The sequence below is a fragment of the Lagopus leucura genome, unplaced genomic scaffold (assembly GCF_019238085.1).
Source record: "Lagopus leucura isolate 7727_CA_CO unplaced genomic scaffold, USGS_WTPT01 Super-Scaffold_100157, whole genome shotgun sequence".
In the NCBI taxonomy this organism is placed as follows: Eukaryota; Metazoa; Chordata; class Aves; order Galliformes; family Phasianidae; genus Lagopus; species Lagopus leucura.
Genome location: NW_024962334.1, coordinates 19338071 through 19482249, shown reverse-complemented (window position 1 = coordinate 19482249; position 144179 = coordinate 19338071). Strand labels below are relative to the sequence as shown.

Genomic DNA, 144179 nt, shown 5'->3' with positions numbered 1-144179 from the left:
TGTCTCTGAAGTTTTCTACCAAGTTTTATGGCAGCACATTAACAGAGACAGCACTGTTATGTGCATCATCACTATGTTAACTGTGCTCTTTTATAATAGAAGACCAAATAAATATGAGTGGAGAAAGACATCAAAACAGACTTTGAAGATATTGAAGTTCTCCAGATAGATGGCAGAGAAAACAGATAGCGGGGAAAAAAAAAGAAAAAGAAAAAGATCATATATTGCTCACATCAGGAGTCAGAAACTGAGATTCTGTTTGCCACTGTGGCACTACCTCCCAGTAGCCATATTGTCATCCGCATCATCATTATTTATTTGTCTGCATCGTAACTGGGATGAATGACAGCAGCATCAGAGCAAAGGCTCCACTTAGGTCAGTAGGCTTGTTGTAGTTATTGTACACAAAAGATAAGACAGTCCCTACTCAAAAAGCTGAGTTTGTCCTTTGCAGATGCTAAGAAAATAATTGCAAATTCACAAAAGCAGTGGTTTTCTCCAAACTTCATGCCAGATCCCTTAAGACCAGCACAGTGCAATGAATAAACGTGCTCCATGGCTGAGACCATGCTCATCATGCTTGAAAATATCTACTTGCAGGGCTGACACATCCCCAGTGCAGCTGCTGTTGTGCTTTCAACCACAATTACTTTCCTGAATGAGATGAGGGGTGTGAAGAAAACACAGCAAAACTGAAGCCATAAAATTAGCTTTATATAACGTCCCTGAGACCTCTCCCTGAGCAGAGAACCTTGTCATCAGCTTAGAACATGGAAGGCAAAATGGGAGTGAGGTGACAGCGCTGTTTTGGGACGTTCTTGTAAAAGTGCTTTGCCAGGTGATTATGCTTAGTTAATGTATCTTATACTTTGTTGTTGGTAAAGACTCGCTCCTTTTTTTTCCCCTTAAAAATATCATCTGCTTTATCATAATGTAGAATATGAAAGTCAGATGCCTTGATATTCTTTTGACTGTTATGAGTTTCCACCCACGTAAACATTATCATTTTTCCTTAATCAATGCAAGAACGTTTCCTAATCTTTCTTTTGGCCTCCAAACAAAGACTAAGTTTGGATCAAACAATGGTGGATTTATCGATTGTTAGAGCCACATAGTCAATAATTTTCAGAGGGAAGTTGTGATAGCTGGAGACTTACCAAGCACCACTCCCTGGGCAGGAGGAAGTTTATAGACAATCTTTGAGGGGTGGAGTGCACATCTGTCTTTGCACAAAGGACAACTGGTGGATAGAGATTCAATTCAGTACTTTCATTTTGTAATCAGTATAAAATAGTCTGCTAGGGGTGACATTGTGACTCTTCCCATATCAAATGTAGAACTCCTATTAGCTTTATTCGTATCAGGGCTTCATCTGTGATATATCACATGAATCACCTCTTAGTCTGTTGTTTCTGGCAAGCTGCTTAGACAAAAGGACTATTCATTTAATGTGCATTCCTAACATAGGCTTATCAACAGTGGGAGAATGAAAGCAGAAGATAAACTTTCCTTCCAGGTAGACATAAGAAGAGTTAGGGTTCTGTGGCAAAGAAATAACCTTACTGACTGGAGATACTGCTGATGCCTATGAGACTGTTTCAGAGGGTAAGGAGCAGAAAAAAAAAAAGAAGAAGAAAAAAAGCATCTTTGATATGTCCCCCAAATATGTTCTGCTTCAAGTTTAGCCATGGTTCATGGTACTCTGATCTCCATGAGCTTTAGTACTCAGAAGCAAAATGTTTTCAGTAGAGTTTGATGCAAGTTTTGCTTCCATTAAGTTACGCCAGAAGTCTAATGCATGCAAAAATGTGGTCAAGAGAGGAACTGAAGCTGCAAAAACGTATCTGGGTCGCAGTTCTTCGCTACCTGTGCAGAGTAATCTGATCACTGGAAGATGGAGATGTTCATATGATGTGGTATCAGAAGAGAAAGATATGATTTACACTGCAGAATAGGGACATTCTCTGATACTAAATAGCAACCTCCACTTTTGTCCTATGTACCACCCAGGGAAAGACCCTACTACCTATAAAGGAGGCTAAAAGCAGAGATTGGCTCGGCTTAACTTCAGTTCCCAGAAAAATCTCGGAACTATTTGCAATCAGCTAGAGTAAAAGTGTGAGATAAATAGCTGCCACTGATTTGCTAAGGACAAATTGCACCTGACTAGTTTAATTTCTTGTTAAGTAACAGGCCTTGTGAATAAGGAGGAAGAATCACTGTCGTATGTCATGACTTGAGTATAATTTTTGTCACTGTCTAGATAGGTGGGCAAAGAAAATAGAATGAAATAAACTTGTCAAAGTATGGAGACAAAACTGCCCAGAAGGCTAGTTTGGAAATACAGATGGGCAAATGATCTGTGTTGAAGCACTTTTCAGCATTTTTCTTTGTAAGACAGAAAAACGTGCATGTGCTAGTATTAGAGATTGGGGTTGGATGGAAGGCAAGGAATTCAAAACAATCTTGACAAAGTGAAAAGAAATTACCTAGAAATAAGATGCAGTTCAATAAGAAGAAGAATTTTCAGTTAGGTGAGAGTGATTAACAGCACAAAAAACTGGGTAGGCAAGAGTTTTGCAAAAAAGGATGTGGGGCTTGTTGCAGATCACAAGTTGAATAGGAGTCAGCAAGATCACACTGTTATGAAAAAGGCAAATATCACAGTGGGATGGATGATGAGAATTACTGTCTGTAGGACATTTGAAGTAATCTTCCACTCTACTCAGCATTAATAAAACCTCAGCTGGATGCCTGTGCCCAGTTTTTAGGAAATGAGTTTCAAGAAAGACGTGGACTAATTGGAAAGAGTTTTGTATAGAGGTTTTGAAATTGGGGATGTTTAATCTAGAGAAAAGAAAACTGAGGAATGAGAGAACGGTCTTGAAGTGTTTTATGGAAGACTACAAAAAGGAATTGGACAGTCAGTTTCCCATGACTGTGGAGGACAGAACAAGGAACAATGGGCTTAAAATGAAGAGAGAATAAAGAGCATTAGAAAAAGCCTTTTCTTGTTCTAACAGTAGATTAGTACTGAACTCTATCTGGAAGTCTGTAAGACTCAGTTATACAAACCAACCAAGTGTGGGTACAGAAGATGTTGCCTATGGGCAGGGAGAAGAACTAAGGATCTTCGTAGATCCCTACAAGCTGTACTTGTGTTGATGCTGTGCTTATTTAGACAGGCCTGCCTTATTGATGCCATATATATTATCAGTGCATTCAAACAAGATTCAAATATTTTACACCCATATTAAAACCGTGTGCTCCAACATCTGGTAATGGCTGCCATAATAAATTTTACCTTGTAGTTAAGTGATCACATACACTTCCCCTTCCCATACAAAATAGCTTTTTTGTGTGTGTGTTCCATTTAGGTCTCTATCTTCTGAAACAAGGTCACTTCCTAACACCTGCAGATGCTTTCATTTTCCTGACAATTTGGAAGAAACACCACTGAAACCCATTTAGATTTGGTATAACAACAGAAAAAAAGTTAGAGAGCTTTTCCTGCTACTTTGAGAAGGCAGCAGCTCATTTTCAGAGGATAAATATACCAGTAATACCTTGGCAGGCAGCAGAGAGAAGATCCCTTATGTCTTCTAAGGCAAGGTAAGGCTGTTCTTTATAGAGCACTTTATAGCAGTTTTAATGATTGTTACATATAATGGTTGCATATGGCCAGAGGGTAACATTAACTTGACACGCGGGATGATACGAGCAGCCCTTTTATGTTTTATGGGTTGCCTGTCATGCTGTTGCTCTTATATAGTTCTTTGAACACAGTATATGAAGTACAGTTGCCAAAAGAAGCTATGTAGTCATTCCAAGAGAGCAAGGGGAAGGGCAGGAAGGAAATACCTGCCTGTTAGATGCATTAGATAAAAATCACTTCATTAATAGTGTGTTCAAAGGCTAAAGGGGAAGCATGCTTGCAGCCAGCTATCTCTGAACTCTGAAAAAGCAGCTCACACAAATGCATAAGCAGAATTAGAAATAAGGATCCTCTACCAGCTCTACCAGCTCTCCAGACTGTGGGTTTGTTTCACTTCCAACTGCAGTTTCACACAGAGGTAAGTCAGTGTCCAGAGCTGATCCTGATGTGCATCCCTCTGCAGGAAGAACTGAGGCCATCCTTCTCTTTAAGTCTTGCAGACCTGTCAGTGCCAAAGAACTGCTCAGAAATGTGAGAGCATGGGGTCCCACCAGCTGTTGGATGTTTAAAGTTTCACAATTTGCAGTGGAAGGAAGGGAGTACTAAGGAATTTTTCTCTATTTTGTTGGCATACAGAGATATTGGGCCATCGTCAGGCTGTTGTGGCTGTCACACAGAGCCACCAGGACTGCTATAGGAGCTGAGTCCCAGGTTGCTGATCACCAGCCTGCACCTCTACCATCAGCTCCTCCTTGTCTCTCCATGCCACGGCCTCCAGCCACCCCCCTCCTTGGCATCACAGCCTCTCGTGAAGCTGAGGTTAAAAAAAACCTTTTCTTTTGCTGAGTTATTTTTGACCTGGATCTGTTCCTCAATCCGGGTCGAAATGTAGTTTCACAAATAGTTGTGCTGGGATAAGCCAGCGCGTTCATGGGGTGGAAACAAATGGCTAAAAGAAGGAGATGTTTTTGTGCCATGTCACGTAGATACAGCATGCAAGGGGCTGTGTTCTGTCTTGCTGGTTTGCAGTTTTGGGAAACTGAATGGCAGAACCTCCAGAGCTGGCTGGGAGCAGACAAAGTGCCTTGTCACCAACTCCATCAGCTGCTTGGCTGCATGGGCTGCACAGCAAGTTGGTACTGTGCCAGCTTACAGTAGGGTTTCATGAACTTTAGAGAGTGTGTGCATAACTGATGCCCTCTGAATATCAGCTGTTAGAAGCTGCAATGATGCTTATTTAGTTTAAGAAAACGCTCACTTGACCCACCGATGAAGTACAGTCTGAGCACAGCAGCACTTGCTCATCCAGATTTTTGGACTGCAGCACAGGTATTCACCTGAGTGTTATGTTGGGTATTTGCTCAGGTACTCCTAAGAACAGCTTCTAAACCAGCCCAAGTGGGAAGCAGGAGATTTTGAGATGGCTTTTATGGTAAATAAGGCTCGGAATGCATGGTGTAAAGTAACTGAGGGACAGGTAAAAAACAGCTGTTCTGAGTGAGGCAATGCATATAGGTAGTCTGTCTGTGCCCTCAGCATGATAGGAATGCCCAAGCCAAGACCTGTGGCACTATGGAAATGCCAGAGTCACCAAAAGTGGGGTAGCAGTGTCCTGAGGGGACAGCATCCCAAGATATGCACAAGGCCAGGCACTGCTACGAGCAACATGCATCATTCTGGAAAGAAGTTTCAGCTGCCAAGTACGCTCTATACCCCATCCCATTTCATTCCTCCTCAGAGAAATGAAAAACCATCCGTAACTGCAGGCAAATCACCAAACTTCCATGAAAAAAAAAAACAATGAAAAATAGGATTTAAACAGAAGCCAAGACTTAGAATTGTATTTTGGATGAAGCCTCATGGAAAATTGTCTTCATGGAAATGGCAGCACTGAAAATAGACCTTGCAAATTCCTCACCTTTCTGACTGCATGGCAGCTACTGAGGAAGCAGTAAATGTATATAATTGTCATTGATTACATATTTTGAAGTAAAATTTTAAGAGGTAAAATTGTCCTTGCAAATTGTATTGCCAGGTGCTTGTAAGGAAGCCCCATCTGAACCCTTAAATAGGATTTAGATGCCAAGGAAATATCGCTCAGGCAGGTCTCAGAAGCCCACAAAACACATCTCCCCAGATCCCAGTGTCTGGGTGTGCCAGCAAGGAGCTCTCAGCACACTCAGTCTTGTTCCCAGCTCCTTTTGCTCTAGAAGCCACCAGGACTCGGTGATCAACACGACGGCAGTTGACACAGTGGGGACCATATTGCTCATCTCTTCCCTTTTGCAGAACGTGTGTGTTCTTTCTGCTCTGAATCAGGATGTTTGGGACTTCAGATCAAATGTTCTTACTGATTCAGCCAGCCCATCTCCATGCCAGGAAATGAAGCCATCTGATGTCCTGAGGTGAAGCTACTAGAGGGTGGATGAGTCCAGAACAATTTGAAATTGTTTTCCAAATAAATCCTTCATGTTTTGGAGTTTTCGAACAGCATGGGTAGAATCTCTCTTTTCTGCCACAATCAGCACTGCTTTCATTTTATTTTCAAGCCCTACTGGGAGGAATAAATCCAGGATCTGCTACATACAGGTATGGCTTTACAGACTTTTATCTTTCTAAGGCACTTGGATAAAAATTCTGAATGCTCTCTGAAGGCCATAGAGTATAAGACCTAATGCTGGCAAGGTGTAAGCTGTGATCCTACCAATGGACCTTGTGTATTGCAATACTGGAAATAAAGATCCTAGAGACTGACAAGTATGTGCCATTTGTTCCACTTGAAGGACAAACTGCCATTGGTAATGACATTAACTTCAAATAAATTACAACTTTCAGTTAGATAGAATCTCCTAAAATTTTATTTATTTTTTGCAGATGATGGGTCTTGATCCTTCCTTCTTCTGGGGAATGAAAAAAGCTTAAAAGTTAGAACCCCTTCCTCTGAGTTTTGAAGACATTTCTGCCACCTTGAAGCTCAGTTCTGGGCGGAATATCTCCATAAGACAGGTAGGAACATGAGACCTGCTGGAAGGGCCAATTTGTGCTTCCCAGGACTACATGCTGGGGTGCTAAGCAGAATTTGCAGAAACCACACGATTTCCAAGTGAACAGATGTGAGCAGAAGATTCATAGGACTGTATAAAGATGTGAGGTATCAGCAAATTTCTGTATCTTGAGGGATACTGGAGGTGTCTCTACTTTGGATGGAAGGAGCTTTTCTTTATGCAGTTTCGAAGCTGTTTCCCAAATGCTGGGTCAGTCTGTGCTGGGAACAGAAAAACTGCTGAGGCTGTTGTCATTAAGAGTTTTATTTAGAAGCAAACCATTATTTGGTACTTCTCATTTAACTGCAACCTCTGAGAACTTCAATTTCTCATCTCTGCCATTGGGCTTCCCAGTCACTGCCCAGCTGGACTTATTTTTCTCTACTGACCACAGAAGAACTCAGCATGATCCTGTTAGTCTGAAGATCCAGCCTGATTGCTGCTGTTCCCACTTCTCAGGTGGACTGTTGACTCCAGTTTCCATTTCCACTTACCTTGTGCCAGTTCCGCATCCACCAGAGCTCCCCATAAACCTGCTCAGCTCAGAAACCTGGAAGGATACCAAAGGCATCCAAAAACCGTGTGCAGCTGTCTGCTGGTTTTGCATGCTGAGTTGCAGAGCTGGTCCTGTGACATTACAACACCATGAGAATGCAATATCCATACATAAGAACAGTTTGCTCACTTGCCTACAGTTTTCCATAGGAATCTCGGGTAATTTTGGAGAAATATGGATGATTTAAAGAAGCAGGATGTAGATCCTCCGTCATGTGGAGGATCTGGATCTGGAGTCCGACAGGGAATTGAGCCAGTTGCTTAGGGGAAAGATGCTGGGCTGAAGTCTTAACCCAGGTGTCAGTTTGTTTGTATAACGGCTCAGAGAGCAGTGGGTCTGCATGTATGACTTGTGCTGACCCAGAAACTGAAAGAGATGTGTTCAAATTGTGCACATACACGACTTCTGGTGATAACAATACTCTGAGACGGAGAGGTCATAGAATGGCCTGGGCTGAAAAGGACCTTGAAGATTATCTAGGTAAGTAACAAGGAAGCAGCCAACCTGCTACCTGGCCAGTGTGCATAGACAAAGCAGAACCTGCAGAAGGTGAGGATGCAGGGCATGGATGATGCAGTCAATGCCCCACTGCATGCACAGCCTGTGGGGTTGTTGTCGACAGTGTTCTGGGTCTCCAACCACCTTCAAACTGGGAAACTGGGAGAAATTATGGGCTCTGTTGTAAAGGGCTTGGAAAAGGAAAACCCGTGTCTTTTTTTTGCCTTGGAGCTTTACACTTTTTCTAATCCCTAGAAGTGTTGCCAGAGCATAGAATGAATTTCACCATTAAAACATGAGGCAGCTGTGTAAAAGAAGGAGAAGCATTTTTCCAAAAAGAAAGCTCAGATGTTTTTGCCCAAGGCACCTTAGGATCAAAAGAAGGACCCGTTGATTTTCCAGATTAATGCATTTTCAAATGAGAGTCCCTTACTCTCTGGAGTCTTTTAGGAAATGTTTTGCAGATGGCACATCTCTCTGCAGTGTGACTTCTTCCAGATACAGCGAGCATCGAGCACGTCCGTGGTTCGGAAGCATTACAGCGGGAGATTTACCCTCGGACCCAATAGACGAACATAATACGGAGTACCTCCTAGGTAAATACCAGCACTTTCCTTACAAAACGATCAAAGGAAACGCTAACAAAACCCTGCCGCCCACACAATGCCAAGTACCCGTTTATCAACTACCTGTAATTATTTACATTAGAAGGCCCCGGGGAGGCGCGCGGTGCTGGAGGGGACTCGTGGGCACACGCACGTGGTGCTGCAGAGCCATGAGAGGAGCCCCGCACGTCAACCTCGTGGGCATCAGGGCTGACCTGGGGATGCTGCTCAAGGAAAGATATTCCCAGTGTGCTGCTCCACTGAGATCCACAGCGAAGCACAGGGGCTTGGCAAAGCACGCAGAGAAGCACACCTTTCTCAAACACAGGCGAAATCAGAGCTACAGCTTCCAGATGTATCTCAGCACACCCAGAAATGATAGCTGAAATGAAAATCTTATTTCACTCATGGGCTCTGTGTCCTGTCCTTGTCTGTTGCATTCACACTGTGATTTATGTACACAGCTTTTGCCCAGTTTAATAAGTGAAAGCTGTGCATGTGAAAAGATGAGATAGGTTTTCCACTTGGGATATTCTGTGATTCTGTCATTCTATGATGCACAGTTCTTGGGGTCATGCATGACCAAATGTTGTCAAATGCAAAATTAAATGTCTCTGAATAAGATTTCTTAAATGACATTACATCTCTGTATATTATATCTCTGATATTGCCTTTATCTCAACAAAAATCTCATGAAAAGGCACCTGCAAATTTTGTACATGCTACGTGAACACTGGTCACACACACGTAGCCCCTGCACAAGGAGACATTTAACAGCAGCAAGTTCTAGACAGCGCGCTGTGAAACGTGCATTCACACTGCGGGATGCTGGCTCACAGCTGGGCCAGCAGCAGTGCCAGCTCTGCAGAGCAACCTGAGTTTCACCCCGGCTTTTCCTCGCACGGGCTGCAGCCCTGTTCCATTGTGAGCCTCTGCAAAACAAGGTCATGGCTGGAGAGCAGTGTGACACACGGCGGTGTACGGCACACGGTGCTCTGCAGGAACAGGGGCTGCTGCGTTTGGCAAAGGATGTGGTTTCACTGCAGCAAGAACGCCCTTATCGATATGCAAGCATTTGTGGCAGCAGAGCTATGTAGAAAAATCATATCACAGCTTCCTGAGGGGGAAAATCCATTACAGGTGGGTTAGACACAAATATCTGAACAATACGTCATTCAGTGACAAAAAGAAACGCATAAACATACAATAAAGGAAACCAGCAAGACTGTCTCAGTGCACACAATTAGTAAGACCCCAATTCTGAGTTAACCCAAGATGCCATTGGTGGGTTCTGCTGGAATCAGAGAGGAGTTGTACCTGAGTAAGCCAGGAAAAACACATTGGCAGAAAATTCTTTTCCCCATTCTTGAAGCATTTGTTGACAGAAGTTATGCAGAACTGGATATGAGCGTTGCCTGTACATGAAAGCTTTGACCAAAAATTGCAACATACACTCTTTCAGAAGAATATATGAAAAAAATTAACAGTGGCAGTGAGAACAAAGCCATCTCTGAGCTCCACCATTTGCCATGTTTCAGGGGAGACTTATACTAAGAAAATTTACAGCTGGAGGTTTAATGGCTCTGCTCTCACAGACTCAGCCTTAACCAAGAATAACATAAGCCCCATTACATCTAGAAAAACAGTTCTAAGTGGACGGCAAGGTGATTATCAGACTGGATGTCCCACTGGACATGCGACAGCTGCAAAGATTTATAGACTAATTCTACACGCTATACTTTTTTAAAAAATTTAAACTACAGCTACTCATGAAAAGGAAGTGTTTCTGCAAAGGAGACAATAATTTGAGATTATATTAAAACAAAAGGCAGTTCATAGAGATAAGTAACTCCAAAAAAAATGACCTGGGGGTTTGTAACTATGTGCAATTATAGGAGCTTGCAGTTGGAAGGCGGCTGGCTGAACCTGTTACTCCTGATTGCAAATCTTGGGCTGACGCAGAGCAGGGCTGTCCAATGTCCACACTGGAAGGGGACGGCAGCGGCACCCTCACCCTGCTGGCGTGGCACACTGCTGGAGCAGCAGCACCAACATCCCCGAGGGATCAAATGCTGCTTTCTTATCTCAGGCAAGGGGAAAAGTGCAGAGCTCAGGAAAGCCAGAAATTCCAGTTGTGTTTGTGCAATAACTGCTGCAGAGGGGGAATGGGCTGGTCTCATTTCACAGTTGACTAATTCTTCTGGGTTTGCTATCTCAGTGGACAAAATACAGTGGAAGGACAGGAGAAACAAAGACAATGCATCACTTTTCCTATTTTGCTTCTATTTTTTCATTCTTGCATCGTATCTAACACTTGAAGAGCAGAAAAGTGTCCTTTTTGCTCAATTTTTAAAGTTAAGTGAATGCATCTTCTATTACATGACAGACATCTGATTTCAGGAGTTTCTTCTTCCACTCAAGGTGGGCTCAAGCTCACATGCAGCATTACACTGTTCCACAAATTTCCACTTTTTGCTTACATACAGCAATTCTGGGGAGTCAGTCCTGTGAACCTGCTTTCCTATGATATCTGTGCTGATCATTACTCTCTGATTAATGCATCTTTGTTTATCATTGTCAATGCCAACACCACCTACCATTCAGGGACACCTTGCTACAGAGCTTAAAGCCACAGGGGACTGTTAATTTACCACAATAAACAAGATCCTTTTCGGTCACCCATGCCCAGCACAAGCTGAGCCACTTGCTGTTTCCCTAGACCCATGGTTTAGACTTGAACTCACAGGTTCCATCTCAGCAATCTTAATGACAATCATCACCTGTTTTATTTCTAGAGTTGAAATAAAACTTACTACAATAGCAGCCTGTATTATAACTTTGGAGCTGATTATCATCCTTTTTACTCAGGGTGAAGCTGGACATTCCCAGCCTGTTTATGATCAGGGACGTGACAGAATAATGTATATAAATTGAGTTTATTGATCGTTGAACATCTGTTGGCACTTAAATACGTGGACACATAAACATGAACATAAGCTTTGCAAGTTTGCATTTTTGATGTTCATAAAATTATAATTTATAATCAAGCACACTGCGTTACGTTTTTTTTATCACCTTCATAAAGATAAAGCAAGGTAAGCAGGGCTTTGGATTACAAGACCAGTGCAAGATTGCAAATACTTGGGATTTTAGGATTTATGGAAGAAAAATTTCATTATTTTTCCCTCACATCTGACACCATTTAATTGCGTTTGGCCTGCGGTTGTGGAGGATTTGTGCCAAACAGTGACTATTGCAAACACAGTTGGGAGTGCGGTGAAATATTACTTTCTTGAGACACATCCTTTGCTGAAGGTGGTGAGCAAACGGCGTTGTATAAATCCCTGATCGCACAGTCCAACCCATCTCCCTCAGCACTAATACAGACCACGTGCCTGGGCATTGCCTTTTCATGACAACGCTGAGAAATACCCATAGACCCATCTCTCACCCTTCTCCTTCCTGCTCCCCCTTTTCTCCACTGCCTGATCGCCTTGATGTGGGACAGAAGGCTGCAAATTAAATGCTGCAGACCAGGACAAGGGGTCAAAGCCACGGCTGGTTGCAGATATTGGGGCTGTGCCACTGCACGGCCTCACTAGAGGGCAGCCGACAACGAAGCGGCACGGCTCCTGGTTTTCTCTGGAGCGTGGTGGGTGCACGGTTTGGCAGGGATATTGCTGCTTTCCTACCCTTGCTTCTTTTCCTTCACCGCCTAAAGAAAACACCATAATTACAGTAAAATACGTGCATCCCACCAGGTAGCACATTGTGAATTATTTGCCATAAAATTGCTTCTTTAGTAGTTATTAAGATTCAAGAGCATCAATTCCTCTTTTTTTTTAATAGTCCTTAGAATGAATTGTAATCTTAAGTGCCTCCGGTCCTCCCCTCTCTGTTTTCGTAAGTGCTCGCAGATACCTGTCCTGTCCTGCAGCACCAACAGAAAGTATGCTATATGCCTTTCCAGAGGAGCACAGAATCCCAAGAGCTGCCAAGATAAATACATTCTTTGAATTCCATGCATTCATCATCTACTTTTCATTAGGCCAAAAATTCGCCTACAAAATGATGTGTGATTCTGAGCTGGGATGCATTTCCTATCCCCATAGAAATGTCTTTATTTCCATCACCATCTATTACACTACCATGAAAAAAGTGACGCGTGTGTTTTCTGCAGCCTCCACGTACCAAGAACAATGTCTATCGAACGTAGCCCTTTGAAAACAAACTGCTTCAGAAATAAATGCCACCTGATGTTTATAAGGCTCATTCTTCTGGCTGAGGCTGCTGAGCACTGCTCGATTATGGCCCCCCTCAAGGCGACTAAATGTATCAGGACTGACTGTAATGTCCTCATCTCAATCTTCATATGTTCCATATTCAAAATGTGTTTTCCCCAAAGGAAAAATGGGTTGGCAAAAAATGCTAAGCTGGAATCTGATAGGGGAAGAATCACCGGTTGATGAAATCTTGATGAATTAAAATTTACTGTAGAAGTAAGTTTCCATTTCACATCAATACATTAAAGAGTATTTGTTTTCCAGTACCAATTAACACAGTGGAGTGAGCAATTATATATATTTTTCTCCTTTCTGTCTTTGTGCAACACCTGCACTTGGTCTGCAATTTCACCAGATACATTCATTATCAAAATGTAGTTAGCATTTCTTTGTTCACGAGGTCTGGTAACCTGAGGCTGGCTTTGTTTCTTAATCCATTGAGAGTATTTGGTCCTTTTAGTTACACATGCGTGTGTTGTATGCAGAGTTCCCACCTGGCTGATTTTGTCTGCGACTACCAAGGCCTGTAATGCTGGTTCTACACCTGGATGAGCACACCTCATCTGTAGACTGAAGATGCAAACAAAACAGCAGTTTTTTGAGAAAAAAATGTTACACTTTTTCCCTCCTTCTCTTGATTGCAAAGATTTTTCTCAAACTGCCAGTCTCAGAATGAAAAGATACGTGAGCTGGGAGAGAGGTTTAATTGAATTCTTACCCACTGCATTTATAAGAAGTAACTGGTTGCACGTGCAGTGTCTGGTTTTTGGGGGTACAGTCGGTTCCTTATCTGATCCATCTGCAGGTCTCCTGGGTAGGGAACTGGTAGTGAGCAGCAAAACCCTTGCTGCTGCCTGGTGTCAGGTCATATACACTCCAAGGCAGAGGGGAGGCCAGTTTTTTTTGTGAAATACGCAGTGAAATGGGTTTGGCCAGTGTGTTTAAAGGATCTTGTACACTCAAGATCAATAACTTGCTGATGCTTTTCTGTATTTCAACTTACATTTTCTGCAGTACCCTTTGGTATAGATGAGACTATGTCACGTTTACTATAAAGCAGAATGCAAGGAATTGCTGCTTTGTATATATCTGCAGTGTCAGAGGCAGATGTAGGTGGTATGGCAGTAAAGGTTGAACCTTCCCACCAATATCCTATCATGTTGTTACATGTGTGACAGATGACAGCAGAGGGGCAGTCTGCAGTATGGCAGCTGACATGGGAGTGTGTGTGAAGCAAAGGAGTGGACGTGAATCCCTCCTTGCAGAAGAAATTGCACTAATTGATATTCATTGACACTTGCTGAATGTTTATGGAGACCAAACAGTGGATGTGAGCACAGTGAGACAGTGGTGACAGTAACATGAAAAATAAGCTATGTTCCAGATGGCAGGATGGCTTGAAGATTTTTACCAGTATGGCATGCAGACTCTTGTTTATTGCTAGTGAAAATACATAGTGAATGGTGATGGCTATGTTGAAAATAGTGTTTTGTAGCTGAAAGTTTGCTCTATCAAAGTGTTATTGTGTTCTTTGTATCTGACTTAGTTTCCGTGGAAATAAACGGCAGACTTTACTTTCAAAGCAACCTACATTGTTCCCTTCCTTCTGAAAAAGACACTTACAAAGTCAGGGATATTCTCACCAGCATTTACTACTGTTGCAGACTCACATGGCTGGGCTGCCCTAGGAGCACTTCTCTCAGGCCTATGTGTCCTATGAGGGACATGACCCACACCTGGGGACAGCCACCTCTGCTGCACCTGCAGCTTGACACAGCCTTACTCGGTGACACTTGGGGTCCCCAGGAACTGACACTCTCCCAGACCCGGTTGATTTGGAGCCCAAACACTTCTGCTGTAGCAGACAGATTCAGGGTCCCAAATGATGTGGGAGAGTTTCTATCTGTGTGTTCTGAGAGCAAGTCAGTCAGTGAAATTAAAATCAGGCCCAGAAGGTCTGGCTGCCCAGTGGCACACTTCGCAGGATACTTGTTCTGTGCCCAGCTGTTGGTCAGCCCGGTCCTGCTTCCATCCACGTGTTCCTCAGTGCAGAGTGCATGCTGTTTTTCACTCAAACCCTATGGACCCACTTGGTATTTTTGTTACATTTCATATGTCCAAAGCCACCATAAATGCCTGCTGTGCATCTCTGCATGCTTCAGCTTCCGGAAGGAATTTTCTCCTACATTTCAGCTGAGCACAAAATGAATTATCAATTACAGACTTGGGTTGGCTTGTGCAGTAGGATGCGTTCTTCCTTCTTATGCATTCACTTCTTCAGTGTCTCTTGTGAAACAATCATACACATAGCGATATCTTATCCACAAACTGTCAGAAGTATTATCCTTTATATCATGGAATCACAGAATAATGAAGGTTGGAAGAGACCACTAAGATCATCCAGTCCAACCACCAACCCATCCCCACTATGCTGACTCACTACGTCCTTCACTGTCACATCCACACAGTTGATCCACATCCACATCCTGTGCACCCTGTTCCATTGCAATGCCACTGCATCTGAGAATAATCTTTTCCTAAAATCCAATCTGAACCTCTCCTTGTACAACTTGAAGCCATTACCTCTCATCCTATCACTGTTACCTTGGAAAAGAGGCTGACTCCCACCTCAACACAACCTCCTTTCAGGTAGCTGTAGAGAGCATTAAGGTCTTCCCTGAGCCTCCTCTTCTTTGGATTAAGCAACCTCGGTTCTGTCAGCTGCTCCCCATAAGACTTGTGCTCCAGGCCCTTTACAGCTTTGTTGCCCTTCTCTGGACACAGTCCAGGGCCTCGATGTCTTTCTTGTAGTGAAAAAAATGAACACAGTACATGAGATACAGCCTCTTCTCCTAGCTCTGAGATGTGCAGCAGAAACCTCAGTGATGGGCCCAACCCAAACTTCTTCTTGCCATGCATCCCCGCTCATACACTTATGATTAAGGGCAAGGGAGTGTCACTGGGTAACAACATCACTCACCTCACTCAGTTGAGCACATGACATAATAAGGACAGTGATGGACAGAGGACATTGGGTAGAAAGAAGTGAAAAGATTTCTAGAAGTCTTCCACTGTAAAGCAATGTGGGACTCATGCTGTCGTATGCCTACATCATCACAGGTCATTTAAGTATACCCCCAGCATGAGTAGAACTGCTGCCATAAATGTGTATAAAAAAATAGATGTTTTTCACTGCTGCATAATTCAAAGTGATGCCAGATTATTGTTTGTTTATTAGCACTAGATTATTGTCACTTGATTATGGTGCTGTGCCTCTGATGCCATGCAGCAAGCTAGGCCTAATAAGCTGCTCCCTCAGAGCCAAATGGGAAGATTCCTAAGAAAGGAGGCAAAATATGTGCTTAAGCTGGATTGGTGACTTTCTTCAGTGTGACAGACCAGACACTGAGCACAGAGACTGTCCTTTAATACTAGTGCCCATGATGGCTGGGAGAGGTCTCTGTGTCCACACCAATCAGTCCCAAAGCTGGTGGACATCAGACTGAGCTGGCTGATGAGATGTTTTTTCACTGTAAGGCACATTAAGTCCCAGCAGGACAGTAGGTGGAATCAGGTACTGACGATAAGAAATGGCCAGTAGCTCTGCCAAGTAGCCAGTGCCTTTAGGCAGCTCCCACTTGCTTGGGAAAGCAGACAAATCAACTCTGAGTGAAGCCAGGCATGTAGGCAGCCCACAGCACTGAGGCTCCATTGGTTTTGTATCTTCTACCTTACAGGAAACAAAGCTTTGCATACCTACATTTCACCAGAGTGTTTCAGGTTTATTTTTGTCTTCAGAACTAAACCCCAAGATAAGAAACCAATGGCTTTGTGTTCTCTGGAGCACGTAGATGTATTGTAATGCTTGATTAAAACCTAGAAGCACTCCAGTGACACCAGCCACTAAATAATGCAACAGCTCATAAAGCATTATCTGAAATGGCCCTGATTTGCAGCAGGGAAGAAATGAGATCACTGATAACTTTTAATGTGGTCAAGGCAAATATCTGGAAGTGAGGTGGCAATAGACACAGGTTAGATGGACACTGATACAGAAAGCAGAAAAACAGACCTTTTAGGACTTTCAGGTTTTCAGGAGGGGTTGTAATAAAAGAACAGAAAATAGAACAAGTACTTTTTTTGTTTGTTGTTTTCAAGCCACCTCTCCTAGGGTTTCCCCACCTGCTGTGTGGCAATAAAGATGCCACCACTTGAAATACTTATTTTTGGAGATGACAGATTTTTCTGGGTTTTGTGTTGTACATCTCTGCTGCACTTGTGAAGCAAAACCTCTGGGTACCATACACAGAAGGAGCCTGCGACCATTCACAAGATTCAGCATTGTATTAGAATCACTGCTATACATAAGACAGTCAAAGGTTTTATAGCAGAATCACTGCTATACGTAAGACAATCAAAGGTGTCTGAAAAAAAAAAAGAAAAAAACCCGCACGAAAAACAATATATTTGATTTTTCTAGTTCATTGGAAATAAGAGCTAAGTCCAGCCGGGAGCCTGCTGCAGCCCTGGATCAGCTCTGCTGTTTCTGTGTGCCCATCACATGTATCCTTGTTAAACCTCCCTGGAATGGGGTGGATGCTAACACAGCTCTGTTCTGCTACAAACCACAGATAGTACTTTGATCTAACATCTGCCTCTCCCCTCTCTTTTAAAGCAATTTCAGCCAAACTATTTCTTTCCAACTTTGTTTCTCTATTCCAGCCATCTATTACTCATGGAAGCCACTGCCCTAAAGAAGGAAACACCATCGTGTTTCAGTGCCTGGTCTCCGTGCTCAGCATCATTATCTTGGTTTTTCTAGCAAAAGTAACAAAAGATTGCAGGATCCCTAGGAGCCATAAAAACAAAGAATAGCCTTTTCTCAGAGCCTAAGGTAATGCAATTCGTTTTTCACATGCTTTTCTTTTCTCCTAGGGCAAAATGAATTGCATGCCCATTTCCCTGTTGCATTTACACAAAAGCGTTGGCAGCTCTGTCATTCTGCAGAGCCTGAACCTGCAATTAAGGGATTTGTTCCAGGTTAGAAGAGAAGAACAGAGCTTCCAAGTATAGAGCTACCTGAGAGTCTTTTCATTGGCATGATCAATGGAGGTCGGGTAGGGCTGATGCCAAGTGATAAAAACCATGAGACCCAAGTCCAACATCCAGCACTGCCACCAGACATGAAATTACTGTGCATTGGTCCATCATACATGGGGAATAAAGTCTCTGTATGGGCCTCAAATTAGTAAAATAGGCTTGGGAAGCCATAAACTTTTGAACATCTAACTACCACAACATCACAGTTTAATAACATTTCTGTATCTGCAAGAAATACAAATGAACTACTATTATCTCTGTGACGTCAGGGCTATTCCTTCTCAGGCAAATATGCTGCTTTACGGAAGTGATTGCTCTGCTAAAAACAAATAAAAGGTTATTAGTGAAGAAGGAAAAAGGAATGGTATGATAAGAGAAGTATAATGCAGCTTTAATAAAATCATTAGAGCACCTTAGCAGCTAAATGGAAAAGAATAAGGTGAACTATGAGGCATTGCTCTTTTTACATTACATTGCACGTAAGTATGTATTTATCAGTGTACAAACTGATATATATATAGGCACAAGACATTCCCCTTCTGAACTGAGAGCATTCTGCATTCATTCTGCATGGGTCTGGGTGACTCCACAGGTGTGGGGGCAAAGAACAGCAAGAGCAGAACCTGAGCACAATTCAGCAACAGGCAGTGTGTACAGAGGTGGTTAATGATGCATGTAGGTCAAGTGCAGTTAGAGTCTGGGGAGAAAAAATGAAGAAAAGAAAAACAGGGTACAATCAGAAAGAGAATGGCAGAATCTGTAGAGAAGTTGAAATAAATGATGCCATGGACCACTTTCTAGTAAGAAATAGTTTCAAGAAAACTGTCATAATGAACAATTTGCAAACAAAAGAGGTGGAAGATCTTGGACAAATTATTCACCCAGCTTAAATTAGAAGAGGGTTTGGGGGAGTTTTTCCAGCTTTTTATAACCAGTTTTATTCGGCCTAATAAAAGTTGCAGTGCGCTGATGAAGTGAAGACAAGGTGCTCCGAGATGTGACTCACACTGCAGATATGTTGGGATGTTTATCTCAGCTAATAAATTTGAGGGCATCCCTTCAGTGCCAAAAAATGAAATTTCTTCCCACAACAATGGAATGTGACATCCCACAAGTTGGACTGCTAATTGCAGTTGTGTACTTCTTGATGACTAATTATTATGGCATTAGAATAATTTTCTAGATGCACATCTCAAGAAAAAAAAAAAAAAAAGGAATCCTGGCTAATGATTGCAGTTCTTTAAAGCCTGCCAGGAGAGCTGGATGCCTCAGGATGCCTTCAAACAACACTGATTCAGTAGTGGCACAGAAAATCCATCTGTCCAGAAACTCAGTAACAAAAATTTGTCGTTCAAGCCTAACTTTGTGAAGATCATATTCCAAAAGCCATTGCTAGACTAATATTTAATTGATGGTCTTGTCTGGCAGCAGTGTTACGACAGACCTTCTAGGCAGACGTTGAGCCAACTGGTAACTGTGAGATTTGGTCTCCTATTCAGTTGGTGTCTGTCCTTTTTTTTTTTTTTTTAATGTTGTCTCTCCTCATTATACCTTCACATGGAGAGCCATATACATTAATATTCCAAAAAGACATACTAAGCACTTCCAACTGATTATTAAATGCAAGCAGAATAATTGTAATCAGACCCTTAATTGCATTCAAAAAAAAAAAAAGTCCTAAATTCCTGCAGAAAACAAAACAAAACAGAAAAAAAAATAGATTCTAGATAAAAAATGGGAACTGGAGGTTGATGCCTCTCCTTTCTGCCATGCCCCAGTAATGCATATTGTGAGGAATATGAGTATGCTAGCAGATGGTATAGAAGCAAAGCATATTAAATGTCATTAGCACCCATGAGTGATGATGGTTTAGAGACACAGTGTGTGGCATGGTTTAATTCCTGCCTCAGTGCGGAGCTACTGCAGCTCAGACCAGGATGGAGCAGGACAGAGAAGCTGATGCTCAGGACTCTGTGCTCACTTGGCACTGATTTTTCACATGCAGATGGTTGAGTTTGGAGCTGGAAAGTTCAAGGTGGCTGGGCCTGATGTTGGCAATACTGTTTCTGTGCTTTAACTGTCTTTGTTATTCCAAACATCCTTCATTATTACAAGCATTCGGACTTGGCAGTTTTCATATTCTGTCCAGATTATTACGCAGCTGGTGAAATAAGATGTTTATAGCATTAGTGATGGAAATATCAGTGGCAAACCACCTCAGGAGGGACATGTCACTTTGAGAAGCATTGGAAAGACACATTCAACTGTACAATCAGGTTTTAAAGAATTTAATATTCAAATTAAATCTTGTTTTACCAGCACAAAGATCTCAACCATACCTGCATTCACATAGCTGAGTCCAGTGAGGGGGAGGCTGGTACTGGGGATTAGGAGCTCTGCAGATGAACAAGAGAGAATACCTCTCTTTTCCTTCAGATCCCACTGTGGTTGTGTATATCCAGGCTTTGTATTAAGAATTGTCCATGTACCTGCTTAGTTTGGAGAGTGAGTGGTCTTCAAAATTTGTGCCCTCAGGCTCTGCCATCTTTGTCATGCAAGAGAGCCACCCCTGCCTTTTCCTATGTAAGCCATAAGTAGAAAATATATAATTTTTTTCCCTTCTTTGCATATCATATGTTTGTACAGTGATTACTTTTGCAGGTAGCAGATGTACTGATTATAAGGTTCTTAAATAGAAAAACAAAATCATTTGCTATCTGGATCTTTCTGATACACTCAGATATGAAAGGTTTTCTTTCAGCTGCTGAAGGAGAAAGTTTTCCTCTGCTTGTGTTCTACCTTTATTGTCTTTTGAATAATTGAATCCCTGCTGGGGAAAAGAAGCAGAGCATTTTCCTGTATGTGCAGTTCACTTCTGGAAGCAAGACAGAGGGTTTGATGTGCAGAAATTCCTTTTAGGTCTGCATGACAAGGGCTGATCCTCTAAATTAATTCTTAGTAACAAATAGCAATTTCTTGGGCATAGCATTTACTGAACTAATGCAATGTTTTAATTTGCTTTTTAGAGGAAGTGCAGAAACCACCTATGAAGAAACACCTGAGACACGGATAGAAGATTTTGAAAGGTATGCATAACTTAAGGATTACAGTAATTGACATACCTCCTATCCTTAGGTTTCTTTCAAGTCAGGGGTGTGTTCAGTAGGTTTGGCTGTTTAACGAGAATACATGTGAATTAGCTATTCATTCCTGTATCTAGATCTTTGCAAATAGTAACACATTTATGGAAAGCAGCCTTCTCCCATTTTCTAATTGCTGTGCTTGGGGCAGAGGTTGCTTCTGCAGATTACACTGATAGCTTTTAAATGGTGGTATCAGCTTGCCTATCCAACAGCAAAATTACAGCTGAAATTTCAGAACAGAATTTGAAAACATTTTCTTCCTAGCTTGCATGCTGCTAGTTCTGCAGTACCGGACGTGAAAACATCTCTTTTTAGAGGCATAGGAAGCAAGACCTCTGGCCCACAAAGAAGATAATTTAATTCAAATACAGGGGATAAGAACAGAAAGATCAAGTAAAGGGGAGGTTGTTGCAGGTAGTGCCAAAGGGCACACTGAGTGAAACCTAAGTGGAAGGAAGACATCTGAAGAGAGTTTTGAAAGCAAGGAGGGATTTAGCTTAATGATGGGGTAGCTGATCCAAGTGCAAAATGCTGTTTGAGTATAAGGAGGACGTGAGGAGTGGAGAGAAGAGACCAGGAAAGCATTAGGAGAGAATTAGGTTAGGTGAACTCTACACCTCATCTCCATTAAAAGAGATTTGCTAGTATAACCTATGCCAATAAAGATCATGTGCTGGCAATCCGTTTTCTTTGTGAATATACCAGTTCAGAGGGTCTGAACAAATAACTTCAGACGTGCACAGATGACTGTGTCTACAAGACCTTCTTGGTCAAAATAAGAAGCTCACAAAAAAAAATGAAGCAATCTTACAGTGCTAATGACCCATGAATGGCCATGTGCAGACCTGGCCAAAGTTATCTCAGAAGGCAGTGCAATGGGCAGTAGACACCTTGCACTAGCTAGAAAACTTCCACACATAGGTGTAGGCAGCCAAAGGATGATGTAGTCTCGAAAAGACATAGTGTTGGTGACCCAAACCTTTGTGCATATTGTGTTCAAGTTGTCACCAGAGGAATATGGGATCAGATGTTTTTGTTTATGTTGAAAAAAAAAAAAAACTGAAGACAACAAAATTTTAGGTTAAAAAAAAAGTATAACATTGAAAGAAAGCCATTAGCTCTTCTATTTGAAGAATGTATGACAATTTCTGCTCAATTTTATTTGTAAAACAGATGCACTAACTTTCATACTAGATGTGGTGCTCTGTTTAGTTTTTAATATTCTCTAATTTCACAAATTTATCCCTGCCCTCACAAAATTAATTTTTTTCTGCTCTCCTCCTTCTTCATCTTCAATAAAGTAACATTGATTACTTCACCTACCTTCTGCTGATATTTGGAATAATGCAATCTATTTTAACAATGATATAAAATGATAACTAATAATCCTGGCCAATTGTGTGTAATGGGTTGTGTAGAACTGCATTAAACTTTTGTCTGCTAGCACTGATCAAGAACTGCCACAGTCAGCAGAGCTCAGCAATCAAAGCATGGTAGAATTAGGAGTCAGACCTGTTAGGAGCTAGATGCTGTAGTGACCTAAATTCAAAAGCTAATCCCTGTCTCAAGGAGTTTGTGCTATAGATTAAACCCATGACAGGGATTGTGGAAGGGGAGATTATGACTTATCTTTGTGAAGCCACTTCTCTACTTTACAAATGAGCCTTTCCAGAAAGCTATCATCAAATAAGAACATTATTTATTTATACAGCTCCCAAAAGTATGTTCAGCATTTGAGTGCAGATGCAGACAGGATATAAAGCAGAGGCATTTTTAAGTCTGACAGAATGAAGACTTTTCGCATCAGCTGGTCATTTCCTTTTTTGCTGTCAGTTCGTACAGCACAGAACACCATTCTTTATCTCTTGGCATTGAAGACTGGCAGGTGCTGCTAGATACTGTGTTAAAGATACAGAGCATGATTACAGTGTGTTGATTCAAAAATATTAACAACTTCTTCCAGAGGAGGAGGTCTCCTGTGTTTTATTTGAGGGAAACCGTAGTCTAGAGCATCCAATTTAATACAAGAAAATAGCTCAGAAATTACATTCATAGATCTTCCGTAAGCCTGCCTACCAATGCTGCTTTGTTTAGACCATGAAGACATTGCACTGACAGGAATGTATTCATCTATTTGTTTAAAAAAAATAAAAGGGAGCAACAGACATTTTTCATTTTGAAATTGTACCATGTGGTCCTGTAATTAAACGGGCTCAACTGCTCTGTGATTTCATTCGTTTCTATTAATGCAGGGGCATGTCAGAGTTTATAGGAAGTTAATCACTGACACTAAGACATAGAAGACATTGAACAGCACAGCGCATCATATCCCTGTTTGTGCAGAATGCGAATCACCATGCTGGGAGGAACTTGAATGATGCCCAGACCCTTGGTATAAAATGCATTGCTTTGGTTGAACCACAATGCATTAACTCATTGCCACCTGTTATGCTGGAGGAATTATACTGTTGCTGAGTTTGACCCATCCTGTGCTGGGCATGGAGTCCCCCCAGCCTGATCCACCTTCATACAGCCAGGCTGAACTAGGGCAGCCTCACAAGGCAGAAGGTTTCCCTCCCTGTCCCACAGGGCTCAAATTCCCACTTTTACAGCCAGGAATACCTCTGGCTGCTAGCTGTGCTGATTTGCCCAACCTTCTAAGCCACGCTGCCAGAGTGAGGGCAGGGAGCAGATCTGGGCTATGCAGCCCTCAAAGGAGTAGTGGAGACTTCACAGCTCTGAGGCAGGAGATGGCACTTCAGACTCCCTCCATGCACACGGAAAGCTCCATGGAACTCCGTGCCTTGTCCAACAGCGATTTATGCCAGCTCAGGAGGATGGTGTAATTGAGGACTGGAACTCCCAGAAGTTCTCAAGTTATTTATTTTTTCCTGTGGCAGTTGATAGGAAAAGGATTGTTAACCCTCTGCTCATGGAAGATTGCAGATGGATACAAAAGGAGATTATTTTCCATAGGCATTCTTAGCAGCGCTGCCGCTCTTTCCATGCCTTCACTCCAAAACCCCAAATGTTTCTCTGACTGCATCATTAAAAGTAAATTAACTCTGAAACTGAGGATGCTTGTCCACAAAATTGCCCTCCATCCTTATTGTGAGGACAGATTGGCACACGGATGGAGCAGTGCACATTTTTTCACATCTGATTTCCGTGGAGCAGCACCTGTGGGAGCAGCCCTGAGCATCCTGCTGAAAGGGCAGGTGGGTGGGGGGATCACCCTGCCCTGTTATCTCACTGCTTGAAGATACTTCACAGTGAAAGTCACCAGCCCCTTTGTGCTGGATTTACCTCTGGCAGCTGCTAGCCTTCCCAAAGTCACAGAAGATATCGGTGCTGTAGGAGAGAAAATGAAGTGCAAAGACTTAATATAATTTCGTTGAGGTTGTCATGAACAGCTTACAAAGCCAGTGCTGTTCCTTCTGAGAGAGAACAGCAGATGTTTGCAGTGTCTCATCTGTATGCACAGATGTGGTTCTGCCCATCAGGCACATTTAAAATCTAGAAGGACCCAGTGTTCCTCTCCAGGATTCAGGACGCAGCATCTATGCAGGTCCTTGGTGTCCAATCTGCAGAAATATAATTTAAATGCAACAGAGTATAATAACTATACGGCTAAAATGAACAAAAGTGTGGCAACTATTTAATGCTGTGTTTTGGCAGGGACATTGCAGCAAAAGCACACAAGGAATGTTGGTTTTTTTTCACCATTTCTCATAACTCAAATCATACGACATAAGCTACAATTAAAAAAACCATCAGATGGTAACATGGGACACATGACTGTTTCCTGCACAAAAGAAATCTTTTTATTTCCTGTATACATGAATTTTCATATAATTTTTTGGCAAGTTCTTTGTAAGACAGATAGGCTGTCCAAGTCAGTCTATTTTTTTAAGTAGCAATTTTATTTTTTAATTTTTTTTCAGAAGAGAAAGGAATGATCTTGACAGCTCTTCCATGGGATCTCCTGTATTGCTGAACAAAAGGATCAGAATCATACTCTGTGTAAGACCAGCAAAACTGCCTATCCTTCACCAAGACGCATTTTTTCGGCTCTAGCTGTCAGGAGAGTTGTCTTGAATTTAGCTGCTGCATTTAAAAAGTCTGTATAACACCACATACAAACACAGTTTATAAATAGACATATTTGGAGAAGTGTCTTTATTCCTCATTTTTCCAGGGCATATGGACTAGTGTGATGATAAACTCAGCACATGCACATTCAGGATCTCTGTTTAGGCCAAATGTTTGCCTGATTCAGCATAGCATGCTTTAATAATGTAATTCAATTCTTCCTCATTTTTAATGCTATTTCAGCCCGTTAATATAATTTGGTGAGCTATTATAGTTGTTACAGCTGCTAGTTTTGCCCTTAATACTGGTTTCACTTATGACCTCAGTCAGAACTAGATTTAAAGTTTGAGATGATGTAAGTGAATAAGGATTATTAGATTTATTCATATGGCAATTTAAATAAGAAACTGCCTGGCTTAGAATAAACGGTAAATGAAAAATGCATGTGATTTATAGACCTGTCCATTTTAAAGATTTATACGTAGAGTAGGATGATTAAGTAAGAGACAGACCTGATTATATGAAATATGTAATTTTTGTAATGCAATACTGGAAGCAAGCTGCTAAACAGCACCAGCATAACAATGATTGTCCAAACAGCTTTGATTACAATATTACAGTGCAGCTGCTATGTAGTCTTGTAAACACAAGCAGCAGGCCTCTGACCATTGCTTTTCCTTGACAACTGGTAGACGGTGTTATGTTCCCACAAAAAGCATCTTCTTTATTGCAGCGCAGCCTCGCTGGAGCAGGCTGTGGGAGCAGAGCAGCATCCATTTGTGCTCTTAAAGAGCAGGGACAGACAACAGCTTTATATGCATCTATGCTTTCATGTCAATGAGTATTCAAGTACCTCCAAGGCTGCATGCTGGAATCACTGACCTTCTTCCAATAGTCTCCTCTATTAGAAATAAATAGAGAACTCCAGGAGCTGGTGGAAGAAGTCGCACCCCTCCTTCAGGCGCTGAGATGGTCCCAAAGCATCGTCACAGAAACAACTGGATCAGCAAAAATCACTCCATTCCTTCTACATAACAGAAAGAGCAAATTATCCTTTTGCTCTCCATCAAGCTTGGAGAATAGAAGAAAAGAACACAAACAAACAAAACCACGACAACAACAAAACAAAAGAACCCAGAACAACAATACTACTGTATTTTCTAATGTGGATTTTAAAGCTAGAAGAAACTGCTGTAATTAGTTATTCTCTCAACCTTTAGAATGCAAGCCACAGGCCTCCATTCCTCCAGCCACCTTCCTCTTAATTTAGGACTGAATGAAGTCCTAAAGCTTCACCATCGATATAGTAAAAAGCCTTTGTGAACAACAAAGAAGAACAGTGCTTTGACACTCTCATTACAGCATTAATACAACCTGTTGTGTCTCCTAAGACATGGTCTGATCATGTAAACATAAAACAGTAATACTACTTGTGGTTACTGCAGCATTTTTATGCATGCAGATGGGGAAAATTGAAAACCACATGAGAAACTATGAGTAGGAATACTAGGTTCTGCTATTCTGCATGAATTAATACACTTTTTATGAGAAAGCTTAATAAATGTGTTCCAAACCAGGGGGTCCTCCATAACATAATTTGCATGAAACAGAATTGACCCAGAAAATTTTAATCTAAATCCCAATCTGATTTGTATAAAGTAATTTAATTTCCTCCCTAGTAGTTATATGGATTTTATCAATTATACCAATTAAATTGTCAAGCAGATTTATTGACCAGTCATCTACAAGACACTTTCTTTGATGTACTATTCTGGTATCATCAACTGGTCATGCATGTCCAGCCTTGGGTTTTGGTATCATTGTGTGCAGCTGAACGCTCAAATGAGACAGTTCTAATAAATGAGTTGTGTGAACCAAATTTTTAAAAAAGAATGAGGATGGAAAGCTCCTTGCTTTTAATTGCAGGCACAAAATTACAGGTTGTGGCAAATAGGATTGATTCAAACACTCAACCATCCTATGTCGAAAACATACATTTGATTTCTGACCTCAGATTTGGATCTCTATGCTATTATCTAGATGTAATCGTTCTTGCTAGAATGCACGTCCAGTTAGTTTTAAATATAAAAAGTGAGGCATAAAATTAAAGGCTGGTTATGAACTTGGCAACCTTTGTTTTTCAGTACATCGGATTTTCTCTGCCTGGGTTTTATGCATGTGGAAATAACCTTCCTGAAATAACCTTATTATCCATCTTGAATAATTTTGTTATTAAAATTATTAGATTCAAATTTGTCAGGAAAAAAAAAAAAAATTGGAATCAGACATCTTGCTTCCACTGAGTGAGTCACAGTGCACCTTCTGATTTCCTCATAACCTTTTCCTAATTTTCTTCTACAAGTTTGCCAAGAAAACGCGAGTAATACTGGAAGAAGAGCAAACAAGTTAGAGATCTTTATAGTCAAGCAAAACCAATAATAATAATAATAAAAACCTGGGAAAAAAAATAGCTGCTAAATAAGGGGATTGATATGGAGCAGATTTTAAAGTCTAAAGGAAAAAGCAAAGCAAATAAGGAATTTGACACTGTTGGGAGTGCTCTGCTGCCCATTTGGCAACAGCAGATAGAATGGGCACAGTGACATGCAGCCCTCTTCCACTGCAGGTTCAGAGAGCACATGGGATACCAATAGCAGGTTTGGTCTCCTGGGATACTCTTCTACTACCAGTCTCCTCAGAAATACCATCACTCAGCATGAATAAGAGAATGACACGTGTCTGTCATCAAAAAGAAGAGCCCCTGTGATGCTGGTCACAGGGCACCCCAAATCTGGTGGTTTATGCTATGTTCTCTTGCCACCAAACCACTAAGATCTTGTTTCTCACCACTGGCACTGAAAATCTGATTTTTTGGTTCATGTTACTGCGATGCTTAAATTCTTTTCCTAAAATATTTTGAGACATTTCTCAAAAGCAATAAATGTCACAGTATGGTAAACAGAGCTGATGTGAAAAGCGCTTGTTAAAGCACTGATGAGCCAGTTGGACTGTTTCTGAAATACATGCCTGCATGCATAATCTCAGTATTTTTGGTAAGCATGCCTGTGAATATATGCTTTTGCCAATGGCTCTGTATCACTCTAGTGCATGGTGTAATGAAAGAGATCTCATGATGACTATGAAACTTAAGTAACAGCTAGCTATGCCTGTGCCAAGCCCTGAGAAAAATGTCTCCTCATCTGCCTGAGGAGGCTCAGGGCTGTTTCTCATTCTTACCCTCTTCCATTCCACATCTATGCTCCCCTCCCCTTTTCCTCTTCTAAATCCCCAACATTTCTTTGGTTTGGCCTTTACACAAATTTACAAAATAAAGAATAAAGGAACCAAAAGATTAATAAACAAGCTACTGCAGCAAACAGTGTGTGAGAATCATAGAATCATTTAGGTTGGAAAAAACCCTTAAGATGACCAAGCCCCATCACTTGCCTAACACTACGAGTTCCCCACTGTGTCTCCTATTTAGACATGTCACCTGTGTCTCCTGCAGGGACTGTCCTGATGGCAATAGCTCAGAGTTTGGGCTGCATCAAAGCCACACTAAATAGGTTGGGAAACAGGAGAAAAACATGACAGCCAGACCCTCATTTCCCTTCCAAGGACTTCAGTCACCAGGTTGGTCTCCAGTTCAGAGTAGCTGTTTTATTCATGAAAGGACCTGAAGGTGATCCTGACAGGCAGGAGTGTGAGGAGCAGGAAAAGTTACATTTGTGCCTAACCACAAAAGAGCAGCTATAAGATATATGTTTTATACACCTCCTTCCAATTTGCATAGCTGGAGCAGCGCAAACCTAAAGAGGTACAGGGTACCTGTGTGCCCGTGATGGGAGAAAATGCAGACACAGTATTGTGGGATGACTGATCATTCTCATCCAACCTAAGAATCCTTTATGTATTTCAGGCTACAGAAACTTAAATTAGCAGACTGGCAGTGACAGTGACAGTGACAGACAATGTCTTTGAATCAGACATCTTACACTGAGTTAAGCAGAAAGATTTTTACTGGATGGTTTTGTGATGTTTTCCCATTAAAGTTCAAATGCAGAGTCAAAGCACAGACATAAAAATACAAGGAGCAGCTGAGCTTTTTAGTGCAGGTGATGTTTCAGGGCCAACAGAATCAAAAGTGTTATTAACCTAGCTGGAGGGTGCCCTGACTGAAAAATAATACTTTTCATTACGAAGATGACACTGTAACACTCTGAATCTTAGGGGATACTATTATTATCTGGAGTAGCTTAATACTTCAGGTTGATTTCAGTGGGTGCAAATGAAAGAGAATATGGCCTTTGATGCTTAGTCTAGCTGTAATTACAGTGCTGTGATTTGGGGACAGCACCTAATTCCTCATCAAAGAGTAGCTTAAAAAAACTATATATTATTTAAAATGAAGTCAAGAGCACCCTGGTATCATTTAAATGACCCAAGCAGCAGATACGGCAGGAAAGAAAGAATCACTATTAAATTAACAGTTTCACAAGGAGGTTTCAACATCTGACACAGTGGGAATAGAGAGTGAGGTGGTTATTTTGGCCATATGGAACATGAATAAATTTCAAGAATTGCTCAAGCATCTGTCATAATATAAATACATTTTAAATAAGAAACCTCAAGGCTGAAGTCTTCTTTCCAAGCATAACAAAATATTTTCTGACAGGTGTGGATTCCTAAATGCTGAAGAGTCAGTTTTTGACCCTACAACATGTCTCTGCCTAGGAGGAATTACTGCATTCCAGTTGAAATTGTCAGCCTAAGCTAAACTCCTAACACTGCTACCTCATTTAAGACTGGAGTTTTAGAAGTTTTAGAAGTATGTAACTCTTGTTCCAGAAAATCCAACTGAGTCAAAACATATTCGTAATTTAGCTGTGAACTCCATTGCCAGCTGAATACCATCTTCCTAAATGCTGGGTCTGCAAAACACAATCCAGTATCTCCCATGAACTCTGAACCATGTTGTCATGCTAAACAGTCATTCTACATTCTCTGTGATAAACCGATCCTGACATACTATTGCATCAGTAAGTAAAAAGAAAAATATGTATTAAAAAGTTTTGCTTCTTCCAAGAAGCAGCTCTTGATAGTACCAACCCTTCCTTACTTTCCTGCACATCAGTAGTTAGAAGCCAAGAGTACTACAGTGCCTCAGACTATCAAGATTATCATGACGTTGACTGCCTCAAGTAAGTCAGGACCTCTTGTCATGCTAAATATCCTTGGATCCCGCAGATGCCACTGTCATGAGAGCAACTGCTTTAACTGAAAAAAGAAATGGAAATGTATTCATTTCTACTGATGAGTTCTAACCTGGTGGACTAAACAGCGGATTTTGTCTCTTTCTCAGACAAAATCAACACCTTCCTGTTACCCCTGTGAAATGATTTTATTTTTGTGTTTCAGTCTATTTAGTTCTGATTGGTGATTGCTTAGAAGATTTCTTCCTTGGATCCTTGGATTTTTTTGTGTACATGTCTTCTTTTCTTTGCCTTTCAGCTAGCGTCCTTGCTGGGGATTTTATGTTTTATGTTGATGGTTTTGAATCTTGCTGGGAATGTTATGTTTTATGTCCCTGGTTTTGAATGCCTTTTTTTTTTTTTTTTTTTTTTTTTTTTTTTAATGGAAGCATCAGTTGCTTTTCATTTACACCTTACTTAGGAAGATGGCAAGTATTTTTCAATTCTCAACTGTTATTTCCACTAGCTCTGTGCTATGAGCATGACACTGTGTGAAATGTCCTGCTCTGGCACGCACCTCTGGGACTCCTGCTGAGCTGCAGCTAGCTTCTGGCTTACTGGATTGAAAAGGAAGAAAGCCTTAAGGCACAGATTCAAATAAACATGCCGAATCCTAAAACTAATCTGCAAAGAGACACTACCAATGGTCCTTGTAAGAAGAATAATAGATGTAAAGATGTATGGGAACTGCTGAGTCACGGCCTGAACCTCTGATTGATCACCTGAGGTGAGCCATGAGTCAGCCAGAGGAGCACAGGTGAAGGCAATTCATCTGTGCTGCTGGAAGGGGTGGAGCCAGGCTCCAGCCCTCCTAGGCCTATTTAAGAGCTGGCTACCAGTGGGGAAGGATCTCTTCTGGAGATCCCTTCTTCTGGTGTTTTGTGGTGAGCCCAACTAAGGGTAAGCCTTCCATTTATTTTCTTTGTTATCATAATCTACTTCACCTAACTCTCCTGTTTACTCTCTTGTTTATTTTGTGATTGTAACATCTTAATATCCATTGATTATACAAAAGAAAAAATACACCAGGAGAAGAAAGGGTGTGTTTTCCTGAATTGAGTGCAAATGAATTACCTCATGGATGATGAATTGGGAGCTGGATGTTGAGCTCTGGAGATCTGGTAGGTTTTGAATTTATGTAGAGAAGGAAAAACAATACCTTCTTGGTTTTAAAAACTATTGATGATTATTTTCTTTCTCAAGATTATGAGGAGAACTACATGAAGGAGGTGGGCAAAGGTATCCATCAAAAGAGGAAATCTGAGCCCATCATGCTTCTGAGGAAGCCCACTGTATGCATGCAAGATGTCAGACAGAAGGAAGGAGTTCAGGTGTGGACTGGGAAAAAGCATAGTTGTCTGAAGTTATCAGAATGAAGAGAGGGGATAGATTTCAAAAAGGGAGTTGCACCTTGTAGTGGAAATGCTAAGTCACAGCTTGAAACAGTGATTGAGCACCTGGTAGGAAGGCAGGGCCAACCTAGGAGAGCTCAGGTGCAAGTAATGCACCTAAATGATGGAACGGGTGGAGCCGGGATCCTCCCCTTCCCAGACTTCATTTAAGGGGTGGCAGTGGAGGAGGAGGGGAAAATCTGTCTTGAGGTCCCTGTGTGGATGAGGTGTTTGGAGGGTTAGTGGAGTCTTTTCTTTATCTGTTTGTTTTGATTGCTAATGTTGCTAAGCCTAGTAGCTGGATTAATTCATGCATGGAAGGAATTGCAAGGGAGTAGTTAAAGCCAGTACTGGTTGCAGGAGCTTCTAAGCTGAAAATGGTGTAGAAGTAAAAATTAAAACTGCACCTGTGAAGAAAGTAATAAAGCTGTTGCTAGAGGGTTATGGTTAGACTGACAACCCAATAGGATGGTGAGAAACTCTACAGATAATAAAACTCTACAGATAATAAAATAGGAGGGTGGTTGGAGTCCAAACCTAGGAGACAAATTCTTGATATTTGTATACTTGTCTGCTGTGAATAAAAGCCCAAACTTCAGTGCTTGCATCACTGTAAAATCTCTTCAGCAGCTATTTTACTTGATTGCCAGGCCTCCACTGTAAATGCTCCTATTCTGAAGAGCCCATTGCTCCTGCTTGATGTTGGAAGGAAGCAAAAAGGCATGCTGGGGAATAATGCACCCATCTAACACGGCAGAATCAATGCTGAGTAATTAAGTAACACAATTGTTAATGCTATTGCTTCTCTGAGAGACTATTACCTAGGAATTGCTTATCTTGATTAAAACTATGTTTCAAAGGAAGTGCCTTCATAAAGTGAAGCTATCAGAAATGACGAATGTCACATGGTAAAAAAAAATCTTGATATGTTATTAAACAAAACAAATTATCCTTAGAAGTTATTAGTAAAGAAGAAAAACAAACAAATTCTTACTTGACTTACTGGATACAGGGCCAACAGAACTCCTGAAGCAGCATGGAACAAGAGACTATAGATGTTATAGTCTCTAAGAGCTGTAAACAGCTGAAATGTAATCTAGCCTCACCTGCAGCACTGTACAGGGACAAATATGCAGGCTTTGCTCCTTAGTGATTCAGAGCAGGGATGTTTCTATGGGACTAAATGCCACAGAGACCAAACCTCCTTTCCACTTGAGGAGCATCTTTTGTCAAGTTACTCTACTGCAAATTACTAAAAGAGGGCTTTGTTTTCACTTAATACTTCCACTGTTGCAAATCAAACTTTCACTCAGTTACAAAAGTTGGCTGCCTCTTCTCCCTAATAAATTAGCCAGAGCAAAGGAAGATAACGCATTGTGGTGAACTTGGTTAAGAGGTTGGGGAAGACTTCTTAATTAAGGGATTTGGGCTAAAAGAAGTGTTCATGCTATAAGAAGTATGCACAAAAATAACACTGACTTCATATCCCAGGGTGAGGGGATGATCCCTTGTAGCCAAAGCAACTGCTGTGCAGAACAGAACATGAGAGACATGAGCTCTCTTACACCAAAGCTCTCTTCATGAGGTGCATTTTGAGTGCAGAATGTAAAATCCCTGAGTTCTGGGAGCCAGAGAGACCTGGCTAGCATCTCTAAATCTACCACTGTATGATCTCCTCTGAGTGAGGTTTATTTCTGAAGTAGGAGGCCAGCCCAGTTGAGGTCTTGGTCCCTCTGCAGTTATTTAGGAACCAGGACTCAAAACTCAGCTCAGATAAAATCCTGTCAGCTTCTGTTAATGTCTTACAACCCAGTATTTAGGTACTGGAAAAGCTAAATTGCCTGTTCGTGTGAAGTGCTGCCCTGTAGTGGCTCTCAGTGGCCACGCAGAGGCTCCTGCCTCCCTTTAAGCACTGTGATGGATTAGAAATTTTCATTTACAAGCTGAAAAACATTAAAAGTCCATCTGCAGCAAAAAAAAAAAGACGGGGTTAACGCCACCGTATGCTGCGGAATGTGAGGACTTGCTCTGGTCACAGCACTCCCTCTATTTGTCCTATGAATCCTGAGGTGGATTCCCCTGTATTTAGTTACTCATACAGTTTGGTTTTGCTCAAACTCGTCTGAGACACTGGGAGAAGCTGAGACGATAAGCAGTAGTGGTTTGTTTTTTTTTTTTTTTTCTTTTATTAGGGGAACCAACGTCAATTCAACGAACCGGGAGATGGGCAGGCCAGCAGCCCCGCACCTCGCTCCACCTCGGGCGCCGCGGCGGCCACGCCCCCGGGTGGCTGTTGGGGGAGGGGCTACGGAGGCTGTGAGGCCGTGCAGCTCCCATGTCACCGTCGTGCTCAGCCTCCTCGAGCTCCGCTGGGAGCCGGAGCCGCTGGGCCGCGCCCGGAGAAGCCCTAGCGCCCGCCGGCGGCTGGCAACGTAGCGGGCGCGTCACGGCTGCCGCTCTCGGAGAGCGGCTGTGCCCGGCCCGCCAGGAGGAGGCGCAACCGCCCCGCCCGAGGTAAGGGAGGTGGCTGTGAGGCGGCGGTCTGGGGGATAGGCGTGGAACGGGCGGGCTGCGGGGACGAGAAAGGGCTGATCCGCTATACGGGGCTCCCGGGAAGCGAGGAGAGAGCTTCCTGGGTGCAGGGGTGGTGGCAGAGCCGGACCGCGAGCCTTTCTTCGTGGACTCCTCGTCCCGCCGTGGTTACCACAGACAGCAGGGATCGAAAGCAACTAGGGCACCGTGTGCTGTGAGGTAACAACGTAACGTTCTGCTAGCCGAGGAGCTGACTTGTTTTCAAGGCATGGGAACAGAGTGAAACCACGAGAGATACCAGCCCTGTGTGCTATTGAGGGTGTAGGCGTCGTGTGTGACCTGCGGGTCAGGACTGCAGGATGAGCACTTTCGCTTTGATTTGGCGTTTCCTCCGGAATTGTCTTCCTTTTCTTGACGTGGGCACGTAGGCAGCTCAAAAATGTGTTTCTGCTGCCATGTTAGAGCTTCTCCGACAGTGTGTGTCAACTGTCAGTGTAACAGCACAGCCCACCTCGTGAAGGGTCCGTGTGTGGCACGGTCTGCTAACTACGATTGCCAGTAGCGTTTCTCACTGTCATTCCAAGGTTGGGGATAGTGCCAAGGCTGAACCCCAGTCTCATTTCATCTGCTTGTACTGTCAGAGTAGAATCTCAAACTACGTATTCAAGGTAGGGAATGAATACCTGCCAGTTTCAGTCATGCCTGATGTGGTCCCTACTGCACTTCTGTCTGCAAGTGAATACTCGGACCCTAATCCTGTGGAAGAGTTGTATTCATCTGTAACTTGAAGGCTAGTAGAGCCCTTCAGCTTCAGGGAGTGCTTTTCTGAGTCAGATCACTCATGGGCACAAAGTTTCATCAAGCCTGAATAATCTTATACTTTTGTGATACTCTGTGCAGTTACAGAAGATGCAGTAGTGCCTAGGTGATTGGGTTTTTGGCTTTGATACTGGGTGTTTCTTGAAATCTCAAGTTGAATACTGAAATCCTTCAAGTTTGAACGATTATGAATAGCTGGTTCTTCCTATGATTTGAAATATCTACCCAAGCAATGCTAAATTTATCTCACGTGGTAGGTTTTAACTTTTCCCTCTTCCTTTCTTCTTTTCCTCCAAATTTTAGTTCAGCTGGTTTTGTCAGGTGGTTACAAAACTAGCTTCTGTACCCTAACTAAGCATTGCTTGTTTCTGTGGAGAGAATTCATTTCTTTGCAAAATGCAGGGCTGGGGCTCTTTTTTAAGTGTGTTTTGTTTAAGTGAAAGAGTGATTGAACCAAGGCAAAGGAATGTTAAGTTCTTGAGCAAAGACATAAATGGACTTTAAGTGAAAACCACCACATCTCCCCCAGAACTTCTTTCCAAGTGCATAACAGGTCCAAAAAAGCGAAACACAGGAAAAAGTTGATCTTAGCTTGAAAGATGACCTCTGTGTGTTTGAATAAGTCTTGTGCTGTCAAAATGTTATTGCAACTGTGTAATGAATTTCAAAGTGTTTCAGCTGATTTATGACATCCATTTTGCCTCTAGTAAAAATAGACCAAAGCTATTTTTAACCTTTCTTTTTTCCATGATAGACTCCAGAGTGTGGTTCTGTTCTGTGTGAACAGATCAAAGCGATTGTTTTGTTTGCCTTTGTGCTGTGTGGTTGTGTAAAGTTCTGAGAAGTTAGCAACTGGATTAATTCACTTCTGGGTTAATTAAGTGCTCACAGCCACTGTTTGGCCTCCACAAACATTCAGTAACTGTTTATGAATGTCAATGAGTGACGCTTTTTCCACATGGAGGAGTAGAGTGTCACCCTCCTGTTTCATCAGCAGTCATGTCAGACACCATTCTGTCAGGCTGCCCCTCTGCTGCCATCTGTCACATGGCAGCTGTGTGTAACCGGAGATTGGTGAAAGGTTCAACCTCTATTGCCATACCACCAACATCTGCCTCTGATGTCACGGGCCAGCCTAATAAGATAGGAAGCTTTACTTTTGGAGCAGCCCTCGTAGGCATGCTCATGTGGCTTAGGATATTAATTTAGTGCCTCTGCGCTGTTCTAATCTTAGAGATTTGATTTTCATGGGTGTTTAAGATTGAGACTAAAGTACCAGGTTCCCTGCACAGGAATCATAAGTTATATCTTTTGTGGGGAGATCATAAAATCTTGCTTTGAATAGGTGGGAAAACTTGTGTCAGTAAGTTAATGCAAGGCTGAAATCATCCGTAGCTGTGAAAGCTGATTCAGGTACAATTATTTGCAGAATGCTGCAACCCCAAATTTTGGACTGTAGTGGTCATTTTTGCTGGGGAAGTACATAGAAACAGCAAGTGAACCATTTCTGTGCTGATTATTTCTCATTGTACTCTTTTCCCATGTACAGAGATGTTTGTTTATCACTTAGTCCTCCTCTTCATAGTTGGCTGAACAAATAAATTGCATTTTTTTATTTTCCCCCTAAAGAAAGAATTTATGATTGAGGCACTCTTTACTCCTTAAGTGCTGATGGTGTGTTCTGTACAGGTTTGGATGACATCCACTGTTGAAAATATGGTTGCTTCTCCTTTTTTGTCCTATTCTTGTAAGTAGACTGCATTAATTAGGTCATACTTTCATAGGTCATGTGGACTTATGCATACAGGTAACACTTGGGGAAAAAAATAAACAGACATTTCTGTGTGCTTTAAATGCTTGTATCTCTTAATAAATGCATTTTAAGGGAAATGGAAGATCGAGACTCTATGTAGGGGTGTAAATTATAATCTTAAGCACAGTAAAAGCAGTAAAACGTACAAGAAAAAAATCACACACGGTTGACGTATAGGTGAGATACTAGTGGAGAAAAGAGAGAAACTATCCCACAAACATGGAAACTGGAATGCAGTCTATGCTTCATGCCAGTAGAAGGCTGTAAATTCCTTAGGCCTCTCGCTGTAGATTTGCCTGGCAACACTTCTAAAAGCTGTGAAGTTGAGCCATAAATTCATATGCAAGACAAATAGGACCTAGTTTCCAAAGCAATGTAGGAATTGCATCTGTGGAGGTCTTGGTGCTTCAAGATGTTGCATCAGTCTTATGTATATGGTAACAGTATTTGCAGTCAGTCTCAAGAAGCATGTGGTACAGCATCTAAGCCCAAGACCTTGCAAGAGTTAAGAGCTGCCCTGCTTGGTTAAATAGCTTTCTTTTTCCTTTCTGTGTGTGGCTGCTTGTGTGTCAATGTATCTATACAGACAGATGAAGAACTGGAGGATAAAAATTGGATGAGTTCTTTTGTCTTTCAAGGAATGATATGGGTTACTAGAAATGGACTAGGTAGCTCTAAAACTTATCTGTGGCCTGAATCTCCCAGTAAAAACACTGTCCCCTTCCAAACTGTGTGAACCCATAAACACTGATGTTACCCATGTCAGCTGAAGAGCCAATACCTGAGTGAAGGCAGCAGCTGCTGTGCTGGCTATTGTGCTGCAGGTAGGATGTGCTCCAAATTGGTATGGGACAGAGAAAGAAGGCTTTGTCCTCATCCAAACGAAAAAGGTTTGCTGTGTGGATGTATCATGTTTTTTACAACAGATTTTGAAGCCTGTTCTGAGAGCTGAATTCCTGTGCTAATGTAAAGGGTGTCTGCCTTAATAATGAACAGTGTAACATTACAGTTTAAAATACAAAAGTTAAGGAAGCAAAGATATAGAGGCTAACTTTTACTGTTAGTGCTGTGGTCACTATGCTAATTACTTAGGCAGGGCATTTTGGAGGATGATATATAAAATCTTTTGCACGTGTAATGCTTTGAACACAACTAGAAGCAGAATCTTACAGAACTAAAAAAAAAAAGTATTGAATGGGGTGAATCATCCCGGATTTTGGATACCCTTTGAAGTATTTGTACCCATAGAACGCTTTGAAATACGTGGTTTTGTTTTGCTTTCTTGGAAAGCATCGGAGGTTCGGTAAGCTGAAAGTAAGGAGAAACAGTAGACTTTTTTTCTGGAGGCTTTTCTCCCTGTGAAAGCAGTCACACTGAAGCTGTGTGCTTAACTCAGGATATTTTTATTTTTAATGCTTTCAATTTTCTGGGCACTATGGCCTGGCAGTATTGCTGTGGAGGGTCGTCTACAAATAGGTAAATGAGACTAACTTTGGCTCCTGGGAGGCTGCTGCATATTAGCCAGGACTTAGCTAGGTTTAGAAAGAGGATGTGCAGAGGACTGGGCAGTGTCAGAAGAGTGGGTTAAGAGAAGAACTCCATGCAGTTGGGGTACTTTCTGTCTTTGAATGTTTAATTTTGATTTTTGTTGCAGTGTGCTGAGGAAGGTACAGTGGTTTCAAAAAAGCCAAGTCACCCAAGTGGCCGAGAGCAGTGGAAGGGAGTGAATGTTGTAGAGTTCATGTATGCCAGCACGTTGCTGCTATCTGGAGATAGGGGAAGGTATTCCAGATGCAGATAGTGTGTGAGAAGTGTACGTGAGAGGAGGTGAGGGGGTTAGCAGGCATAAGGAGAAAGAATAAGAGTGTGGATGATAGAAAAGGAATTGCTTATGGAGGATAAGGTGAAATTGAGATACTTGAATCTCAGAGAAGCTAGAATATCATACTGGGGTTCAGCAGTTGTCCCTGTTCAAAGTTGTGAATTGGCAGGATGGTTGTTGTTATAGGCAGTCAGCTAATTTGAGACAGTTGGGAGCTGGGTACCTGCGAAAGTATATTAGCTTATAGTGGCTCAAAAGAAGAACATTTGAAAAATGAAACTGCGTTGTAGTTTTATCAGAAGGGGCAGCTCCTGACTACTTCTGTATTTATTCAGTGCATCATGAAGGTATTGTCAGTGAGGATGCACTAATGATTTAGTCTCTGTGAAGGTAGAGAGGAGAAGAAGAAAGTCCCTTGGAGAATGTCAGTACTGAGCACTGTAGAAGGCATCTCAGGGACAGCAAAGGTAGTCTCTGACAGGCTGAGCAGAAATGAGCACTCTGAAAGAGACTGAATAAATGTTATAACCTTCATCAGATCTATCAGGAGAGATGCTGAATTCATAGAATCACAGAATGGCTTGGGTTGAAAAGGACCACAATGCTCACCTAGTTTCAACCCCCTGCTATGCGCAGGGTCACCAGCTGCTATACCAGGCTGCCTAGAGCCACATCCAGCCTGGCCTTGAATGCCTCCGGGGATGGGGCATCCACAGTTCCTTGGGTTGAAATAATTTCTGTTGCAAAATGTCAGCACAGGACTAAACAGTGTGTGAAACTGCAGTTTATGTTCTAGAAGCAGTTTAAAAGGCTCATATTTTTAGAGGGTATCAAGCCACCTTTATGAAAACTGATGTTTTGAATTAGTGATACCATTTGCATCAGTTTTCATCTTATTCCCACCTGTTTCCAAAGTAAGTTGGTTTTAACTGTGTGTATGTGTTAAACATGTAGAGTATTCCTGGTTTATAACAGCTGACATGGCTGAGCCATGCTGTGTGAAGTCTTAGTGCTTTTGTTTTCAAAACACGTGGCTAGATGCTAACAACTCACTGGAACAAGGAGGAGTGTCTGCAGTAGTGTGTGCTTGCAGCCTGGATGGTATTACTGGGGGGGGGTCTAGAATAGATGTAGTAGACATCTGACAGGCACCACGTTTGAAGCCAGTTGCACAGTGTTGGTAGGTAACTTCTTGAAGCAACGTAAGAAATGTGAATAGATATATTTGAATACCTGCTGGTGGAAAAAACAGTGGTAGTAAGGTATTTGCTTTTCAAATGTGTATGAGGTTATTACAACTGCAGGTTTTGTATAGTTTGTGCTGTTAATAGTTGTGGAGTGAAATCCAGAAGACATCAGAAACAGGAATTTACGATGTGTTTTAGAGTAATAGGTTGCCAGTGTTTTTGAATGTCAAGTTCTATCACGGATGGGTTTAGTTAAGAGCAGTAGAAGAAACTGAGTGGTGAATGGTTTTGGAAGGAATATTTGATTTCTTCCTTTAGGATCTGGAAGTACCTTTTGCAAGGTAGGAAGAGGAATTGTGACTTATGACTATAAAAGACACCCTTGTTCACCTTCCCAGAAATTTCTGGCCTAGCATAGTTTGTATAGTTGAAATGTTCTAATGGTTACACAGATTACTTATAATAAATCTTCAGCTTCTCAATTTTATTTTGAATGTATTGCATTTGTGGCAAAAAAAAAAAAAATTTTTTTGCTTGCAAGCACTTAGTCATCAAGACTGTATTATACTGCTTTCATCATTTGTGTAAATCTTTGTGTTCACAGAATTACATTTAGGAAAGTCGATTGTTGGGATCTTTGTGTACACTTATGTACACCAGAAGGCAGAAAAATAATGATGTTAAACTGAAACAAGTTCACTTTGTCTTTTGTTCTGTTTGAAAGCTACTGTGAACTGAGGGTTGAGAACAGATTTTGTTGGTCCCTCTGTTTGTTGCTGCCCTGGCACTTTGGCTATTTTCACACTAGCAGGTGGTGCAGCCCCCAAGGAGGAGAAAAGCCTGACTTTGATTTTTTTGGGACAGAGTACAGCACTATTGCTATGGGGTTATTCTACTCGACTTGCCTGTCAGAGCAAAGACTGGATGGCAGGGTCAGCAACTGTATTTCACAGGGTTATGCTTAGTTGCCTCCTGGACTAGGGTTTTTTTGTTTTGTTTTTACCTCCTTTTGTATAAGATAGCTGCGCTTTAAGTGGGGTTTGTTGTTTTTTCTGTTACAGGGTAACTGAAACAACTAGGTTTCCTTGGAGGCCCATTTCCAGCTTCTGTCCTCACAGACTACAAACATGCTAGAGGTAAATATGGGAAACACCTGTTTAATGGATTGGATTACAGCCAGTGGTTATTGAATGATAATTTACTGTTATATCTAATTAACAGACAATTTGTGAGCAAATCAACACAATAAAACTTTCCTGAAGAATTTAAACAACCTAATGTCCACCTTTTACAGCATCTCTCATCGGCTCAGTGTGAATTTTTGTCTCAGTAATTTGTTTAGGATTTGAAAGCTATTAAGATCTATCTTTCATGTGACCTGATGTTCACTCTTAGATGGAGCTGCTAGACAGCTTAATTAGTTCAGCTAATGATTGCGTTCTGAAACCTAATGCCAATTTGTATTTAAACAGCAGCTCAGTGTGTTTCTCTAAAGCAACGCTTAAGTTTCTAAATACTAGTAGTTAATAAGCATTTGGAGCTGAAGATTACAGCTGTAAATACAGGGGAAAGTGCAAACAGGGATGCTGTTGTCGAAAACAAACCCACTGCAAATTAGGCCAGTCAGTACTAGCAGAAAACCCATTTTGTTTGCTTTGTTAATCTTCTGGTTTTATTCTACAATTGTTTACTTTGTGTGCTTTTTTTTCCACCAGAAAACCCAGTTGTTATCTTAGAGGGTCCCTCTTCTGCAGCTCATAGCTGCAGTCATTACCCATGGAGTGACTCCCTATATTCCTTTCAGGACTCAAGTGGCACCTTATGAGATTTCCACTGTAGGAGCCTTAGTAATGTTTTCCTTGCAGCTTATTGTTTACAGTTGGAACACCTGGCATTGAGAATCTCTAGGTTGCACAGTGCTTCCTGCCCCATTAATTACTCTTCTCTGTTCAACTTTGGTAATGTGCTCAACATTAATGAGATTAGAAATTCACTGGCGTAGTTTTCTCCTGTCCATAATTCAAAGGGAATTTGGCTCTAACACTTACATAGCTATAACAATACACAGTTGCATATTTTACTTAAGACCATCAGTGCACTGCCATCTTGTGACAATTTATCTGTTGAAAATTGAATGCTTGGTTTTTTTCTTTTTTTTTTACTAGGTGCAGGGATCTCTTAGGTATGAAGTTTTTTTTTTGTTGTTGTTTTTGCTTTTTATACTGATAAAGGCTTGAAAGAAAAAAAACATGGAAACTATTTGGGTTGCATTTAAGTGTACAAAGTGTACAAAAATGACATGTAGGAGCAATGAAAATAAACCTTTGTTACACTGGAAATTGCTAGACAACTTCAAAATGAAGATGAGCTACAAATCATTAATTACTAATTTGCAGATTGTTCTGAATTACTTTTTAACACCCGTGTTGTGAAATGCTTTTTGCTGAACTGCAATGTCTGTACAAGGTTAGAAAAGGTCACCTCTAAGATGTATGAAGGAAAGCAGTGAGTGGTGGTGGGTTTGTGCATTTCCTTGCTACTATTGGTAGCAATACTTACAGGCACTACAGAGTAGTTATTAGTTAAAACATAGGTTTAGTACTTTATTAGAATGCAATTTTCTCAGCATTACAAAAGAAAAACCACTATACAGACAGGAATGCTGTAAGCAACCCCTCACAGAACATGGCAGTTGCTTTAACACCACGCAAGCTTTGGCTTGGCACTAGCAGCACTGCAGCACAATGTAGCTTTAGCTTCATGTGATGGTTTTGTTGGGTAGACCTCACTTTCTTCAGAAGCACATTTTTACTGATTAAGACTTCCTCTACAAAGCTTGAAGTCTTACTTTAGATCTGATCAACAGGACTAAGAAACTTAGAGGGAAGATGTGACAATGCAACTGCCTTGCTATCAACTTTAGTTTGAAAAGCTCAGTACCTTTTTGCTCCCAAATACACCCACTTGTAGTTATGGAAAATGAAGCTCTAAACACCATTCTAGAGAACAGAGTAAGAGGAGGCCTATAAAAGAGACCACAGGACACCCACCACCAATTTGTATTTATTGGAGAATCAGGTATCAAGATGACACATCCAGCTGTGTGAACTTTTATTACTGTGGTGTACTGTGCAAATGCATTGCAGCTTCAGTGATGACACAGGCTATAATAAATCATCATACAATGCCTAGGAACTGACCAAGTATGCAAGAAGGTAAAAAACCATCTGACTGGTGAAAACTCTATGAGAACAACAATTTCATAGGGATTTCTCCACAGACACCCTTTATGGTGGACTATGTGCTTCTCCCTTCCCCTAAGTGCTAACACTCAAACTTCTGCTTCTAACAGGCACTAAGAGCTGCAAAGCAAGAGAACAACTGTTAAAAGGGAAGGTATAACTTGTGGCAAAACAGATCAATGTAACATGAAGGGGGTTTCCCAGGTAAAGATTGTGTGAATGAGAATTTATCATCTCAGCTAAAAGAAAACAGTGACAGCACCATTATAGGATTTCACTTGCATCATGCACTCTGCTTGGAAAATGAATCGAAACACTAAAGTTACAGGGGGTGAATGTACTGCTTCATTATGTTCTCAGCAAGTTATCCCCTTTCTCCAGTGTGGCTGAGTTACTGAAATGAGATCAGCTGACAGAACTCTTTACAGGCATTAAGTTTTGTGTTTGGCTTCACCACCTCCTCCCCCTCCCCCATCCAAGTAAGAAGATTTCATGTACAATCATCACAACTCAAAGAATGCATTCTTCCTCCCAACATGCGACATGATAGTAAGTGCAACTTCTCTCATTTCCTATACACTTTTCATCACTTGAAGTATTAGAGAAAGCAAATTACATTCAGCTTTCATTGTAAATGACAGAGAATAGAGCCTGAGCAGCCAGTACCCCAACATTAACTTGTCTTCACCACCACTTGCTACAAGTAAGTCAATCCACTGTACTTCAAACACACAAGTGTGCATTTTTTCCTCCCACAACATTTACCAACAAGTCATATTGACTATCACATTATTGCACCTTGCTGCAGAATGGGCTTGCTGAGGCAAGCTGGGCCTGTAATTTACAACCTGATTTGTTTTCTTATGAAACTGCAACATACCTGAATAACAGCATTAGTTTGTTTTCAAAAGAAGGTAACAGAGGGACATAAAACCTACTTCTCATAAATTAAAAAATACACATTAAGGAGCAGTAATTGATCACTGTAGTTTTTGTTCAGAATTGCTTGTTTTCAGTGTTAGGTTGACTCAAGATGATAGCTTCTGTGCTGAACTCATCAGCCAACATTGTGATTATCTTGTCTTAATTCTTAAGAATGTACCATGAAAAGAAAAAGTTGCAGAAGTTTAACAGTAAAACAATGAGCTTTCAAGACTTCAATCCAATAGCTTTGTTTTTGCACGCCACCACTCACCCCTTAAGAAGACTCCCATCACCAGTGGATCAAAACAACATACACTTCCATGCAAATGATGTAAAGTAAATATGAAACTATTGAAAGAGTGTAAATATCAAGCAGAGAGATGATTATTATTCCCTTCAGAAGTATTTTTTTGTAGTTATGTGATCTGAATGCCAACTTGTCAACTGTAAGGAAAAACGTCCATTAACTAAACCTGAAGTTCCAGGAAAAAAGGCAAATTCCTAATCAAGTGATTAAATCATTCTGTTGGAAAGAGGAAAGTAAAGCAGATTTTGCACATCTTCATTTTCTGCTTCCATTGCAGCCCACTGGATACCTATGCAAATATTACAAAGTTCAACTTGACATACAAAAAAAAAAAAGTCATTTGAAATCCTTAAATAGTGTTTTGGGATTATAATAAAGGTTAAACGCATGAGTCTACTGGAACCAGGCACAGACATTTCAAGTTTAGAATCAATTATGTATGCAAGCAATAGGTTGGAACAGACACCTTCCCTCAAACACATTCCCAACTAGAGCTTTCCCAAGCTCGTGATTGTTGTTTGAAGATGCAACCATCAGCAATATGGTTCTGGTACAGCAGGAAGTTTACTTTCCATTAAATCTTTCTTCGTTGACACTAAAAGCTCTTTATAGGTAAGAAGGATAAAGCTACCGATGAACTGTTGTAAGTGGTAAGTTGCATTAAAGGGAAAGGAGTAGGGTTGTTTTTTTTTTTTTTAAGTCAATAAAAAAACCCAGCCAGATAGCTGTTTTAAAGCAATTGCATCCAAAAGCAAAAAATCAGCTTGTTTTGTTTGCAGCACTGTTTCTCCCAACAGAGAACAGATGCATACTTTCCGAGATACAAGTTTTGTGCATACACTTGCCAAGTAAATTTGGTTTTAACTCCACCTGAAAATGGCACATTTCAAATCGTCAAAGGTTCTAAAAGCTGCAAATCAACATTATTTAATGTTAGACACACACTAAATTTTATTAAGCATTACACTAGAACTACTTTGGTATAAAAAATACTTTATTTTAAAGCTATGAAAGTTATAAAAATATGTAGTTAAACCTTCAACTCACAGAATGTTCGCTATTTTAACATTAGTAATTTGTTTCTCCTAACGGATCTGAGTTTTATTCGAAATGTTTACAAGACAATTATTACTATCATTTAAAAAAACCCATCATTACAGGGAGCTGTACTAATTGTGATATTTTATCGGTATTCATTTAACCTCTAGGTTTTTAATGAAGGCAGCAAAAACAACTATTTTCTGATGATACAGAATTTCTTATTTCTTGAAGCGTTTCTGTGGTTGACCACTTCTTCATTAGTTACCTGCAGCATGGCACCTTCCTGCCAAAGAAAAAAAAAGTGTATCTGAAGAAGTTTATCACATATGTCTAAACCAAATTACCAATAGGGGAACTTCAGCCATTTTTAAAAAGTATAAGCAGTTCACTGGTGTGTCTAACACAAAAGGAACAGGACTGTCGTTAGCTGAGTCCACATTCTTCAGTAATTAGCCTGTCAAAAGCAATGGAACTTTGAAATTAGGATGTGGGCTTTTTTTTTTTTTTTTAAACATTTTGTGGGTTTTTGTTTAAAAACCAGATTGCATGGAGTATGCCACCCTTACTCAGATGACTCATTACTTGGCAAATTTTCGTTAATTTGACGATCAAACATTCAATGCAATGAGAGTAAGGCTGACTGAATTTGGCACTAAGGTTTATTAGCTGCAAGAACTATAAAAAATGGTGGAAACCTCATCTTCTAGCCAAATTCCAATTTAGGTGATTACATTGTACACTCATAAAATACCACCTGCAGTTTCATTCGAAGCTTTCACTTCTCCTCCTAAAGAACTGCTTATGCAGTTACAAGAATGGACGACACATTCCTTCACAGAGGCAGATGTATTCTGTGGTGCAATTTTTTTTTTCCTTACACGTAAACAGCCTAAAGTTACTTGGGAACCTTCAGGATGAAACGCGTTATAGATTACAGTCGACAAGACACAGAACAACACAGTTCATTTGTAACAGCACAGCGCTACCTTCATTGCATTACCTTGCAACCACCATAATGCACAGTCTCCCAAGAAAAAACAAAATGTTGCAGGATGCATAAATAAAGTGGTATGATTTAATTAACATGTGACCTACCATTTTAACTACCAACACCAGGGATGGAACCCTTGCAAAGCTTTACTAATGGACACTTGCAGGTCTCATTTGTTCAACTGTAGCAGAGTACAGTGGCAGCAGTCTATGCTTGTCCAGGATTCATATCATAGCTAGATTCCAGTAGGAAAAAAATATGTTAAGTAGCTGAAATTCACAAAAATCTGTACGTAGAAAATTTAATACAAGAAAACAGGATTCACATATTTCTCTTCAGTTGATAATTGTTAACACAATTCATTGCTATGTTAAACTACATAACAACAATCACTATACTGAAAGAACACTGTCACATAGTATTAGTTTCTCAGTTTTGGAACATTAAGAAAGAAAAAAAGTAAATAAGATCTTACCTAAAGAAGTTTAACTGAAGCTTAGAACTAAGTTTGCTCTACTCCCTCAGCCTTCGTTGGCATCCTTATACAACTATTGCAGTTAAAGCTTTGCAGAAATACAGCGCAGCTTTTTAAGACTGGCTGAACTTAGTGACGTTTTCAAGAGTTCTCTTGTACTAGACCTGTGTCCCTGGAAGAGTACCTCGCTGGGGATATTTCCTTTCCTTGCCATTGAAGAAGCAGCATCTAAAAGATCTAAAAAGGTGTTTCTCCTTGCAGAGATATCCCTTAAGTTATCTAGATATTTTAAACCTGATCATTTAAAGACAACATACTTTTTTTTTCTGACCAGCATTTAATTTTACACGTACAACAATAGCTTTGTATTATTTGTGGGACCTTATACTACCCACTCCTTTCCTTATTTTACAACGTTAAAAAAAAAATCTAAAATTACACAATATTTCCTTTAGAATTATTTTATTAAATCATAAATGTACAACAGCTTCTTAACTCTACACACGCACTTAAATTTTTAAAAGGAAAACGTTATGTCTTATTACACCATGATCCTGGCTAATAGCTTTTCAAAACTTTGAGAAAAATCTTAAAAAAGGTTTCACATGTCACCTGAAACTTACAAATTTAACATTATCAAAGGAATGCTTCTACACTTACAAAGACCACTAAAAAGAAACAACAATTAAAAAGCTAAGAAACTGTCTCAAAGGCATTTTTACAATCCTTCCTCCACAGTAAGGTAATGTTATTAAATAATCCAAATCCATTCACAAAATGGCTCTCTGCATCTGCTCTGGTGTCTTCTGCCATACCACTGCATATTTATGCATGACTGAGATAAGTGTTTCCTTAACATTGTTATTTCCATAACCTGAAGCTGTTCTGTTACCTCTGGGCTCTCATCCTCTCCTATTTATACAGTGAAGCCTGTTTCAACAGAAGTAAAGAGTAAAAAAATAGGTTATGAAATTATTCAGCTAACCATTTTTTATAGGAAAGACAATATCCTAAAAAAACTTTTAGCTCCTGCAGCTACTCTCACGAATCACTGCAATTTTAACACTTAAAAACATACTTACCCATGGCAAGCTTGCAGAAGCTCAGTAACGGCTTCTCCCTCCATATCCACCACTTCCTCCACTGCCACCAGGACCATAGTTTCCTACAATCACAGAAAAGAGAGAAACAACAGTTAAGTCAGTGCACTTCCATCTAAGAATACTTCTGAATAGTCTATCAAAATTAACATCCAGTTTACTTCCAGAGATGGCATATCCACAGCTTTCAGCACTTCACTATGTTGTCCTACTAATGCCCAGAAAGTGCCACAACAACTACACACTGAAATCCTAGAAGGCTCAACAGGGCCACATGTAATCTGATGTACTGCATAGTTTTGAGCCTCGCTGTGAGGGTGGAGTTTACTTGCAAACTGAACCTTACAAGAAAGGGGTTCTTGTTTCAGTTTCCATTCCACGAGTTTTATACAGCACAGTAAATAACATCTAGACAACTACAAGCAGGAAATGAGAGGAAAAGGTGACGTTAGAACAAGAAAGCAATAGAAAATCCCAGTAAGTCTGGTGAAAAACTGCAGTATGTTTAGTGGATGTTACAAGTTGTGCTGCAAGTCCTTACTGATTGGAATCTGCATGACGTTTTTTCTAATATTCTAGAGGAAAAGAGGCAGGGGTACTGTTTTCCCCAAACTTTATAGTCTTGAGATCGACAAAAAACTGCAGCCAACTCACACTACATAGAACAAACATCGGTATTGTGCATCTGTTGTAGAAGCTGGCAATTTTTACCTATCATCCTCCCACCACCCCAAAGGACTGAAGCTTGCCCAATCTGGCTCCAAAGCATATCAAAACATACCTCCACCATATGGTCCCCCCATGTTCCTGCTGCCACCAAAATTTCCACTCTTCATTGGACCATAATTGGAAGGCTGCTGGTTGTAGTTTCCAAAGTCATTGTAGTTTCCACTTCCATAATTGCCTAAATTATCAATACAAGAATAGACATGTCTGGATGAGCTACAACGTTCACAGAATTCTCATCGGTACACAATTGAAAGACAAAATCATGCAAATAGTCCAGTAGCACGTGATATTGGCTGCTTTTTCATTCCATTTGTAAAATTAAGCTTGCCTACTCCACCACACACCTCCCAGATTTCATACAATTTGCGCTAATTTACAACTGAAACTTGGTCACTTCAAGCCAGTAAGTAGGTTACCTCCTCCATAGTTGTCATAGCCACCTCCATAGCCCCCACCCTGGTTGCCATATCCAGGTCCTCCTCCACCATATCCTCCTCTTCCTCCTCCATAACCAGGACTGCCACCAAAGTTGCCACCTATGACAATATAATCCTTTAAAATAAGCTTTTCAGTGGAGAAGGTAATCAAATTCTACACAGGATGTTTTTCTGTTGAGAAGTCTACAGGGAAGGAAAAGGGTAGGAGTTTTGGGAAGATATACACCCAACTCCCACCCTAACTAAACGGTCATTAAAACCCACTAGCCAGACTGACTAAAAGCATCAATGAAGTGACTTGCTATCATCCTAAAGAGAAGGGTATGGTTGTTCATGACATAACCATACAATTTCCCACGTCAAGTATAGTGTGAGCCAACAGTTGTGTGTGTTTCTTAAAGCCAACAAAATATCTATGGCACTTTGAAAGTTTTACATGAATCAATGAATGTATAAACAGTTCTAAGTGAGAGAAGAAAACAAAAATACAAACAGAAGCAAACTTACCTCCAGGCCCTCCACCATATCCATTATACCCATCACCAAACCCACGGCCACTCCCGTATCCATCTGTTGGAGGAAAAGAAAACCCAAGACATATATATTTCAATTTACCTGTAGCCAACCAATTTTTATCTAAACCATATTACGTTAAGACTCAAATCTCACAGACTACTTAAGCACACACACTTGAATTTGGCTAAAACGTATGTGGAACAGTTATCTCCCATTCCTCTACACCACCTACTTTCTTGCATTTGTAAAGTACTGGGTTAGTTTTGAACACAGCTAACCTGGTTGGCTTTTATGTAATTTAAATGTTCAGTAAAGAAACCCCTCACTGTGAAGCTCCTGAGCACTGCGTATAATTACAGAGAAGCAATAGGTGAATTTCTTACCAAAATTACCAAGTTTAAGTTAATTTCAGCTTGTAACAGAATCACTTAACAATTAAGCCACTTGAGCTTATAAAAAACTACCTCATCTATTTCTGTACTATGCAAGAGGTTTGCAACTTGTCCTTCCCAAAAATTCTGTAACACTTAGAGATGCGTTTCAATTGAACAGTAGTACCATTACCCAGAACCTGAAGGATGATGTAAACAAGCAAACAAGAAATGCTACAAACATGCCTCTCTTACCAGCTCCCCCTCGGAAATTGCTGCCAGGTCCTGGACCAAAGTTGCCACCACCTCCACGTGCATCACCAAAACCGAAGTTCCCTATAACAATTAACATTTGTAAGCAGCAAAATCACGAGAAGCGCACAAGAACAGACTGTAAAGCATTAACTGAACATACCTCCTCTCCCACTCCTAGAATTTTGAACTTCCTGCATTTCCTGTCTAGAGAGGGCTTTCCTTACTTCTGCATTGTGGCCATTAATGGTGTGATATTTCTGCACTGTAATCACATGAAACAAAACGTTGTAAGCATTTAAGTACTGATCTGGCAACAAGAAGAATCTCAAGCTACCAAAAATGCAGTCATTCCCAAATTGATCCATACACACTCCCTACTGTTATTTTAAAAATTATAAATACTAAAATAGATTTCATTAGGTACTGGATTATTTTTTAAAATACCTGCCCCCACAGTTCACCAAAACTATCATATTACATTCATTTAAGCATTGCTATTATCTGTTTATTTTAAATTTAGCTTCACACAAGTACCATGACTGTAAGCATCAACGTTATCAAATAAAGCAGCGAGATGAAGATTACTTACATACAATTTTATCCACAGGATCATGGTCATCAAATGTAACAAATCCAAACCCTCTCTTTTTACCAGACTGTCTGTCAGTAATGATTTCAATAGTGTCAATTTTTCCATATTCCTCAAAGTAGTCACGAAGGTGGTGCTCCTCGGTGTCCTCTTTAATGCCACCAACAAACAGTTTCTTCACAGTAACATGAGCACCAGGTTTGCCAGATTCCTATTAAAAGAATTCTCCGATTTACGACAAAACCAATCTAGCAAATCTTTTTTTTTCCAGGATGATGGGAATGCAAGACTCAGGTTTTTGGACACTGAGGTAGACTTCCTGTCTATGTCCATAAAACCTTTGTGGGGTAGAAGGTAACAGTTATCATCCCCAAACCCACATGAAAGTTCTAAATGCACTGAAAAATGGTGGTGGAGGGTGAAGAGGTTGTACAGAAATGTACAGAAATAAATGTAAATCCTTTACATAAATTTAGAGGGAACTGTCAGACCACCTGTTTGAACAATTTCTTAATAACAACAACAAAAAAACTTTAGTTGACTTAAAATAAAAATGCATCAACTTCCTCTGTCCACCTCTCCAATGGCAACGAAGCCTGCATTCCTCTTAATTGCAAAGCTCCTTCAACTACAGCACATCCACAGCTCTGCACTAAAACAAACATAACTCTCCACATACCTTTAAAAAAAAAAAAAAAGAGTTCTGAGCACAATATTTAACCAGCTGCAGTAAGTAGGAAGAATTTATCTCTAAAGCCCAGTAATAGCCTTTGTGTGTATAAAAAATATGCACATGTCCTACGTTGTTTTAGTTACGTTTTTCCAAGTGCTAATCAACCCTGCATTCTTCTGGAAGCTGAATGAGAACTGAGATTGCTAACAAGGGTACCGATTCTAGTTCAGGGAAAATGGAAATTACCACAAGACACCTCATTCAGTTGCAGTTCATCAGTCCAAAAACATTAATAATTTGGGTCAAACCTTGTGCTTGAAGTGGCTAAATCCTCCGAGAGCTCCAACAATGCAGAGAACACGAGTTAACAAGAATGTGCATTTGCTCAAATATCTCAATGCTACAGTAACCCAGGTATACTGCTTTACAGTGTGCCCATCTAATTTATAGCCTGGATTTTAAAATCAAATGTGCAAGGAGCAAAAATATGAATAGTCTTAGGCTGATTTTGATCACCACCACTGGAAGGAAAGCACAGATCCCAATACCGTGTTCTCTGTTTTTTATCACTTCTGTCATAGAGCTTACAGAAATACTCAGAAGATTAACAAGTTTCCTAATTTGAGGTCTAATAACAGTCATGATCCCAGAGAAGAGATGGTCTAGAACTTGCATCATTACAGACATCCAACACATTTCAGCTAAGAATACTTTCAGATCCCAGTTAGCATCCCTTGCAGACATGACTTGCAACCAGAATAATACATAGTTACTATAGTAGTAACAGTCAATGAACAGACTAAAAATGTGGAAACAGTGTCCCAACCAGACCCTTTCAAAAATTCAAACAGAGACAGTTTGAAGTAAGAATTCATAACCAAAATGCAGAGTAGTCTCTCAAAGCATGAAAAGGATCTGCTTTCAATCCCACGTTTACCTCTCTAGCCACAGCTCTCTTAGGCTCCACCACCCTTCCATCAATTGTGTGAGGTCTTGCAGCCATGGCTGCATCAACTTCGGCCATTGAGGAGAATGTTACAAAGCCAAACCCCCTTGATCTTTTGCTTGCAGGATCCCGCATTACCTAAAAACAATGAACAAATTTAAATCACTTCTACATGTCTCATGTTAAACTGACCAGCAACAACATTTGGAGAAAACAAGAACCTAATTCAAATACAGTTAATATGAAGCAGCAAGCTATACGGACCAAATACATGAGCAGAATCCACACAGCACCAGAGGAATTCACTGTCCTCTAATACCCTACCAGTAACTCAGACGTACTCAGCAGCAACGATTCACATTTATATACGTGTATCTTTCTCTAAAAATCAAACATTTGTTTTTACCTCTCTGAAGACTACGCTCTTTAAACGTGGATTATAAAATACATATTTACTGTTCTGAAAACAAGACCGGTGGAACAACTTCAATACAACTACAGTAGCGGTAACAAGTATACAGAAATCGCAGACTAAAGAAAGCCACTCATCTCTAGCTTCAACAGGACTGCTTACCAAAGTAGCAGCTTTCTTCCAAAGGTTACTGGTTACACAGATGCTGATGCAGTAGTGCACTTCGCACTCCCTAATGCGTTTCAAGCAATGATACCCCAGTTAATTTTGAACAGCTGTAATCAGCAGTTAGAGACAATTTGAGAGATTTTACAGGAAACAAACTGCATTTTATCAGCAGTGTGCAGAAGGAAATCTGCGTATAGCTTTGAAGGACTGATAAGTCTGAACCAACTGCAGGAACTCAAAATTTAACGTTACACTTTCTCTCTTATATTAAGCTATTAAACAAACAGCTCCCCCTACTATAATTTTTACACATTCTGCACCATCACTGTGCATTAGCATGCCAAACTTACCACGCAATCTGTAAGCTTTCCCCATTGCTCGTAGTAATTCCTCAAGCTTTCCTCTGTTGTTTCAAAGCTTAAGCCACCAATGAACAGCTTGCGGAACTGCTCCTTTTCCCTCTACCACAGAAAAGATTAGATTAATATAAAACTTTTTACAACTGCATTAGGAAAAAAAACAAAACAATGCCCCAAACTAACAAAGAGCCCTTGCTACAGGAAAACATGATTCCACTCATACTGTCTGATTCTATTCCAGATATCATTTATTTTAAAAATATATAATTCAAATTACCATACATCAACACTATTAAGCTATTTACACAAACCATTAAGCAATTAAAAAAATACAGTCAAAATGTTCTAGGTCACTGACTCAGATTTCATCATTAGTCAAATGAAGCACGCTAGGATATCTGTAAAATTTATCTGGAATTAGTAGTAAATGCACCCCCAATTTACGTCAGCAACATCAAAAAAAAGCAGAAAAAATTCCTCACATTTCCCTTTCAGTGTATGAACTACATTTTCAGAAAGACTTAAATCACTTCTCAAAGAAATTTTCATTGAGCTCATTCAGCACAAATTTCTGCTATGACAAACAAGTAAGTCGTTAAAAAAAAGCTCAAGGCCAATAAGGAGATATTACACATTTTTTATACATGATGATTACAATGCAGAAACTAACAACCTTTCAACCTCCCAAGTACTTAATACACTACGAATGTATTGTAAATGTTCTTCTCCATAAGCAGGAGCATCGCTGCATGATACATATTGTTATCCCATATACCAAACAGCTAATTAAAAAAAAAAAGACCCTTTAACAAAATGCAGAATTTCAGGATCTTGTCTGAAGGAGGTAAATGTCCTGCTAAGCTTTCTCCCAAGAGAACTCAGCATTATGTCAGCATTGTACTCGTCCTTTTAAAAAGGAATTTTCTTTTTTTTAATAACGAGCATTCAGCCAATCCACACGTTTTCTGAAGCTGCTGGAAGCAGGTATGATCTAGAACTATGCTACACGGAAGACATTACCGGAGATGATACTGAATCAGTTTTGTTAAAAATGCACTGCTGTATTATCAGCTAAGAAGAAATGCAACAACTATCGAGTATTCCTTTTCCACCTCTGAATAAGTACCCTGTTTGAGAACAGTTACTTCAATGTCACTTAAAATCATTACACCTAAAGCAGATTCAAAGTGTTTTTTCTTCTAAGAAGTATAAAGAAAGCTAATGCTGTCCCTCTGGCGTACAGGTGGGAAAAGTTAGGCAGGATAGTTTTGACACAACAAACACACATTATGCGAAGCTTCCCCTCATATAATCTTTTGAACAGAGTAAGGGAAAGGATGCTGCATTCAAGACTTGAATTATAGCTACATGTTGAAAGCCGTGTTACCATTTCTTGCCTGAGTAGCCTAGCAGAGAAATGTTAGCCAATGACTGCTAAAAATGCACAAATGCCCTTCTCTTCCAACTGCTTCAGTTCAATTGCTTTGAGACTAACCAGTACCTACTGGTTCCATAGGCCCATGAGAGACACTTTCCCCTACATAATCAATTGGCATATGTACATATGTCAAATAGCAGAACTAGGATAATAAGTTGGGAATTTGTAAAATTTTAATGGCGTATTGATTTTTCCATTAAGCATTCAGCTCATATTTGAAAATGAAGCTTAAAGAAGTCTACCTACCAACCGTAACAACCGCATTTGCTTTTCAGAGAGCAAACATGCACCACACATTACTGATAAAGAGAACAGCTGCAAGTTCATACATCACCATACACTCATCGATCACGTACTGCCACACCAGTATGCGCCCTAGCCAAAGCAACAGGTAGACACATACACAGCCAGGACATGGCAATGTCACTGCCACTACAAGAATGAAAGATGTATGAACATATCCGAACTGCTACTCCACACGTAGGCACTGCCTTTACTTAGTAGTGAGTCTCTTGACCACAGCCCCGGCCAGGGCCCAGCTGCCTCTGGTAACTGCACGTTCACTCTGCAGCAGTAACGTGCACGATTATTAACTATTTTAACTACGGTCCTTTTCCGATATTTGACAAAAACCCTTCACTAAACACGACCCGCTGCCTCTTCCCCCCACTCTCAATACACAAGCCAAAAGATAAACCTCCTAGGATGACTCCGAAACACTTTCTAAGATAGGGACAGACCACGTGTGAATCTCAGCAGCCCTCCAGCATCTTCAGTCAGGAGCCGGGCGGGATCCCCAGCCCGCTGCCGCTTTCTTCAGCCCGCCGCAGCGCCTCGCCGCCCCGCCGCCCGACGCCGAGGGAGCGAGTGGGCAGGCGGCGGCGGCTCCGCCATGTGGCGGCGATCAGCAGAGCAGCGCCGCAGCCAGGGAGCAAAATGGCGCCCGGAGCCGCCGCCTCGAGGGAGCGCGGCGCGGAGGACGACTGCCAGCAAACCGATCCCGGTCGACCGCCGCCACGCGAGCCGTCGGGCTGCGCAGAAGCCACCTGCCCAGCACCGCCACGCAGCCGGACGCGGGGTGTCAGTTTGCAGGCACGGCCTCCCGCCTCCCCTCCCCCGCCGCTCTCGGCGCCGCCATTTTCCCCCTCCCCCTTCCGCCGCCATTACCGGCAGCGGCGCCGCTGCTGCCTACAGGGCGACGGCGCGTCCCGGGCCGGGCTCCCGCCGACCTCCATCGCGGCGCCCCGAGAGCACCCACTCCAACAGTCACCTCGAAAGACCTAACCCGCCCTCGCCTGAACCGCAACATCCGCCTCCCCCCAGCAGCCACTCGGCCCCAACCGCGGCTTCCAGAACCTTCCTCCCCCGTCGCCGCTCTCCCCCGTGCAGAGCGGCCCAACAGCCTCGGCACCTCCCGTGCCCGCGCTGGCTAAGCTCGGCCGCGCTCCTCGCATAACCCTCAGACCCGCAAGAACGCTCTCCGTGCGCGGAACCCCCTTAAAATGGAGCTCCTGGCAGCCTCCCCTCCCCCACGTACCATGTTCTTCATGGTGGCGGTCCCTGCCCGGCGCGGCGCACGGCCCTCAGCAATGGCTGCCGCAGCTGTTACGTAATTTGAAATTCGGCTCCGCGCACTACGAGCGCCCTCCTCCTCCACCCGGCCGCGCCTCCGGAGTTTAATTAAAAAATAGCTCGGATCTAGAGCCTAAATCAGTCCTGAGAGGCAGCAGTTCTGTGCGATGCCCCTCCGTGTTTTTGTCACCTAATAAAAAGTCATCGACGCCGTTACTAATGGCCGTCTCCGAAATGAGCCGAAGGAGTCGTTCTTGCCGAGCTTATCCGCTTCGGCAGTCGCCGGAAACAGCCGAAACAGAAATGGCAACCCGTTCGGCTCGTTTCGGCGTTTTCCGGAATCAGCCGAACTGACGAAACCGGCACTCGGCTCAAGCTCGGCAATTTCCGGAAAAAAAAGACGCAGCGCTCACCAACTCCCCAACCCACTCGGCAATTTCCGACAGCGGAAGACCTCTCTAATACGTGCCCGAGTGGATCCGAAGTCGCCCGAGCGTCGCTGGCACAACGTTGCTTCTCTCTCCCCCCCCCCCTCCGGAAATTGCCGAAGACTGCACCTCGTAGTGCGGGGTTATAATTAGCCGCAGCGGCCCCGCACCCCCACCACCCTCCGCGGGCGGGAGCACGGCACAACGCAGCGGCCCCCTCCCCCTCCGCCCGGGCGGGAGGCGGGAAGCGGGAAGCGATAACCCTGGAGTTCGACTCGGTGGAGAAAGGCGGGCCCGGCTGCGGCCAGCCGTGTTCCGCCGCGTTCCGCCGGCAGCCACGCAGCGCTCACCTCCCTCGCGCCCTCCCCTTTCCTCTCACGCGCGGCGAGAAAGGGTGAGTGCTGCCGCTCCGCAGCAGCGACACTGCGCCGGGCCTCCCGTTCTTTCTCTCCCCTCATCCCCGCACGGATCTCCGGCCGCCGCCAATAAAGGCCTTTCCCGCCCGCCGCGGCCCCCCGGCCGGGCCCTCTCCCGCCCTCGCGGTGGCGGCCATGATGGCGGCGGCCGCCGCGGCCCACCGGCCGCCCTCACCCAGTCGCTCTCTCTGTCGCCGCGAGGCATCTTCCTCCGTTTGGACGCCTGGCGCGGTCCTGCGCTCGCCCCCCGTGGGACAGACGTCTTGGCCCCCTCCTGTGCTGGCGGCGACAACGGGAGGAGGTTGCGGCTGGCGCGTAGGCGGCGTCGTGCGCTCTGCCCCGTCAGCCGCCGGCGCGCTCGGCTCGGCCCAACCCGCCCCGCGCCGCCCGCCCGGCCCGGCCCGCCCCGCGCCGCTCCCCGCCCCCTCCCCTCCCCCCCCGGCCCCTCGGATGCCGCCGCCGCTCAGAGCGCGCAGGGCGAGAGCCGGGAGGAGACGGGGGAGCGGCGCGGCCGAGCGGCAGTGAAGTCTGTATCCTTCTTTCTCCTCTTATTTCCTCGCTTCGGCGGCGCTCCCCGCTCCCCTGTTTGCTCCCCGCCGACGTGGGGATGGAGCGCGGGGTGCGCCCGACCCCCCACAGCCCTTAGCGCGGCGGCGGCGGGAGGAGCGGGCGCGGCGGGAGGAGCGGGCACGGCGGGAGGGAAGGGAAGAGGGAGGGCGGGCGGCGGGGCCGGGCCGGGCAGACAAAGCCGCCCGCCAGCGCCTGGGGCGGCCTCCGCGGCGGGGAAACGTGGCGGGGCGGGGGGGCGCGGGCATGGCGAGGCGCTGCCCCCCCTTCCTCCTCCTCCTCTTCCCTCCCGGCGGCCCGTGGGGCTCCTTTCCTCGGGGCGGGGGTATCTCGGCAGCGTTCTTGTGGTTTCTTTCCCCTTTCTCCTTCCTTTCCGACGGGGACGCGAGGATCTCCCGCCCGGCCCTTTCCGCCGCCTGGCGTGGGGCTGCCGGGCCTCCCCTAGCGGGGCGCTGGGCGGCGGGCCGAGCCGTTGGGCCTTGCAAGGCCGTGTGCGAGCCGTGCCCGGGCCTGTGTGCGATCCGAAGTTTTGTAGTTGGAACGGGGCGGGGACGATACGTGCTTACAGAGGTGGTCGGTGTGAGAGGTGCGGTGGTGAAGGGGATGGATGGTGTTGGACTCGCTTGCCTAGGATAAACGTAGCGTGTGCAGCTTAGCCGAGCTCACGTCGGTGCAGGGCCTTAATTCGTGCAAACTTGAGAATCGGAGGGCAGCGTTATGCATTAAAATAAATATTCGCAGTTTTGAAAGCGGTGGGTGCTCTGTTACACTGCAGATGTGTAGCTGCTCCCCGCCAGATCCACAGTTAATACGTCTAAAGCTGTGTGATAGTTAACTGCTGGAATCTGAGCTCCTGTTTCTGTTGGGAAATAAGCATCCCTGATGGTCCTCCCCCTTTTCCCTACAATTGTCTCCATGCCTTAGATGGCCTTGGGAAAACCTTTTTTCAACCTCATCTGCCACTTTGTCACTATTTATCTTGGCTAGGTAAAGGTGTGTTACTGGGTTATGCCGGACAAAGCAGTAAGCTGCTTCTTGTCCTGGATTTAATCCATTCTGTAAATGTTCTATGCCGTGAATACATGGGGGTTGGAACAAGGACCATGTTGTATTGGGATGCCTTTCTTTGAGTAACGTAAACTTCCTTTTAATTGTCATGCATTTTTCTAGTAAAAGCTCTGCAAGTCTGCAATAAAAATGGCCTCCAATAAAACTACATTGGTAAGTTCACGCACACCTAAAGTATGTAAGGATTTAATCAACATATTTTTCTTCAAACTTATAACTTGGCATCTCCATTTAAAAGATACATCCACATCTCCCCTCCCCAGCATTTTTCTGACCAAAATTTCAGGTCCAGAAAGTAAGGCTACTAGAAAGGACATTCTCTTTGGCTTTAACAAATCTGCCATTCCTACAGAGACTTGTTGGGGAATAAAAAAAAAAAAAAAAAAAAAAAAAGGACTGTGCATTATTTCGTCTGCCCTGTTGTAGAAAGCACTGAGGATTTTTTTAGCCTCCTTTCAGGATACCATGTAATTCATCGTTTATGTAAAAATAAGTAAAATCGTGTATTCGTTTAATTTCTCCTAGTCTATTCAGAAAAAAATAAAAGAACAAATTGAGCGAAGGCGGTCCTTACAGAAGAAAAATAACGTTACTGGGAAATGATGTGGTGTAGTTAAGATGCCCTTTGAAATTATTATTACTTTTTTTTAACCAAATAACGGTTTCTTTGAATTTCATAGGAGCAGAGATTATCAGATGTCAACCCCTCCTGATCTATTTTAATGATGCATTCATGGTTCTCAAGTCCCTGTAAAGCTTTGCTTGACGTTAAAATATGAACTTCTAAAGGCAGTTGGTTGGGAAAAATTATTTTAATTGCCATTCAACTACTTACTTTATATATAAATATATATATACACATATATGTGTGTGTGTGGAAGAACTGAAGAAATATAGCATGAGATCCATCTGAGGTTGAAGCAGGATGCATAGATACAATTGGACATTTGGATAGCAGAACGACGGACTTGTTATGCACTCAAAAGGCCCGTTCTTAAATTACTAAAGTGGTTGCTAATTGACCCAGATTGAGGTACATTAAAAACTCTTATTAACTCCTGGCTTCGAAGTGTAGTGCTTGTTTGACATTATATGATGGCAAACCGTTCTAAAGATTTCATCAAGATGAATGTCTGAACTTTCTGTTAGTAATTGGTTGTCCACTTTTCCCTAATTTGAGGAAGAGGAGCAGTGACCAGCCCAGGGAGGGAGTGCCTCAGGGAGGGGAAAGTGCCTGCAACTGCAGTATTTTTGATATGATGTTCAGAATTTTGCTGCACAGGTCAGGAAAATCAGTTATGGTTCCCATGGGAACCGTAACTAATTCTGCTTCATTGCATATTTGAATGCAAAACTTAGATATACTGGGGGTAGTGTAGCTCTGGAACTGTAATTCTGAATTTGTTATCTCTTGTATCGTGAAACACTCCATTGCAACATCACGTCTCTGTTGCCCCTCAAGAAAGAGTCATTACCCATTGAAAACCATCTCTGTCTGTTGGATGTGACTTCTGAATGCAGAAGGAAGGAAGCCACAAATGAGCATCCAGTGCTTAGATGCCCATGTTAAGGTTTAGAACTGGTAACCTTAAAGAAGGGAGCTTCAGGGATCTGGTGGATGTTTCTGCCCTTCGTTCTGGGTCAGCTGCTACATTCACCTCCAGGCTGAGATTTACATTGGTTTGTATAATCTCAGGAGTTACCATTCTTCAGTATTTCTTCAGGCTCTGCTGTCAAATATTATTTTAGTAGGTTAAAAAGGCTTAGGAAGTGTTTGGGAAGTAGCATTATTCAGAAGATGTAGTGAAACCTCTAATATTCAGAGCAAAAAGCAACGCACCCTTGACTTGTTATCACTTACTGACCTTTGAGATAAAGGATCAGATCCTGTAATATTCATTTTCTTCTGTGGAAGATTATGTAGCCATCTAAAGTCCTAAAGAGTTTGCATTTCTTTTAAAGAAAAGTTACTTTGATGCAGAGGTCCAAAACATTTAGGTGATGAGAATGAAAGAAGCTGAGAACAATTATCAGAAGGCAGCCTTCCTTTGAACTGGAGGGTTTTAGTCCAGTGGAGAGCACAGATGGAAGTGTTCCACATGTAGCCCACTTGCCTCAACACCAGTAATTAGGATGTTGTTAGTGTGGTACAGTGAGTCTGTCTTTTTTCTCCTCATTTCTTTTTTTCCCCTCGTTTTCCTCATCTCATTTCTCTTTTTAATACTTTCATTTATTGCAGTAAGCAGCCTTCACAGACAAGGTGGATGTTTTCATATGTTTATGTTCATTTACCTTCAGTCCTGCATTCTTTTATTTTTCTTTCCTGTGGAGGCAAAAAAAAAAAGCCAGTGTGGTTGGTACTTCTCAGACATGAGTACTGGGTTCAAAGTGCACCTGGGATGTGCAGGTAGTTATTATCAAAGTGGAAATACATGCTCTGTTTTAAATAATCTCTTTTCTATTCCCAAGTCAAAACAAGTGTCACACAACATATAATCATATATGGAAACTTGCTGTTTGAAGGGGGAATTTGAACCTTTTCCTCATCTTTGCTGTTCGCACCTTCAATTCGTGGGTTGCTAAGGAGAGTAAAGGTGTTTGGGGGAAGAGAAGTTAATGCAAAAAAAAAAAAGGAAGAACGCAAAGAGTAGGCTTGGAAAGGCAGGTCAGCTTCTTCATTTTGCAAAAAGAAGAGTTTTCTTTGCGTCTGACAGACACTTTTTTTCCTTCCTTTTACCACATCAAGGAAAAATTCTGCAAAATCTAAAAATCAGTTTCAAAATTGCTTCGCAGTGTGCTCAAACTAACCCGCGTTCATTCTAGAGAGGACTAGAAAAGTGCCACAAAGTAAAGGCAGGTGCTCCATGACTTCTGCTTGCCTCTGTCTGTCAAGTGAGAGCATTAGTGAGGAAGTAGCTTTGTCTGCTTTAAGGTGCTGCATGACTGTGTGCTCTCAGAGATTAATACTGTTCCCGTTAATTTGTGGCTGCCATTTTAACAATTTTCCAATAAGGAGCAATCCAAAATGGCCATCAGACTGCTTTTGGTCTGTTGGTGCTCCACAAATGGGATACAACAAGATTATAGACACGTCCTGACCTTTTCCAGATTGCAAACAAGGAAATTCTGAAACGTGTCCTTCTACCAATATTGAATTGTGCCTTATTAAACTGGGAATGCCTTGAGGATGATGTGGATGTAATATTTATTTTAAGAACTTGAAGAATATTATTTAAAGTATGTCAAATGTAAACTTGAAACACTTGAGTTCTTTAAATTAGCAAAATTTTAATTACATGTTAAGTGTACCTTAAGTGTAGCTGTCTTAACGTTTGCACCTTTCTGACATCCCTTCGAATGTTAGTTACATCGGTGCGTGGCTGATAGTGGGAAGGGACTGCAGTAGTTTGCTGCTCTGGCATGCATCCTGTTCAATAATTATCGATTATTATTGAATATTTTGGTTATGGTAGCACTACATTGTACATTTTGCTCCCTTCAGCTTTTGCTTTTTCTTTTTTTTGTTTTGGAAACGCTAGTAACTTTTTTTTTTTTTTTTTTTTTTTAAGTAGCAGCCTTTTCTGTTTGATGCATTTTCCCTTATTACTTTTCTTTACTTCTGCCTCATGCTGTTTCTTGCCCTCCGCCTTTTCACAGGCACGGAGTTAACTTATAGAAGCTTGATATAATTTTGAGCATGTAGCACTCTGAGAATTAAATTTATAAGGGGAGTGGAGGCACTGAGTGTACGGACAAAGATATTTCACCTTTATAAAAACTGGTGTTCTATGTTGGGTATCTTATTAAGTGGCTGGAAAAAAAAAAAAAAAAAAAAAAAACCCAAAATATTACCATGTCTTGCTCAGGTTACCTGACCTCATGCACTAACGTGAAACAAGTCTGAGCTTCTGGCTCTAGTGTGAATAAGTACATGATTCCTTGCTGTTTACTGAGCAAAGTTGGATTTGGCCAATGAAGTAACGATGTAAAGCAAAAGAATGAATAATGGCATTCTGAATTTCTTTTGTAGCACAAAATGGGAAAGAAACAAAATGGCAAAGGTAAAAAAGTTGAAGAGGCAGAGCCTGAAGAATTTGTTGTGGAGAAAGTCCTGGACAGACGTGTTGTGAATGGAAAGGTGGAATACTACTTGAAGTGGAAAGGATTTACAGAGTAAGGCATTACCATTATTTTTTCTGGTACAATGCTAAATATTAACCATTTATTTGAAATAACTGTGTGGATGGGGGATTGGATGGTGGGGATACGCTTTAAAGAGCTGAAAGGGAAGGACAGCATAAATGTCTATTCAGGTGGAGCAGTCAAGTATGACAGTAAAATAGAAGACTGGTAGCTTAGGGTTTGTGCTTGGTCACGTTCCAAAATCTTATACAAAGCCCTCAGTGATTGTTCTTTTGCCACTGCTCTTTGATCTAGCTTGTGTCAATATCAATCAAGGTATGCTAGGCTGACAGTTGTCATAAAATAGGTATACTTTCATATGCAGGAGATTGAATGTTATTTCTGAGAAATAAAGTTTGCAGGGCTTTAAACAGGCAGCTTTGAAGCTGTGAATTTGTTTTGGTTTTTTGGGGGGAGGGGGGAGGTGTTTGCTTTTTTGAGTTGCTCTTGAAATAGGTAAATTTACAAAAGGAATTCTGCAGCATGATTGCTTTCATGAGACATACTGAAAAGGTATTTTTCAGTCTCTATCCTGGGTCTTTTGAAAGCACAACAGTGCTTCCATCAGCCGAGAAAAGGGGATGCATTAAATGTTGAAGTCTAGCATTTTATCATTAGTAGTTACGTATACATATCTCCCAAAGCAACCTTCTGCATTCTAGGACCTTAAAGTTTTGGTAATTGAAAATAATGGGTAGGCATCCTGTTTGTGCAAGTAGTGCTGTGGCAATATATTAGTGCCTGAGGACTTCTGATGAGGTGCTTAATTGTTGGAGGGCACATTCATGGACAGCGTAAAATGTTATTTAACAAAATACATACTCTCTGGAACAATTGCAGTACCCAGCTCCGGACATGGAGCCTTTGTTTTTTCTATAATTACAGCCTATTAGCATGGTTTGGGTTGGAAGGGACTTCAGGGCCCACTCAGTTTCAGTCCCCTGCCGTGGGCAGGCTGCTACCCATGAGCTCAGGTTGCCCAGGGTCCCATCCAGCCTGGCCTTGAATGCCTCCAGGGATGGAGCATCCACAGCTGGGCAACTGTGCCAGTGTATCACCTGTCTCTCAGTGAAAAGTTTCCCCTGACATGTAATCTAAATCTCCCCTCTTAGATTGAAAGTGTTCCCCCTTCTCCTATCACTTTCTACCCCTGTAAAAAGTTGATTTCCCTCCTGTTTCTAAGTTCCCTTTAAGTATTGGAAGGCTGCTATCAGGTCTTCCCTGAGCCTTCTCTCCTCCAGGCTGAACAAGCTCAGCTCCCTCAATCTGTCTTCATAGGGGAGGTGTTGCACCCCTTTGATAATTTTCATGGGCCTCCTCTGGACCAGCTCCAAAAGCTCTACAGCTGGAGGAGTGAGAAAGAGTTCAGTGCTCAGATGATACTTTTGAGAGCATTTCTGGTACATAGAAGCTTAGGTACATACGTTTATGTCATTACTAGTGGGGATTGTGTATGTTCTGTTCTCCTGAAGTCTTAGTTTATGCTCTTACCAAACAGCTTGTTTGCATGGTCAGCCTTTCGGGGAACCAGGAATTAAGTTTAAATGTACAGGTAGGATGAAGGTTGCATGTTGTCACTTCCACCAGCATCTTAGGAGTTAATAGAGCTGCTTACTCTGTATCTCAAATGTAAGAACAATTCAGCAGTATTCTTCAGCATAGCATAGAGTCAGTCATCAAATGTAGTGCACAAAGGCTATGGCAGATGGTTAGAGAAGCATCCTGAGTTTAAGAAAGATACCTTATTTATTGAGGAAAGGAATGACTTGCTTAGGGTGAGCCGTGTAGTTAGTTGTACGCTTCTCTTCTTTTCCTAGTTTTACATAAATGTATGTATGTTTCAGTGCTGACAACACGTGGGAGCCTGAAGAAAACTTAGATTGTCCAGAGCTAATTGAAGCTTTTCTGAACTCTCAGAAAGCTGGTAAAGAAAAAACAGATGGTGCGAAAAGAAAATCACTGTCAGATAGCGAATCTGATGATAGTAAATCAAAGAAAAAACGTGATTCTGTAAGTATATGTTCATGTGCTAAACTTTGTTTCTCCTCTGTTTCTTTCTACCTCTCCAACCCTCTACCCCAAAAATTCTGTTGTGACTTGGAGAACTAGAACAACCATAGTCTTAAAACTAAGAATCACAGAACTGGAACTGTGGTTTGGAAAGTGTAATGTTTTATAGCAATTAATGAGACCGCCTGAATGACGGGTAAAAGGTGATTGATTTTACTTTTTATGACCAGAAGCCCCGATGTTCTGTGATTCTTGCTGAATAATCAAATTAAGACTGGTTGAGAGTTACTAATGAACAACGTGGTCAGTTTGTGTTAGAGTAAAATGGTCATGAATGGAACGAGCAGAAGTTCTGTTCTGGCTTTTGTATGAACTATGATTTTTAAATAGGTGAGTGGGAAGATAGCAAAATGCGAAGACCAAGCACTTGCTTAAATTAGGACTAGACATGGTGGTAGGAAAGGTGTAGAGAGGGTGACTGAAGAAAACCTACTATTTCATGGATATTTGGGTTTCAGCTCCAATTTAAATGAGCCAACAATATGATAAGTTTAGTGCTATTAAGAGCAAAATAATGCGCTTAACACAGTATGTTCAGCAGTACATTTTTCTCTCTAAACTTTCAAACTAACAATATAAATCACAGCTGGTTGTCAGTCAGTAGTTAACTGAAGACAGCTGCTGGATGTGTGCTGTCAATTACTAGGTGACGGTGGAAGGCATCAGAAGCAATATTGGTAAATACTGCGAATAGCATTTTAGTTTCTGAGTGAAGTTAATTTTATGGCTTCACCTGATATGGTAGCAGTCACTGTCTCACAAATGTATTGTGAAACTAGAGGCAAGCAGTCCTGTTGTTGACCACAGATGTGATTTCAGTGAGCCAAGAAGAGTTGAGGTGTGCCCTATGGGTGCAGTTTCACAGTTGGCTTAAGCCAACCTAAGTGCCCAGGTTTGTTGTTTTGCTGAAAAAAACATGTTTTGCCTGCTGCCAGGAGTGTGTTTTTTTGTTTTGCCTGTTCAGTTTGTTTCATTAGCCATGCTTGTTTATCTACTATAAAGATTTGAGACCACTTGATTCATCTACTGAGTTTTCAGAAAGAATGGCTAGAGCCATTAATGTAAAAGTCCTTCATTGTTACTCTGCATCTGAATGACAAGGTCTGAAGGTCAGTCAAGAAAAATGTAACATTTATATCATCTTCAGACAACTTTTATATGTAGCAATAGCTTTTATCATTATGTAATGCTATATTTTGTTGTTCTGATTCACACACACACATTAATGTGTATATCTAGCTCTAATGCCAGCATAAAAGGGTAGTTAGATGATGATAGATAATGATCTTTTAACTTACTTGATAGGTTGATAAACCAAGAGGGTTTGCAAGGGGTCTTGATCCTGAGAGGATAATTGGGGCTACGGATAGCAGCGGAGAGCTTATGTTCCTCATGAAATGGTAAGTCTTACATCCACTGTTCTGAGCCATGGTGAGGGAGGGCTGGTAGTTTGCACTTAGCTCATGAGAGAACTTCTTTTCAGCAAACAGAAAGAAGCTGGCGGTCTGCTTATTAACCCTGTGTTCTTGCAGAAGCAAAACCTGTGCAATTACTTAGTACTTAGTCCCCTTTCTTCCAAAACCAAAATGAATTTAGATTCTCTTGATTCAATATCATAGAAATGGAATTTAGAACTGGCCTTTGCATGTGAGTAGCATTCTTGCTAGGGAAATTTCAGGTAGAACTCTGCTTTTAAATGTTTTACGTAAGCAGATTCTAGCTGCTAGGCAGCCAACCTCTTAACCAAACTTGGTGTCTGCTGTTTTGTGTGCAATCAGGTGGACAGAGAGTTGGAAGCAACTAGTGGAGGAAGCTGAAGTTGTGATGAAGAACAAACGATATGAAGAAGTTTGTCATTATGGGCCTGTAACAGGGAAAAGTGCTTTGGGGAGTTAGTGTTATTTGGAGGACAGGAGGAAAACAGTTCTATTAGCTACAGTGTTAGCAGAAGACATCTTGTCTTTGCAGTAGAGAAGCAGGGTGATTTTTTTTTTTTAATCCAGCATTGAGAATATAAGGGTTGAATTAACATTTGCTTGGAGTTCGGTTTTCTGTGGTGCTGGGATAAGAATTATAGTTTCCAACAACCTTTTAGAGAGGCTTCTAGTTCCTTTAGTAGTGTCAAACTGAGCAGTCTCCAGAGAATTGGTTTGTCATGCAGTGTGCTTAGACTCTTGAAGATCAGTGCTTTGGAAAGGTGGTCTGCCTTCTGGCTTCAAATTCCCTTTAATACGTGGAACTGAGAGAAGTTTGAAAATGTGGATTATGACTACTTGAATTTCTGTAGTGATAACTGGCAGAATAAAACACAAAGGAAAACAAGAAAGGAGCATTTTCTTTTTAGCTTGTAGTGGATTCGTTTTTTCATAATTGATTGCAGTCAACAAAGATGGATATGAATATGTAGCCATAGAGCTGACTTGTACAATCAGCATACTCTTGAAAAAGGAGCCTAAAGCATGTTAGATTGGAATTTTTTTGTTTGTTACTCCAAGACAGGCTCAGAAATTGCAGTTACTTGCATAAACTTCTAATGCAATTGGCATGTGAATACCACAAGTCTCACTTTGAAGTTCCAATTATGCTTTAAAGTAAAATTAGTGTAATTTTACTTACTTCATTATATACTGCTTTTGGTAACTGTAGGAATAATTTCTCTTAAACAGTGTTTTCCCCTGGAATAGAAAAAGAAACTTGTGAAGGAAGGTATCAGCTGTGAAATCTTATTGCTAGCAAAGAAATTTCTTGTAGCTGAAGTGAAAAGTATACTGAAAACTGATTTCTAGCTGACGTTTTTCATAATGTTATATCAAGAGGTGATGCATTTATATGAAAACATATTCTTCCTGAAACCCATTTTGATGTTAAAATAATTTGAAGAACCCTGCTATGAATATAAGCTAATAAAGAGAATTAGTAATTATGCTTTTTTTTTTTTTTTTTTTTTTTTTTTTTAATCTCCCTTCCTTTCCCATCAGGAAAGACTCAGATGAGGCAGATCTGGTGCTGGCCAAAGAAGCAAACGTGAAGTGTCCTCAGATCGTAATCGCTTTTTATGAAGAACGACTAACTTGGCATTCATGCCCAGAAGATGAAGCACAATAATTGTTGGCATCACTTTTTTTATATATATATGAATATTAAAACCTGAAATTTGATTTATTAGCAATGTGAGAAGCATACATTCTAAAAAATTCAAATTTGATATTTTTTTGAAGTAGTGTGTTTTGCATCAACAGCAAGTAAATAAAAGCTTTCTGCAACTCATTTCATTTATCACAGGAGAGCATTTGATACTACTACTTCCTCCATATTAGGTAAAAGCTTTTATAAAACATTCATAAACTTCCATGGTTATTATTGAATCTTAATGAATGTCTAAACAAGCTCACAGATGTTTTGTAGTCTTCTATACAGTTGATGTGCATGTATCTTCTTTACCCAAACCTAGCCCTTTACACCTGTAGACTCATTCTTTTTAGTATTTGGGGTCACACGATCCCAAGAAGACCAGGTGAAAATTAACTTTGTAGTAATTTGAATGTTATCAGACTGTATATTGTTTACTTTATTGTAAATACTGGTGAACAGTGGTCAATAAAATAGTTTTATATTCTTCCTTTATAATGATAGGCTGTGACTCTTTTGAAGCAGTATGATATTTCTGAACTTTTTATATGTTAACCTCTCAGTTCATGATGTATTTAACTGTAAGTTGTTCTTTTGGGGATAGATTGATTGATATTACCCCACTGCTACTCTGTAATCACAATGCCAGACAAATGTCAGGCTTTGATTCTCTCTAATTTTTTTGGTGAAGTGTAATATTATTTATTTTCAGTCAGAAAGGAACTGGCTTTTTTGGACTGTGAAATTCATGTGCTGTGGGTACTTGTAAGCCACACGGATAGCAGCCGTGCTCCCTGGGTATGGCTGCTGCTCACAGGGCCAAGCGGCCTCTGCAGATGTATTGGAAAATACCTGGTGTGTTGACAATGTCAGCCTTTGCTTTGATTTCAGATCTTAATATGGGGCTGTGCTGTAACAAGTGGTGGGATGGTTCAGGTAGAGTTACTCTTCAGGCTGTGGCCTGAAAAATACTTCCACAGTTCTGTGTCTTTAAAGTGTAATATTTTAATCCAGATTCTAAGCTGTATACTTTTAAATCGAGAGGCTTTGTTTCTCGTTAAATTCTAAAGTGGGTCGTATCATCTGCCACTGGGAGAATGCCCTCGGGTCGGCAAAAGTGAGGGATGGAGAAATTGGAAGAAAAGAATTTCGCCTTTTTCCGTTCTTCTTCCGTTTATTCCTCTCTTCACTTGCTTTTGTCTACATGCGTTCTTTTATTTGGGTTGTGACTCACGGGGCCATTTGGCCTTAAGCTTTGCCTCTTCATAGGTCAGTGGCCAACCTTGTTTTAGAACTCCTATTACGAAGTTTTGACTAGAATAATCACATCACGTGCTGCTGTCACAGTCCTACATGAGATGATAAGATTCCTTAACAACGGCTATTCCTGGAAACCTTCGTAGGTATCCTGAGGGGAAAAAAAAAAAAAAAGGACCTTTTAATCTACTCTTGATTTTCTTTTTGACAGAGACTTACAAATCGTGATTAAAACCATTTGTTTTCATGTAGACTCAAACTCTGTTTCTATCACGAATGGAATCATTGTAGAACATTTAATTGTAAGTAAACAGTGGGATGGTTAAAGTGAAGCTAACTTACCTTTTTAGGTGTAACTGCTTTATCTTAATATTTTTTCTAACCAGATTTGGGTGCAGTTCAGTCTCTGTGGCTGTAGGGGAAAAAAACAAAAGATGTTGTGTGGGGTTCCCTTGCTCAGGTTAATGATGGTTTCAGAGCTCAGCTTGCTTCTCTTGCCTGCTCCTTTGAGAAATGTCTCTGAATTTGTTGTATATGCAAGTCTGCAGAGTTCATGGCTTAATTCTTTGGGCTTCTAATAGGAATATTAATACACTTGTGTAGGATTTCCAAATACTGCTTTTTTACCCAGTTGCCTGAGAAGTACACGGGCTAAACGAGAATTCTAAAGCAGCATGCGTCTTCCTGCCTTTTTCTTCAGTATGAAATACTTTTAAATTCAGTCCTAAAATATTTCACAGTTTGTGTTATACTGAGACTTTGCAGTTTCTTTGTTTCAAGAGTGGCTATTGAGTTTATATAACATTGCTGATTTTAGTCAATATAGATGGAAGACTCAGTTATGGGTTATCGTAAGTGGTAGGTGTGTAACGATTTCTGTTGAAAGGTCGTTTCAGTTTGTAACCTTTAAAATGTTATTTTGCAGCTAGATACAGCTTTTAGGTATATTTGATTCTTCCTTCTGACAATCTGTAAAAATGCACTGTACTCACATTTAAACTACCATACAGCTTGCTACAGTTATGTAGATTTCTAATTTTTTACATTATGATGGTAGAAATGCTGACTGGTATTTGTTTCCTCTTCTCCCCCTTCCCCCCTTGATTTGTGTCAAACTGCATTTTGACAGTGACGAAATGCAACACTTTGAAGTTATGATTTCTGTAAAGTTATGCTGAATGTGCTTGGTACATATGCAAAAAACCGTTATCAAATGTTAGTAACTTTAACTGACTAAATAAATGAATTATCTTCTGTAGTTAGTGAGTTATGCAGAGGTTTCTGGTCATTGTCCTTTCTGATTCCAAAGCAAATGGATTTCAGGCTGTCGTTTCATCATCACTCGGTGCTGATCTTGCTGTCCAAAAACAAACAGTTGCATTTAGTTGTATTTGCTCCTTTACTACTCCTCTTCCCAGTTTGGTTTGCTTCATTGGCCACATGAAGAGTTCTATTAGCATGTGTTCATTATAGGTAGTGCTAGGTTACCCCCAAATTTAAATCATAATTAATGATGGCATCAGCTTCTTGCAACCTGGTTCTTAATTCATTGGGAAAGAATAATTTACTTCTGGTTTCTATTTTTTGCTTTATTGGCCAACTGCAAATTCACTGTTAAATTGAATGAAATAGGTATTCTATGTGTGCAAAATAAGCAGTCAGCACTGTAAGTTGATTATATCAGTTCAGCACAAACCAATGCTGTGTGCTTCGTGATAATTACGGATTCATGATCTGGTTCTCCTAAACTACTTGAAGGTTGCCTAGTGCACTATGGTGCATTTAGGACACGTGGTAAGTTGCCATAATGTAACTTAGGAGTATATTTTGCCTAACTGCGAGTTATCCCAGTATTTACTCACCCAAGCCAGGCTCTCTCAGTGTAGTTTGTCCCTCTTCCCTGTTCTAAGAACTGTCTGTGATGTCCTTGGCATTTTCCTCAGCATTTCCTGACCTCTGATATTTTCTGGTGCCCTTTTTGTTCAGAATTTCTTCTCAAAGCACCATCTCCTTTTAATTCAGCTTTGGAATGTAACTGGTTAACTTAAGGCAGCTGCTTTGCTGTGAGGCCTCTACCCTGGGGCTAAGAGCCAAGGCAGGTGCCCCCATGTTGTGGGTTGCCTCCCTTAAAATTGAGAGTCCTATTGCATAGACTCCATACCTAAGGGTGTACTGTGCAAGCATGGCAGCCTGGTTCACACCAGTGCTTTGTAGGGCCAGGCTGAGCCACACTTCTGCCGTTGGTTTATGAAGCTGCCTCTGCTAGCTAAGGAGCTGTGCTCTCATGCTTTGCTTTGCAGAGCAGATGTGCTGAATGGCTGGTTTTGATTTTATCTTTCTCCAACGTCTGCTCACAAGCAGTTTCAGTTTGATATCTTTTGCTGATTTCCCACATCTCAGCTGTGGCAGCACTTGCAGGGTATGCAGAAGCAGAGGTAGAAGTGTTTGGTGTTCCCCACACCTGAGTGGGACTGCGCAGGAGGCTGTGGGAGCACTGAGCTTCACCCCCATTAGAACAGCCCCAGCCCTCAGCTCAAGTAATGTCAGAAGCTTTTGAAGGTCAAATGGAAAACTTCATCTCCCCAAGTCCTTTTCAGGGACTCTTATCAAGCCATTCTGGGCTCTTATGTCAAATAAATGACAGATGGTTAAACAGGCAAAACTGGAGCACTTCTCTCAGAGAGAGAGCCTGCTGTTGATCTACCCCCATACAAGCAGGAGTGGTGCTTTTCTTCCTTGTAAAGTGCTGTGGGATTTATTAGTGTTAACGTGGTGAGAAAATTGGAGATGATTCCCATTGCTCCAGATGGCACTGTCCAGATGGGAGTTCCTATTCTTACTTCTGAGGATGCTGGTGTTGTTGGCACGTTGTTTGAGAGCCTATTATGGTGTATTCTGTTAGGAGATGAGGGTTTTAGTGTGTGGTCAGGTGTTTACATTCGCTGCACTGTCTGCACAATGGTTTTTATTCAGTGCAAAGACAGCCCTTCGGGGTGTTGTGTTGTTGGGCTTGTCCTTAGTTTATGTACCCATCAATCAGGATTTGTAGACTAGGGCAGGCATTGTTAGCCTCTGGTTCCTCCTTCCCCAGGTGGTTTTCTTCAGGTGCACTGTTCTGCATGTAGTTAAAGTCTGTATGGAGTTTTGCTGCAAAGTCAATGTCAAAAAAAGCTGAGCCTTGAGTCAGCACTCATCAAGGCAGAACTTTCTGTAGAAAAAAATGTATTACTTGGACAGAATGAGACTGCTCAATCTGAAATACAAGGAATGCATCAAGTGCTTACTTTGCCTTTTAAAATAACAATCAAAAGGCAGGGAAGTAATTGTGATGTTGGTTTTCCTGGAACTGCAAAGCGTTGCTTGTAGTAAATGCATGGAGAAGCTAAAAAAAACTGAAACCATTTGCTTTTTCCACCGTCAAGCCTCAACAACTGAAACACTTCTGCTTACCTGAGTGCCATTGCAATGTCAGTAGTTACAGTATTAATCCACAGAGACGTTTAAGGCTTTTGCTTTAATAGAATAATGCTCCACAGATCTCTAAATATTTGGGAGATTGCATTTGTGGACTTTCCTTTGAAATTCTGTTACTACTTTTAATTGTTGCAGACCCGAAGATGCCATGTCCGTCAGTATTGTGCACGTCCTGCTTAGGAAACATATGATATGCACCTTTGGGGGGAAAAAAAGACAACTTGTTAAACCTACATTTTTTTTTGTAGGTTTTTTGAGCGAGGTGCTGACTCACAGCTGGTCCTACTCTTCCAGCGGTAGTTCAGGATACAGTTGCTTTAAGCATTTAAACATGTTGCTAGGTGTAGCAATTAAACACCTCCTGTTCAGCTGCTTTTATTTCAAATGCTGTGGCTAAATCTGCAAGCCAAACCATTGGCGCTGGTTCTCCAGGCTGTACCTGCACAGCCCACACCTGGCCCCATGGGTGCTGCTTCCCAGCACTCTGCACCGCCCTTCTGAATGCCACTAACCAAACAGTTCTTCGGGTGTGTTGGCCCTCGGTTTGATGGGTGACCCGGAGGCGATGGAAGATGCCATAAGCCTGGCTGCTATGGTGTAATGCAGACAGTCGTAGAGAAGAGAGAAAAATGTTTCTGTACAGCCTTGTGATGCTGTTGAGAATGGCTGAGAAGCAGCGCCCAAGAGTTTCAAATGCGAATGGCCACTTCTTCAGGATGGTTCCAAGTGCCAATGCCCCTTCAGGAACCCAATTCCCCTTGTTGCATGCTGATCTGTTTGCTTCCAGTAGATCAGCAGCCAGAGCCGATGTGAAGGACTGTGCCTTCAGTGAGGGGATGTTGTGTTGACTTGGAGGGAAAGGAAGAGCCTGGGAAACAAAGCAAACAATTTGTGTTTAATATCTACTGCTTAAATATGGTTCACAGTTTGAATAAAGAGGCCTTGGTTCTCTTTATCCCATGGCAGACACAAGACCCATACTGAACACTGGAAATGTAACAAATATCTAAAAAACTCTTAGCAGAGAAAAGCTGTTGTAACAATCTCTTATCCACCAATAATGCTTATGGGAAAGAGCTGCTTCTAGAGCTGATCTCTGTGGGAGTCACAGTTGCCTTCCTACCACTGGTTTCATGACTGCTGTTCGGGTTGGTGGTGGTACAGTGGCCTGAGAGACACAAGTTGCTGTAGGCTTCCTTCAAGTGGTATCAAAGCTGCTTTACTGAACGCTTGGACAGGAGTCTGGAGCTGCTTGTTTCATCCAAGACAGCTGTGGGGCAGCAGCAGAGAGTGGAGGTGGATTCCTGCAGGCTGCCTGCTCCACTGTGGGGCTGAGTGCCAGGGGATTCCATTGGTCTGCTGCATGAGATCCTTAGGAGAACCCACAGCAAATGCTGGTAAACATAGATTTGGGAAAGCTTCTCAATGGTTAGAAATGGTGCCTCCATAAAATGCAGGTATTTCAAGCTGGTTAAAAGATTATGCCTCGATAAATCATCTCCAGGAAGGTTTTTGTGCTGAAGTTGCACTGGAAGCGGTTCCTTTCGCTGCAGTAGCACCAGTGACCGCTGGGCTGACTCATGGAGCTGAGCTGGTGATGAAGGCTGAGGGTGCTGCAGAGCAGCTAAAGAAAATGATGCAAAGAGCAGAGGGAGCTTTACCCATTCGGGCAGAATTACGATGCCATATTCTGGGAATATTATGCAGAAGAAGACATATGGAGTATTTCTTGTTTCTTTACATTATTGTGATAAATACTGCAACACAGACTGTTGCAGACTCAGTTTCTCATCCCTCACTCTTTCAAATAATATATATGAATTGCTCTGTATGTAAGAGATGCTGTTGTTTTGAAAAAGAGACAATTTGATTTGATAGGCAGTGCATTGTAAAGGCAAAAATGAAGCTAAATGCAGTGCTAAAAGTCAGTTTTGTAGAAGACAATGTATGTGCATAAAGCCAGCAACTTGGGAGTAAATTTTGAAGACAGAAATGCACATTTACTTCATGGTAGAGGAGAACTGAACTCAAAGGGCTCTTGCTCTTCCTTATGATCCTCTGCATTGCTCACCATCTGAAACAGCTGAGTTACAGCTGCTGCAGGCTGCCTGCTGCTGTGTCTGCTTTGAATAAGGAAAAAAGGGAACCAACTTCTTGTCTGCCCCTCATACCTCACCGCTCAGACAACACAGCAGGCTCTCATGCAACATTTGCATGCCTTCCTGCTTCCTGTACTAGGTGAGAGCTGGGCTTTGTATCTGTGCCATTGGTCTGAATAGAGGCTGATGTACCAAGGCCTGAGCTCTTTCTGACATGAAAGGCAGTGTGCTCTAAAGGGGCAGGTGAGAGCTACAGGTGTAGGAGTGCTGACGTGCTCCCTGGAGAGCAGTTAATTCCAGCTGTGCCCCCAGTGCTACACGACACACCCCCGTAGTCAGAGTGTTGGTGTAGCAGAATGCTTCGGTTTAAGTCATACAATGTTTTTAGGGAAAAAAAAATCTTTGCAAAAATACTTTTGTTTCCTTGCTTAAATGTGCCAGTGAGATGAGAGAGAGCACCCCAGAATAATTTGGTTGAAATAAGGGCAAGTACATGGGAGGATCTCATGTCAGAAGCTGATCTAAGATGGGAGGCACTGCAATCCTCCTTACCTGTGTTACTACACCAACAAATCATAAGGCCGTACCAATGAGCTTTGTAGCAATTTGGAAGTTCTTACCACTCTTTCCGCTGTAGAAGTTATGCTAATATCCACACTGGTGAGCATAAGGCAATTAAACAAAGCAAAGGAAATATTTTGGAATGTGGAATCAGAAAGAAGTTAGCCACAAGCAGGACCTGAAGACTCCCTCAAACATCTGAAAGCATCTCTAATTCAGCACTATGTACTCCAGGCAAACCTGGGCCTGAGATTTTTGGCCATGCAACACATTGAATAAAGCCCCTGTGAAGCCACTAAGAGCAGACAGGGTGTTGATGCTCACCACAGGACCTGCTCATGCAGAAAACAGCTACAGCAGTGGATCTGTGTTGCTTCAGGTCCTCGGGGGACACTTCCTTGCAATAAGTATACAATAGCATGGGGTAGCCCAATACACAAGAAAATTCAAATATGCTAAAAGCAGCCAAAAGCATCCGTTGTGGACAGGAAGTTCATCTCTGGGCTCTGCTGGGTTTCAAATCCCCCCATACTGGATCATTTCACAGGGACCAGCGTACACAGATTAGTGCAAAGCAGTGCAAAGTGTGCTTCTCCTTCACTGTAAATTTGCAAAACAAATAGCAGCAGGAGGAAACCAATACATGGGGCTCACTACTGAAAGACTGAACTAGGTCAGCTGAGATAGACCTAAAATAGAGTCCAGAAGGATTCTGATGGATCATCTCTGGGTGCCATGGCTCAGTAGATTTCATCCACGTGGACTAGAGAATATTCTGCTGCAACGGGGTACTGAAATCCAGCTCTCCACACCTCCTGCCCCACCGTGGGCTCCTCCACAGCTGCACGTGGAGACCTGCTGTGTGGTGCCCATGGGCTGCAGGGGAACAGCCTGCTCCAGCACGAGCCTCTCCTGGGCTGCAGGGAACTTCTGCTCTGCACTCAGAACAGCTCCTGCCTTCCTTCTGCACTGATCTCGGTGCCTGTATGGCTGCTTCTCTCTCATTCCTCACCCTTCTCTCCCAGATGCTATTGATCAGCAGTTTTCCCTTTTCTTAAATCTTTTCTCTCTGAGGCCCACCAGCATCATTCATGGCTCAGCTCTGGCCACCAGCGGGCCCTTTTTGGAGAAGCTGGAGCTGCCTCTACTCTGACATGAGACAGTGCTGGGCTCTTCTCACAGAGGCCACCCCCACAGGCCCAACAACCAAAACCTTGTCAGGTAAGCCTCATACTGTACCATAACATACTGTACAATCACATACCGTTAGCATTTAGCTTACCTCTTTCTTTCTTACTAAACTAGACATTACAACACAGAATTGACATGAACCAATGCCAGAGAAATGCAACTTAGCTGACGCGTGTCAATCTGCTCATCTGCCAGATCATTAACACAGACCAGAGACCTGGTCCTTTGCTGCCAGAGTACCAATGGGAAATGTTCTTTCCTCTCTCCATCTGATTAGAATAAGTGCACACCCTCCAGCTGTTATGAAAAGCGCTTCCCTCCCCATTAACACTACCATTCTGCCAATAATGCCAGCCCCAGTAAATCCCAATCTTTCCCAACCTGCTTCTCCTCATTACATTGCTGCTGCTGCTTATCACCTAACTCGCAACTCGTTTTCTTCCCCTTGCTCCTCTTAAAATATCTACTGTCAACTCCACCCCTCCTGTCTGCATTCATCTCAGATAAAAAGTATCAACCCAAACCTCTCAAACCTCTCAAAAAAATTTGTCCCTCCTGGCTTCGACTCTGCTCCAGGCTCTCCCTGCTTCCTACTGCTCCCGGCTACCTTTTGCCTGCAGGCAACAAAAAGGTGTCTTAACAAATAATTGCATGGACACTATCAGGAAAGCCACTGCAGAAGTTGCTGCCCTAGGCCAGCCCCACCTGTCCCTCTGGCTCTGAAGAGTCCCAGAGGCTTCAGAAGAGTGGTGAAAATTGTGAGTCAATCTGCCAAATGAAACAGATGCTCATTTAGCAACACACAAATGCAATCTGCTTACTGCAGGTTCCTCTCCAGAACTGATAATGGCTGGTTAATTTTTTCATGTTTTTTCAGATTTGGAATAAATTGCACATGAAAAATTTCATGGGTTTCTTTGCATCAAAAGAAAAACCAATTTGACATATTAACTGAGAGTATTTGGACTGGGAATACTGCAAGTTTGTGCTTATTCCACCTGTTTGTCCCAGTGCATCAGGACAATGGTGGGGAGCAAAGAGTAGCCCACATCTGCAGACTATGTGCCATGGCACATCTTTGCACTAACTAAATGCCAGCTCATGGCCAAGACTATTCAAATCAGAAGACAAAACTGCCATCCTTAGGCAGTCTGACCCAGATGCCTCCCACTCAAGGCTTACACTTGACCGTGGCTGGCTTGCAGGTACTGGAAGCACAGCCGTTTTCAGAGGACAAATCTCACTGAATCTAAGCTCTGTAGAGATACTGATATCTGCCTTGACTACAGAGGGCCAAGGGACCAGAAGTCCCTAGAGTAGGCAGGGAAAATAGGGCAGGCAGCAACGCAGCCTTGTGACTTGCATCTCAGTACAAAGAGCCAGAAGCAGGAGAGGAAACTGGGAAATAAAAAGATAACACTGTCACCATCTGAAATAATCCTAAGTATCAAGCAGAATCTGAAAGCTGTATATTCTACTATTCAAGCCCTAGATGCTGACTTTGTCAGTCTGGGGGATCTGTGCACATAAAGATTGTGACTCCATATTATTCTGTTAAATCTGGCCTAGAAAAGCAAAAGTAGACAGAACCCAAATAGCCCAGAAATAAAACAAGGAAACAGCAAACACCTTGTAAGAAACAAAGTTAGAAGGGAGAAGGGAAAGCAGAGTCTGCATTCCTCTGCTGCTAAATAATACATAAAGGAGGAGTGCCCTTAAGAATGCTGTTGTTTGTTTCACTGTAGCTCTTTCTGATCTTTCTGATGGTTTTCAGTTTTTAATGGAGCATTTTGCTTTGCTGGACTTGAAAAGACGGCATACATTTCATTTAGTTTCCATTATTTGTTCTTCTCACATGATAGTTTTCTTCCTCCTCACACTAGAAACACGGAGGCCACATTTTAACCTGCCTTCATAACAGATATAATACAGAAAATGGGAATTATCTAAGGGGGGGGAGGGGGGGGAAGAAACAAAATGAATGATCCTTTTTCATGTTCCATGTAAATACTAACACCTTTCTCTCTCCTCTCCCCCCGGGGCCCCCCCCCCCCCTCTGTCTGACCCAATTTTGCTTAAGCAGAATGTTTCTCCGAGGCAGGCACTTCTGAGACTGCAAACTTAGCAGATAGTACTGAACATGAGAGCACTGCGCTTGGAAAATCAAGTTTAAAGCTACTATACTTGTGGCATTAACATTTCTGGTGTACTGATAAATTGCTTGTTCTTTCTCTTCACCAGAACTTCTCCCTTAGCTGTGCTCACACAAAAGAACAAAGCAATTCCTGCACAACTGTATATCTCAGGACATCTATCCAGCCTGCCTAAAAGAGTATCATACTCTTCTGAACGTTTTTGCATATGTTAAATCCCTTCCTGCTATACATAGCCAGTAAGGGGATACAAATTATTAGCAGGACGCCAGCAAATGTGTTCATTCCATGCTTTAGTGCAAACAACCTTGCCAAATCCAGGATGATTCCCACAAGAGAACACAGTCACAGGACATTTTTGAAGAGTTCCCTTCTTTTTCTCACTCTTAATTCTTGCACCTCTCACAAAACCAAAGCACCAAGCACTTTTTAAAACCGCAACCTGTAACACAACTGCTGCCATCATTTATTTGTGGTTCCTGGAAGTAATGCCTAAGAAACCCACGCCAGAGTTTGAACAGAAGACCCACCCTTCACACTGTCCACTTCAGCAGGTTTGTATTACCAGTCTGGCACCACCCCTGGCTGGAGAGCAGCTTCTTATTGCATTTCAGGCAGAACATTTCTTCTGCACATCCTGGGAATGCTCCGCAAAGAGCAGAAAGGAAGACCTCAGATAACATCAGCAGCAAACCTCCACAGTTCCCACCAGCACTACAGCTGCACCCTGAGAAACTTGGAAAAACCTTGGTAGAAATGCACTTCTGGGCTTCATGTCGTGACACAATGCCACCAGTGTGACAAAATGGACAAAAGCAGCACAAGAACTTCACTGCAAATACACAGGTAGGCAAATTCTCTGTTTAAACTCTGAACTGGCAACAGAACTAAATCATCACCTTCCCCTGTTTACAACAGTTTTACAAGGCTTGTCTCCCTCTTCTATCCCTTTCCTCAGAGTATTTGTTTTCTCTTTCTACACTTTGGTGTTCTTCCTATTTGTCTTCCTCTCTTCCCGTAGTTTTCCTAGGATGCTGTATTAGGGTTCTGTGATCACCATATGTATGCTATGCTGCTCACTGCAAACCACCGACTCAGCAAGTCCTGATGGCTTCCAACCTCCTTTCTTTCGTGGAAGATACACACCTGCACACCACAGCCTTGTGGAAAAAATCATGTGGATTAGCGGCCGCATGTCTCACACATGTGCAGAGATAACTATGAGAGATTTATAGATCTGACTGATAATCATTTTTGTTACACTAGAGGATAAAAAGCTCTGCTTTCTGGAAAGTAGATGATCCCAAGCAGCCCTGAAGAAATCTGTTTAATTGCAAGTTAGTCCATGCAAAATTACACATTCGTGTATCACTCCTGGAATCCTCTGTACTTTGTTATTATGGATGCGTTGTGTTCTTATTGATCTCTACACCTTTCTGTATGGGTTTGTTCTTATGGCTATCTGGCTGAAGTCGTTGGGTATTCTGCTTTACGACAAATTAATAGTAATTATTTTTCTTTAGCAAGATTTTTTATTCCAGGACTTTGCTACGTATTTTCAACTCCGATGAGAAAGTTCAGACCCCACATAAGATGGAAAGGCCAAGGTAAGGCTCTGGGCTTTTCAGCACGCAGGAAGGAGGTAAAAATACATTCAATCGATTCTTCCTTTCTGGAAGGCAGAGGAGTTGCTCAGATTCTGTAACGGTACACGGGTGAGTGTGTTGCAGCCCTTCAGACACACAAACCGGTGCCACTTCTTGTAACACAGAATTATCGCCTTTCTTTCCTCTAATTAGCGTACATTCCCTTAGGCTGACAAGCGCGGGGCTCCTCCCTCACAGCCTGCAGGGCTCAGCGCTGCCCCGTCCCGCCCCGAGGGATCTCGAGGAGGAGAACCGCGGCGCCAGGTGATGGCGGCGGGCAAGCGCGGGGCAGCTCGGCCCCGCCCGAGGCCGCTGACGTGCGCTCCGCCTCCCGGCTTAAGGGGCGGCGGCGGCGGCGCCTCTGTGGAGCTGTGTGCGGTGCTGGTTGATCAGCGGGCTGCTGGTGGGGCTGTTCGGGCCGTGTTGGTGTCACCGCGGGCGGCTTGGCAAAGACGGTAGGGTCGGGGCTGCAGCTCCTGTGGGTCGCCTCCTCACGGCTGCGCGGGGTGGGATCGTCCCTGTGGGGTCCGTGGCTCTGGGACCCGTGGGGCTGCTGCCCGCGCTGGGTTGTCTTCAGCCCGTGTTGCAGGGCTACGTAGCGGCTCGTTTCGGTGCTGGCAGTAAGGAACGTTGGTTTACGTAATTAATGTCCTTGTTTTCAACCAACCCGTTTATTGCCCGCTCCCTTCGGCGCTATCGGCGTTATACTGACGCTCAAAAACTCTGCGCGCCCGTACCTAGCGTAAATATAACGTATATAATGGCGTGTGGCGTGTTGATCTGTATTAACGTGCTGTGCCTTCCTGTTAGTCGGGGACTGCCTTCGTTTGTGTCAGCGTGTTACAGCGCTGAAAACCCGAGCGCTGTGGAGCACGTGGGGAAGGAAGGCCGGGCCGCGGGGCTTGGGCCGGGCGCCGGGATGGGCGGCTGCCTGCTCCGCTGGGTTCTGCGCGGGTTGCCTGGTTGTGCTGAGTGCGCCCGCAGGAGACGCGTGGTCCACATCCTCGCAGCCCCTCCAAGTGCGTGGCAATGCCGGGTAAACATTGCCCGACTCCTTCGGCAGTGGTCGGAAGGTAAAAGCGGGCTGGAGTGCTGTGTGAGCCCGCCAAGGGCTGGCTCTGGTCCATCCAGGTACTTTGGGGTTTCCACCCAGCCCGTGGCCGCGTCACCGCCGCCCATGCGGCTGGCCCTAACGTTGCACAGACTCGCTTAATAACGGCACAAGTGAAACAGCGGCTTGAGTTCGTGTTTCCCAGTCCTCTTCTGAGGTTGGCAGGCACTGGGTGGAGCAAAGAGGACGTTCTTCCTATGAGTGCTGGGGGAATTGAAACTAAAAGTGATGTCGGGACAAGCTTGAGTGTCACAAGCTAAGCATGCCTCCCTGTAGCAAAATGGAAATGCTACTGTCATCTTGGTAAGAAAAGGCAAAAATAACTCAGCCTATGATATTATGGAAGTTTGTAATGACTGACTTGAAATCTTGAAGTCTGTTGTTCACTGTGCGTATGTTATGTTCAATCTAAGCAGGCTTTATCCTCAGTTAATTTCAATTTGAAGAACTTCTATCTGTGCACTGTACTCACATTAACGTACTTTTAAGGGCTTGTAGTCAGTGTGAGCTTTATGACTGTTGTCATTCTAAATTTTGTGTGTGTATGTATGTATATTTAAAGGAGATATATGTTCTGTAAATGCTAAGTACTAACACCATAGTATTTCCAGTGCTATAGTGTAATTAATTAGGAGAGAGCGGTACCCAGAAGCCTTATTCAGTTGCCTTGTGGTGTAAAAGCTGTGCAAACACAGGCAGAAAGGCGGTTGTGGGTCCCAAGGAATTTGTGAAATAAACAGAAAGCAAGAGACTTTAAGTACAGACAAAAATATTTGTTTAACAAAGCACCTCTGAGTGCTCATACAAGTGGAAAGCCCATTATAAATTACATTGATGTTGTAGTTCTTATTTCCTTTATGTCTCTCTGTAGCTTAGCTGCTGTTAATGTGAGCTGCTGGATTTAAGGATTAATGCTTCTACACCACTGAAAAGCAGCAATTGCCAGCTAGTAGATTCTCCTTCCTAAAGTGAGCTGTTTTGTGACTACCAGCTGCAGTAGTTTTTATATAGTAATTGGTTTCAATGATGTATTTTTTCTTTTTTTTTTTTTAATTTTAAGAAAAAAAATAAAAGCTTTTGCTGCAGTCAGTCAGGAATAGCCCTCTGGAAGGCTGCTGCAGTACTACTACAGTGTTCCATGAAATATTACCTGGGTCCCATCTTGACAATCAGTTTTCTGTTTTTTTCCTTTGTTCTTTTCTGGATGGTTGTGTGCCTGTAGCACTGCATGGCTTCCAGCATAGAAACAATGTTAGGTCTGATGCCAGTGGTGCTGTGCTCTGCTCTGCTGTGGGTTCCGAGTGCCCTGGGATTTCCCATTCAGGTCAGGCCGAGTAATTCTCACGCACAGGAGATGGAGCATGACATCAAGACGTCAGGTGAGAAGTATGGCATGATGCATCTTCTGTCAGTGCCTGTCGTCATCTAGCAGGGACCAGTAGCATTCTGTAAGGTGGTAGCACTGAACAGGTGAGGACTGGAACACCATAAAGGCAAGGTTTGTGCTCCTAGAAATTCTTACAGAGCTCGTGCTGCTCCAGCACGTGACACTCTTAGAAAATAGCTTTTCCTGCTTGGAGAGGGTCATGGCAGGTGTTGTTCTGAAGTTTCCCACATCCTGTTCCTAGTTGAGCAACCCCAGTTATGCCAGATAGGCTTGTTTCACCACTTGTTCTGCTCTGCCTCTGATCCTGTGTAATAAAACATAATTGTCAAGAGCACTGTTATAAAAAGTAGGGCCGTTGTGACAGTAGAGTGGAATCAGGCTTGCAGACCCTTTGAGCAAAAATTGATTAAAGAGTTTTCCTAATTGCCATCATTTCAAGCAACTGAAACCTTCTTTGCTTTGATCATATAGCTTTGTAACTTACTCATACGAAAGAAGGAGATGCTTCTCTGTTGGATTGTGTGGTGGGTTTTTTTTTTAAAGTAAATCCTGAAAAAGACAATGAGTGTTTACTCGGCAGTGTAGACTGTTTGAGGAGCCTTTCTGTGCCTTGTTTGGGTGAGCAGGTAGGCAGGGTAGGACAGGTGCATCAGTGTATCATGGCTTTGCAATGTATCACATGGGTCTTACTTCCGTGCATCTGGCATGTAGTGTGCATCAGCTTTTGGTTTCTGTAAACAGAGAGATATAGGAGATCTGGTTAACTTAGGATATTGTGATTATTTTTTCTTTTCTTAGAGATTTTGCATCTTATTGTCTGAAAAAGATAACTTGGCAACTTGTGTTCATCTGGTACTGAAAATACACGAGGAAAGAACAGTTGTATTCTCTAGGAATTTCCTGACTGTTTGGCAGAGTAACTGTAGAGATAGAGAAGCAAGTCATGCTGTGTTTGCTTCTTCATTTAAAGAAAAAAGTTAAAGCAAACTATATGCACTAGTGCATGGTATTTTGCACTGGATTTCTGTATTGGTGGCATTACTTGCTACATCTAGGCAATATTTAAGTATATAAATGCTTTTAATGAGCTTTTTCCTAGCTTAGGGGGAAAAAAAGTGATTTCTTTATTTATCTATATGGTTATGAAACTTTCATGATTTGCTTGTATGTAGGAATGAAGAAGGAAAAATGAAAAGCTTACTTCAGTAGTGGCTGCATGAGTGGCCACTCCTCTTGCAGAGAGCAGCCCATCATCATACTCTGCTTCTCAGCAAAAGCTCTGGCTTGCACACAGCCTTGATCAGCCACAATTTGGGCTCTTGCAGCCCAGTCCTGTGGGAAAGGAAGAGCAAAAGGAGAGGCTGCAAAGAGACCCCAGAGCCGAAATGCCTTGGAGCAGTCCAAGTCCAGAGATTGACTCTGTGATGGGGCACTGCTGATGGAGCAGGATCCCTTGGGCAATCCTTTCATACTGTGTGCAATGCCTGGTGAGCATCCACAAAGATGCTGAGCACTCATGTCTAGTTATCTGTATCTTACTTGTCCAAATTTCGGCAGGATGGGGGATCATTGGGAGACTTGAGAGAAATGTACCAAGGAAGTTTAGATTGGATCTTAGGAGAAATCTTTCCACAAAGATGTTGCTCAAGAGGCTGCCCAGGGAAGTGGTGGAGTTGCCATCTCTGGAAGTATTTAAGAGGTGTGTGGTTATGGCTCTCAGGGACATGGTTTAGTCTTTGCTTTGGTAGTGTTAAGTGGTTGGACTTGGTGATCTTGAAGGTCTTTTCCAGCCTAAATGATTCTATGATAATCCAAGTAAGCCAACACAAATGGTCTTCGCAGATACCTTAAATGCCTGAAGACTTTGCTGGGTGCATTTCCCATGTAGCATGTGCTAGAGAAGTAGGTAGCCCGTGCTCTGTCTTCCATCCTGGCTCCGTACTCACCTGCAATACACATTTCTTCAGTGACTAGGGGATGGTTGTCTAGATGATCCTACCTTGTTTATTTTCTTCTGTTCTACTAACAGCTGCATTTAAGCAGGTTTTGTCTTGGGACTGGTATTGTGCAGGTGTTGCTGTCAGTGTCTGTACGCTCACTGTCTCACTGGCACTTCAGCATGAGTCATTTCAAAGCATCTCCTGGTACCTGACAGAAGAGGTGCATTTGTTGATAGAACTGAACTTGTAAAAACCTGTACTCAGAATGACCTCATATGTCTGCCCAGGAGGATGCACCTGCTCCATCATATTCATGGCAGCAGTGTTTATGACAGGCACAATGGCTTGCCACAGAGAGCCTTGGCAGGGTGCACACTGATGCATTTAATTTATTTGAAAATAAACCGGTGATGATTTTGTTGCAGATCTTCTCTTCCAGTGACTTGTTTTGTGGCTTCAGAAAATTACTACTTCCTCTCCCTTCCTTTCCTGCCAGAGAGCTCTCTAGGAGGGCATGCTCACCTGGAAGTGTTCTACACTTCAATGCAGAGCAGGTGATTCACACTGCAGCAAAGCGTCTGTTTTATTGCGGTGAGTAGTGAACCCTGACCTTCCTGTGCAGTGCTGCCAACACGTTAGGCTCTGCAGATTCAAGTTCCTGCTCCTCCTTTGCCTCAGGATGCTACCTGTTAGCTTACTTTGCCATGTTTGTACACCACAACCACGGGATTATAACTCTGGGCCTTCTAATAGCCTCATCATTTTAATTGCATAATGGGAATGTGTGTTTTTTTGATTAGTCATGACTCTGGTACCTGTTTGATGAGTTTTTCAGCTATCTTCCCTGAAGGGAAGGCTTTGTTTTCCCAAGAGCTGTGTGCTGCTTCCCGGAAGAAATGAAATTCTACTAATGAGGCATTAAAAGTCAAGGTTGTAAGTTGTGTGGTTGGGAGTGTTTACAGGGAGAAGGGAAACAGCTAAGAAATACATTGCCATGAGCACTGAGCGCAGTAGAGAATCTTGATAGTGCTGCCTGTGACAAACTGGGCATTCATATATGTGTATAAATAGTTGCATTAGAGCATGGTGTCATTGAGATTACATTTGCTTTGAGAACAGCTACATGTATGCTTGTGGTGTGGAGGAATGCAACTCCAAAATACTCTCATATGTCTTTAGATGTGAACTGATGATGAGCCCAGCATTTAATGACAATGACATGAGCTGGTCTGCTCCCCAAGAACTTATGGCTGTCTTATATTCATTATGTTAGATAGGTTGTTGTGAAGATTAGTCTCTGTGTAACTGTGGAATTGACTCAGGAGGGCTGTTGGGGAGACAGGAAAGCAAATCTGTGATAAGACACAAAGAAGCCCTTTGACTCCCATCTGCAGACAAAGGTGGGGTCTGCTAGGAAGGACGGCAGCCAGGAGCCTTACGTGGTTGCTATATCTCCCAGGCAATGAAGCTGGCTTGGGGCAGCGAGACTGAAAAATCAGAGGGGATTTCTACCCAAAATACTCCTTCAGGGGATTTATGAAGGACTGTTTTATGCAAAACCACTAGGACTGAGCTGTCCTAGGCTCTGATCCTCAGAGAGGTAACCTTCTGACTGCTATTTCACTAGTGATCGCGGGCAGATGTGAGAGGAAGATCTGTTAGGCCTGCTTGCCAGGAAGAGAGTATCTATCCCCTGTGTTAGCCCCAGGTTAAATCTTACAGTAGGGGTGGAAGAGTCTTGCCTACATAAGGTCTTCAAGTGAGCTTTTCACAGCTCATTGTTGATGCTTCAAAAATTCTGTTTTTCTTTTGCAACAGACTAGCCTGTTCAACAACCAAGATGCCCAGTTGAATTCACTGCCAATACATTCTTAAATGTTTAACTTAACTGTTAGAAAATCTAGTACAATAAACTAGTGTAATATATGAGCACAACTGCACATGAAACAGCACTAAGTTTTTGCAGTAATGATAGGCCATCTGATGATTTCTTTAGCAGAAGAGAGCATTGGTGAGTTTCCACTGTATTAGAGGTTGGACAGACGTGGGGCATCCAGCTGGTCAACTTAAGACCTAAGAATCACAGCAGTTTGAACAGAGCTGATCAAAATGCTTGGTGAGTTTGCAGTGTTGACTGAATACATGTATCTTCTCGCTGCTCTGAGATGCAGGTACAGTCACTGTTCAGGACTGATTTATCTCAGGATGTAATTACCGAACTGATTTTTATTTCTGACTCTGTGCCCTGTCCTTACCAGCTATCTCACTGGATGCACACAATTAGGCTGGCAGTTCTAATTTTGTGGTTATAGCCAGGACTGTCACTTTTCTCTCAATTTCATTCAGAGGACAAGACCAAGCATCACACTTCCTTGCTGTGATTGGGTCACGCTTCACAAAAATAACTGTCTTAGTAGAATACGGAAATCCCCGACAGGAAGAAAGCCAAGATAAAACATGCACCACTGTGCAACAGCAATTCAAGCAGCAGAGAGCCTGAGAGCAGAGAAAAATCATGTGATAAATTAAAGGCATCTGAAATGAGCATGAATGAGAAATTTCTGGCATGTGAGATCCAAAATGTTACAAGGAATGAGTCAGGAAAAAAAACAGGTTAGATGATGTCAGCATTTGCATTTATGAGATTGAAAAAGAAATGTTGAAGTAAATCTGCATTGTGTTTGCTGGCTTCTGTTACACTTACTCAGCGGCAAAATATAGCTTCCATCAATCCTTCTTTCCTGTGCTAAATAAAATTTGTTATTACCAAATAGATAGATACCTGGGGGAAGATGGTATCGTTAGGGTGGTTTAATTTGTTTTGATGAAATAAAATTTTCCGTTCCTGTAAGAAATGTTAAGTTCTGGAAGAAATAAAAGGATATATTGTCTGAACAGGGACCCTTTTCAGATACAGCATGTAAGATCTTACAAGACCAGATTGGAGTCTGTATATCTTAACACCTATTCACAAACCCTTTCTTTTTGCTTTATAATTGAGCTTGCGTGTGAGTCATTCTGCCAGGCAGCAATATGGTGTCAAGTTCATGCAGTTCAAAGCGGCTGTAGCGTTACTGAAATTGGAGATCTGTGACCTGTACTTCACACTGTAATTCATGCAATGTTTTTTGGAGGGTGGTAGGAAATTGGTGATTTGATTAACTGTTTGATTTTTCATGTTCCTCTGAAATGAATGAAAGGTTCTTTAACCAAAGACCAAATCCATTCTCTTGATGAAACAGGTCTTAATAGCCAGCAAGACTGCAGCAAAACAGAATGGCTGGGCTGGTAGGGGGAAAATAGCAGAGTAGTATTTGCAGGGTTATTTTCTGCCTGGTGGCCATAAAGAAACATTTTGCAGCCGAGTGGAGTGAAATCTTGTAGGAAAAGAGTAGTTAGCTGAGTATCTTGACAGTGACAGCTGGGTCAGAAATTCAAGCGGTGACTCTTGGTAGCATGTGTCTAATGTTGTGCTAGGTGGGATGGCCTGTGAATTCTGTTGGGGATTGGGAAAGCTCCTTTTCTTCTAAAAGCACTTGAAGACAATGTCTTTTGTTTACTGCTCAGCACTGAAGTACTTTTACTGCTTCTGGGATGCAAAGCCAGTGATATAAGGTGGGAAGTAAGGGGTTTGCTTGAGGAGTGCTTTATTTTTGTTGACATCACTGTGTAGTCCACAGCACTGTGGGCAGTGCAGAGTTAACTTAAAAACACTGATGGTTTTCACTTCTAATGAGTAGATCCTCATGATTATTTGCTGGAGGAAGGTGAAGCAGAAAACCAGCAGGGTTTATGAAAGGAGGCTGGACATACTGCAGCCTGAACGACTAAAAGTTACTCACCCTTCTGTTTGTATGTACTTTGTACAAAGGGGAGCCCGTGACTCCTCTCCTGAGTGCAGTCACATGAACCCCAAGCATTAAACTGGACAAGGCTATCTAGAAGGCATCTGCTTACTCTGGGTTAGCCTGGAGTGACTGGGTGGTCACCAGCTTTTGAGTAAGATGCAGAGGAGCTAAAACTGAAGTAGGGCAGATGCTGGTTGTGGGCTAATCTGTTCTAACACATAAAAGCTGAAAAGAGTCAATCTGCTGGTGCTGAAAACTAAAGATAGCTCCTTCTGTGGGCACTGTTGTGTTTGCACTTAGTGTAACACTCCTGTGTTACCAGGTGTGCCAAGACTGCTGAGTTCAGCCCACAAATAGATTGCCTGTCCCTGGCCCTTAGGATGGTTTTGCAGTGGGGTGTGAACCGTCTAGTTTGGCCTGGAGCAGATGACTAGGCTGGGATTTTCAGCTGACAGGACTTGTGGTTCTTAAATGGTATTTATGTGAGAGGAGCCCACTGCTTTTCCTGTAATGGATGTACTTCTGAGGTAGGTTGTTGATTCCTGTCAACAAAAGCAGCAGCTCTGTCAAAATGAGGGCTGTGTACCCAAATCCTGTAAGCAGCAGACTGCGTTACAATGTGGTGGGTGTGGCAATGCAAAATGTCTTATTTTATATGTATTATATGTATTAATGTGTGCTACCCTTATATGCTTTCTGAATACTTTCTTCAAAACTGGGGAATAAGATGCAGAAATTAGACTTTTTCTTGCAGTCTGGTGTTCCACTGCAAGTCACCTCTTCACTGTTGGGCTATGTCCAGCTACTACGGTACCTGTCTGTTAGGTATGGCTGTTGTTATGGCTATTCTGAAGACCGCAGGCAGTTTTATTACATAAATGAGGTAACATTGCTTTCTGCTGCTCCTTATCCTTTCATTGGAAACAGCTGTAGCAAACTTCCCTTCATGCTTTGGAGTGGGTTTACTCCATAGTTTGGTCCCTTCATTCTTAGGGTTGACATACCTTTTGGGAACGTGCATGGTTGGATGCCTGCAGGCATAGGGAACTGCATGTAGGGATGCAGCTCAACTATCTGCCGGCTGTTGATTAAAATTCTTTGGGTGTTCTCTGCAAGTGTTGATGTAAGCAAGGCCTAGAATGCGGGAAAGACCTTGATGTATTTAGATATTCGCGATCTCTCTTTTTAACGCATTGAAGCCTTGGAAGAAAGTTTTGTGTCGTACTATGATGGGGACAACCCTGAAAGGACAGCTGAGGAGTTTGCTTGTGATTGTGTATGACTTCTGACGGTGACCAAGGTCACAAACACAAATCATAAACTGCTTATTTAAACCGGGGGGGGGGGGGGGAAGACATTTAGTCATATTTTCACAGTTAACTGAAGGTGGGTGAATGGATAGTTCTTGGACTGAAGATCCACATCTATGGCTTGAGGGGAAATGCTGGCTACATGGAGTTATCAAACAATTGCAGAGCAGACAGGCACGCTGCCTGTGCCATGGGCTGGTGGTGGAATCCCAGCTACAAAGACCTACATAGAGCACAGCTACTATGAAGCAGCCAGAAGGGCTGTGCTCGGGTCCCCAGCCCAAACAGAAGCCTGAGGCTGGGAGGTGCAAGTGGCTCTTTCTTGAAATAAAATATGACTTAGTAGTACTTAAGTATTATTCCTCAGAAAAACGCCACAGTACTTGCTTTGTTGTGTTTGTGTGGTGTGTTTTGTGTGTTGGTTCTGGCTTTTTCTTTTCTTTTGTTTTCTTTTTTACCACAGGAAGCATGGCAAGTTGTGTTACGTATCTCCTGGTGCTTGGGTGGTGGTGTTGGCAGTTGTAAACCTGCTCTGGAGGTTTCCTTGGTTACGCAATGTAGAGCTGTCAGAACTGCATACTGAAAGGAGCAGGTGTTGTATTAACTGTGTGAAACTAAAGAGTAATAATAAATACATAAGAAGCAAGATAAAAACTAGCTTTGGTCACAGCAAGAAAGTGTTTTTATCAGATCTGGTGTTTCCCACTGACTTTTTTTTTTTTTCTGAGTACTTGTTCATTTCTCTGCCAGTGGAAAGTTTTTGACTACAGAAGGCCTTCTGTTCTCATCTGCAGGCAGCTTCTCTCCATCAGTGGGGTAGGGTTTTTTTGCAGGTGTTTTAAGCACACAGTTGAACTGCTCTGCTTTTCCACCTTCTGCTTATGCTTCAGGACATCCTTTAACATTGGTTTTGCTGCACGGCGAAGTCCTTTATTCAGTGTGTTTTCAACTGTCTGTAGAGCTTTTTTGGACTTGCTGAAGTCGGTGGAAAATGCAGCTTTGGTGAGCATTGAGATCGATTGCAGTGTAACTACTATGTTGATAGCCTGCTTGCCTATAGCACGTGTAATGGGAAATGCATTTTACTGTTCCCATTTGTGAACTTCAAACAGGTGTGAGGTCTTATATTTGTTTCCTGAAGTGAGAACCACTGATGTTAAATTAACTGAGGACAATGTTTGTAGTGCTGCAACTTAAAACGTTTCTTCTTTCGGTTCAACCCACGCCATTCTGTGTCTTGGTTAGTAATTACATTCAAGGTTGCTGAAAAGAACATCCCCATGTGTGCATACGAGTATCGGAGCACTCTACTTCCAGTAATTCCATTTTCCTATGGCCATTGTATTTATGTAGGCAGTATATGCACGCCAGCCAGAAATAAATCTGCCTCGTTCTTCCTGTGTGTATGTCCACACGGGGCAAGCTGACTGTTTTGTGCAGCAGCAGAGGTGGTTAAGATTTTATCAGGATTTCCAGTGAATGAGAGGATTTACACTATGAGTTAATGACAGGATTTTTGGATTTGGCCTAAGTATATGCTTCCCCACACGGAAATCCTAAATCCATAAATGTTGTCAAACTTAGCCTGAGTTTTATCCAACATGCAGAATCTGAAAGGTTTGTCAGCATTTCTCTCTGCGACAGAGAGAGTTTAGAGAGGCTTTTTGATTCTGCCAACTTCACGTATTCTCTGCAGGGCCACCCAGGTAACTCTGGTGTCTCCCAGACCCTGCTGTAGTTACAGTGCTGCCTCTGCTTTATTTTTTCAAAGGATAAGCAGGGGTGTCCACTGCAGGTGCTATTGGGAGCTTGGTGTAGATCAGGAGTGCTAGGATGAGCGCTGGGACACAGGGTGATTGCCAGGAGTATTGCAAGTATCCCCAGATAGGGACTACACCAGTGTTTCTGTCACTGCTAAGCAGAGAATCTGCACATCATGAATTGAAAAGGCATAGGAATGGGATCATTTTAATAAATAAATCCTTAGTTATGGTGCAAACATGTTTTCTTCCACGGTACAGAATGGCGCGTGGCTCTTCCTGCTGTTTACTAATGTCCAGCAAAAGTAATAATGACCTTTGAAATAAAGATGAAATGGTAAGCTGATGTCTTTTTGGTGTTTTTTTTTTATAGGTCAATTTAGATTTTAATACAAGACATTGAAGATGACGCCAAAACACGAAAAACAAGTAAGTGACTTAAACTTTAATAAAAATGACTCTATTTTAGGTGGTTGTGAACTGTATTTCGTTAAGATTTATAGTTTGTCATCTGATATCCATCAGATTAAGTAAAATAACTGGTCGTGGCAATTTTAACATTATTCACTTTAATGAATAATTCCAAGGAAGCATATCTGTTTCTTCCATATAGCAGACTAAATCTGAAGTCAGAATGACCTTTATCTTTGGAGTACATCCAGTTAGAAACACTCATACATGGGGGATTAGGCTGAGCTGTGTTAAAGGGGTACAAAGCATAGTAATAAATAAAATAAGACAGATATTTTAATGGCTACTGATGCAGTCTCAGTTACCATTAATAATCTGCAACCTAAACTTTGTTCATTTTAGAATACTGGAACAAAAATGAAACTGATTTGTTGCATCAACTGAGAAATGTAATTCCCTGCCTCCAGTCTTCTTCACTTGTGTAGGTTTTGGCTGATGTTAGCCAAAGGAAGGCAGTCTGATGGGGTATTTAAACATCATCTGATCCTTCTTTGAAATTGCACAAAATGCAGCATCACATAACTTTTTTTGCTTGTCTGATGGTGATTTCTGGGTCTTTGTGACTTCTGTGCAGTTATCTCGTTTTTAGGATCTGGATTAAATGAAATTAAGATGGATCTCTGTATTACATGGTGAATTGTGATTCCTGCTTTGCAGGCCCGGTAAATTTAGTTGAGCAGTGCCAACAGATTAAGTGGGATTAATGATATGTAACTAATTAAAGCCCACCAAATGATCACCCACTTTGCCACCACTTCTTCTGTAATTATATTTTAAATTCTTCAGAAGTGGGTAAAAGCTGAAGATACAAACCAGGTTTCGTTGACTTAAGTCTCAGTACTGAAATAGTAGACCTCAAAGACCACTCAAATTCAGGAGAGACCAAAGTCTTTCATTTGTGACAGTATCCCTGTCTGCTGTTGCTCGTAGGCTGGTACTAATGGACAGCTGTAGGTAGAAGATTTCTGAAAGCAACAGGTTTTTTTTTTTTTTTGAAAATGATATTTTTCTGTTCAAACCATGCAGTTTCAAACGATTTAATTTAAATAATATATTAAAATGAGCTCACTGAAGCATTCAAGGATGTAAGTTGACTTGCAATTAAAAAATGTGTGGATGAGTCTTTGGAGGCAAATGAATTTTAGTGCTAGTGGTGGCAATGGTAACGAGGAGATGGTTGGACTAGATGATCTTACAGGTTGTTTCCAACCTTGTGATCCTATGATTCTATGAATTTTCTGATGAAATTAAATCACTGCTAGTTCTGTAGTAACGCTGTGGGCCAGGAGCATCTCCAAGCCACTGGACAAACAGGTTGATGAAGAGCAAACCCCGCAAGCAGTTTTGAGGAAGAATTCCTTTGAAATGCTCAGCTGCTGATGCTTCTGCTGTGCTTCATGTAATCAGGAACCTCAGGGATGCTGTGCTTTTTCCTTTCTCCAGCACTGTTGAGTAGGCTCCAGGACTGGTTTGTTTTTAACAAGGTAGTAATGAAATGTTCCTGTCTAACCAGTGAGCAATAAGAATTGTCTGCTTCAAGCTAAGATGCCTTCTGCACTGGAGGTTAGAGTGAAATGCAGAAGTGTGAGAAGCTCTGGCCTCAGCAGGCACATACAGAAAAGGGAACATGAATTCCATAGCGGTGCTGGTCTCATACATAATGGAGTTAGATTTTAAGAAACAAGCTGAAGCCCTGGCTCTGCTTCTGCTATGATTGAATCAGCAGGGAGTCCCTGTTTTTTGTGGTTTGTTATAGCCCAAACCAAACTTAGTTATGCAGTAGCTATAGCAGTCTATCTGCTGATTACTGATTTAGCAGAGAATCTCAATATGATCTGATTATTGCAATAGGAAGCCCACATACTTTGCTGGAATCAGGTAATGAAGAGCTTAAACTGACATGCGCCAGGGTTAGCACACTGTAGGAAGAGTTGAAGGCTGCCAGCAACCAGTATTTTGCAGGAGCAGCACCTTCTGGGGAGTTGATTTTTTTTTTTTTTCTTTTTCTTTTTACCACTGCTACCATCAGTGAAATGGGGAGAATAGAGAATTTGCACTTCTGATATTTTGTCTGTCATATGGGCAATGTGATGCATTTATGTCCTAAATAGCAGAAATAATGTCACTGTTCATAGAAGGACTAGTGTCTTCCTGTCTCCTTAGATTATCTGAGTGCTATTAAATCCCATACTTTGCTGTCAACTCTCAACCACTTACCCCTCAGGCAGAAGCTTCATATACTTGTGTTAGTAGCTCTCCTCCAGTGTCTGAGCCTTCTTCAGGAAAAGGATTTAATGAGCACCAGCAAATCTGCATGTGTGCATCTGGACAATGCTGAGTAACTCGTTCCTTAGCTTGTGTGCCTGCTCAGGGCTAATGGATTTTTCCTACCTCTCTCACCTGCACGGCAATTCTGGACAAACAGTGTTGTAACAAACCTTCTGTTTGACCTGATGTAACGTTCTGGGAGTGGGGGAGGGGAAAAATAAAAGAGGTGCATCTTCTCTTTCTTTCTCTTTATCCACAGTGAGTGTGGCATAAGACATTTACGTGGTCCAGGAATGATGTGTTTTCTTCTTCATGCTTGAATTGCTAAGCTGCAGAATATTCTGGAGTGATGCACTGCCTTTCATTCAATATTCATTGCATCAGGGAGAAGGGAAGGAGACGACTGCATAAGTGGCTCAGACACTAGGATGGGAGAGAAGAGCTTGGATTTCAGATGTCTATCCAGTCAGTCAGCAGATTTTTTTTTTTTTTTTAGGAAGTAATGATTTGAGTGAGACTTCAACTCTGTCCTGATCAGTGTGAGCCACAGATACCTGCGTGTTCTCTTTGGCACAGTACCGATAAACTCACAGTTTCAACAGTTTTTTACTATCCAGCCTCCATAGAGAAAAGATTGCAGCACTCTCAGTGTGAAATGCCTTGTGCAATATGTGGTTGATCCTTTTGCTAATGGACATCCTGATGGGGAAACTCTTCTTCTAGGAGGATTCATGGGAAATAATGTTTTAGGAGTTATTGACTAATCAGATGCATATCCGTGGCACCACAGAGCATGAGGTTATCACCTGATAGTGTCTAGAGCATGGAGATTTGGACTAAAATGCAGCTGGAATAAATTAAGCATGCAGTCATCCTGTGCAAGATGATTTTTATTCCTCCATCTCGTGGTAGATTTTTCCCATATTAAAAATAGATATTTCCATGTCAAATTTCCTGTTTTCCTAAAGAGAAAATAAAAATAGACTTCTCAGAAACACCGTTTTTTGTGGTCAAGTTCATATATTGGAGCTTGTGGGTTATGCTTTACTTCAGAGCATTGCACTGCATTGTTGAGGGGAAAAGGAGATTTAAAACAAAGAAAAGTCTTGTTTGCCTCAGCTGCTGTTATGGTATATTCCTCCTTTTGGAGCAAATCCAAATGGGAACATTTCGGTCTTCAGTGCTTGTGTCTACATAACCTTAGCACTGCCCTTTTCCTCTGTCAGCATGCCTGTTCCCTGTGCAGGACTGTAACTGTATGTTCAAACCAGACCTTGAGGTCACATTGGCTGTTTTGTCATTTATGTTTGACCCTAACCACTTGGTTTGCTTCAGTTCTTAAGGACAGAGTAGCAAAATGCCACTGGTGCCTAAGCTGGCAGGTACAGAAATCACAGTTGTGAATTAAGAGGCATATCCTGACAGAAGCTGCTCCACTCATTCCTGGCTTTCTGAGCAGTTAATATACTTCTTTTCTTCTTATTACTACGCACATCTGCTTTGCTTCTGTGTCTAGTAACTCTGCAGAGTTGTTTCACACAGGAGGGAGAAATTACTTTTTCTGTTCCCTCAATCATCCTTAACTGAACTAGCAAGAAATTCTGTTTTAGGGCTTTTAGGGCAGATTGTTCATGAGGATATTTAGGCCAGTTTCACAGCTGGAAATCAAGTGAAAGCTGAGTTTGGATAGGAAGTGTTTTGCTTATGAATTTTACAGTTTCTAGGAGAAGGAATGAACAGAGATGCTGCTTGCTGATAGTTTTCTTTTGGAATGATGTAGTTTCCAGTGCAGTTGTCTTCCACTCTAAGGGTTGGGCAGTTTGTACTATCAGCAATAAATTCTGATTTGGAGGGAATTGTTGCTTTAGGCTTTGCAGAAAACATATCATCCTTTAAGTGCATAATAAATACATCCTCAAAAATAAACAAGGGAAGCCAAGAGGAAAAAAAAAAAAAATTAGACAAAGTTTGTGTAACATGGTGTAATTGGCAGATCTGCCATTCTGGAAAAAACAAAGAGAACTTGGAGAAGGAAGGCAGCTTGAAAACGATTGCAGCAGACTAATGTAAAACTTCCCTGAAATTTTGGTTTTTTTGGGTTCTGTTTCCTAATTTGTAAGGCTGGTTTGCAGCATAGCCTTATGACAGAAGGTGAAGCATGTTTTCACGTGGTCTGTGGGAAGAGTTCAGCCTTGCCCATCACAGGTAAACAGCAGATCACTTGAAGATAGATGTGCCTTCTAAGGGTAACCTAACTAATATAGCAAGACTGGGAGGGAAAGGAGTATATAGAGAGGAGTAAGACAATTATTGCCTGAAACTGCTGTTATCTGTGTAATGTTTGTGACCAGTGGCCTGAGCCATCTGCCAGAGTAATCTTCTGCCCCCAAACTGTGCTCACACCCCCACATAGCCTGTATGTGAATCCTGGCCTTATACAAGGCTTGTGTTACAGGGTGGCTTAAGCACTGTTTGTGACAGCATATCTGCACCCATAGCAAGCAGTTAGGGCTACTTGAGTTAAGTCATAGTTGTTATCCCAGTAGGGTTTTGTATCATAGCGAAGGCTTGAAGGTCAAAAGAAAAGGGACAGGCTCGGTGTATGATTTCACTGTTTCAGAGCAGCAGAAATGGTAATGAGAATTGGAATGATTGCTTCCAGGATTCAAGACGTTTGTAGGGGAAGTACTGCAGGTCTTGGGAAAGGCTGTACATTTTGGGTTTCTTCTCTAGTTGTTTCATGTTTGTCTTGCTTCACTCTGACCTCAGCCTTCGGTAAATGAAGAAAAAAAAGAAACACCCATTGCTCTGCTGAAGTTAAGGTTCTCTAAATTGGAGCTTATGCTGACTGTGTGGCAGTTTCCAGAGGTACCCTGCTGTACTGTAAAACATTTGGACTCTCGTTTCAGTGATGTATCACCCAGATGCCTGCCTACTACAGTACTTGTTGCAGGTATTGTTTCTTGTATGGGCAGAGTCTGAAAAGTATTCAGCTTCTACTTCCTGAAACTTGGTGGCTGCTTAATTGGAAATTAAAAGTGCATGAGGCTTTCTTTGGAAATCATGTGGCCTGGATCCAATGACAAGGTAACCCATATCTATCCCACAGCATATCCAGTAGTAGTTTTTTATGATAATGTTTTGTTAAAGTAGAGGTTTAAGGGAGCTGTTTACTTACAAGCCTATTTTGATTCCTTACAAAGGAGAAGGCTATAGAAGGTCACTTGGAAATGAAGTAATTCGATGAACCTAGGCAACAGGAAGCAAAATAGAAAGATGATATGGCAATTGATGCTGGGAAGGGATCTCAAGGTTAGTTATGAGCAGGCTGTTTACAATTTTGACTCCTGGGTGCCTATTGTTTAGGAGGAGAAGAGGGGATAAAAAAAACTACAAAGAACACAGCAGAGGAGTCTCCAGCCTTCTTCAGTGAAGAAAGAAGAAGCAGAGGTGGTAGGAAACTATTAAATAGGCTTTAGTTGGCATGACACTCATGACAGATACCAAAATGGTGCCCAAAATGCAGAAAACACCCCTGTGACTAGAAGTGGGGCTACACAGGGTAAATCTGTGGGCTGGATCCAGCCACCAGGCCACAGGTTCCCATCTCTGAAGGTTGAGTCCAGACCTCCCTGCCACATACAGAGGGCAGTTACTGCTCAGGAAAGAAGTCCCTTTTCCTGCCAAGGCTGTCCTTGTTCTGGCAATCTGTTCCATGTGTGCTGCTGGTGTATGTGGTGGAAGGAACTTAGCTGAAGAGTAAAGGTTTATTTCTGATATCTGTGGTTTGGGTGTGGAGAGACACAGTTTGAGAGCTTTCTAGTTCAGGATTTTTTGAAAAGAGAGATACTGGAAAAGCATATAGTTGATTTCTGTATCTGGCTATTAAGTGCAATGCCTTCTTCTCAGGAAAAATGTCTCCACAGCTGAAGATTATATTCTTGTCTTTCAGTCTGTGAGTGGTTGCCCTAGCTCTTTGAGGTTATCACTTGTTTAAGCAACTGCTTTTGGGCAGCCTGTTCTTTTTGCTGTGGAGATAGCAGGTAGGTAGACAAAGCTTTCAACCTTTGTATTTTAAAGAAAACTTGTCCATCTCAGTATGAGCGCACAGTTATACCATATGTATACAATCTGTATATATATTTTAAATTGTAAATGCAAGATTTCATATGGTGGTTAGCTGAGGATACTCAGAAGCATGTGATTCTTCAGCTGCTCCCAGTTACCACTGCAGCAATGCCCACAGGCCTCGCTCAGTCCTTTGGGATCACTTTAAGTCCTCATATAAATGTATGAGCTGTAAAGAAATGGATTAGATGTGACAACCCCTAGGACAAATACTCTGTATCACTGTATGATGGAAACAGAATTATGCTCTGCAGGGTGGCTGTGTTGCTTCCTTGTACAGATTGCTGGAGAGGCTGGGATAGTAGTGCCTTTGTCCTGAAGTCCTCAGCTGTGCTCTGTGCCTTAAGTTCCTGGTATATCAGAAAACATAAGGGCAGTATTCATCTCCTTGCACACTGGATCTGGACTGTAGGCTTTGGATCACAGTTCATGCTATCAAATCACATCCAGGGCAATTAACAGTGGTACATTCTTATCTACTGGGCTGGAGCAAGTAATTTCAAGTGTGAAAGGAAGGCAGTTCTTCAGCTTCTTGTGGAAGTACAGAGTGGTTATCTCTCAGATCCCTGGAATCAATGTGTATAAACACTTGATTAAAAAAAAAAAAAGAGATAAAATGACAAAAGAGTTTTAGGGGCAAATAAAGCATTGTGCTTAAGTATTGGGTACACGGAACATGTTTGTAATACTTTTTTTTTTTTTTGGTGAATCTTGTACAAAGGTGGGAAAAGCTAATTTTAATGCTTGCCTAGCTGTATCTCTCTTTAGTGACTTAGAGTGTTAGATTTTAGTTCTTAGCTGCTGAGATCACCAACACTCCCATGCATGAAGCGTGTATGACTTTTCATCATATTACTTAATCTGAAATATTCCCTTTTAGCTAGCATTTTGGCAAAGAATTTCCTGGGCGCGTGGTATAGCTCAGATGATTCATTGCACTTTGCTTCTCCTTTTATAGCATTGCAAAATTCAATAAAGCAGCAGTTCAGCTTTTAATCTGAGCGCAGTAGTTTATGGAGCAGCTCAACAGACAAGAGAGTCTTTCAGGTTCTCTTTGTTTTCTGAAATTAATTGCTTGATTTTTTTTATTATGCACCTGCAGGAATTTGTTACTGTTTTGGTGCGAGACCCCAGGACACAGAAAGAAGACTCATGGCATTCTTACATAGACTACGAGATATTTATTCATGTGAGTATAAAAATATCACCAGAGATTCTTTGGACTCGTACTATTGCTTCTGTCCAAGTTGGGACTCACTGCAGGTATTAATGGAATTTCTTTGCAACAGCTGTGGGAGGCTGTAGGATGTTAGTCTCCTTTTAATGATTAGCTGCAGTGGAGCAGGTAAGGATAGACTGGCCAAAGACCATGCAGAAAAGTGCTTGGGAGAGCTGGGAGTAGGACCTGGTATTGCACTCACAGTTGCATTCCACACTGTCTTACAACAGATGCTATTCTTAGCTTTACTTATCAACTTAGAAGACTGTCAGGATCAGTGGTATTTTACCATTACAAAAGAGTTCTGGTGTTCAAGTATTCATGCTGAAAACAGCTTTATTTGCAGGTATCTGTTTATTTGTCCTTCGAGTTCTTCTGTTTGCCGAGTTACTTGGTCACTGCAGTGTGCTTGTTTTCAGTGTACCTTGACAGTCATGACATGCCAGCTCAGTGGTGCTTGGATGTGTCAAATAAGGATATTCTGGTTCATAATTGTAGTTTACCTTGTGTTAATGGGAGTGCCCTTAGAGTCATAGCCTCTTGTGTTAAATCTGTCTTATACATAAGTTTATTTTCTTCAGTGGATGAGAGTTACTTTAATTTCCTAAACTAGAAAAGCTATCTTGATTTCCTAAATCTAGATCCAGAGTTTTTAATTACAATGTAAATAAAGTTTTCTGAAGCATGTCAGCTGTTGGATGAAGGGTTTGAGAACACCAGGTTACCTGGTTAGCACAAGAAAGGAAGAATTTGTCTTTGTGGGAGTTAAGCATTCAGTCAAATGATCGCTTGTTAAATGTCCATCGTTAGAAGCACTTCTACCCTGTGTGTCAATCAGCTGTGAAACTTCTGCAGTGTGGTTTAAGTGCTGATTCAAAAGTGATAATAATTTTGACACACAGGTAAGAGAAATTCTTTCTATTTGGCAGTGGGTGGTGTGCTCTGCTACTGTTTCATAGGCAGTAGTATTTCTCAATAGAAGTGTAGTACTGTCTTCCTCAGCAGCTGTTAGAATCATAGAATGGCTGGGATTGAAAAGGGCCACAATGATTGTCTAGTTTCAACCCCCCTGCAGGGTTGCCAACCTCCAGACCAGGCTGCCCAAAGCCACATCCAGCCTGGATGGTTAAATTTGAGACAAAGTCATTTAGACACGGCGTTACATGACTCATTGCTGAGCATTTCTGAAGCTGGTAAGCATCAGCTCGGTTTCCTGCCAGGACTCTGACCAAGTATCTAGATCAGTCCTACCACCCAGTCTACCAGTTGGATTCAAAGTCTTGGTTCTTCCAGGTTCCTAGACCAGCTGGATTCCCTTTCTATCTCCTAGAGTACTTGAATTCTTAAGCTGTGCGCTAGCCAAGATACTCATCTGTTCCAGAAAGCTGGCATCTTTGTGCCTTGCACAGTCTGCATTGTACAGTTGGCTAACAGCTCTCAGCAAGATACTGAGGTCTGCTTGGACTGCAGACAATTTTATAATGGAGTCTTGTCTAGGAGATGGTGTTTCCCCTAAATGTATGCTCCACAGAAAAACTTGGCAAAAGCATTTAATCTTCATGAATTGTTTCTCTTTGAATTGGCATTTTCTGGTGGGGTAGTAGTGTTCTATGGGAAAATTTCCAAATTTTGCAGAGTGCAATTTCTTTAACTTTTGATTGCACACACTGTTAGAATAGCTAATTGTTTGCAGAATTATAACTAGAATAGCTAAATGTGGCTTTTTTCTGTAAAGTTTGGCATTGTCTGCTAAAACTTTTTTTTTATATAGAAAATTGTACCATTATCGTGATTATCCTCTCGATTTTAAAAACAAAAGAAAAAAAGGTGATGAAAAATTCACCTGAGAAGCACTACAAACTGTCACCAGTCCTGTCTGAGATACAGCACGGTCCTCAACATAAACTGAATTAATGTCAAACTTTCCACCGGTGTCACAAGGATTAGCATCTCAAATGTTTTCTTTATATCATGCCTGCACTTTATGCTGAGCTTGTTTGCAAAACATTATTTTATTTAACTTCCCAACAGACAAACAGTATGTGCTTTACGAGGAAAACATCCTGTGTTAGACGGCGCTTCCGAGAATTTGTTTGGCTTCGGCAGAGGCTTCAGAGCAATGCTGTGCTCATGTGAGCAACTTTTTATTACTGGCTTGTTTCATTAAATATCTATTTAATAATTTATCAATAACACAGGGAAGGGGAGCATTGTTTCCTCTTAATTCTGAGAACCGTAAGAATCAGAACTGGGAAGTGTCCTGCATTTCCTGCTACTACAGTTTATAGGATCATAGTGTTTTAAACTCAGAAGAATGTGGTTTGTACTGATAACCTTTGTTTGGTGAACCCCAGTCTAATTTCTAACAGATCTGAGCTGTTTCCTTTTGCTGCACAGAGGTAGTGGAAACAACCAATGTGGCCAACACAGACTACTAGGCCATGCTGAGCTTGAGGCTGCTTAAACTTGTTGATGACAAGACTATAGGTGTATGTTCTGTGAGCTTCTGGGATGTGCATGGTAGAACCCAAGAGCGTAGAGGGTCTAGGCAGGCATACCTGCAGTCATATCAACTGGACCAGAAGAATCTGAGTCATTCCTCCTTACGAGGTGTTGTCAGAAGCCCTCTGATTTCTCAACTTTGCATTATCAAATTCAGTTTAATGAGGCTTCTGGAATATGACTCATTATTTTAAAAAATGTGGGATTGGCATTTGCTTGTATCAATTTTCTTCATTGCTTCAGCTTTGTTTTTAACTGTGTACTTGCTTGTTCTTTATAAAGACAGTTACCTGAACTGCCATCTAAAACTCCCTTTTTCAATATGAACAATCCCCATCACGTGGACCATCGTCGCCAGGGCCTGCAGGAATTTCTGGAGAAGTAAGTGCATCTTGTCTTAGCGAAGTTGGCTTTTTCATGATGTCATCAATTTTGATTGAACGTAGTTCATCTCTGGTACCTGAGAGCCACCTTGTGGTCAACTGTACATGCTACATGTTTTGCTTTATTTGTGCAAAGTCATATTTCATACACATGAATTCAGCTGTACAGGCTGTCAGAAATCGTCAGCTTGAGGTTTTCTGTCATTTCATGGACTGATTAGTAGTAATGGTTTAGTATTTATATTGCTTTGTGATTGGTTATTAAGGTTGAAAAATATTTCATGGTGATGCTTACTTTTGTCTTCCAAGAATAAGCTAGATATTCTTTATACAAAGAAATAGACTGCTTTCCATCTCTATATTCATGGAATATCAGTGTCTCTGTAATGAATTCTGGGGTCTGTACCACTGGGAGCTTGGGAAAATTTGATAGCGAGTTCTTCTAACATGGATACTACCTATAATGCCAATTACTGTGTTTACCACTGCCAACATAAACAAGCTCTATCAGCTGTGATAATTTTCACTACAGCTGCAGATTGTATAAAATCATTCAGCTGTGTGGTTATGTAAAAGATTTACGTAAATGAACACAGCTAGACTGTGACCTGAGTTACAGGGGAGCACTGTGTTAGTTCCAGCAGTGCATTGCTCAGTAATGCTGCTATAAAGCCCTTTATCATCTGCAGTGGCAGAGACCTCATTGCTGTAATTTTCTGCTTTCTCTGCCATTATCCTATATCTTGCCACTGCTGTTATGAGTGCAGACCTGTTCAGTGTTGCTATGGCAGAACTGTGAATGACTTTGGATGCTGCCTTTAGCCTCTGTTCAGATTAAGAACATAGCAAACCTGAGAACAGAGACATTAATCTTCTATTGTTATTAATGTTTCTGTGAAGCAGAGCTGCATAAGGAAGAAAAATCATTTAAGACTTTAAGCCTTATGGTCAGGAAGCAGAGGAATAGTAGGCCCACTGTTTTTCCAGTCAGTATGTTACAATTATAGGTTTCCATAGCAGACTGTAAATGCTTGTTCCTGAAATATATGCATTAAGCTGAACAACTGAAGGCAGGGAGAGCTAGCCATTGCAGAGGCTCCATGTACAGTTGTATACAGGATCTGTGGCCAGAAGGGTAAATACTGGTTGAGGGCAGATAAGATGAGGAAAGGAAAGCAGAAAAGGATGACTGTGTATTTTCTTACCTTACTCAGGAGAGAAAGACACTGAAATATCGCCTCTAGAAGCACAGTCGCTAATACTGATGGTCAGCCAAAGAGTCTGGTAGTTCAGCCCCTGTGTCTGAGCAATTTTACATTATCTGTGCCTCCTCATGGAGTGGTGAATTTTCAAAATCACTCTTATTTTAAAATGTTAACAGATTGGCCTCTGCACTAAGGTATGTTGTCTCAGCATCATAAATAATAACAATCACTGCCTGTGCTTCAGGAGACAAAACAGAGGTAGATTCTCTTGAAACAGATCATCACATTGTGATTTTGTGGATGCCTGTTTTGACAGGGTACTGACAGGAGAACATGATGGCTTGTTGAGCATTTTGCCTTGCTGCTGTTAGTCCAGGAGTGAGGAAAGAGGCATCTCTGTTGTAAGGAAATGATTTAAACGTTTCAATTTGGATGCCTTTTAGAAAGGTGTCAGCTTTCCCTCAGCCCTGGGGTCTAGTTGGAAGGAATTTGCAGAGATAAGTTGTGTGGTGATGAATTGACTTGGCAAATAGCATGCTGTACCATTGCCCTCTGCTGGCTGGCATGTTAGATGTACTGCTATTTATAGTTAGGATCTTTTTATTAGCTGATCCATATTGCTGTGATGCTTCTTTTATTTATTTCTAAATAAGTCAGGACCAAGGGACTTATTAGATCTTACACTGAAAAAGCATCTGGGGGACTCATTAACTAGTGTGTTGTCTTTAAGTCTTGTATGTGATCATTGCTGATTTTGGACTGCTCCAGCTAATATACTGAAAGTACTCCAATTCTTCTGTCTTAATATATTGGTGGTTTATATACAGTTTATTTATACAGCTGATTTTTCTTTGTGGGATGAAATCTGTGCCACTTGTGTGCATCTGTTGAGGCAGAGGTTTATAGGTAACAGATTTCAAATGCCCACATGTAAGGAACCCAGCCTATATTTGATATGCTATAAGCTTATTGGCTTGAAACCATACCTGCCGTGGAGTTCAGTTTTGTAAGAATTTCTGATTCTTCCCTGTGCCCATTGCTCTGTGTGAGAAGTTGCTGCAGCTTCTGCCAGGACAGCAGCCACATGCCAGAGGAGTAAGGATTTTGCTGCTGGAGGCAGTACCTTGGGAGCCCTGTGGCATCCTATCTTTGTCAACTGCTGTAAAGTCCCTTTGTTCTTCACATGTCACTCAACACAGGTAGCTAGCATGGTGAGGTGCTTAAAAAGGACCTCTGTGTAGCTTCTTCCTGTAAAACGTGCCAATAGCTGGAAACTATATCCAAGCTGTACAGTTTGGCGAAGTCTGAAAATGTTTCCCATTTTGATTTGGCTTTCCCACACCAGCACAGGGTAAGACCTGCTATTCTTACAGGTAATTATCTCTGAATGATGAAGAGCTGTAAGGCTTACTTCTTGTCTGGGCGTAATTTAATATTTCAAAAGTCCATTTGCATTAACGGAAGCCAGCTAGCCCATTTTCAATTACAAATTACTTTGTAAGAATCAGGAAGATTGTGGTTTTTTCCTGGTATGTATCCTCATGCATTTGAGGATGTCTGTAGGTTGATTCACTGGAAAAGCTTACTCTTAAATTGGAAGTCAAAATTGAAACACTGCCTTATAGGACTAGGTTCTACAAGATCCCTTTTGCTTTCATCCCTGAATAACTGAAGAACTGTAACTTTGGGATTCAGGTTGCCTTCCTTCCCACAAGCATAAGCTGGCATAGAGGTAGAGGGCTCTTTCCTGGAGAGGTCCCCACGCTGTGACACATGGAAAGTGGGGGGCTGGTTCTGAAGAGGATGGATCCCAGCCTGCCAGGGCCTACGTGGCAGGTTGGTCAGCACTGAGCAGCAGGAGCATTGCAGCCATAGGCAGGTAGGATTGACTCCTGTGAGTGATGGCTGCCTTTTCCAGTGGAGCTGTTCTGAGCAAAGCATTGAAGCTTTTTCCTATCTGGTGAGGGAAGCAAACTGAAATAAATAATGCTTAGCAGACATGCTAATTCTTAAATGTATTCATTATCAGATCCTAAACAGTTGCTTCACAGTTGCTCGCTATCAGTAACATTTCCTCTGTTATAAAAAATGAATGAGGAAGCACAGTAGGCTTTTTAAAAGGAGGAAATGGAGCTTTGTTTACTGCAGGCTGTGCAGCCCTGCGTTCACTGCGAGAGGCCGAGCGGATGTTCAATAGAGGGCACCACAGCCCAGGCTGTGATCTGTTGTCTCTCAAGTTTTATTTTCTCCTTTCTCTCCTGATATGATGTAAATGGGCAGAGTAAATTTGTTGAAAACAAAATCGGAGTGTTAACCTTCCACACATATACGAGTGTGCATCTGTCATTGTATTAGGTTACAGTAGATACAGGAAATCTTTAGTTAGGATTAAGTTGTACTGTTCGGCCATATGTTGTTCTCCTCCAGCAGAACAGTGTATAATATACCTAATAAAATCATGTTGAAGAAAACCAGATTTTGGACCTTGTCCAAATAAGACAAAGCACATGTTTTCCCTTTAGTAAATGTTCTTGCTGTAAGATGGGGAAGGAGAAATACTCCTCATATACTACCCAGAGTTTCCTCAACAATGACATTACTACTTTTGGTTGTGAAGTTGTATTTTCTGCCCCTTTTCTTTAAGGGTCCAGAGATCACGAGCACTTACTGAAAGCTTACAAACAGATTCACATGGCCACGAATAAAAAATGATTTTATTATCTCTAATTCAAATGTAGAGCCTTCTCCTGCAGCCCTCTTAATCACATAAGCAGTCATTATGCATGTGAGCAATCTGGCTGAGAGGAGTGAGATCTCTGACAAGTAATGACTGCTGATGTGATAAAGACTTGCAGGATTTAGCCTTTCATTGTTATTCTAGGCATGCACAGAAAGTCTGTTGTTCTCTTAAATGTGTCCAGTGAGTTTATAGGAATTGTCATTGTGAGCCCCATGACTCTGACATTAGCACAACTGTGGAGGGAGCTGATTTACGTCACTGCAACTGCAGCTTTGCATTGACACCTGTACTCATAAAACTGCTGGAGGAACACCATCAATGCTCCTGATTGGATTCAAACAGTGTGAATGCTTACTTGTGCTTTGGTATTAATGTTATATATGAGTATTAATATTAGGGCATTCCACCTTTTCTTCTGCTTTTATTGATTTGTGCGTTGTGCTGTGAGATTTTGACCTTGCAGCCCATGGAGCCCAGTGTGCATTTCAGAGGTGCAGCACCTTGCACAATGAGTCCCCAACTTGGTGAGGGCCTATGGGGTGGCTGCTCTGCCAGCCCTCAGTGCTGCTCCCACACCTGGCCACAAGCATGTGGTTATTTCCTTGGAACAGGATTTCCAACAGGAAAACGTACTGCTGACGGATGGAGCAGAAATTATTTTTCATTTTGATTGCTAGAAGGATGCAATTAAAAAGCAATCTAACCTGTTGGTTCAGATGAGGGGGTGAAAGCAGTTATTTTTTAATTAAAAGAAAAGAGAAACGTTTCAAGGGTACAACTGGGTGAAAGGTGTGTGTGTGTGTGTGTGTGTGTGGTTGCGTTTAACTGCTTTGCAAAATGCTTTGTGTGTTTGACGTCTTCCCCCGCCCCCAAATGTGTGCATGCTATTTAGCTTCACCTACGTCTTCCCGTTCCTTCCCCCCGGTTTCTCTTCCGTCATTTCAGCTCCAGATGGCGCTGTGAAGCAGAAAAGAACATCACTGCGAAATAATGAGTCCTATGTAAAGTAAAATTGGGAATTGAATTATAGCAGCAAAGGGGGGGAAAAAAAAAAAGTACAGTAGCCTTGAGGTCCCAATCAGTCTGTGCTCTCATGGCTTTTGTTTGCTGTACCATGCGTTGGGTTACTGCTGAGTTAATAACAGCGCTTTCGCAGTTCAAGGCTTAGCAGAATTGTACTGGACGTGAAGTAAAGCTAAAATGAATTTGTGTCCAATATCATTGGCATTAGCGCTCATTGCTCCTCTGGTGTAATGCCTCAAACCATCTAAAATCAATTTTAAAGATTAGCCATTATTTTATAAAGAAAATAAAATAAATTCCAAGCAGCAACCGAGCTGTAAGCATGGCATAATGGCACGAGCAGTTAGTTACTTGTGTTTTCGCTGGGTGGCAGGAAACTTTGGAAGGTAGAGGAAGAAGAAAAGCTGTGAAACTAAATGCCATGGGCAGAATTTAATCTCTTGGCTTTTGCTGTTACTTTGTATTAGACACGCCAATGCTTAGAATTGCAGAAATGTGCATCCCCCTCCTTGTGCTTATAAGCCTGGGAAAACGGGTAGCTCTCCTTCCTCAAGGGTTGAGCTCTGCAATGTTGTTTTTATACTTTTTAAATACTTTTTTTTCCTTTTCTTTTAAGAGGAGGAAAAGAGGGAGGAGAAAATTGACTCCCCTGAGCGCGCAAACCATGAATGTGGATTTACTGTGTAGAACAGTATTTTTTTTCTTGTATTTTCTGTCGCAATGTTTGTCGTCTTTTGGAATGTGTTTATCACGAGTCAAGGCTGAAATCCTCTGTTAGCATCCAGTGAATGATGACTTTTCAAAGCATTCATGAGGCTGGTGCTGTCAAGGTGTGTAGACTTGTAAATTCTGTGATTTGGGTTGACTTCCAGGGCATTTGCTTGCTTCTTTATGAGAGCTAAGAAGTTTTTCAGTATGTTAATACACTGCGTGCATTGGCTTTACAGATACGTACTCTGTTTGCTATGTTTACTTTTAATTAGAGTTGTGAGAATTTATATGAGGTTGAGAAGACAACATGGGCATGAAAATGTGTTTTGAGTTTCAGTCAAGTCTGTTCCTTCTTAGACAGTTTTATATGCACCTGGTAGGTCACTGGGCTCACTGGAGGCATTTCCTCACTGTAAGAAGTCAAAGTTTGAATTATTTGGTTGAGAATGCGTGTGTTTGCCTAGGCAATGGAAATATGTGCAAACACAAATATCCTACATTTTTAGTTAGACAACTCTTATTATTTGTTTTGACTTGCCAGAATTGTATAGGCTTAGATAAAACCAGACATATGTTAGCATGCTAATTAAATGTTGTAATGTTGGCTATTTTAGAGCATGGATTTCAGAATGTATTTGTATTTTAAAATGTTACAGTCCAAGCACTTCATTAGTCTTATTTGATAGAAGGAACTGATCAGTTATGCATTTAATTTTAATCAGAGTACCTATCAAATGCACTGTGTCTTACTGCTTTTACTACTTCTTGCATTTAATGTTATTTCTTGTCTCCTACTGCATAGTAATTATTTTTGGGGGCAACTGTTGTAGCCCAAATGGGTAGAAATAGGTAAATAAAGACTCCTAATAGTTTTGGTTTCTTTAAAGATATTTAAGTTTTATGGAGTGCTATTTGGCACGGCCATAGACATAATCTCTTTACTCACCTGGATAGGAAAAATTGCACGTGCAAATAGGCAAAAAGTCTCTTGTTACACATTGTAGGATATATGTACAGAAGAATTCCTTCTGTAGAGAAATGCTACAGCAAAGCTGCAATATTTTTTTCAAAATAGCGACGGTGATCTGCAATTTTAAGTCCTTGCAGAAGTGCCTCTACAGCGTTCTGTGTTCCTGGAACGTATTACACTTTCTTTACTCCACTATATGAAAGTAAATGCTGTGTGCTAAACGTATTTGAAGATTTAACTTGAAATACGTATAAGCCAAATATGAAAATGGACTTTTGAAAAGCTAGAATGAAATTGCATGTAAGGTTCTCTGAGAACTGTTTAGAGGTATATTTAAAACTGTGCTCAGTAGCAGCATTTTCACTCTTGTTTAAACGTATGTCTGTAAACAAGTTCTGGCTAACGTTGGCTCTGTTTGCAGGGATTTCAAAGTTTTCACTGCGTGTGTCTGGAGCTCTGTGTCTCTGCACACACTTCTTTGCCCAACCAAAGAAATTGGTGACCTGCAGCTTTCAGAAAAGCTTAGCTATTTAAAAACAATTATCCAAACAGAGACCAAATTTTCGTTAGAGGCTCCAACTGCCTGAAAATAATTAATTAATCCGTGTTGTAATAACAGATGGTTACACGAAAGAAACGTCCTTGAAGTTATTCTTATAGCAGATGTGCTTAACTCTTAGTTTTGTGTTTTTACTCACCTGAAATTCCAAATAACGTAAAAAGAAAGTAACGCACACCTAATCATTTTAATAAGCTCACTACATTCTGTAATTGATTTGGGATTCAGAAGGAATCTTAAAATCAGGGCATCATTTAGAATTTGTTCTGGTAAAACACTTCAGAATGTGCGTGTATCCACATAGAAACATTTCACTGCTCTTTTTTTTAAAGGATTCTACAAAATGCATTATTGCTCTCGGACAGCAGGCTTCACCTCTTCCTACAGACTCAGCTGAGTCCGGAAGATATGGAGGCTTGTGTATCTGGGCAGACCAAATATTCTGTTGCTGATGCGATTCAGAAGTTTGCCTCTTTGAATAGGCGCTTTCCTATAGAAGATGAAGAGAGAAAAAAAGGAGGAAACGATGCAGACTCTGATTCGGAGAGGTGATTTCTGTATTTCCTTACTTCTCGAGATTGTGTGTGTGTGTGTATATATATATATACACACACATATATATATATATACATATATATATACACACACACACACGCATGCGTGTGCTTCAGTTTTTTGTTGATGTAATACTAAGATAATGAAAAAATTAATTGACTGAGATTTTATTGAGCTGTGACAGCTCATCATAGAAGTCTTCACACACACCTCCACACTGAATTAATGAATGCAGTAGAAATTCAATTATCTGCATTCTGATTATGTGAATTTCATTTAGTCAGACTTGAATTATTCGCGTTTAAATTATCTTGCTAAAAAAATATCCAACTGCACTCCAAATGGCTAATTAAAAGTCCAAATTTCCTGTCTCTCTTTGTGACTGGAGATAATTAAAGTTCTCCTCTGTTACTCAGGCTTTGAGTGTGTTGTGAAAACCAATTTCCTCCTTTTATTTTATTTTTTTCCTCTCCCCTTTTTCTGCAGTTCATCCTCCGGGCTTGGACCTAGTGATGACAGCATTTCATGTGGATGTAAAGCAAGCCTAGCTTCTGAAGAATCATGAAAGATCAGTTCTGTATTCTTATCTTAAGGACAGCACAAAATGGTTTCTTCTATGTTTACCAGTTACATACCCCACATAAATGCAACTTGCTAACAACAAGCACCTAAAAGACTCATTGTCAACACAACAGTATGTCCTTACAGAGTTTTTAAACAGGCCTCGATATTATTTCTTTGATTTATTATGTCTGCTGACTCAGGTCTATGTGTTACCTATTGCATTTACTTCTCTGTAACTATAATAATCTCAGCATTGGGTTAGTCGTGTTCCGCTGACTGACGTGGCTGTTAAAATATTTCCCTTAGTGAGTGCACGTCTTAGAGCTGGAAAAATAAAGATAACTTCATCCTCAGCTTTAGAGTTGGTGTATCATATCAAACACAGTCAAAGCATCTTTTTGTAATTTGCAACAGAGAAGTTTCATCTTTAGAAGTCATTTGACATTGGTGATGAAATTACATACCCCGCAAGGTATTAACTTTTTCAAGTAGCTCAGCAACATCAGCAAAACAACATTTGTACGAACTATACACTGCTGACAATTTGAGATATAAATATATCTTCCCTGATCTTTCTGTGATGTTTATGGAAAGCCTGTTTTTATCGTGTATAAGAACATAAGGCCAAAATTCTTGAGTATGGTTTCTTGGAAATTGGAAATGATAATAAAAATGACATAACTTCTAGGGTTGCTGAGGATTCTCAGTTCCCAGGGAAATGATGGGTACTTGTTCCCAGTGAGAATCTTGGATGCAGTCCATTAAAACCAATGGCTGAATTTTCCACTGACTGCACTGTGTCCAGGACTCCACCCAACATATTTAACTTCATGCACCTACGTGAAGATGTTAGGAGCCATGCTTTAATGTAGCAGCATAAATGCTGTCTGTCACTCCGAGGTGATGATGATCCCATAGCTGCAACAAGCGGCGTGAATGCGGGCTGGAATCTTTGGGAATAACTGGAGCTGCCGGTTCCATTGTGGCTGCAGTTAGCACATGGATACGGAGCACTTCACAAACAAAAGGCAGGCTTGGATACAACTCTGTAACCACCAATTCTTATTTTGATTAAACGTCAGCGCTGCTCTTTATTGTTAGCAGCAGCTGCGTAGCGTCTTGTCCCAGGCTCTGTCAAAGGAATACGTTTTGCTGTGGTGCTGTATTTATATTTGACATTTAGCTGCTATTAAAAAGAGCTGGGGGGTCCGATGGGCCCAGCAGAGCTCCGTGTGCTCCGGCGCTGTGTTCCCAGCCTAAAATGGGTGCGTGTGTCCTCTTTAAGAAATCCGGGGCTACTTTCAAAGAAGGAGCGTTGTTCACCTCCTATGCATTACAGAAACAATAGATTATTAACTGGACACCTCATAAAGGTTAGCACAGGCATGTGTGGGCACGCTTTTTTCAAGCATCCAGCTGGGAATCTGTGTAATTTTAGAAACGTGTTCTAATAGCCTGAGGATAACATCTCTTAGGTAACTGCTCCGAGCCACTGTTTTCTGTTGATGGCAGCGCTTTCCTGAGATAAATACCCGTGCTTCTTTTTGCTTAGTCTGACTGAATTGCACAAATGGATCTCTTTGCCATCTCGGCTTGTGTGCCAGTTAGCAACGAAGCTGTTTTAACGTAAAACTGATAACGTTTAATTAAAGCAACAAGTTATAGCTAAAAGTAGCCTAAAAATAGTACCACTGTCACGTAGGGATGGTTCCATTGCACTACTTTGTTTTGAGAGAGTGCATTATTAGAAAAATTGTTTTGGGAGCTTATTTAAAAGATGGGGATATATAAAGCTGGAATAAAGCTAGAAATGGGAGCGATGTCAGAGGATGATAATGCTGTTTTTATTTAATGAAGTATAGGATGGGTGGGCTTTCTTTTATTTTTTTTAATATTATTTTTAGGTTTTGTTTGGAAAGCTCGAGCCGGGCTGCTGAAGCACTTCACTGCCCTGCCCTGCAAACAAGCCCTCAATATTTGACAAAGTGCAGAAACACAGAGCGTGGAGAAACCTTTGTGGCTGTTTTGTTTTTCCATTCCAGGAGCTGATCTGTTTGTGCGCTGCTGAATGGATTCCAAACAAAGGTGTTTCCGAAATAAATATCAGTTTTCTATCAATTCTGTTCTTATCTTGCTGTTTCCTTTGTCAGATTGCTCAGAAGTTGGAATTCTACAGCAGCTCTTTCTTCTGATCGGGAAGAAATGTGTTTAATATTTATCTTCTCACTGTTGGGTGTATTGGTTGTACTAGTGCATCTTTTTTATTATTATTAAAAAGGAAGGAAAAGTGTTCTATGTCCCAGTATTTATTTTGTGTATCAGCTGTATGTGAGTGCACATGAATGCTTTAATTGGAAGCATTTAAGTGCTAGTTTCTATTTAACTTAAAGATATTAACAGGAAATCGGTGTCTTTTGCAACTTGAGCAAGGAGGTGATTGTGAGTGTCGCGCGTTTTGCTTTTGCAAGAGCAGCCCTGGTATTCAGAGTGGTATTTCTTCGTTTTGAGCCATGCCATTTCCTGCTGGTCTTTCAAACAGGGTAATGTTGAGTTTGTAATACATTAAATTACTATTGCCAATTTCATCTAATGGCAATAATTCTGTGCTCAAGTAATTGCACTCCAACACTGTGCTTTAGCTTTTGCTTAGAATGCAACATTCCTATTTTATAGGATGATTTCTTAAAGTTTTCAATTAATTAAACCCAGTTACCCCTTTTATCCTGTGTTTATACCTACCATTGAGGCTTCCTCTTTTTTTCTATCAACAGCCTATTTGCTTTGACTTGCCCTGTATAATTTCAACTATTTTTGTGATATGTGCATACACAGTTGTATTTGCTTTTCTTTTCTTTCTGTTTTCTTTCTGGTTTTGTCCTTTTTTTTTTTTTTTTTTTTTTTAATTCCCTCTCTTTTCCTTTCTTTCTCTTTTCCTTTCTTTTTGTAGAAATTAAGAGGAAATGGCTCCAGCCATCCAGGCTGTCGAATTACAGAGTGTGTACCTCCAGGACGTTGTGAGCAACCGGTTACTGTGCCACTGGAACACATTTAATAAGAAAGAAGAGAAAAAGACATCTTTTGGACAGCAAATGTTCATGAGAAGAGCAGGGTGCTTCTGTAAACCCCCTCTACCTTCTGCCTGAAACATCCCATGCCCATCCCATGAGATTTTTAAAAATACGTTGAAATGTTTAGTGGAATAATATTTAAATACTGTGGGTGTGCACTGTTGGTGACTGTCACTCAAAGCGTAGGATGTGGTTTGGCGATGGATGGCACAGAGCTGTGCGTTTCTCTGCTACTTGCAGCGCTGGGTTTCTTCCCTGTGGCTTTTACAGGGCTGCATCCTTCCCCAGCACCAAAGTACAGATTCTGATTTCTATGATCAAGCTGATTCTGTTCAGGAAAAGCTCCGGTGCTTGAGGAAAGGCAGTCACAGCATCAGAGAAGTGGTCGGGGTGGAAGGGATGTAGCAATCGTTACGGTGCAGAAGCATTGTGCTGCAGTGCCTTCTGCAATAACGCCTTGGAAAGCACTGCATCTGCTTCCTATAGCAGGAATCGGCCTCAGCTGGGAGCTGCGGCACTTCTGCTTTCGTTCTTTATTGATTTGCGAGGCACCTCGGTGCACGGCGTGTGTATATATGTGTATGTAATTGTGGGTGTGTGTGTGCAGCATCTGCAGAAGCTGCTGTGAGGGATGGGGTGAAAGAGGAGAGGAAAAAAAAGGACAAAAGGAAAAGTGTGTGGGGGGGGAGGGTGTGTGTGAAAGAAGGAAATAGGAAAGGAGAAAAAAAAAGTAGTGGAAAAAGAGGGAATAATGAAAGAAACAAAAGGGACACGAGATAAATAATAATAAAAACAAGCAGGGAAAGAAAGGTAAAAAAAGAAAAGAAAGAGAGGGGGAAGAAAACAAAAATGGGGGAGATGCGCTCTCCCCGGGCAGGCAGCGTCCCCGGCGTCGCTGCCCCGATCCCGCCGGAGCTCCGCTCCCTGCCCGTCCCGCGGCGCCGCGCAGCGCTTTACCTGCCCGCCGCACCGCGGGGCCGCGCACGTGTGCCCGCGTCCCGACTGCTGGAGGCGCGCGGCCGCCATGCGGTTACCCGTGGCAACCGCAGCCCGTGGCAACGGAGAGGGAAGAGAGGGAGGGGGCTCCGCGCGGGAACAAAGGGGGCGGTGGCTCCGCGCCCCCCGCCCTGCAGAGGGAGCGTCCCTCCGCGCCGCCAGGGGGCGCTGCGGTGCAGCGGGAGGCGCGGGGCGGGCGGCGCCCTCGCGGTGAGTGCGCGGCTGCGCGGGGCTGCGGCGCTTTTAGCGCTTGTGTGTGTGCGCAAATGGCGGTGGGCCGCGGCTTCGTGCTCCCTGCCCCGCGCAGCCCTGCCAGCAGAGAAAGCAAAGAGAAGCAAAACAAAATATCTTATTCTTTTGGTTTGATTTATTTTACTTCATCTTGCTTGATTGGGGGGCCTTCCCGCGCTCCCCGTGATGTAAGCCGTGGTGCCTGGGAGCACCGGGCAGGATTTATGTAATTAATTGACCAGTCTTAACCTGTTATCGTGATGTAAGGAATTTGGAACTCATTAATTTGGGCCCTGACAGATTTCATATTAGAGCTGGCAAATATGGATTGAGCCTCTTACTCTGGTAGCAGCTGGAATTTCAGTGACAGTGAGGATTAGTGAAGAAGACCTATTGCCGGAGTCAGGCTGCCTCTTTGTAATCAGCAGCCCCGCTCCGCATGAACGGGGTGATGGGAGAGGAAAAAATAAATACCAAAAGGGGGGAAAACAAAAGAATACAGGGAGATGTGCTCATGTAGGGAGCAGAGCAGGGAGGAGAGGGCAGGCCGGAGGCAGCCGGAGCCTGCTTAAAGGCTGCAGTGGGAAATCGTGGTTCAGATTAAAACACAGCAAATCTGTGGCTGTGTCCTCTGGGCAGCCCCATCCAGCCCACTGCCCCTCTCCTGTTGTTGCTGCCCTCCATCTGGGGATCTCATCCGTGCTGAACGTATTGTGGGTGCCCCTTCTGTCCCTTGGGGAAGGCTTCCCAATGTTGGGATTCACACCCACAGCAGGGCCCGCTCTGCTCACAGCAGATAACGCTCTGGATCATAGCTTTAAGCCACTTGGTTTAATGCAAAGCAATGAAATCCAGACCCACAGAGTATGGCTGCACTGCCCTGCTTCATAGAGCATCCTTTGTCTGGCTGCCTCACCCTGCTCAAGGAGCTCATGCTTCCCTGTAGGCAGGGAGGAATTCACCTCTTGATAAAATGTCAACCAAGCACAACTAATTTCCTTGTTCATTTAAACGTGCCACACATGCCTAACCTTACCATTACTTTAAAAACAAACAAACACACACCAAATTAAGCATCTTATAGTGTAGTAGGCTATTATAGTCACAAGTATTTGCAGTTCCTCTGATTCTTTCCATGGGTATATTTAAAATATGCTGGAGTGGTAATTACTTGCTAGTGTTACCTGTGAATTTGGGTGCTTGCAGAATTAGTCTTTACTACTGGCAGTGTCTTCCCTCCTTTTTGAGCTTGTACATAAGAAATCAGTCATCCGCTGAGATGGGCCCTTGGCTTGATTCTTGCATTGTTTCTGTTCTTTGATAGTTGATAAGAAAGCAAAGCAAAAATGTTAAATAGAAAACAGTACAGAAAAAAACCTTTTGGACAAAACCGTCTCTGCCTCACATGTCTTGTAACTTAACCCAAGGCAGAAGGCCTGCTTCAGGTGATGTGCAAGTACCAAACACAAATGTCGGAGTAGAAATGCTTAAGACCTATCAGGGGCTGTCCATGGTTCAGCTGCAGTCCATGGAAAAAAAAATAGTTGTGCTGCTTATACTGAAGTTGAAAAAAATTCTGTCTTCTGAATGCTGCTCAGATTAAAAATGACATTCTTGTTTGAACCAATAGGTGGCTTTTGTGAATGTGCTGCAGTCAGGTGGGTTTTTTTCCTGAGAACACAAAAATACCTGCTCTGAATTAAAGAACATTTTCAAATAGTGGTTTTCAACTGTAATGAAGATGCATTTTTATTTCTGAAAGGAAGTAGGTACTACATGAAGTTCTAAATTTGTTTTCTATTATTCTGGAAATTCCTGTTTTTTGTGTGTAAGTCTGTAATGCATGATCAATAATTGTGATGATAAAGCGGTCTGTGAAATCTATTCTTTCTTCTCCACATGCACACGCTTTCAAAGTGCCATATATTTCCAGTTTGTAAGACCTCTCACGTGTTCCTATTTCATGTTGTTTACTCAGGTGATTAAGGCAGTTTTAGATGAATATCTCCCTGTGCTTCAGAAAGGAACACTGTGGTTTTGCAGAAGTCTCCCCTCTGAGCCAAGTGTCAGGAACTTTGAATCTATTTTATTTCCTATGCGAGCGATACTCACTTGCTGTGAAACTGGGCTTCAGTTCAATTGCTGGGAATTTTGAGGTCTTGAATTTTTAGCATGGGACAGGATTTCTCCCATAAAATACATTGTTCCTACATTCCCACTCGTATCTGAATTTGCTTCCTGTGTTGATTTGAAGACTGTTTTTCCAGTGGTGAGATCGAAGTACCAATGTGCGAGGAGCTATTCTATCCTTGTGGGCTGGTGTTCTCCAAGGGAGGCTACTTTTAAAGGGATTTCACTGCTTCAAGATGTGCTCTGAAGGAACTCATAACCCCCTACACGTCTCCCATGGGAAAGCTGCTCCTGCAGCTGGAAGTGGCCATGAATGTGCCCCTTGGGACAGTGCTGCTTGGTCCCAACGAATTACCTCGATGGAAGAGTAACCTGTACATGGCAGAAAAATGGTTTCCTATCATATGGCCAAAAAGTGCCTATATTGTGCTGCTTATATGAATCTTCTCTGTTATTCTCCACATCAGAAGATCCACAGCCCTTGCTGTTTCGATGACTGAAGATGTTGGGAGAGTCCATCAAAAGGATGCAAACTTGATTGCACATAACAGGAACTCTGGAAGCAAGTTTGGCTCTGGATGACTGGAAGTCAAAGTAACCCCTTGGCATCAGTGCCTGCACATCACCGGCTGGATATAGGAAGTCCATAATTCTTCTGTGTTTATGATAAAGCTTTCCTGCTTGGAGCTTCAAAGCCCTCTGCAGTGAGGGATTAATTCAGCCTCACATGCAGTAAACAGGATCTGCTCTTTTACAGGGGGGAAATGGAGAAACAGCAAGGCACAGGGACATCTGGGGCCTGCCGCAGGCCAGGGAGGAGCTGGGACTTTCCCCTGTTCAGTGCCAAGTGCCTCCAAAAGGCCCTGCTATCGGCACAAGACCTTTGTGAGAGGGAGCAGAGGGGCCCCACTTTTTGATGTGTGACTTGAATCACCTGAAAGGGATTTGCTTCCCTCTGAACTCCAGCACTGGGAAACCAAGCTCCCCCAGGCATCTGTTGCGTCTGAAAATTTGGGCCTAATTATCCTTCAGACTGTGGCATTCAGAGCAGAGATTTATGCCTATTTTGGAAAAGAAAAGGAGGTTACTCACACCTCTTGCTGATTAAAAACCAGAGGTGAGGAGAGATGGGCAATTAGGTTACCTTGTTTGCGCGGCTAAATAAGCGGCATGGGCAGAATTTGCTCGGAGGGACCCTTGCAGCAGTGCTGTGCTCTTGTTAATCTCGATGCTATGGTTGGAACCAAACTGGAGGAAGCAGGGCTGGTGTTGACAGAACATTACAGGACAGGGCCTTGTTCTGTGCTTGGAGTTTTACAGCATTTTCCTCTCGTCCTGCTGCTCCATAATCGCAGTGCTTCCTACGGGGCCTTTATCAGTGCAGACCACTGCCTGTAAATAAGAGAAATCCTGTTGCAAAAGTCCTGAGCACAATGTTATCTTTGCTCTTTCCCACAGAAGAGACACGCTAGGAAATGCCTTGCTTCAGTTTGTTCCTCCTTGTTCCTGGATGATGTTGGAGCCATTGTAAGGAGCGAGGCTCGCATTTCCTCTCGAAGATGGCAGATGCACTGACGGGTGGGATTGTCAGCTGGGTGTGCACTGACATGTGGCATCCTGCTGGGTTCCTGGGCCAACCTGGGGCTTGTGAGCCCAAACAGCCTCTTGTTGGTCTGGGAACTGAGTACTCGGGATGCATTCCCTGCATGAAACCCAAGAACATGCAGACCTGGCTGCTGAAGTTGGAGAAAAATGACTTGTGCAGGCAGTGGCGTTTCCCTGGGAAATGATACCAAGAAGTACCTTGCAGAGGGAGGTGTTCATACAGTGCACATGCAGCAGCTTACAGAAAGCCAAAGGCTTTTCCTCCTCCCGAGTGATGCACCCTGCAGGAGGACTCTTGCAGGATGCCTTCTGCAGGACCCTCACCCTCTGGCTTCTGTGGGATGCTCCATGCTGTGGGGATACCGCAGCAGCAGCTTGGGAACGGCTGGCACTCCTCCCTGCTGCTCCTGGAGCCCTGCTCCTCCCTTGGCTGTCAGCTGCCACCTGCTGCTGCTGCACAGGGGGACATTAACCAGAAGGTTCCTACAGAACTCTTGGCAGACAGACAGAAAGGGCACTCCTGCTGTCACCCGGTCACACTGTCCACGTGTCACCCATGTGCTGCTGATACACCTTTCTCTGCTGCTGCAGCTTGTGCGGTGGGATCTAAGTCCTTGACCAAATGTCTTTATTTCAGGAATGGAACAAGGAACTGACTGATCTCACTGTGCCTAGCAGCCAGCTGCTTGCTGTTGAAGCAGCAGTTTCCTTCATGTTCAGGTCAGCTCTACATTTTCTTTCCACATTTGTTCCCGTACCATGTCACATAAAGAAAAAGCACCTCTGTACCCTATTTCCATTTGGGTCTTGGATCGCAGTGACCAGGAAGGCAGAACCACACCATGCCCACGCACACCCAGGTTTTGTTCTGTTCTGTTTTCAGATCGAAGCCGAGACGCTGATGTACGTGAGTTGGCCCGTTCTGAATCTTTGTCATCTCAGACAGCCCTGCTTATTGCCAGCTCATTTCACAGAGATCTATCTCAAATCAACTCATAAATTATTAATAGTACACGTGTAGGTCAGAGCGGCACTAACCCTGACAATCACACCCTAATATTCTCTCTTTAGCGACAGAAATAAGAAAGGAGATGCAAAGATCGGTATGCAGCAGCCAAGGGACGACTCACGCAGGTATGCTGTGTGCACTTAGGAGAAAAACCCACACCCCCTCAAAGATCTGGCACAATCTGTCAGGCCAGCATTAATCTTGCATGGTGAATAATGTGGCAATCTGGGAGTTTTTAACACCTTTAAAATGATAAAATTGTGGGACGCGGTAGCCGAAAGTAAATCTGCTCAAATTGGAGAATATTTTGGATCAAGCAGAGATACTGAGTAATGCATGTGTAACTATGTAAGCATCAGGTGCAGTTGCAAGCGAGGCGGGCTTGTGGCTGGGAGCAGCTCTGTGGCACAAATAATTCACCCGAGGATTTAATTATAACTCAGGGCTGAGGCTGGAGCGGTTCCGAGAAGGGGCCGGGCCCTGTGCTGTGCAAGAGGCAGAAGCTGGCCAGCACCTCCCACTGGCACTGGGCCGGGCCTGGGGATGCTTATGCAGGGACAGGCCCAGCTGGTGCTGCCTGGAAATTTAGGGTGAATTGGGGTTTTTAGGCTGACCAACCAGACTAATTGTGTATGGGGAATAGCGGGAAGGGTGCCGTCCTGCCTGAAGTCAGCACCAATTTGCTGTTGGCTGTAGTGGGGACAAGATCAGACTTTGTGTGTGATGTCACCTCCCTCGGAGGTTGCCTGACAAACGCTAAAGCAAAACGTTTCATTTAGAAGCTGTCACAAAGGAATTACTCACCTTTTATGCTTATTAAATTTGCTGTGTGCTTTCCTGTAAAGGGACCGGAGAGCAGCCGGACATTTTAATTTTCACTCCCTGCAAAATAAAGATGACAGTCAAGAACTTTGCCTGTTTTTACATCCTCTAATGAAAGCAGTTCATTCTGTTTTTATTGAAAGGAAAATAAAATGTGTTTGTTTCCCCAGATTTTAGGAGAATTAGCATGTATCCAATTGTTAATATTTGATCCTTCTTTAATTATTTATGGTATCAAGGAATGAATCTGTCAAGTAAATAATGAAATGCGTACATGCAGCATATGTAATTAGGTTAGGTGCATAAATCCAAAGTGTTCACTTTATAGTTGTCAGAGCAAAATTTATTAATAATGAGAAATGCTAAGTGAAGAAATCCCTAACAGTGCTCATTAGTGTAGGGTAGAGCAGTTGCTGAGGAGGAAAGTTACCACTCTGTTCTCGGTGTTTTTTCACCTGAGGATGATAGCAGGCTCACAGCCTTCCCAAAACACATCTCTGTATCACATGTGTAGCACAGAGCCTCTTCCCTTCGGGTCTGGGTGCTGCAGAAACCAAACCGTCTCCTCATCCTCCCTGCTCCTTGAATTGTTCCTGCTTTCTGAAGATCATGGAAAAATTGGTCCTCGTTAATAAAAAAACAAAGCAAAATTAATCTGTGAATTGGTGCCTCTTGGGGAGAGAGGAAGATGTGTGAGGCAGATGAAACACCTGTGTGAGACAGAGAACTACTGCTGTGGGACCATGAAGAGCACTTCTCAATCCCTAAAGGTATTTTTCAGAGCTCCCGCTCTGAAGGAAGATCTGATTGCTAAATGTATTTTTAAAACCTATTTCAATATCATTTTGGAGCTTATCATTAGCACAAGTACTTCATGGGCTAATTCTCTATATCCAAAGACAACCTCCAGCTCACGTTTGCTGCTGGAAATGAGATCTCGGATGTGAATGAGTGACTGGAGCTCCTTTCCTCACCATGGAGATCCGTCCTGGGCCAAAGCCAGCACTGAGACTCAGCCCAAGGCACGGAGGTGGATCACCCCCGGGAGAGGCATGCAGAAGTCTCAGGGGTATTGCAGAGCACGTTTTGTTTGTAGAGCTCCATCTGACTGCACGGCCCTGCCGTTGCCCTGTGCTGACCAAGGGAGGAGGTGGGATGCATGGATGTTGGTATGCAGGGTGGGAGCCTCACTGCTGCCCGTAGCAGTGCAAAATTAAGTGGATTGTGAAATGGAGCCACGAGAGAAAGGATGCTGACAGCCCTTCATTACACTTTGCATCACACTGTTAGATTTTAATCACAGTGCTTCAAATCAGAATCGCAAATCCTCTTATCTGCCGTAAGAGCTTCTTTCAAGCTTAGCGTTTTTATGCCCCATGTAAGATGCAACAATATTCATCTCTGCTAGTCAAGCTTAGAAATGCATTAAACTGCCCAACCAGAAAATCAGGAACAGGCATTTAGTGATGCAAAATGGTCATTCTGCAACCTAATGCCTAGGGGACAGATCAGTCATCGCAGCCCCCTCCTGCCTGAAAGGACCAATTAGATGGCTCTGCCTATTCAACTATCAATGCAGGATTGCTCCCAACACGATATTCCCCTGTGCTTTCCCCAGTCTAATTTTAAATTATTCAAGCGCCCAGACTTCTATTGCCTCCCTGGGGTGACCATTACACAACTGAAGGCCTCACAGTGAGGGAACGTTTCCTGATATTCTGTCACAATTTTCCTATGCTCAACCCCATCCCATTTTACCTAGTTACACATTCTTGAACAGCTCTAACTTCTTTGGTTGCCGTGCCGCTGCATAATACAAAGACAGCTAGCCCTTCTTGCTTTATTTTTGGCACGATCCTTCCTGCTGGGCATTAAGTACTCAGAGGACGTCCAGATGTCTTATGGTGCTGCTCTGGAGCCGCGGTGCCCACATCACCCAATGCTAAACAAAGCCCTGGGAGAGGAACTGCTGCCTGCGTACATCCTCTGAGGAAGGATGACAGGGGCTAAACAAAGAAAAGACAAGGAAAAAAATCAACCCGAAGGTCTATGTGCTGCTGTGGGAAGAGGAATTTGCTACTCGTATGCGTGTCCACTAATAGTGAATAATCAGGATGAACCTCCTTGAAAGGAAAGCTCATGGCCTGCTCTGTGTGAGGGTTTGTTGAACAGCAAATGCTGGAGCCCAGCAGGTTGGGGCTGTTGGGGCACAAGGGTATGGCACTGGGCTGGGAATGGGACCTGGCTGCATCCTTCACCAGGGTGCCTGTCGCTGGCATCTAGGCAGAAGGATGGGGATCTGCTCCCCACCATTGTGGGGACAGGGCACAGGGCAGCTAAATCGTGTGGCTGGTCCTCGAGTCTGAGCCAACACCACCAGCGTTTTGGGTCTGGTGCCTTTGGGAGGAGTTTTTCTCAAGGTCATCATGGGACCTTTCAGCTCAGTCTCGGTCAGATTTCTTTTTGAATTTTTCCCCCGCACAGTGAGTGTTGTGTAGTCAAACCCCTCATCCGTTTTATCACACAGGCAGAACTGGGAGTCTGATATCTTTTAAAAAAAGATACAGCTCTCTGATTAACTGAAGAGTAATAGCATGAAATCCTAGTCTCCAATAAGTAACATATTGATGCTTATGTCTAATTTAATCAGCATCAGGGGGACGGGGGTGCCCATTCCTTCACCATCAGTTATGCAGCAGTTCAAGGTGATAAATCCTATCCATGGAATGATATTCCGTCGACATTTCTATAATATTAATTAGATCACCATGTCAGGCTGTAGGAAATTTGCTTAACATTCATTAGAAATTTCGTATAGATAGATGGGCATCCCTCCCTCCCTCTGCTCCCGCTTTCTTTCTCGTGTGATTGACAGAGGAGGTCGGGCTGGAGACAGTCCCCCAGCTCTCAGAGCCTGGGGAGCCGAGTCACCGGACTGCATCACGCATGGAACGGAGGGAGGGCCGTGCCTGGAAGAGATATCCTATGAAATGGGACAAAGGCTCATCTGCCTCAGGCCCCGTTGTTGGCTCTCCCGGCCTGCAGCCAGCACGCAGGACGCGGGCGAGCGCGCGCCGTGAAAGCCATTTGCATTACCCCGCAGTCATTTTTATACGTGGAGGTAATGAAGTTGTCAGCGGAGCCCTGAGTGTGGCAGAGCCTGATATTCAAATAGACCTGCCTGTACTCCCCTCGGCTCCCCCCCCGTCCCCGCAGCTGATCTACCGACTTCCTGGATTACTGCTTCGCTGGCTCCTGGGCCCCTGCTGTGCTTGCACTCTTGCCCCCGTCAAGTGCTTTTGTTTCCGAGCTGGGGAGCACGCAGCTGTGGCTGCATCACACATCTGAGCGTGGTGGGAGCCGCGAGCATCCCACCCGTGGCACGCTTCATCTGTGCTGGGTTTGCAGAGAGCCCCCCAGAGCACTGCGCTAGTCCCAGGCTGGGTGTCTGGGTGTTTTGTTATGGTCAAAAGTAGGAGGAGGGCTTCGGATCTAGGTAGATTTTCTATGTAAGGTGGAGGTGACAGGTTCATGTCTTGCGCATGTGCTGCGCCCCTTTTGCTGAGCACTGCACATCTGGGAGGGATGTGGCAGCCAAGCAGTGTGTGGCTCGAACTCGCTGGTGGTGAGGGGGTGTTGGCAAAGGGCATCACGGACGTACCTCATTCTCACAAAAGAAACCACAGGGTCATAAATAACAAGGCAGGTCAGACCGGCCTTCGGTCATTTTTAAGTCGATTTTGGAAAGAAGAAAAATTCCCTGTGGCAAAGCTGCCTGGTAAGCAAAAGGTCCGATTCAACCCCATTAGCCTTGGAAACTAGTTTTTACTAAATATGGGACGAGGCTGTCAGCTGGTGTTCATTGGCATAAACCCACTGAAGTCAATGGAATGACAGTGATTTATAGCAGGCTGGAGACGGGAGGATGGATAACTAAAAGGAGGGCTGTCTTTTTCTGCTTTCAGGAACTGGACCTGCTCAGGGTTGCAACACCATAGGAGCAGATGATGGTTTTTTGACTTGATGTGCAGGTGTCATTAGGTAGGTAGGCATCTGCGGGTTCTCAAATGTGCATAGTGAAACTGATGGCCACTAAAAAATTCATCACCCAGGTAAATATTTAGCTGCCACAATTTTCTTATTTTTGGATCACCAACTCATCCATTATTTGTAGAAAAGAATACTTTCTGTGCTCTTATGAAAATGATCAATGATTCTTTAGCACAGAAGGCCCATGGGATTAATTTCTTTTGTAAGCAGCATGTTAAAAAGACTGGCTCAGGCATTTTTTGAAAACTTGCAGGAGGGTCAAAAATACAGTTTTCCACCACAGCTTTTTTTGGCCTTTGTTCTTACAGTGAGATTTTGAAGGATTCCCTAGAACTCCAGCAAGCTATGGATTTTCATGATTTTCATGATACGTCTTTGTGCCACTGGAATTTGTATGCCTTCTTTTTAGAGCAAATGGAAACTAAGAAAATGAACTTTATGTCTACAGTGCGACAGTTAGTTTACAAGTATTTTTAGTCTACAGGGCCACTCTTAATGAACCAACCTGCAGATTAAAGGCTCCCTGAGTATAAATTGGCACGATGCACTGTGAATGATTCACAAATGGAGGAGTCCCTAAGTGTGCGTTGACTCGCTACACCATAACATCTCCTACAGAGATTTTACAGCATCATATGCCAATGATCCATGCATTAAGGACTCCCTAAATGCACATTGACACGATAGACTGGAGCTGTTTTGGTCTAGCATGTCAATGATCCAGGGATAATGACAGTGTCTTATGCAGATCCACTGAGACCAGAATTGTTGTGGTTCTTAATGGAAGAAGCCAAATTGTCCCACTTCAGTTGTATTTGTCTTTTTTTGGGTGCTGCGGGAACGCGGGCAGTCTTCTCATCCTTCATGGAGGAATGTGTTCAGTGGTGCAGTTCTGTAGGCTGGGTGGTTTACATCTGTGTAGGCACACACACATACAGATTTATGTAAAAAGAGTGGGCAAATACAGTTTTATCTTTCTCCATACAAAGTTCACACACAGCAAGGTGTCACACCAAAATTTTGTCACTGTCACCTAGGGCACCAGGAGTCAAACAGAAGTGTCATTCCAGATACAGATCAGTTTATGCAAAAGAGAAAAGCTCTCTAGTATAGGGCAGGATGGGAAAAGGTGGGGGGGGGGATGAAGAGCAGGATGAGAACAAATGCAGACCCAAATCATAATAATGCCTATTTACACTGTGACTTGCATTTACAAAAATGCTTCTCCAACAGTTGCAGCCCTGCTCTTGTATAGATGGGGAAGCTTGGGCAAAAAGAGTTGAAATGGTTTGTTAAACTCATGACCAATATGCAGCTGCGACCAGAAGGCGGACTTTTATAATGCATCTCAACCCCAACGGCAATTGTTTAACAGGTTTAGGACAAAACCATGTAGTCCTTGTGCAGCAGTCGTGAAGTCTGTGAAGAGAAGACGACTGGAATGCCTTCAGAAACTGGTAAGAAATTAATATTTATGCTGTTTCTGCAGAAGGAAATATGGGCGCTTAGATAATGGTAAGAATGACACTTTTATTGTGTAACACTGCTTCTATATTATATAATTTCTCTGTTTTTTTCTTGTGACTTTCAACAAGAGTTCTGCTGATGTCTGTAGTAGAATGAAATTAGAGAGGGTACAATATAAAATTAAATGGGGTGAAATTGGCACAGGACAGGATTCTGAACATCAACAAATGCATCTAAGGTTAGAGTGAGCAGGTTGACCAGCTGCTTACAGAGGATAAATTAAGGATGTTTTCAGGACAAATAAACAAGTGGTATCTGTTTGAAGGGTCTTACAACAAGCATTCGCTAAAGGGCTATTCATCTAGAAACACAACTTTTAAGGGAAGCTCTTTAATGTTTCGATGGGCCTGGACACTGAATGTGTGACAGACACACCTGAAGCTGCATCTGAAGTCACTAGAAGATGCCAAGCTTTACATGCATTTCCAAAATGGATCCTAAGAACTATTGCCAAAGGAAATTAGTGGTATTTGGGGAACTCCATTTTTTTTTTTCAGGCTGTGGCCATTCCCACTTCTCACTTTTCCTCTAAGACAAGGACCTATGGAAAGTTCACTGTAACAATTACTGCTTGCACAGTTCTTGTCATGCTGATACACTCAGAGTGTGGGACTGATGAATTTTGTCATGTGTAGGTAAATTTGTTTTTTGAGGTGGAAAATATGTTGGAGAGCTTGATTTTTTAATAAATAAAGATGGTACTGAAAGGTTCCAGGAGAGGAGCGAGAAAGAAAACAAAATGTCAAGTACAGAATTTAAACTGGAGGCCCATCAACACCCTCTGAGCTGTCTCAGAAGACATTCATAATACTCTGAATATGCTTAATTGGAAAGCCTTTGACTGTGATTATGATTTAAATGAATACATTGTACGTTGATAACTGATAACATTGATAACATTGTACATTGATAACCTTTCATGAAAGGCTGTTTGAAGTTGCGATGTATTGGCTTCTTGGGGCCACTGAGGTTCATTATGAATATTTCCATTATAAAATACTACTTTCTAAAATGTTTAACTTCCTTGACTTCTGACAGTCAAAAGAAAAAAGTGTGTATTAAGAATACTAGAAATACATAAATCTTTGCTTAAATTTACCTTCATAGGAAGCAAAATCTGAACTCATTTCATCTTCAGAGGTAAAATGCTACTGACATCCAAAGAAAACTGAGAAAGATCCAGAGATCATGACTGATTTTCAGGAACTTCAACTCAGTATAGCCTTTTCTGGTTATATTCCTGGAATGACAAAATTTATGAAGTCTGCAATTTTATTGGACGATGTCCCCTTATTTATAGCACACATAGCACTACTTTAATCATGTTCAAAAGGATCAGTAATGTCTAATCAATTGCCATATTTCCTAATGCATGAGGTAAGAGTTTCCCTTTCCCAGGATTTCACAAATTGATTTCCAAGAGCAATCTGCTCCGGTCTCCCCACTCCTAGAAGCTCCCCCTCCATGAAGCTCTCACCATCTTTAATGAGAAACAGAAACTATGGCAAAAATTCAATATATTAATGATTCATTTCAAGAAGTGCAAAACATAAAAATTGTAAGCAATGTCTCTGCTGCAGAAAGTGAGCCTATAGATGGAATTTGGTGCTAAAGCACTCACAACTGCCTCAGCTGCTGCTTGGAGAACAAAGAACAGCACAGCAGGAAACGAGGGCACTGGGCAACCTGTTTTGGATTGCAGTCTGGAACTCAACACGGCAGAGGGCAGAAGTAAAGGGGGCACTTTCTAAGGAAGTGGGGGAATACGGAAGATTAGAGAAGAACTGGGAAGTGTTACAAAATGGGAAAGATTAATTGGAAAAGCTCTTTACAAAATCTCTATGGCTGCCTCCAAAGAAACATTTAAGTCAGACCATCTCAGCCGACTGCTCATGATTAGGCTGGTGTTTGGGGGTCTGTGAGACAAACGGTGTATTTCTTTATTACTATAGAAAACATCCCAGCATGTTCCATGTGCATATACTGTGAATTCACTGATCTTTTACTGCTCTTACTGTCCTCCCGCAAATCTTAGCCCCATTTTTAATCAAGCATCATCTTCATTCTCCTCATAAGCATATGTGCCATGAAATTGAAATATAAAAATATAAACAAAATACACACAAGCACCAAAAACAGCAAAGCACTGCAGTTTTGCACGACTGCTCAGATGAAGGGAAGCAGTTGTTATTAGTTAAAACAGATCCTCAAGAGGCTTATTTTGAAGAGATAAAGAAAAAAGAACTCCACTGCCCAAGGAGTCACTGTTACTAAGTTCAGTAGGGCTAGGGTAAAACACCAAAAATAATCTCTCTTTCTGTTAAGAAAGATGAAGAGCATGGTTAGTAGGAAAACATAGCTCTACGTTTTCTCCCCAGGCATCTGAAATGTTTTCCTTTCTCTTTTTTCGCTTTTTTCCCCTTTTTTTCCCCTTTTTTTCCCCTTTTTCATTTTTCCTTTTCCTTTTCCTTTTCCTTTTCCTTTTCCTTTTCCTTTTCCTTTTCCTTTTCCTTTTCCTTGTCCTTGTCCTTGTCCTTGAAAAATAAATCCATTGCTACCTCAGAAATGCTCTTTTCAGATTGTGAGACCCACTCTTCAGCGAGTATCTGATGAGTCCCATTTTGCTCCAAGGGACTGAGTGAAGCTCATGATGCCTTCTGGGATCAGTACAAGATGTGTAGGAAGTTTGGCTATCCACTTGAGGGGTCTGTTCAGTCTGTCTGGGGAGAGCCATGCCCTTCTGGAGTGGCAGCTGAAGACATCAGACCCTTTGTGCATTGCTCACATAAGAGCTGTACATCCTGCTGCAATCCCGGTGCTTTGCATATGCGATTTATAGCTGTTGTAAGAACCTTAAATGCCTATGCACATGCTTGAGATAAATACACCCTAATTTTTTTTTCTTTTCTTCTTTTCACACTTTCAGATTTCTGACATTTGTACTCCTAGCGTTTAATTTTGAGGTGAAGGGCACCTGGCTTCTTCATACAGATGGAAAATACACTCAACTTTTCCCTTATGAAATATCTTTCAAACATTAGCTGAATAATTTTTGTCCATTTGACCATCTGAGTAATTACTTTAGAATGTCTTCTCCTGCATTTCTTTGCTAGCAGTCAGACCTCTGTAGTAAAATATTATGTTGAAAATATATTTTAGAAGAAAGGTATATAATGCTATTAATGGATTTCTTTAAATTCCCTATATGTGTTTTGCAATGAAATAAGCATATCCATAGCAATTTTTAAAGTTCTACTTCAGGATTTATGTACTCTTAATGGACGGAGATTATTTCTTTGTATAATATAAATATCCCAAAGATTTAATGAAGCCATAAAAACATTCATTAGACTTCTGTAATTAGAATTATAGTTCCAAAAGCTTCAGTGTGCTAAATATACCTGCAATATTTCATTGTTTTTTCAGTAAACAGCTTTCATGCAGGGAAGAACTCAGAGCTGTGGGGGTGGAATTCACATCTGACTTGGTGGGGGGGGAAGGGAGGCCCAGCATCACCTCCTCCTGAACTGGGCAAGCCACCTGTGGGACTACATTTATGGCGACCGGATCCCGCAGGCCACCTGCAGCCTGCTGACGGCCTCTCCTCAGGAAGCTGTGGAGCTTGCTCCAATTAAATGTCATCTCCAACTTGCAACAAGGCCTGAAGATAGATTCCTTCTTTCTTGGTGTGACCTTTACTTGATATCGGATCGGGGCCACAGATGTGTTTTGGAAAACACTTGGAGGCCATGAACAACCACGTATGTAAATACTGGGATGGGATCTGGCCCTAACCTCTCACTGGGAGTAGGGAAAGGTAATAATTTTTTATGGACACTGCAAGTCAAGACATTCCTGGGTTTGTTCAGGCCATTTTACTTTCATGCAAATGTTTTGTCTGTTTTCTATGTAAAGAACAGCAATGACATGGAGGCCAATGGTGACATCTCAGAATCCAATCAGAAAACCTGCATAAAGATGAAAGGTCTTACCAACAAGAAGTGAGCTTGCTAAACTACACCTTTGAATGAATTCGGACAAAACTGAAAAATGTTGTTGATATCAGATCCTTAGGCTGATTACTGAAGCGTTCGATTTTTCAGCATGTCAATTCATCACTGTCTACCTGGTTATATTTAACACTTTCTCCTGTTTCCATCCTGTCTGCTGAGATAGGCAATCTCTGTCACATGGTATCTGCTTCACCAGAAAGTCAATAGACCATTGTGGAAACCCATGAGGCCTGTTCCCTAGTCACCCTGATTCTCAACATGATATTGTTGGCAGCAGATGGAGCTTCCACGTCTTGTGGCATCTAAAATGTTAATGAGATTAGAACTTCCATCCTTCAAGCAGTTCTGTGTGTCCTTTTTGGTGCTTCGCAATTACATAGCCAGTCACTGGAACACAGAACCTTCATACTGATGGTTTTTACCTTGTGCTGGTATTACCAAAATGTTGCATTAATTACGCTTGTATTCATTTTCTTTTAGAAAATGCTGCTTTGCATTTTAAGCCAGCCACAGGTTCAAGATTTTTTTGTGTAACATACTGAGTTTTGAGCTCAGGAGCTGAGATGTTTCGCACGTACATTAAATTTAGTTTTGGTTACAGCTCATCAGTTTGGGCCAAATTATGCAGAATAAATATACGGAAATGATGGCTCAGAGCTGCCATGGGCACTGGCCTGCTTTTGGATACTTGTGAGTAGCTCTTACATTTCCCCATCTGATCCTTTCTGGGGCTACCTGTTGTACCATAGCTGTGGTGTGGGACTGAAGAAGATTGAACAACCTTTCCTCATTGTCAGAGAAGAATTGGACCAGGCTTGTTGCCTCCTTGTTTCTGCTGGGCTATCCATCATTAGCTACTTGGACTCTTATCCCCTTTTTCATATTATCCTTCAATATGTATTTGGATCCTGGGTGTGTATATGTGAACATACATACACACACATCTTTAAAGGTAGATACATATATATACCATATATATGTATGATATGACTGATATATATATCAGTTGTTCACTGATTAAAAGGCATTTCTTGTTAGAACTTTCTGTTAGTTTATCTTGAAGGGGGTTCACTGGCTTCTTGGATTGAGTTTATGTTCCAGTTCATGTCCTGAACCAAACTCAGGATCGTAGTCTTTCCAAATGTCAGGGAAGTCACCTTTCTGATATTTAGCTTCTCCCCTTTGCAAAACAATAATCGTGCAACTTGCTTAGCTTTGCAGAGTGCTTTGAGATCTATGGGTGAGGCACACTATAGGCATTCTAAACATGATTTATTTCCTTGCAGGGCTTATCCCTAAGTGGCTCATTGAAGAAACAACATTTATAAATATGCATAGCTTCCTGGTATAGAATTTTTCCTATTCTTTTCAGAATATACAGGCTAAGCTGTTATTATTCACTTTTCCATTTTTAGAATCAACGATTAAATTGCACAGCACTACTGTGTTGTACCAATTAAAATAACTACTGTCTATTTGGCAGTCCTTTAATGGGAAATGAAATTCACTTTTAGGCATATATCACGGTAATACATACATCATATGGTATACAATTTAGATCATTTTGGAAGACAGTAGCTGTATTAGTTCGTATTCCCCTACCTACTCCTGGTTACGAGCATCAATTTTGTTAATTAAGAATTTTAAACCCGGTGAATTTATAGTACAATTATGTTTTACTTCATAAGTAGGTCTTTACCCCTCTACAACTATTAACAAAATGTCCACTTATATTATTTGCTGACGGTTTCAAAGGCTGATGAATTTTGTATGAAGATTTGCCCTTTTTTTCTGAGCTTTGCTCACTGCACATCAGCTGTTTGTCAGCAAAACATAACAGTGAAGACTTCTGACTTAAATCTTTTTTTTTTTTTTTTTTTTTAAGGAAAAGCCAATTCATCAGGTAGGAAAGACTGCTGCTCACACTCTCGAGTCCTGCCAAAGACAAATGACTGTAAAAATTTAAAATCAATCATTAACAGATTAGCTGTTGGTCCAAAGTAAATAGCAATCAGCTTATTAGGCATCAGGCAGAGTGAGATAAAGGGGAAGAGTTATTGAAAATGAGGATGTTTGCTGGGGCTGTGCTGATGGAGCAGAACAAGGAAAGGCTGTTTCTTTGTTGCTCTAATTACAAATGGAAAATAACCCACAGTGCTGAACAAGTTGAGCTCCCTAGCTGAATTGAATGGAGCATACTGCTTATGTTCTACGTCATGGCTTGATTTATCTCGATTATCAGTAGTTTGCACTACTTCTTCCCCTCCCCAGAAGGACCGGTTTGGCATTCTCTTATACTGAAGTAAATGAAATTTTTTTGGCTCTGAATAGAATGAGGTGGGAGGGGGGCTTGCCACAGTAGAAGTGCCCTTCTTATACAAAACTCTAATTCTCATACAGGAAATACTTCTCAAATGATGGAATTTTGTTTGTGACAGGGTTTCTTTATGGTAAAGCAACAAATTGCTGGTGACTAAATCACAGCCGGCTCTGTGCCGCCGTTGTATTCAGACATGATGAAATTCTGCAAAGCAGATCAATTCAGAAGAGCAAGGATGTTGCAAGAGGAAACGGGGAGGGAGAAAAAGGCTTAGAAGACAGAAACAATCAAAGTCGGGTAGGAAGCGAAGCTGGCGGGGATGAAGAAGAAAACAATAGCTGAGAGTAAAAATGAGATGAGGAAGCAGAAAACACAAAGAAGTGAAGTAGGAAGTAGGAGGAAATGGGTGGCAAGTTAAAGTCGATGACAAAAGCTCTCTTTCATCAGGTAAACACTGAAGTGTTTACAAAGAGAGTAACTGACCGTGAGAATGATTTACTGCAGCCATTTCTCCCTTACCAGGCACGTTAAATCCAGGCCTAGATGTTTTTCTAACAAAATAGCATACCTGAGATCTGTGCCTGCAGTGTTTTTAGTCCAGTAGATAGAAAGCTAAACGTGTTTGCATGTGAAGAAATCTGGAAGTGATATCTTTATATCAGTGACATTATTCTACGTCTTGTATATGTGAAGCCTCATGTAGTGCACAGCCTGAAGGTAACCTCAGGAAAATCACTGCCCCCAGCCTACTGCAGCCTGTGGTCCCCTCCGCCCCAGCACAAGGTTATGCATTGCTGCCTGCTCAATGGCATCCATGCATCTTACTCGTCCTTGCTTTCACAAATGCATGCTAGTGCTAGGTTCAGTCCTGTCTGGCTGAACAGAACCTCACAGTGTTTGCAGTTGACCTGATGTAAGCAGATTTCCCTCCACCCAAGCCTTATACACTTATATCCTCCCCATTTATGTGTCTGGGGCCATGGCTCAGCCCTGAAGGATGGTGGGAAGTGTCTGCTGAGCAGCTCTGACACTGCGAGGGATTCTTGTCGTGGACCCCACAAGGGCTGGTCTGGTAAGACCTGTACCAGAGGCCAGGCACACCATGAACCTTTTGTGGGGAGCCTTTTTTCAAAGTTTATTCTTTAAAAAAAAAAAAAAAAAAAAAAAAAAGAAAAAAAAAAGTCTAAATGAGAACACACCCACGTGCTTTACTTCTTTTTACATAGTAGAACATTCTGTTCCAATGAGGGAGAACTATGCTTGCATTCTTTAAACTTAAATTTCTATTAGATAGGTATGGAAACCTAGGAGAGTGGTTATTTCCCTTCCACCTTTTATATTTATTTTTTGCCTTTTCCCCTCGTTCCTATGTGGCATAAAAAAATACAGCAGCTATCTTCTGTTCATTTTCAGCTATTTTTGCATTAATTTACTATCAAAGATATCCCTGTGAAAATTTGTAAAGTTACATAATGTGATTTCAACAGAAAGAAAGAAGTGAGAAGTCTCAGAACAAACATATCCTAATGATTATTTGCCAAGGTTTTCACAGGAAAAAAAGAGTCAGCTGAAATGACAAAGTAGCAGAAGTCTCTTTTCCACATGCTGAAATGGCTGAATAAGCTACACAGAGCCGAAATGACTTTTCTGCCTGCAATTCACGGAGTCCCAGGACAGCAGCTCACACCTGGGGGCGACAGAGCTGTGGCAGTCTGTCATCTTTGAGCTATTTTCTCTATGCACCGAGGAGGAGAGCAGTGATGCTGCCTTCTGTCTATGACAGGAATTGTTTGAATTATTTACAATGAACGGAAGGACAGCTGGGGGGAGAGGATGGAGAGGCTGGTGCAATTCTATAGACATTGATCCTGCCGGGAAAAAGAGCAAGCTGACTTGCAATACAAATGGCAGTGTTGCAAATGTGAAAGGAAGACCATTTTCCAATGTCACTTTCACAAGCTAAAAGAAGTCTCCATACATATTACACCTAAGTGAATGCACATCTAGGTGTCCCAAAAGTTCAAGATGGTTCCTCCTTTTCTTTGTTTCCTACTTAGTTCTCCTTCCAATGGAAACTGTGCAGTGGACTTTGAGCTTTTGCAAATTTTTCTTCCTTAAGAAAGGTGTCAGTTTATTAGCAAACTGCATGTAAGAACTGAACAAAGGCAGAGGGAGAGTGGGGGCTGCAGTCTGGCCAGCTGCTATCATGTTCTACAGAACGTCAAGGACGATATCCACAGGACCTGTGATGTATCAAGCCAGCTCTTAGTAACAGAGGAAGACCAAGAGTCATTGATATTAAGACTGTTAAAAAAACAGTTATGCTGGTGACACTTCTTATATGAGGGCTGCCTTACTATTTTTCCACAAACTCATTCCTGTTAAGCAGTTCTTCGTTCTTTTAATTAAGCATTGCAGGAGAAAATAATAGGATCTTAAAGCCTCATGTATTTTGGAAAAGGTAGTAGTAAATTGTACAGTTTTGACCTTTTCAGCTTTTTGTAATTTGATTGGCTGTCTGTTCTTTTTCCTCCACTATTTACAGCTGCAGTGAACTGTGCAAAAGGGGTAGGATGGCTAGCCAGCTGAAATACGGAATATTTAAAAGGTTAAAATGCTGCAACATACTGGTGCCTTCCACAGAGTATATAGGCATTATAAATTTCGTTGCGTTGATCACATAGAGGATTGAGAATTTAAATGAATTCATGAATCATTTTTTTGTGGGACAACAAATTTAACCAAAATGAGGGAGAATGATATCGCTTTGACCCCAGATCTGGGAAGCATATTTTTTTGTGTGTTTATTGTTTCTGGTGTGGTAATAGGTGAAGACTTCCTCTGAAGCACAGGATCATTTTAGCAGGCACTGAATATCTGCAAGTGACACAAAGACAAGCCCTGCCCCAGAAAGCTTGCAATCAAAGCATCTTGAATCCATTCAACAGGTGACTAAATAGAGGTGGTGACCTTCTTAGGTGTAAATATTTCTTTTTTAGCATACCGGAGGGAGATCTTAGGGAAAACACAGTATACTTTGAAAGTAATTCCTTAGCAGATGGAATTACAGAAAGACATTAATGGCCATGTAATGAGTCCAGAGGGCATCTAAGGGGCAATGTCAAATAACTGGGTGCCCAGGCAATACGCTGAGGAGATTGACAGAAAGCTAGTAGGGCAACAGGAGATCAGCAGAATTGCAGACCAGGATGACAGCTGAGACAATAATAACGAAAATAAAAGATCCTCAGGATCTGGTACTTCCCTTTGCCATCAATAACAAGTCTGGTGAACAACTTTCAATTCTCTGCAAGCTTTCTTTTGGTGGGGAAGACTTCTCAGGGAAAATCTGAAGAGAGCCTTTTCAGTAAAAAAAGGATCAAAGCTTAGCTTTCCAATCTTTCTTTTCTTTAGGAACGCAGCATCCACAAAAAATGTTGATTTTGTGTGCAAGACAAATCCAGAAAGTGATAGGAAGAGATCCAAAGTCGGGCCTCGTACAATGCCAGCAGGAAGCTTTTTGTCCCTCTGTACACCATTACTGCAGAGCACCAGTAACTGGACCTTCACACCAAGGCTGGACGAATGAAGCTGTGCCTCAGCTCCCTGCTCTGACCCCTAAGTTCACATATGTTTTAGAACAGCAGGAGCGAAACAGGAGCTGCGAAGGTGACAGAGCAGGAAGAAGAAACGAGCCAGAAATGGGAAGAAGAAATGATGAATCAACCTGAGCTGCAGGCACAAGGAATCCTTAGCTGTGCATCCATAAAAAGAAGTCATTCAGAATTGGGTCTCATTCTGAAAATCTTGCAATGTTAGCTCCGGCTGCCTGTGCTCTTGTTAGAAACAGAATATTTCATCTTGTTCCAGTTATAGCTCTAGATTAAAATCAGAAATGTAGAGAGAAAGATGGTTACCTCACCAAGATGCTGGGAAAATTTCTTCAGAAGGAAATGCCAGCATTGCTTCTGATGCATCATTTGAAACAAACTCATGATCTGGCGGGATTTATTTTCTGGGGTCATTAAAGCTGAATGTTTTCATTGATTCAGAGAGCCTCTTCCTGGAGTAGCTGCAGCTGCTGGGACAAACAAACCCCCTTTCTGCTGTGCTAGTCCCCCTGGGAGCCAGGAGTGATTGACAGGGGGCTCTGGCTTGGACAGGCTCGCACCCGCAGTACAGGAACCAGTCCATGCATTTCAGCTATAGCAACCCTTGCAGCACCAAGGAGGGGAGATTTTATTGCTTTCCTAAGACATGGAGAGGTGAAGTGTTTCCAGCCTGTTTGCAATGGCCAGGCCGTCAGCAGAACAAACACCCACCTTACAACATACGCATTTGTACAGTCATACAGTCATATAGTTAATGGAGTTATAATTTCATGATGTTTAGGGACAATTGCACTATGTAGGCATGAAACATGTCTCTCTGTGGCTCTGCAGTTTTTATGTGATGTTGCATTTGGGGATTGCCATGCTATGAAGTGTCCAAGCCACCAGCCCATCCAGTGCCATCCCTGCTTGTATCAGGGCCATCCGAGCTGGTTGCCTTGTGACTACAAGTAAGTGCCTGAGGGTAAAACAGCCTGGCCACAGCTTGCTCAGTGGGGGATAACCCCTTGTTTAAAGGACAAGGGGATGCCATCCAGAGCAGCTGAGAGGAAAATGTCTCCTATCATGTACTTAAAGGTGTTGTGAGGAGACACTGCCAGAAGCTGAAATCATGAGGCGTTCTCATTGCATCTGGAAACTTCCATGCTTTATTTCCACACAGAATCACAGAATGGCTGAGGGTGGCCCTGGTCTCTGAATATCATTCTGCCCAAGCAGGGACGCACAGAGCTGGTTGCCCAAGGCCCTGCCAAGGCAGCTTTTGAAGGCCTCCAAACAGTGAGGCTCTACAGTCCCAGTGCACACCACCTTTCCAGTCCTGTTTCAAGAAAATCAATGTTAAAAGGTACAGCATTCTCCACAAGAAGCAACGGCGTTTCGGTAAAGCTGGTGTGAGGCCAACCTGGATGACATGTCAGGAAGTTTTCAGGACAACCGGCAGCTCAGCGCAGGGTGCGGGATGGAGGCAGCTTCTCACTTGGTTTCCTTCCCCAGGAGAGACACCCCTTGCTCATCTCCGTCAGCGGATGGGTCCCACCTTGGGCAGGAGAGGAAAGCTGCCCGTTGTGAGGGGCAGAGCCGGATGTGGGCTGGGACGGTGCCATGAGCCCCAGGTCCCAAGGCCCCGCTGTCCCCCACACCCACACCAGTCCGCTTCATTTCCATCCGCTTATCAGATATATTTACTTCTCGGGTATTTCCCTAACCAGAATTGACTGCACTATAATTGCCTATTTCTTTGGTCCATTGGCTGTTAACCTTGAAGCGCGACGGGCGGAGGCGGGGAGGCCTCCCTGTCAGGCCTGACCCCGGCCGCGCCGCGGGCTGCCATGACAACGGCGACAGATGTCAGCCAAGCAGCGCGGCCCCCGGACGGGGAAAATCGATCTCACGACGGCGCCGCCGAGCGCGGCCGCCGACCTGTCAAGTGTCCCCGGCTCAATCATTTGTTTCATCTAGCGGGGAGAGGAAAACATAAAAGAAATGAAATGAATTTGACCTCAGTCTTTCGAGCGACTCCGGCGCTGCGCTGAATCCTAGCGAGTGCCTCGTATGAATTTGAAAAAATTACATTAGGAATAACATTTTGAAGTGAAATGACTCTTGTAATGTCAAGCCTCCAGAAACATGTTATTTCAAATGTCAGATACGTAGCAGTCATTTGCTATTTTCCGGATGTGTCCAGAGGTTATCTTCACCTCGGGTGCATTTCAGGTAAATTATTGTAAAGAAACTGCCTGTGAAGTACACAGAAAGTATTGCCTATCTCCTCAGCCCCCCGGCGAGGAGCCCTCCTGTGCGGCCGCGTTGGAGCACAACAAGCAGTGCTTCATGTAGACACGTCTCCCTTCTCTGGGTGCTGTCCTCTAGTCCCTGCAGAGGGTCCCCCCATGCAGGCATGGATCCCCCACATTCAGGGACCCCTGCGCCATGCCTCTTCCAATTGCTTGGGGTTTGCTCGCTGGGCATGCAAATGACTCTCTGACCAAACGCTAACTCCACAGTAGCGTTTGCCAATCTATCAATGCCGTCCCAGCAATGTCAAGCCTATGTCTGACAAATAGGGAAAAACCTAAACCCCGCGGGATTCGGTTCATGCCTGTCACTGGACGGACCCGGCAGCAGATTGCAGGGGTGGCCCCTCCCCGATCTATAGAGATGGACACATGTCTCAGATAACCTTGTCCTCAGAGGAGGAAAAAAAAGGAAAACAACACGCTGCTGAAGGTGATTATAGTAAAAAGGATCTCTTAAGATTTTCAGTGCGATATGTCTGTCTCTCTGCTGTGGGATATTTTATTGCATTTTTGCCCTCAAGTGAAGCTGACGGGAGCCAGGCTTGCAATTTAAATCAATAAGAAGCCTTTACCATGGCCATAAAATACTTGGCTAAACCTTTGAAGTGGCCACAGCTGAATGCGCAGTGAACACAGCATAAATGTTCCTTAAGATGTATTGTGTCAGACCACTGCTATGGCAGTGTTCAAAGGAAACAGAGCCTGGGCAGTGCAGCCCAGTGTGCGGTGCAGCCCAGCCCCCTTGTGTTACTCGCATTCACTGCTCACACCACTATGTGGGGCTGCCCAAAAAGAGATTCCATAGCTAGCTCATCTATGCTCCTGACTTGATGGGTTTCCTGGGATGGGGAGAGGATCCCAAACCCATAATCTGCATCCAGTGCCTCATAGTGCTGATTTCCCATCTTGCTGGAAAGATGCACAACCAACATGGTATTTGTGAGCCTAGAGGGCTTGTTGAGGGCACTGCTGATTGCATGCCTGGGGGTGTGGACAGCCTTCCAGCATCAGCACAACCCCAGTGAGGCATGGAGTCTTCATGATGAACTGTGTGTGAACGTGTCTAACTTTTAGCATCCATAAGGCACTGGCACAGGCTGCCCAAAGAAGTTATGGTTGCTCCATCCCTGCAGGTATTCAAGGTCAGTTTGTATGGGGCCGTGGACAGCCTGATCTAGTGGGTGGCAGCCCAGCCCTTGCAAGGGGTGTGGAACTCGATGACCTTTAAGATTCCTTCCAACCTTCCAACCATTTTGTGATTCTATGATCTGCATGCACATATACATCTCTCTGTGTGTATCCACCTAAAGCCCTACATAAAAGCAGAAATTTTTCCAAAGATATAAGCCTAGTTTGAATAGGTTTGCATTTGACAATTTTATTGTTAGTATTTAATACTCACATTATAGATATTCAAAGCAAATGTTGACACTTCAACCTTCCTGCAAAAAGCTGTAGGGAGACAAGCAAAGGTTAAATTCATGCCTTAACTTTTACTTGACAAGTCCTTGAGATTCTTAAAGAGAAGTCTGTGTTTCTCCTTTCCTTTTGTAAAGAAACTTTTCATTTAAAGAAACAGAGAACCAAATACTACTTTGTTATTATATAAATCATACTGCTGAAAGCTATGGCCTGGTGACATGGGAGGATAAGTGGGGGCGTAGTATTTTAAGGACATAAAAGGATGGCTCTTCCAAAGACACGAGGAATACATTTAGAAACAGCATTAAATGCACTTAGTACAAAGAGCACTGTGTGCCTTGCAGATCTCCGACTGCAGGGAATCCTGCTGTTGAATCTTGCCTGGTTTGGGACAAGCGCTGCAGGAGGCTGCCCTGTTGTTTTCCATTCCCTCTTGTAAGGGCTGGATGTTGTCCAGTGAGGTTCAGCTCTTCAGCAAGAGCAGTATTAGTGTATACTGAGAGGTAGAAAGACAGTTTTCCTTTTTGTCCTGTACATTCACAGTTGGCGTTTTGCTGCTCCCAGTGTATCTTAGTATTAAAGAGGTAGTAGAGGCACATACAGAAATACTATATGCTCAGAAGATAGTAAGAATGTGGATTAAAATTTCTTAATGTGCATTGCCTATAGCCACTTTTATTTGTAACAGATCCTGCATTTGGTATGTGTAAGTCTGTTTAGTGTTTTGTTTATTTTAAAATATAAATTAAGCTCACCTTATTTTCAGGTGTCCACTTAGGTTTGGAACATCTCCCTGATAAATATTGATCTAATCTGTTTGGAAAGAACATATAAGCAACACCAGAAACACATCAGTGTTTTTGTCAGGGGTGCACAGTAATTGCCAAGCATGTCCTTCTGTGGTAATTTGTACATGAGCGTTTTAAAACACAGGTTTATTTGCACAGTGTTCATGCAGATGCCATACATTTCTTTTCCACTGAAAAACATAATACAGATGTTGTTTTACACTATTTTAACCTAAAAAATAGCTGAAATTTGGTGGCTGCTGTTATGCTCCACTGCATAGTTTTGCTCTGTTCAGACTACTGCTGCTCCAGTTGACTTCCCTTACCTTTACTCAAACCTACGTCATTCCGTTCCTCTCAGCTAAAGCTGTGTGCACTGACAACAAGCATCATAAGTCACGCTTTGCTGTCTCTTGCCTTGGATGCATTCAGCAGCGACGCACCCTTGGGTGTGAGTGGACAAAGTACAGCCCTCAAATTACCTGGACAGACTCAAATACATTTCTTCTTTTCTTTAAACTGTACTGCACAGGGATAAATAATAAGATGGAGAATTAATCGGGTGAAGGAGGATAAAATGTGATTTGTTTCACTGTATTACATCTGACAGTAAGTACTTGTCCTAGTTCACATCCTTTTTTATAGTAAGGCAGTGTTAGTTTGGAAATGTGATTGAGTGGATTTAAAAAAAAAAAGCTGTCTGTTTTATCCCATTGATGGACACTCCACTCTGCCTGAGAATTTTTTCCAAAAAATATACATCCAGACTTGTGGTAAGTTTCTCTGTTTATATTTCTCTCTCTATCTTATTCCTCTTTCTCCTTGGATTTGACCAGTAATGAAAGGCATTTCTCTCCCCCGTGGCATCAGACAAGAAGACGCACACATTTTTCTGATGTGGACACTGAATGCCTCCCTTCAGTCTCTGAGTTACATAGACATGATTGTCCAGAGAGAGAGACTAAATAAAGGACTAGGTTTTACCATTTTTAAGTTGATATAGTAGATCTTCAAAATTAACGAAGGAAATTTCCATGACTATGCTATTCTTCCCAGGATTTTTTCTGCAAATCTTCCAGACCAGCAACAGACATTAAAGCTCATAGACCTTGCTGGTTCTCAGGCAGAGTAACTGGCAGAATAAGGAACAGTGCCTATTGATTGTCTTAGAGCATTTCATGAAAAGATCTCCCCATAGTCATGACTTGTAATGCCCAGAAAGCACTCTACAAATAGTCTTCTTGAATTAGACAGAACATCCATCTTATTTCTTGGAATAGCAGGTAAATGCTCTTTCTCTGCTTAGGCAAGGACAAGATGATGTTCCTGGTTCAACTTTCAAACCACAGATTTTGCTTTGGGTACATGGTCTAAGAAATGAGTAGCACAGAAGTAGAGGAACAATATTCTGAGCCATGTGTAGTGGCTGAAGTGCTAGTTAGCCTTTTGGGAAAAGGGAAATTGTTGTAATTTAAGTCTTCAACCGCAACTACTTTGGGCAACCTGTTCCAGCACCTTACCACCTGCTGAGTGAACAATTTCTCCCTAAGATCTAACCTAAATCCCTTGGTCTTGTAGGTATGATCCTATAAGTGCAACACACTCACCATCGTGGTCTTTGCACTTCTAAATGAACCACTCTTCTTTCCCAATTCCTCACCTGCTTGAACTCTTCTCCCTAGGCTTGATGTGCATCTCAGGAGCAGTGCGTCAGGAGGGAAGGATGTCTTTACTCCCAAACACATAATCGTTAACAAATTACTTGAGAGACAGTACAAATCCTAAACATAGCTCTCCTGCAGTCAGGAAGACCTAACTAAGATTCAGTGAGTTTTCTTCTAGCCTTCCTGCACTTAAGCCATGCTTTATTCTGTCCATTTGGTCCCTCTGTCAGGCTTTCCCATCAACCTCCTCCTCAGGTGTGGTTGGGAGAGTTATTCAAAGACAAAATTCAAAGATAAAATCCAGTAAAATACATTTACTCCCATAATAGAGTTTTTCATGGCTGACAGCTTGTTTGCATCTGCAGTAAAATGTATGCTGTAATCTACAAATGAGTTTGCAGTCCGACATGGGGTGACATTCTTCAGTGAAGGTCACAGTGCTGTGTAGAGGCATTGACACTAAACACGTTTCATAAACCAAATGGAGTTCACAGTTTGACATAGACATATCCTCCATCTGTCATGCTGTTTTCTGCTTTAACTTGATGGTCAAAATAGCTGGCCAGGTGTGAGCAGGGAAGTGATCTATGTCTCTTCAATAGCTCTAGTAATTTCCTTGCCCCTTCTAAAGCTCGCCTCTGCTCCATGATGATGGCAACGCTGGTCTCTTGTATGACCTTCTGATTGATGGAGTGACAAGCTATTTCTTTCTCAAGTGAGTCCTAATCTCCTATTATGCCACACGTACACAGGCCACTGCGATAAAAGCTTACAAACTATGACACCTGGTCAAAACAATTATTTTGGTAGTTGTTCGCTGTAGATTTGATCTGTGACATGTGGGGTGACTTGAACTAGTCCCTGGAGCAAAAGGGATTCCTAAAATGAAATATGATTTAGAGGGCATTGGCTGGTATTTGGAATTAGGTACATGATTCGTTGGAGTTGTCAGCTCCAGTGCTATCGGTCTTTCCTTGTATCTTGTACTTGACTTTGAATTGTGTACTTTTCTCAGCCCCAAAACATTTCTGAGCAGGTGTTGTCCATCACTCCATTAGGCATGCCCAGCATCTCTCAGGATTTGCTCCTAACCTGTTGTCTATCTGTTCTCTTTCTTCTTTATCCATTATCTAATCCGTTCTCTTGACACAGAAGGATGGTCCACAATGTACGAACGTTCCATTTTTAATCTGCTTGCAACAACCTGTTGAGACAGGATCCTCCTAGGTCATGTTCATTCTGCCAGGAAAAAGATCAAATTATATATCCCTTCCCATTAGCCATGAGACTACAGGCAAAATTCATGCAAGAAGATGTCAGATCTCTGCTACCTGTATGACACTGCCCCTGCAGAGGGCAGTTTCTCCACTGACTTTATCCATGAGCTCTAGGGC

General features: G+C 42.3%; 3 protein-coding genes across 9 annotated transcripts; 2 read left to right on the top strand and 1 right to left on the bottom strand.

Annotated features, from left to right (window-relative positions):
* Positions 1–42370: 42370 nt before the first annotated feature.
* Positions 42371–57519, bottom strand: HNRNPA2B1 (heterogeneous nuclear ribonucleoprotein A2/B1). Of its 5 annotated transcripts, XR_006181909.1 has the most exons (13): positions 57357–57518; positions 53319–53429; positions 52380–52526; positions 50770–50980; positions 50341–50442; positions 50181–50261; positions 49546–49608; positions 49018–49137; positions 48654–48776; positions 47855–47937; positions 46773–47702; positions 46402–46532; positions 45242–45589 (listed from the first exon to the last, which is right to left on the bottom strand). XR_006181909.1 is itself a non-coding variant. In XM_042888996.1 (11 exons), the coding sequence occupies exons 1-10, from the start codon at positions 57384–57386 to the stop codon at positions 47876–47878; spliced, it is 1050 nt and encodes a 349-aa protein (XP_042744930.1). In that variant the 5' UTR covers positions 57387–57519; the 3' UTR covers positions 42371–46532; positions 47855–47875. The 5 variants fall into 5 exon arrangements, 1 of the variants encoding a protein (XP_042744930.1); XR_006181908.1 differs by having other exon boundaries at positions 45242–46532; XR_006181910.1 differs by lacking the exon at positions 57357–57518 and adding an exon at positions 56303–56812 and having other exon boundaries at positions 45242–46532.
* On the top strand, positions 57052–68698 carry CBX3 (chromobox 3). 3 transcript variants are annotated; one of them, XM_042888997.1, is made up of 6 exons: positions 57622–57707; positions 58919–58969; positions 62847–62989; positions 64843–65008; positions 66374–66468; positions 68047–68698. In XM_042888997.1, the coding sequence occupies exons 2-6, from the start codon at positions 58946–58948 to the stop codon at positions 68171–68173; spliced, it is 555 nt and encodes a 184-aa protein (XP_042744931.1). In that variant the 5' UTR covers positions 57622–57707; positions 58919–58945; the 3' UTR covers positions 68174–68698. The 3 variants fall into 3 exon arrangements, with proteins under 3 accessions (XP_042744933.1, XP_042744931.1, XP_042744932.1); XM_042888999.1 differs by lacking the exons at positions 57622–57707; positions 58919–58969 and adding an exon at positions 57052–57159; XM_042888998.1 differs by lacking the exon at positions 58919–58969.
* Positions 68699–80845: 12147 nt separating this feature from the next.
* SNX10 (sorting nexin 10) lies at positions 80846–114448 on the top strand. The gene is given in 9 exon segments (XM_042888759.1): positions 80846–80985; positions 80987–81033; positions 85513–85607; positions 99904–99990; positions 102052–102152; positions 102805–102903; positions 110446–110661; positions 111155–113772; positions 114180–114448. Coding segments are annotated over 8 exon segments (864 nt in total). The 3' UTR covers positions 111234–113772; positions 114180–114448.
* The last annotated feature ends 29731 nt before the right edge of the window (positions 114449–144179 follow it).

What these genes read in the sequence shown, in the direction of transcription:
- HNRNPA2B1 (XM_042888996.1), bottom strand. Translation starts at nt 57,386, where the DNA reads ATGCCTCGCGGCGACAGAGAGAGCGACTGG. An exon ending in AGAGAGCTGTGGCTAGAGAG is followed by an intron (nt 50,981 to 52,379) that starts GTAAACGTGGGA and finishes TTCTTTTAATAG; the next exon opens with GAATCTGGCAAACCTGGTGC. An exon ending in CAATTTCCGAGGGGGAGCTG is followed by an intron (nt 49,609 to 50,180) that starts GTAAGAGAGGCA and finishes TTCCTCCAACAG; the next exon opens with ATGGATACGGGAGTGGCCGT.
- CBX3 (XM_042888997.1), top strand. Translation starts at nt 58,946, where the DNA reads ATGGCCTCCAATAAAACTACATTG. An exon ending in CCTCCAATAAAACTACATTG is followed by an intron (nt 58,970 to 62,846) that starts GTAAGTTCACGC and finishes TTTCTTTTGTAG; the next exon opens with CACAAAATGGGAAAGAAACA. An exon ending in CTTATGTTCCTCATGAAATG is followed by an intron (nt 66,469 to 68,046) that starts GTAAGTCTTACA and finishes CTTTCCCATCAG; the next exon opens with GAAAGACTCAGATGAGGCAG.